Consider the following 144,179-nt stretch of genomic DNA (forward strand, 5'->3'; position numbering starts at 1 on the left):
CTCACAGCGCACAGCCCAACCCCCACCTTTTTTTCTAACCTAGAAACGGGGGAAGGGGGGGGGGGGGATCTTAACATTATAAATCGCAAAACCTATTTTATCATATTCCCATTAATAAAACAAACGCCACTATCACAACAGTATCATCTCACACAAAACAACACCAAACTTAGTTAAAATATTAAAGAAAAACAAACAAAATCCCCATATGCACATTTCTCACATACAAACCCCCACCTTTTTTAGAAGCTAGGTCACACACTCAAATGCATACGCACACTCTTCAGTCATTATAATAAAAAAAAAAAAACGTTGTTATTCCTTCAATTCGTTGTCTACAAATCTTATAGCATTTAAACCGCAGCTTCGTACGGTAATTTCAGTAAACGGGTAACTTTAAACAACCCATCCGTAAACTGCTCCACAAATGCTGGAGTCATTTTAGCATCAAATTCAGCCTTTTTCCATTACCAACAAAGAAAATACAAAAGTCTGACATACCATTTTGTCCAGCGAAAGCTTTGTATACAATCGATCCATAGTTCGTTTTTTCATTGTTCATCGACGCTTTTATTTTTCGCTGAACCGGAAGCGCATTCAGGACAAACCATTCTGTATCCGGGTCGAAATCGCCTCCATTTTGTTTATAGTTTTTGATGTATACATTCGGTTTTAATACAGTGACGTCTCACTTTTAGTATTAATAGTTCAATATGTTAACACATATGGCCACACACAGACAGACATAAGAATTACGTGACCTCTCGTTTATACACAGCGGTTACCCAATCCCGCTGAGCTAAACTGTTCTCCATACATTGCAAAATTTCTGCAAGGCGCTCATTTTCAAAATAAAATGTCACGTACCATCGAATTTAACCGTAGAACAAAAGGTATTCATACGGAAATCCTGACCCCAAAACTACAAAAGTAGGAACGCCAAAACTGAAATAAAATCTTTCACGTAATCTCTCGATTGCAAATACAGTGATACAAAAATCCAATCATCGCTGTAATCAACCTGGACCCCTTTCTGTTCAATTTCAAACAGGCGCTTTTTCAAATAAAAGACATATTACGTGTAGAGAACTTTCACACCAAGAGCCATGAACAATTATGTTACTTGTCCTCAAATCCGGCCAAAACTGCTTAAAAAACAGAAGCGCGTACCATAATCTTCGCGATCCTTAGTAACAAGAAGGACTTGGTACGTCATCCGGCAAACCCTTTTATTCAATATATATTATGGTCTAAGGATTCTTCATAGCGTTGACGAAAAACAAAACAAATCAAAAAATTAACCGCTATTTCTTCCTGTACAAAAAAAGCTTCATCACTTCGAGTCTGCATTACGTCACCTTCAAATGCACCACTCCACGACGTGTTTAGTTCAATATCGTCGGAATTATCACAACTCACAATAGAACGACATCAAACTACACTCGTTCACACAGATCTCTTTTAAAATTTAGACAATTTTGGAAGACGAAAAAACCAGCTGCAGCGGACCAGACAGACAAAACTTCTTCTACGTGGATAAAGATCTCCACTTACCGTACTTTATTTATTTAGGCCTAGAAGTTCCGCCCGTCCTTGAACGCCGCAGCTTGTTCCACGTCAGAATAACACCTTCCGTTTGGTTCAACGGAGGAGACCATTCGTTATAATTCAGCGTCGGCGGTCACCATTTATTAGAGTAGACAATATTAAGTATTGTACTCTTTGCGTGTTCAATTAACTGAATGGTGAGATTCTGTTGAAGAAGTTCCTTTGCAAAGGTTTTAATTACCAGAAGCTTCTGGTCCACATAAGACAAACCATCCAAGCGATGTCTCTGTTCAAATGTGGCGCTCTCTCTCCAGCTCACATCGTTATTTATTCACAAAAAGGGTTCATAAAAAGGTCAGCCCACAACACACCTGGTTACAACTGAATACAAGAGAATCCGTTCCCATGGGTATAAATCAGATTAAAAGAATACAATAATAATAAGCCTGACTCCCTTGGTGACACAGCAAAATCCCCGGAACCCTCCCTTTAGATTACGAATGAATAGACAGACCCGTTGCTCTTTCTCATGAAAGTAACACAGATAAGAATATAGGTCTATTCATACAGCCATACTGAGTTAACATAATTATAAACGGCTAAAATATAATTTAAAACTAAAAAACAATGTTAATAACTTAACAACAGATAGCTAACAGTTTCTCCAATAAAGACCAGGAAGCCTCTTGCTGTTTTGGCAATTTAATGGGTGAAACTGTAAAACAGTAACACACAAAACATAACAAGACATTCCAATCATGTTATTTAAAGTTTGGAACAAAATAGATTTTCATCATTTTACCAAAAATTAGCTGCAAACGCTACTAAATCGGGATTGTCTTTAGTCGTTAGCATGATGCTAGTTTACATGGGCGCTACCATCGAAATGCTATGCTAACTAGCGCCTAGTAACTTATGTCAAATTGGAATTTAAAACACAATTTAAACATCCGATTCAATAACCTAGTGCAAGCTTGTAGTACAATGCGCTACGGTAGCACTCGAGGGTAAAAAAAAAACATACAAAGGTGCAAACACCACTTTTTCCACCAGAGGGAAGTACAACAACATTCTTCATAATTACTGTAATTTGAGGTATAAAAAGAAAGTTCACAAATTATACAAATTTACCAAGCACTGCACAATAGTTTGAAACTGCAAATTGAAAATATTTCTTTCCATAATCTGCTACAGTAACCCACTGAGCCATAGACGTCTATTAGACGTCTCGTCTAAGTTTAGACCGAAATTAGCCCGTCTATAATTGGTCTATATTTTACAATTAATCAAGTAAATATTAACTATCAAATAAAAAAAAAAAACTGGAGGTTGTATAAATGATGGCAAAATGTTGGATTACTATGTTTTAAAGAGTAATTGATCAATGTACAGTGTAGTTCATATTTAGACTTGATTTAGACGTCTAAAACAAGCTCTTATTTCAACTCTCTTTAGACCAAATCCAGACAATTGAATTAAATACACTGAATAATGTGTATTGACACAATAAGTGAATAAATAACTGCACAACTGGATCATCAGTGTGAAACATAACGCCAGAACCCACGATTCACGAATAAAGCAGCCAAATACTATACGCATATGTGCGTACGAGATGGTAATGTACGGGTCTTTATAACTGTATGATACCTCCCCACCACTAGGAGGCAGCAACGTGTTTACTGTTTAAGCGTCTGAAGGAAGAAAAAGAAGAAGTGAAGTTCCAACAGTCATCAGGGGCAAACTTATGATTTGTATTCCTCTTGGACGACTATTGCTTGGAAAACAAAATAAAATTTCTCAAAGACAAAGAAGGGCTGCCTATAGGTGAGTGCTCAAAGCCACGTTATTGAAATGTTTAGTCCTACAATGTTTGTTCATTTAATTGTTCATCCGTTTGCAAGATACCCGCTAGCTTAGCTTGCGGTTAAGTTTCCATCAATCATGGTGTTTGTTTTTTTTTAATAAAAAATAAATAAAATTAAGATAAGTGCTTCTGACACACAAACGTTAAGGTTAAAGGAGGGAGGAGGTTAGGGAGTTAGTTAGCTTTTTATTTCTTGCTTGCTCCAATTTTTTTTTTTATGTATGTAATGTATGTAATGTTATGGCTTGTACATCAGCTGTTTAACTCTTTGACCGCTAAAACCGTTTAATAATGTTTAGTAAAATCCAAATGAGTGCCGCCAAAGACGTTAACTCTTTGACTGCCAGACGTTTTCAGAAAAGGGATGCCGCCAGTGCCAGCCGATTTAAGCATTTTGACTGATTTTCAAGGTCCACAGAAAATGTTCTGTTTGGACTATGGAAACACACGTACTACCAAATGAAAGATTGGACTTTCATCTTTCATCAGAAAAAAAGAGTTTGTTTCTACCTTATTCCGTTCTTTAGTAATCAACAATAGAAAATGGTTAGTTTCATCCGATTTCGCTTGTTTTGAACTCAAATACGGAGAAATCAAGCTTTTAGTGAAACGATATTATTTCATGCATTCTAGTGAATTTGACACTTCTTTTTGTCCATGAATGATGCCACAAACACCTAAATAGTGCTTTACTTCTATAAAACACTACCACCAAGAATGAAAAAGTGTTTTTTGATAGCAAAATACGTTTATTTACATTCAACAGTGTAACAATTTGACAACAATTTGGCAAACTATTTACAAATGTGTGCAACTGTGGTGCTATTTACAAATATGTGGATGTTTCAACGACAGTTTTTCTTTGTGTAACACTCTCCTGCGTGCAAGAAGACGCAACAGCATTTGCTTGATCCATTTTATCCACTCCATTCATGGTGGCATCGTAGTCCAGAAACAGTGTCTTCTCCGTGATCAGACTGTACCCGCTCCTCCGATGAATATGCATTGGACTCGGGGTACTCTTCATTGTCCGATCGAATGTCCGCTTGTGCAGCTCCGCGTTTTCCGGCCTTAGCAGCGCTAGCCGCGCTAGCCGCGCTAGCCGCGCTTTGCCGATGAGGCTTACTACTTGTTCATAACAGTCACGCCAAAGCTTCCAACTTTGGCGTAGAGCTCGTTGTCATCTTCATCATCATTATCAATCTGCATTGGTCGATGCCAACTCTCCATCGCCCGATCGAATGTCCGATTGTGTAGAAGTACCCGGCCGGCTATTGTGCGCGTTTTCCGGCCTTAGCAGCGCTAGCCGCGCTAGCCGCGCTTTGCCGATGAGGCTTACTACTTGTTCATAACAGTCACGCCAAAGCTTCCAACTTTGGCGTAGAGCTCGTTGTCATCTTCATCATCATTATCAATCTGCATTGGTCGATGCCAACTCTCCATCGCCCGATCGAATGTCCGATTGTGTAGAAGTACCCGGCCGGCTATTGTGCGCGTTTTCCGGCCTTAGCAGCGCTAGCCGCGCTAGCCGCGCGTAGCCGGTGAGGCTTACTACGTGATAGTAACAGGCCAAAGCTTCCAACTTTGGCGTAGAGCTCGTTGTCATCATCATCGTTGACATCAATGCGCTTTTTAGTATTGATTGATGCTTTCCGTCTTTGAAAAAAATGCTCAAGCTGAGCTGCTTGTAACCGGTTGCTTGGTCAAGCCATTGTGGCTTGGATCAGCCATTGTCTCCTCAACACTCTAGCTCCGCCTCACGTCTTCTACTGACGCCCACGGTGGGCGGCCCATCCAACCTTGTGCAAAGAGAGTCATCGCTGCCCTCTAGGGGCCAAAACGAGTCTTTGACTAATCAGATCAGCCTGATTCTTTCAGCACAGCTGCCCAAGGCTTTCCTGCACCCGTTTTTGAAAAAAAAAAAAAAAAACATAGGGGACGTCTTTTAACGTCCTCGGCGCCCTTCCCTAGGTTTATGCTAAACGTTTTATAACGTTTATGGCAGTCAAAGAGTTAAAAGACGTTCACTATGTTGTTGGTTTTTTTTGGAAACGGGTGGAGGAAAGCCTTGGCAAGCTGTGCTGAAAGTATCATGCAGGTCGAGTTAGTATAATGACTATTTTTGGGCACGAGATGGCAGCGATGACTCTCTTTGGATAAGATCGGGTAGGAGTCAGTAGAAGACGTGAGGCGGAGTTAGAGTGTTGAGGGGAGAATGGCTGAGGAAGCTAAAATGGCGACCGGTTGCAAGCAGCTCATGCTTGAGCATTTTTTTCAAAGACGAAAAGCATCGACCAATGCCAAAGAGCACATTGATGATGATGATGGTGACTCCAAGGTTGACGCCGAAGTTGGAAGCGTTGACGCGGCGGCTTCGATCACGTCGTAAAACCTCACCGGCTAGCGATGCTAACGGCGGACAACGAGCACTTCTGCACAGGCGGACGTTCAATCGGACGATGAAGAGTACCCCGAGTCCAATGCATATTCATCGGAGGAGTGGGTACAGTCTGATCACGGAGAAAACACTGGTTCTGGACTATGATGCCACCATGAATGGAGTGGATAAGATGGATCAGAACATCTCTTACCACCCGGTATAGGAACTGAAGGACATGAGGAAGCCAGACGTAACACCAGGTTACCGTATCATGATCCTGAGAGTAGACTTGATGACAACATGGCCAAACACACATTGCAGTATATACCTGCTACTCACCGGAAAAAAAGGCCGGCAAGAAAGTGCACGTGAAGGGGCAATCGCAGTGAAACTAATCTGTGGTGCAAATCCTGTATTTGTAAATAGTTTGCCAAATTGTTTTGTCAAATTGTTACACTGTTGAATGTAAATAAACGTATTTTGCTATCAAAAAACACTTTTTCAATGTTGGTGGTAGTGTTTTACAGAAGTAAAGCACTGTTTAGGTGTGGCATCATTCATGGAAAAGAAAAGGTGTCAAATTCACTAGAGTGCATGAAATAATATCATTTCACAAAAAGCTTGATTTCTCCGTATTTTGGTCCAAAACAGAGCATTTGGACGAAACTAACCTATTTTCTATTGTTGATTACTGAAAAACGGAATAAGGTAGTGAAGGGAAAAAAAACATGGTTTGATATGTCCTCATGTAACCTCTTATATAAGGATATGTTGTTGTCCTGAACTGTTGTACGAATCCAGGTGCCCAACAATTTGTAAATAAAGGGCGGGATCAGCCTGGGAACTCTTCCTTGTTTTTACTACAGTTTTCCCTGCTTTGCAAAACATGTTTTCGAAAGTGTCTGAGAAAGGGCTTGGCTAGCCCGGTTTCCCACGCTAACGAATAAAAGACGGAGCGGCACACGGTCCGGACGGATTCAGCTGTGGAACACGTACGATTGCCCAGCAGTTGTTGCAGCTCGCTTACCCCCGGACCGTAGGCTCTCCGGTCTAGTGTCAAGGTAAGCACTGATGATGATCATATTATGCTGCTTAACGTTGTAGTGTATTGATTGCTGTTTGCGGGGAATAAAAGGTACAATAATTCTAGCAAAGCAAGTTGTGATTATTGCTGTTTGCGGGGAATAAAAGGTACAATAATTCTAGCAAATCGAGTCGTGATTGTTGCTGTTTGCAGGGAATGAAAGGTATAATCATTCTAGCACAGCGCAGGTGTTGATTACGGTTTGCGGGGGATAAAACGTACGATTATCCTAGCACAGTATAAATGTTGATTGCTATATGCGGGGAATAAAAGACAGTTATTCTAGCAAAAGTATATCAAGTCTCTGTGTATTCATTGTTGCCGCCGACCACTCACAATCCTGCATAAAAATATAAAGGTGAAGTTGTGTTTTCCACAAAACAGGTAGAAACAAACTTTTTTTTGTGATGAAAGATGAGAGTTCAATCTTTCATTTGGTAGTATCTGTATTTCCATAGTCCAAACACAACATTTTCTGTGGACCTTGAAAGATTAGTCAAAATGCTTAAATCAGCTGGCACCCACATATCCTCTTTTCTGAAAATGCTTGGCAGTCAAAGAGTTAAGATGCTACTTTTATTTTTTATTTTTTTATTGTACATAATGAATTGATATACTATCTTCTCTTATTTCAAACCATTCCCCTTTATCTAAATTGGTGATTAGTTAATGCACATGTAAATCTCAGCCATTCTCAATATTGATGTTTACAAAGTTATTATTGATCATCATTTCTACCTTAGGTCATTCACAACACACTGATGTGCAGCAGGAGGACACAGTACACAAGTTATTAGCTAAACCGCCTATACAGCATACTGTATATTAAACGTGATTAATGTTGCAAGTATGATTTCCATTTTGTCTTCCAGCAGGTAATCAATGGGGCACACACATCAGCACCTGGCAACGTGACAGGCAAGACACAAGTACCGTATTTGTTAAGTATCACAATGTTCACAATGGTAACACTGTGAGTAAATATATTAATTTCAATATCCCCTGACAGTTAATATTGCCGGCAAGACGCACCTCGTGTCCGCAACACAGCCAGGAGTCCTGAAGTGTAATGTTGGTCTGTTGTGGTATGAGTTGTAAGTTAGATATGTAATTCATGCAATTTATTTATCTCCCATAGGCGATAGACGCAGTCTCATTCATACTACTGTCGGGACCCAACAGGGTAACAATTGGATTATATGATGACAATGGTGAGAGTGTTTAACAAAAAAAAGGGGGAAAAAAGAAAAAGGTCATTTAATTGCCTTTTCTACTCCACACTGTCCGCAGCCAGTACCCCCGAAGGTAATATTTGTGCAGCGGTGATCGCAAGAGTGTGTAATTTTTCATCAGCAAATATATGCACTCCAGTGCAGAGAATTTTTTTTTGTACAATGTATCTTGGAGATCTCAAACCAAAAGCTGTGATATAAATAATGGCAGTATTTTTGCAGATAACAGTAAATGTAGATGACAAAGTTGAGAATTTCTGATGGTGTGGAAAAGATGGAATTTAGATGTTTCACTGTTTTTGTTTTGTTTATTTGACCCAATAGTGAACCCTGGCGTCAGTGTGATCTCAAGGAGTGGGACGCCTAGTGGTACAGAAAGCAGTGGTGAAGCAGTGTCGTGACTCACCACAATGATTCATGGAAAATGCTTCATAACACTGAACCATTTCAACAAAGTTGCTTCATATTGATTCACTGCTTCAGAAAGCTTCAGTTTATCCGTCTCTAGTTAATATTACTTGGACAATTGCAGCATTTCTATTGCCACTAGAGGCCCACCAAGAGCAATGTATGAATTGAATCAGGTTTGCAGTTTGCAAATTCTTCTTCTTTTCTTCTTCTTCTTCTTATTAAAAACATACATGTTTGTGAATAGTATTTCATGGTTGTTTGGCAACCAGTCTATGGTGTACCCCGCCTCTCACAAAGTCTGCTAGGACAGGCTGCAGTTGACCTGTGACCCTAAAGAGGACAGGCGGTATGGAAAATGCTTTCATTGCTACTCCTAACTTGCCGTTAAAATACTTCAGTCCCACAGACAGGCAGCTAGCTCTGCTGGTGAAGTGACTGTCACTGGTGCCCGTACAATGTTTGGGATTAAAGGGATCTGACATAATAATCCAAAATTAAGGGTTAATCTCTGACTGCTGGTTTTAGAATAGATCTCTTGCAAGACCTGACTCAACTACTCTACCTGTTTGGCATGTATTGTTTCCATATGAAGTAGGTGGTGTTTCCAAATATGAAGAAAGGCTTTTCAAGCCTTTGTCTCCATGTTGACTTAATTAATCTCCCATTAATCTCACCCTGGCCTCCACTGCATTTCTGCTTGGCGAATTCCAGGCAGCACTGACATTTTTATCTAAGGGCCCACACTTCTTGGGAACAGCCACTGTGAAGTTTAATGAAATTATTTCATTGTTATTCCCCTTTAAACATCCCATTCTCCACACTTAACCTGGGCCATTGTCAAAACATTATTCAATTTGAAAGAAATCTCTTAACATCCTCAAACCTACCTCATACTCGAATTAAGAATGACCAACATTAAACTACAGTAGTTTCATAGGTAGTATGTCATGGTTTGTGATCAGTTGGACCCCAAAGCAGCCCCAATACGTCGGAAAACTCAAATAGTCTTTATTACAAAAACAACTAAAAGGGCAAACAAAACTGCAAAGTACAAAAGAAGAAAACCGTGGAACAAAAGGTGCTACCAATTGGGTAGGAGCATAAATTACAAAGTACAAACAAATCATGGATAATGCTAGACAAAACAAACTCACTGCCACAAACTAGTAATGGCAAAATCAAAAGTGTGTTTTGGTATGTACCAGAACACAGGCCGAATTTGTGATTCGAATCGCATTCCGAAATCTGTCTCAGAATCAGGATGTCACATAATAGTTGCCTTTTGCGTTCTATTACGCCTCCAAACGTCACATTGTTTCAGCAAGTGAACGTGATCCCTTCTCTGAAATTATATAAAATTTGACCATTTCACTATATTAAAATGTCTTGAATCTGAAATTAATCCAACCTAAGTATACTTCGTATGTAAAATTGCCCTGGATGCTGATTTATCGCCCTACATAATAAAATGTCAATAGGTGGTAGGTTCAGTGGTAGTGCACCCACACAATGTGCTGAAAATAGTCCGATATGCTGGTAACCCCAGTTCAAATCCTGCTCCGGGGAGCTTGTTTTTGCAGGTCATTCATTAATTTTTCCTCTCTAATACTTTCGGTCAAAACTTAAGATGCCCTGTCACAAAAAACAAAAACAAATGTAGCCTACAGGTTTTTAATTAAATGTGATAGTACTGGGGGTTTCATCAGAGCATTTAAGTCATGTTGAGAGGCAAAATTAAAAACAAACCAAACAAAGTATCAGCAACAAAAAGCTAATTTGTACTTCTATACTTATTTTGACGGGGTGGGGGTTATTCAGTTTTTGTTTCCCATGATATTATTTCTCTCTCTTATGGCGTCCATTACAATTACAGTATAGGCCGATTGTCAGTTGTGTAAATTAGGTGATGACAGAGAGCTAACAGTTAGTAATAGTTTCCATACTGGGGAGCTGGCAACGCTGCTCTACTGTTTGATTGTAATATTTTATAAATGACCACCAGATGTCGCTGTGGGGAGATGTTTCGAACATTCCAAAAGATCGATTCATTTTGTGAATCAATTGTTTCAAATTATTTGATCGTTTCAATGTTCTATTTCTGCCATCCCTACCACAAACAGGAGGACCGGACTGCAACCCAAGAAGACAAAAACCAGAATGCTCACTGCAAACAGACCTAGCAACCAGCTGGTATGCTGGGGGAGCCTTAACTTAAAACAAGGAACTGATTACCAATTGCCCACAGGTGTGTAGCTCAGCGCTCAGCTGCCCCACCTATGGGCCACTAACAAATCATATGGAAAGCTTGTAGGGAGAAAAAAAAACATACACAACTAAGACAGAACATAACATAGTGATGATCAAAAATCATGCAAAGGTTTACTTTTATTTTTATTTTTAAGTGTGTTTATTATTATAGTAAGCCACTGTAACATTATGCACAAATTGAACATTAACATTCAATAAAAATTGCACATAAATACACATTTGAAAGAATTCTAAAATATGAAATGCAAATGTATATCATAATGGATAAAAAAAAAAAAAAAGCTACTGTATCATTATCCACCGTGGGACATGCCCAGAACACCTCTACAGCGAGGTGTCCAGGAGGCATCTGAACCAGATGCCCAAGCCACCTCAACTGGCTTCTCTCAATGAGGAAGAGTAGCGGCTTGACCCTGAGTCCCTGACGAGCATCTCACACTATCTCCAAGAGAGAGAGAGAGCCCGGACACCCTGCGGAGGAAACGCATTTCAGCCGCTTGTATCCGAGATCTTGTTCTTTTGGTCACGACTCACAGCTCGTGACCATAAGTGAGGGTAGGAACATAGATCGACCGGTAAATAGAAAGCTTCTCCTTTTGGCTCAGCTCCTTCTTCACCACAATGTACTGATACAGAGTCCCCATCACTGCAGACGTGGCACCAATCTGCCTGTCTATCTCCCGCTCCATCCTGCCCTCACTTGTGAACAAAACCCCAAGATTCTTCACTTCCGCTTCACACTCGGCTGCGAACCGCTCTAGTGAGAGTTGGAGGTCGCGGACCTATAAAATAGTCAGTCAAAATGTCAGTCACTGATGTTGATGATTTTATCTTACTCATGACAGTAAGAGGGCAACACCAGTGATTCCCAACCACTATAACATAGTATGCTTTTCAGTGATGTATAGTGACAGGAAGAACATTTAGGGCTACGTTCACACTGCAGATCTTAATGCTCAATTCCGATTTTTTGGGTGAAATCTGATTTTTTTTGAGTAAGCGTTCACATTACCTATCAATTGTGACCTTAGTCTGTCTGCTGTGTGGACGTAATGTGTCCCCAAAGTGACCCGCATGCACAGAAAAAGATCCAACGTCACTAACAACGATGTGTTTGCGGAAGTAAATACGTATGGTCCAACGTGTCAGGGCCACGGACTTTTATAATGCCCAATTCACACTGTCTGCGGAACGGACGCGGTGCGTTTTCCATACGGCCGCCGCAAGGAATAGAAAGCATTTGAGTCTGCGTGTGAATTCACACCAGCTGCAGTGCGTTGCATATTGCATATGCGGTTCGGAAGGGATGCGGCGCTGCGAAAGGTTTCCGCAAGCGTTCTACTTTTTCCGGATGCCACATGCGAAACGCTTGCAGATTTTCATGAAGCTGAAAAAATTACATGAGCCGGACAGGAAGTTGAGCGTCGGCATCAAGGTATATTTAAAAATAAAACCGTTTGCGAACTATTATTGGGGGGCTAGCTAACTACATAGAAGTGGGATTAAATTAAAGTCAAGTATAAAGTCACAACTGTTACTCGAAACAAATTTGCCGATTCACGTACATCTCCTGAGCCGTGCGGACCTCGCGAAAGCGTCAAGCATAAACCAAACTTAATGCACCACTAACCCAGCACCCCACCCACCAATAAATCACCAATATTTTTGAAAAACAGACTTTAACTTTTTTTAAAGACAAAAAAAAAACATCATAAAATTTGATTTGTCCAGTTCAACCATGATAAAAAAAGAAATGCTTCAACAAGTATAAAGAGGACACCAAGAAAAACACAACAAAAAAGCTGATTTAAGTGCGTGTGTACTTTCTGTCACTGTTAATACATTTTATTTGTATAGGGCGTTTCAAAAGTCTCGAAGACACTTTACAAAAATAAAACTGATAAAAACGAGTCAACAGAAAACTATAAGCAAGACTTCTAAATATTTACAACTAAAAGAAACATCTCAACAATACATTATGTGGAATAAACTCAGTCAGAAGAAACAAGACAAAGGACAATAATCCGAGATTAAAAGACTCCTATCTAAACACACCTTTTTAGAACTGCTTTTAATCTCTGACTATTATCCTTTGTCTTGTTTCTTCTTAATTCAAGCCATTTTGTATTAGTTTTGTCTCGGGACAATTTGGCTCCATAAAAGATGGAAAACAAGCATGCCGCCCCATCCCCCCCCCCCTCCTTCACAATGTGAACCATATAGCTCCTCCCATTCACGGAGGAGCGGATTACACGCGAATGAGAGGTACAGTTGCGTCTGTCTCCAGAGCAACAGCTATTTAACAAAAGATTATAACACTTAATGCTGCCTTTTCTTTTGCCGGGTCTCACCTCTTTTGTGTTTTGGGTAAACCTTAGACTGATGTGTGACAGTTGTTAGCTGGCTGCGTCTGAAGAGAGCAACTTCAAATGTACTTTGAATGAACGACGTCATGTCAACACCTGAGGGGGAAAACGGTTTAATCAAGACATTTTGACGTTTTCAAGTCGTCCTGTGTTGAGGTAAGGAAACTGTAGTCTCCCTTTGGGTTATCTTCTATATATCAATGACAGCCACTTTTCAATTGTTTTGCATGTCATTATTTAAGTAGCATTAATTTCCTTAGGCTCTGTATTTTCTATGAGGTTTTACTGCATCAGACCACAACATTGACAGTATTACACAAACATAAACTACAGTGAGGTGTTTAATGAACAACTGAATTTGTCAGTGAGTTAAACAGAGCTTTAGATAAGAGGTTAAATCCATGCTGGCATAAAGCTCTAAATTGTCCAGTGGTGTGAATGTGAGTGTGAATGCTTGTTTGTAATATGTATAGAATTTTCATAGAGTTAATGATGAAACTGAAAAGAAGAAACAATGACAGAGATACGACCAGACAGAGTAGAGTCTTATTAATTTTCTCAAGCATTAGTTGATTCAACCAATCGATCAATCAATCAATCAATCAATCAATCAATCAATCAATCAAACTTGATTTCATACTTAAATAAGGTCCATAAAATAACATAAAAGAGACAAACAGAGAATAGATAATACAATTACAATCTAAACAAGCACTCTCTCCATCGCCTCCAGAGAGGTGTACCTTACTCTATAGTAAGGATATGTACAAATTTGGGTTGCATTGCCACATAGCAATTCAACTCTCTGCCATAAATCATTCGGACCCCCTGCATTGTATTGAATAAATATAATTCACCTTAAAACAAGTTTGAAGTTTGTGGGACTTAATCCAGCAATTTCAACATGGACAAATCAAGGCAAATATGGGCTTTATGCACAAAATGGTGTGACGTATTTCCAGGAAAATCTCATAAGGCACCACCTTTTCCTGTAATGGCAGTTGCCGTTGTTTTGAAGCAGTTTTTATTCAGAGAACCTTTTATCAATTGTGAACTTTTTGGGGTATTTTTTCGTCATTGTGTGTGTGTGTGTGTGTGCGTGCGTGCATGTATTTGTCATGTCGTCGAAGAAGAGGAGATATCTGTACATCAAGGTATCACTGCTGTGTGCCCACATAGACCGGTTCTAACTCTGCTTTGTTTTCTCTCTCTCATGCTGAGCAGTAGAGACGGTGGGTTGTTAACATTCGCAGTAGGGCTGGGTATGGATTCAAATGTCCTCAATTGATTCAATTTCGATTCACAAGAGTTTCATTCGATTCGATTTAGATTTTTCCCGATTCGATTTGATTTGCTTCAATTCAATCGCTACTGATTAATAATGGAACATCAATTCTTAATTATCAAGGACATGATAAAAACTCCACAAACATTAAATTGTAAATACAACTTTGCGGAGGCAGTAACTGGTTAAATGGTTTAGTTTATTAATGAAAGTAACGCGTGTTATAATCACTTAAGTGTTACACAAACATTGACATCAGCAAGTATTAGATGAAAATATTTTCATAATTCCAATTTAATTATTGTAAATAAACTATGAATTAAAATTATTCTGAATTGTCTTAAAGGATCATTGTGAGGTTTGTCACTTTTTTTTACTCGCGACTGCCACCTCTGGCCCAAAGCCTAACTGCAGCATCTGTGTCAGGCTCGTTCATGGTGCGCGTGTGAGTACGTGCACAAGATTAAAGCGACAGCCACAGTTGACAAACGAAGAAATGACTTCAAATGAGGTAAGAAAAACTTCGCCCCTTCCCTCCACCAGGAAACTGTGGAGCGTGAGGGTCCGCACACTCTACTATAAAGGGAAGATAATAGCTGATAGGTGCAGTCAGAGTAAAACAGTCAGGGCTCTTCGTAGTCATCTGGGCATTGGTGGAGCATGCATGATGTAGAAAAAGCTTTAATATTACCTTTTTAAACTGCACAGTGCAACTTTAAAGTGCAATAAGTCAGGTATTTCATAAATCTAAAAAAATACTTTTAAATTCACGTGATCAGTAAATAAAAAAAATTAAAAACTAATATACAAAAAAATTGGCCCTTAAAATTCTTAATTTTCTTCGATATCAGGCTCGAAGATTAAAATCAATGCGATATTAATTATTCGATTTTTTTAAAACACAGCCCTAATTTGCAGGGATCCATTTTTAGTTAGAGAAAGCATCAAGTGTGTTCTCTGCATTTTCTTACTGCTGATTAATTTATCCAGCTGTCGACAATTCTGTTGCATTCTTGGGGTACCGTTAAATAAGGGATCCCAAAACGTAGACCAAATAAGGAAAATACAGTTTGGTTTATTTAAAAAAAAGTATTATACTTACAGGAATAACAAAAAACACTGGCAACAAAGAGCCAGAAAGAGTATTAACGAAAATGTTGCAAAAGGCAAGGAGCACAAGAAATAACGAAAAACGCTTGCTAGAAAATTATAAGCAAGCTAGCACAAAAACAAACCAATGATTAGAACATAAAGCAACATGGCAAATACTTAACACGCGGGTGCGGACACGAGACAAGGCTAGGTAGACTATGAGATTGTAACAAGGAGAACAGAGCACACTTGACACACAAGCAGTGGGCAAGGAATAATCCCAACCACCGGGCCGCAGACCAGTCCCAGGCCGTGGGCCACTTTGGACCGGGCTCCGGTGGGCCGCACATTTAAAAGAATTAAAAAAATGTACTGTACTTCCGGTTAATTGATTAACCGAGGCTTAAAAATATATTATTTTGAAAAGACCAGATTCTCTCTGTTTATGACAGACTCTTTTTTTTTTTCTTCTTTTTTTTCAAAAAGAGCTCAGTATTGTTCATTCGGTAATGTCATCATCATTGCTCTTTTTTTTTTTTTTGTATGTGGGTGAGCATGTGTATGTGCGTGCGTGCGTGCGAGTGTGTGTGTGTGTGTGTATTCGTTAGCTCACCAAAAACCTATTAGAAAAAATCCCATACCGTTCACCTAAACCGAACACCGCCGTCAGGAGACCCGAGGGGACCAAAGAAAACAAAGGAAAGTGAAATCCAGCACCGGCCAGACACCACCCACCGGGCCACCAACCAGAATTCCTCACCTCCTCAGGTTCATACTAGTCCACAACTTTCGCGGACCGGCAACCCAGTGGGTTGGGGTTGGGGATACTTGGCTGTTCGCCGGCTGAACAGCAGGCGACAACAACGCAAATCCACTATGTATTTTTATGTACCTGTACTAGCAGCACAAACACCATAACAAGGGTAACAACAACGCTTTAATATGGTGAGGTCACTATGGTAATGCTTATGAATGATATGAGCAACACAAAAACTGGGGTATTTTGTAAAAATAACAATAAATGTGAAGCCACATTTTTATGTAACTATATTAGCTGCGCCCTCCTTAAAGGAAAGGAGCGGCTCCTGTTCTGAGTGGGTTAAGGATTTAGGCTTAGAGTTTTACATCACATCAACAGTCTGCTCCGCTAAAGCCTCCCCGCACCCTAAGTTTCGGTGCCTTATGACAGTGGTTCTCAACCTCGGTTCTCGAGTACTCCTATTCGGCCTGTTTTCCATATCTACTTCAGCCAACACAGCAGAGGATCGTTATCAGGCTTCATGCAGAGCTGGCTGATTAGCTGATCGTTTATAACACCTGTGTTGGCTGTTAGAGACATGGACTACGTTTACATGCATGCAATAACAATTTAAAAACCAGAATATAGGCAATATTCGGGTTTTGTAAGGACATGTAAACACGCGCAATAATCCGAATATGCTCTTATACAGGTTTTTAAAAATCCTAATAAGACCCCTGGGTTACTCCTTTCATATCCGGAATTCTTGCTCATATAAACACATTCAAAATACCTCAATCATTTTTCGCTGTGCGCATCCTCGCTATTTTTTTCTTTGACCTCTTTTCTTCTTTTTGCTTGTTTGATTCTCAAGAAATCTTGCTCTAGTTAGTCAAGACTTGTATGCGCATCTCCGTCCTACTTGCTAAAGGAGCCTCCCTTGAATACATAGATTTCTCTGCTGCGTTTTCACGTTATTTTGTGTCTCTACGGAAAAAATGCCACAGTTTATGCCTATATACACATACAGTAAATACAAGTCCATGCTTCTGGCATGTAACCCACCGGAAATACTCAAGCCGTTGTCAACAAACATGTCACAGCAAAGAACCACACTTCTGGAGGAAGGAGGAGACCGACTACTTTATTTAGCGTGGTGAGTGACATAAATATAATGTCTTTTATTGAACGTATAGTAAGTTAAAAGTGGAAATGACGTTGCTTACGTAATTACGTTGTCGGCGCGTTGTGGTCTGAACGGGTTATTCCAATCAAGCACAAATGAGCATGTAAACGGGAGTAACTCTTTCCGCTACGCAAGCAAACGAGTTACCTCGATTGTTTCAGAAACCAGAATTCTGACCTTAACCCGAATATTGACTGCATGTAAACACTAGTCATGGAAAACAGGCTGGATAGGGGTATTTGAGGACAGGGGTTGAGAACCACTGCCTTATGACATCAAAAGCGGAAGTGTTGCATGCATACAGTCCATTGTGGCTTGATTAAAGCCTTTTTGCAATATTGATCTCAACAGTAAAAGTAATGTTGCCTTATTTTCTTTTGTCTAAAATAATTATACAAGAAAAAAAAGAAGATATGTGAAGCGATATGATATCCAGAAAGCCATGATATACTGGTAGTCGAATAGTCGATCTTCTGTGCTACGCCATTCCTACCTGCTACTAAGGCAATTAACTTTTCTCTGTGGCAGAATGAATTTGGGAGAGAGGGATGCGTGTCACATGATGTTTTAAGATTCTACTTGTTTTTATTGATGGCTAAAAATTAGCTAATCACACAAAGCTCAGTAGTTATTGTTTTAAATTTCAAATAAAATTTCATACCATACCCCATTTTTATGGCCTTATTTTTTTTCTCTCCATATATTGCATTGTATATGTTGACTTTCCCAACACAGACGGTTTTTACCCCCAACAAAGTCTGGTGTAGTCATCATAATCACCATGTTTTGTGTAAACAAACCTCTCTTAACATGTGTTACAAGGTCATTGCCCCGCTCCCGCAAACATTTGTTTAGATTAGAGGGGCATAACCTGTAGACCACAGTTGTCAAACTCAAGGCCCATATTGTCAAGAGGTGAAGTTTGGTGGAGGACCCAAATGCAGGGAAGCAGGGCAAGGAGGCAGAGGTGATGGACAAAAAAGGAATTTAATCATTCAAAACAAAAGCGAACTCCAAATGGCAGTAAAACAAAACGTGGGGAGGACAACAAGGCAAAAAACTGGCAGCATGACAGGAGGAAAATGACAATGAACCGACACAGACAGAGGGGAGACAGGAGACTAAATACACACACGCTAATGACACAACAAGACACACCTGTTAAGAGTATGAGGAACGATCATATGACCCAGTTAGCAGTGATCGCTATTGAAAACAGGTACTTTATGTATCATTGGCTTCACCGTATGTACAGACAGGAATACATCATAACATGCAATGCATCTCTGCCCTTAATTTGTTCCCTCCCTCATGAACGCTCTCTGCTGTCCGGAGGTTGCAGTATTCCACCAACCAATGATGTTAGGCAAATACATATTTGCTGCTATTATGACAATGCCATTACAGTGCAAATCATGGTTATTATATAGCTTTGGAATTTTCATTATTGTTAGTTTTTATTTAGTTTTGAGCTTTGTTTTTTTTTTTTTTTTATGTTATTAGTTTAATTGCTTTCCAGCAATTGCTTTCTCTGTTTTTAGTGTTAGTGTTCTGAGTTTTCGTTAATTCGAAAATGCTTCGTTTTTGTTAGTTTTACTAGATTTAATTTAATAAAAAATGTTGTGTATTACTTGTGCGCAAGATTTCATAAACATGAAAAACAATGAAAAAAGTAGCACACTTCCTACCTAGCGTTGTGTTTCAGCTGAGTTAAAAAAAAAAATAGGCGAGGGGAGCCATCGGAGCAAAAAGTCAAACATGCAAAATTGTCTCCAAGGAGTGATGTCATCTGAAGGCGCTACCTATTGGCTGCTGCTAGATGACGTCACTTCTATATGTAGCTCATTTTCCATGTCTCCCTCAGCCAACACAGGTGATTCAAATGATCAGCTAACCAGTAAGCCTTAAGTAGCTTCTAAGGAGTGTCTCTTTCACATGTAAATGTATATTTAGATTGTCTTTATTACAAATGTCAGCTGTGGTATTTCAACATGTGAATAAATTGAATTCAATTGAATTGAAGCTCTGGAGAAGCCTGATAACATTCCTCACCAGTGTTGGCTGAGGTAAACATGGAAAACAGGCTGGATAGGGGTCCCCAAGGACCAGGGTTGAGTACAAATCTCATAATTTCATATTTCCATCACAGAGAATGTGTAGAGCACTGGTTGCTTCTGCTGTTACATGTTATTATTACTGTATATATCTTATTTTGTTTTTGATTCAAGTGACAGTGTGTAGAATTGAGTGCCATTTAGTGGTGAACCATTAGAATGCAACAACCGAAATTGGAAGGGTGTGCATTTTGAAGCACACACACTATGGTGCCTCAGAGAACCACACTACGAGTATCCGTAGGCAAAAAGATTGCCGTGAAACATGTTGGCCTTCTGTAAGATTAAGTGCCACTTATGTAATATAATTAGCGACTACATGAAAAAAATGTATGTTCATTGATGCGATAGGACAGTGAATGAACATTGGAAAATATTGGAAAATTGGGGGGGTCTCTCATGTGTCTGCATACCCCACAGAAAGTAGGTAGTTGCACCCCTGACTACCGAAATACTGTTTAATTTACATTAAATTTTAAGAAAAACTTTTATTCAGGTAGAATTTTTAGCTTAGTTTGTCCAATACACTTTAATTAAATCATTAGTAGTAGGCCACCCCAACAACCTTCTTTTTTTTATATACTTAAGCGCAGTTTTAATGTTCATTATGTGCCTAATATCACAATGGCATAGAATAACATTAAATGCACTTCTTGGGAATTAAACCTATGTCTCGTTTTTGATTAACACTACAATATTGTATTTTGCTGCTGGAGAGCTAAGTATTTTATTAGGTAGTACTTTGGGTAAAACCACTGACCTTGACTACTAGTCAGTGACGTGCAGTGAGCTCTAGGTTTGGGTAGGCAGGCAGTTGCAATTTGAGACGCACACACTAATTACAAATTTGTGTGTTGGCAGGCAATTGTACAACGTATCCTAGGATGACCATATTTTCATTTCCAAAAAAAGAGGACACTCAGCCTGACCTCAAGAGACTTGATACTCAGATGCAAGGTGCCATACATTCAAACTATTTTAACATATGTCTCCTCTGTATGGGTAAAAACAAAACAAAACAAAACATTACTCTCTTTTGAAGTCTTAAATTTTTTGCTCCACAATCTTTTTTAAAAAAAATTTTTACGCTTTGTACCCATCGCCTCCAGTGCGGCAGCTCAACACTTGCCAATCAGCAAAAGTTCTGGGCCACCGTCAGCCAGTGCGCAGTCTGCCAGCCACAGTAAACGTTGCAGCGCACTCTGCCTCCTATTTGCCGCACGACAAAAAAATGACAATTTCAAACCCGCCCGGAAAGAATGTAATAAAGTGAATATCTCCCTGTAAAACAGCCTAATTCCTCACAAAATCAAGCTAGCAATAGCAATAGCAATGCCAAACACCATGTAAAGTGAAACAGCCAGTTAATCGAAGCACATCCACAAAGCCAATCTTTCTTTTTGCACCATTATTTGTGAAAAGTACAAATAATTGTTTGTCCCTTACTTTGCTGAAGATCCAGTAGCTAAGGCGTTCGTCTCCCATCCTTCAAAAGATGGCGTTTTTCCTCAAAAGAAAGGTGTGAAAATAGTTTTCTATTCTCCAGAGTGGCGTCATCTTACCGCTTTGCTGTGCACTAAGTGTGTTTTGAATTCACGAATGCACTGTGCAAACGTATGTTCGCATAGGAATAATACAGCGACATAAAAAGGCTGCGTAGCGATCTGCCTATTTGCGTAAAGGACTTTTCTACTGGGAAACTGACTACGCATGCGCGAACACACATCGCTACGCTCACAGGGCTGGGAAAAGCACAGTAGCGGTCTGCCTTCAGGAGGACAATTTTTGCAGCATTTTGGCCTGCAGGCCAGACGAACTAATGAGTCATTTTTAATTGAGGTATGAAAATTACCAAATGTGGTCACTTTTAAACCTATAGGTAGTGTAGGCTTTCTGAAATTAAAGAAATAATTAAAATAAATTAAAAAAGCCAAGCGGTTTCAACTTTCATTTTTAGCCTGGGGTAGGCAGTGCCTACATTGAATATCCTGACCGCACGTCACTGCTACTAGACATAGTAACAAGACTTGAAGTACACTTCAAGGACATTTTCACCAAGCTGTACAACACAGTTCAGTTCACCAGAGTGGTCTTTCAAACCTTAAAACCACCTTATAGTTTTTAAAGCAGAGTGCATAGGTAGGTAGCCTAAATAGTGTGGTATTGTCTTACCATAGCGATAGAGAGTAAGCTACCAAGATGAATGTGATCAAGAACAAGAAACACAAACTGCTTTAAATCTTATTTTTGCCAGCTCTTAAGTTTAAAGATGCATTTTGTTGTCTTTTCACTAATTTACCCAGTTTCTATTGTTATTATAAGTGCCCAGAAATATTCAAAGATGAATATTGAAAATGGAGATATTGTAATAGACAACAATTCACATGAACATCATGTAACATGTACAGTATTATATCCAGGCAAATTTGAGTTTTCAAATTGTTACTGAGTGCTATGGAGTAATGGGAAAATGAAACTTCATGAACCACTTCCAATATATTTTTACTCCAACAGACGATGCCCTTGGTTGAAAAATAAAGGCTAGTGCAATGGGAATTGATTACATTTCTACTTCATCTTTAAACCAAGAGCTCCATCTAGTGGAGTAAAAAACAAAAACAACAACATGTGGTTCATGAAGCTTTATTTTCCCGTCACTGCTATAATGCTAGAAGTTTAACTGAATAGATGAAGAGTTTGGTAACATCTTGGTCTTCTTCAGGTTTCCCAGGTCAGTGTGGGATGCTAAGAAACTGGTGGTGCGTTGGGGCTAAAGGAGCATGGTGAAACACCAACCCTTACAGGTCTATGAAAAGCAAGTTCTTGTGTCCTTTGTTACTGGCATCTATGGTTGCCGTTGGAAACGTTACCAGCGCTCCCAAGACGACAGCTCTAGGGTAAGACAATACTTTTTGTTAATTTGTGTTGCGTCATCATTGCGTCATGCTACAGCCACCAAGTGGTACAATTTGCTTTGCCATGGAACAGTTCGGTACAGTAACCATGGATCAAGCTTGTATTTCTATTGCAGGGAATGCATGTGTGATAGTTATAGATGCATCAATTATTTACGTGTGATATCATACCAGCATGGCAGTTTAATTCAGTCATGAATTTAAAAAAAAACTACTGATGTGCCAACCACTGGGAAGTCAATATCCATCCATTTCCCAAAAAAATTGGAAGCCCATTGTTCCTTTTCCTGTCACCTTGTTATTTATTGTCTTTAATTTTTCTTTTATACCAGTAAATTAGTGTGCTCCACTTCCTGGCAACCTTATCAGTGTGAAAGGACTCAGAGAATTGCCTGCAGTTTCTTTCCACAGGTTCTTCGTATTTGGCCGCACAGATTTAAGATGAGAGTTAAGTTCTTTTAATGTCTTTGGGAGACCATCTGCTTCAATTTCCATGTGTTGGCGCATCAGGTCGATTAGGAACAGTGTCTGTGCAATGGTTACTCCGTGATCTGTTTCTTCTTCGGTACAATAAAGAAAAGAAAAAAAAAGAAAAAAAGAAGCAGTTTCTTCTTCGGTTGTTGCTTCAAGTCTTTGCGGTGCACTTCTATTGATATAGCGCCTCCATAATGGCGCAACGCTGCAACTGCAGGTAAAATACGTTGCTGCCAAGCTGAAGCGCTGAGGCTGTGTTGAGCGATATCAGTTGCTCAGGCTGGAGGCGAAATTAGGTGGTGGCGCCCGCGAGCAAATTAGGTGGTGGTGGCCGCCTCCAAATGTTCTACATAGGAAAAGCCCTGGCTATTCTGACAAATTTTCAACTGGATCCCTTTAACAGGCTTGACGCAGTAGATAAATAAGACTGTAATGAATGACATTTCTTGTCATTACTAGGTGGCACTATATGTATAACCGCATTTTAGTAGATGTCTTTGTGTGGCTGTGAAGTTTGTGATTTTTTTAGCTTGGGGAGTTATTAAGCATTATTTCCTCTTACGTGATAAAATAAATATTAAAGGAAAAATGTGATGCCCCGCCCTCGTCATATAGTATTTTGAAAACCCAAGAATGTTTCCTCAGTTGTTGTCCCAGGTCTTAAGATGATACAGGCCAAGTCTGAAGTCAATCAGATGAAAACTATTATTGGCAAAGGGGGCAAAAGTATGATCCCACTGAATGTGCAAAAATGGGCCAAAATTGGATATTCAAAAATGCATTTTAGGATATGGCTTCCACTGACTTTTTTATGCGTCTCAGGGTGCGACACGTGCCTGCCAATATTCGTAGCCCTAGGCCAATCGTGCCGGGATAGGTCTCCATTAGGGGGTGTTTTAGAACCATTGAACATTAAAAAGTGTTTCTCACCAGGCCTAACGAGTGTGCAAAGATGGTGACTTTTCGTGCATTTTTAAGTCCTCAAAAATGTGATATTTTTCGGAGAAAAAAAAGTAAAAACATTTTTATACAGATATAATAGGGACCTCGCAGCGGTCACTGCTCGGGCCCTAATAATGGCTGTTCCTGCTGTCCGTGCCTTGGTCTCTTGGGTTAGTGTGGTGCCACACATGCATGGAGTACACACATTAGAGAGGAAGAGTAGAAGAAGAAAGTGGTGAATGAGCTCTATTGAAGGACACTCATTGAGCCATGTGTAGCAGTAAAAAGTTAATATTTTGTCCAGAATTTGATAACTTAATTATTTTTCATGAAAACTTAATAACTTTAAAAACTATTTTTTCCACTTGCTCTCAACTGAAGATGACATCACCTGTGCTGAGGAAGTAGGTAACGACCATTCATGGCTCACCTGTTTTCTGGGTTTGGTCAACAAGGTGAACCATGATTGGTCGTCACCTACATCCTCAGCACAGGTGGCGTCATCTACAGTGGACACCAAGTGGAAATAAATGTTTTTAAAGGTATTAATTGTTCATGGAAAATAATGAAGTTATCAAAAATTATGGACAAAATATAAACTTTTCACTGCTAAAAATGGCTCAGTGAGTCAAGTATCCCTTTAATCTAACACGTTTTTCACAGATTGGGGAGAATATATTAACTTTGCTCTGCAAGATGAATTCTTGCTGTATTTAGAGAATACATCTACCGAGCCCGTTGATTTCCACCAATCAGTGGTTCGGACCAAACACAGAGCGATACTGTGTTTGGGGCGTGACATGCAGCTGTGACTAAACCAGGAAGCACGGACACCAGGGGAAACAATCAAATCTAACATGGAGGAACGGACGCTGCAATTAATTCTGCTCTTGCAGAATTACTCACCGTTTTTTGTTGAATGTTGAACAGCGAGAGGCGCTTCGTGCATTTTTAGCTGGTAAAGATGTTCGTGCCACAATCCCCCCGCCAACCCACCCTCTCCGAGAACGAAGACGACATTTTCATCCGTGGCCGTGATTGGTCAAAACAGACGTGTACAAGATCGCATCGTCCAATCAGCTCAAAGTATAGTACAGAATGTCCCGCCTTTCCCGAGGAAATCACCGTGGAGAAGTCCCAGATTGAGATTGTGGGGAACTCCCTTGAATGAATCACAATATAAACTCTATCTATGCGTTACTACAGCATTTGTGTGTAATTATTTGAAGGACTGTCACTCCCGGAAGTCTGTACTAATTTTCTGTTAGAATGTAAAGGAGATTTTACATTTACTTTAGCATTAGCACTAGCAATGTTTTTAAAACAAAGAACAGTTAAAATCACATTCAGGGAGGGTAGAATCACATAATGTCTCACATTTGCTGCGCAAGTTACAAGGTGCAAGGGCACTTCCGTTATGTTGTCCCGTAATTGATGGATGTCCACCTTTCGGTGAGTGCTTCTGCATTTTTAGTGAGTGTTTTATGATGTGAATCCTCGAAAAAATACACAGGCTGAAAGGACCATCTGTACTGACCGGATCGACGGACATAAACCTGCTTCTGTTGTTGCTCAGTCGATGTAATTATTCGAGGCTTTGCATCACAAAGGACTCACAAATGCGGAAGCACTTGCCGAAAGGTGGGTAATCGTCAATAACGGGCCGCTGTAATGATGGAAGTGCACATGTCTGACAAGTTGTATACTTTCACAACATTGTGAACTTACAAATACACCACACAGTTCAGCACGTTAATTGTTTTTCTTAAATATAATGTTTTTAAAGTGAGAGAAGTCAAAATCAGAATCACATTGACATTTTGAGTAATTGCCCAACCTAATATGCACCAAATACACTCTGGGCTTTGTAGTTTTCTTTTGTAGACTAAGGAGCTCAACAATTAGCCACCCGCTGGCTTGGCCATACACTCACCATGGTAAAGAAAAACGCTCATAGAACACAACTCACAGTTGAGTGATCGGGCCGAAACCTTGTACCGCCGAAATAGTGACTTTTCAGGAGACCCCAAAAATTACACATTTGTTTAACCATTAACACTGCATCACCAAAGAGAACAAGCCATTTTCAATCATTTAGATTGGTCAATAATTCGTAAAATAACCCCCACACCTTTGGACTGACCAATAAAGAGTTGTTTTTTCCCCAAATATGAAGTATACCCAATTGTGACTTACGAGGTTTCAGCCGACGCCAGCGATATGCATTTGGCTGGCAACCAGTTCAGGTGTACCCGTCTCTCAACCAAAAACAACTGAGATCGGCTCCAGCTCACTTGCGACCCTAATAAGCATAGGAGATATAGAACATTTGTGGATGGATGTGAGCCTTTCTCCTCTTGCCACTTTTGGAAGGTGGCATTTCATCTCAGAGTAAAGTTTACAGTATTTTATTCATCACACAGAATGAGAGTGTGCATGAATATCAAATTTTACCTTCACTGATACCTGAGATATTTTCATATTAGTTTACCAAGGGACTGTTTAATGTGATTTAAAAAGCCAGCCGAGGATTACACCACCAGTGACCACACCACACCCCTGGTGCAGTCTCTTTTCAGCTGACAAATGCATCAATTAAGTTATTCTGATCAGTTTATTTGTTATAGATTTATTTACTTAAATGAAATGAAAAATCCATTATCAGCACACAGATGTTGTAATTGACAAGCATGTGTATGTTTCCGAGGCAAGAACCCTACCCCCACCCCCAAGCTAACATATAAGCCACAATAGAATGTGAGTTTCTCAGAAATTAAAATAATTAAACTGTGGAGTTTTTGTTTGTTTTGTATGACGGCGTATTAGGACCACGTATATATTTTTTTCAGAGGCGGGGTTAATATTCCCAGAAAACCCGCGCAAATTTGCCACTTTATAAATTTGCGGGGAAAAAACTAATAAACTTATGAGAAATAGCGTAGCCTTAGTCTAAAGTGAGGATTCGTTGGTGGTTAATGGGACACTGTTTATAAAATGAAAAGACAGGATGGAGACGGATTCATTCTTAATTTAAACTTTACTCGTCATACACGGCAGCTAGAACGACAACACTTCCTCATCCCCTATCAGCTGATAAACACTAACCAATTAGAAGCTAGCATACTTTAGGTAAATGCAAGTGAATGACAGAGAACAGCAGATTCGACACATCAACTTAGCTACTTGTACAGAAATATACCAAAATGTATGAATGTGGAAATAATAATTCTGGAAACATAAATGTACAAGTAAATATACATTTAACAAATTAGCTTGATCTTCAGGGTGTGGACCTTCGCTAAGAGAGGCATCTTTTTCGCTGGCTGTACCCAACGCTTCAAAGAGCGAATGCTTAACATCATATAGTTAATCTCTGCTAAAGCAATCTCCTTATTTGAAAACCCGACCGAAAAGTATTGGCACAAACATCCGAGTAGTACACTACGTGTATTTCTTGTAAATTCGTTTTTTCTCGCAAATTTGCCACTTTATAAAGTCGCATATTTGCAAGTTTTTTTCTTGGAATTTTGCCCCCACCCTAAAAAAAAAGGATTTATAGGTGTCCCTAATATGCCATCATATATGTGGTGTCGTGAGTAAAATAGTATTCCAGTCAAGGTGACTCCACCACTGTTGCCTGACCTGTGAGTAGCTGTTTTTCTATAAACGTCTGTCTTAGGTTTTCCTGTTTGTAAGGCCAGATCCGAGCACCACAAACACACAAAAGGTTTACCTTACGTTTGTCATTTATTCTAGTCTCTTATGTAAGCTGCTGGAAACGGTTAGCCGAGGCATGGTGAGGTGCCAAAGCTGATCAGTGGTAACAGGATGTGTTGAGGAGCCTATCATTGGCCTTGGTCTCCTCACACATGGAATCACCGCCTAATCCTGTTTAACTACTGAGGGACTGAGTCCTTGAGTGTTGCACAAGCTCTCCTTCATACCCTTTCCCACCATGTCAATTTAGAAGACATGCTGTAACAATGTGTTTAAAAACAAACATGATAAACCAAATTATAAGAAGCCACATGCATGATAGGAATTGAAATTGTCAGATTTATTCATCAGTGATCTGAATAAATGGGGCTGGAGGCAAATCCGTTCATGTCTGTAGTAAGGTCGGTTTTTGTTGCAGCATTTCAAAGATAATTATGAGAAGAGATTATATAAAATATAAAAGAAAAGTGACAAAATATACTTAATCTTAAAGTCTTAAGAAGTTGGCGCTAGTATGGCATTTGTTAAATATTTCAATTGTTCTTCTTTGTTTTTACAGTGGGAGTGTTTGTGGTTTATCATCTTGTGTAGCACCTTTCTCCTACTACTTGTTTGGGCCTACTTCTGGTTGGTGGCTCAAAATGATTTTGACGACTTCAATTGGTGAGTCAGCTTTTTTTTATTTTATACATCTGTAGTAGGATGTACATCAGTAGTAGACTAAGCTATTTTAACTCATTCACTCCCAGCCATTTTCACTGAAGCAACCCCCTTCTATTTGACTGGATTTTGACTGATTTTACAAGGCCCACATAATATTGTGTTCTATTGCTATAAAAATATGGAACCTAACAAAAGAAAGATTAGAGTATCTTCTTTCATTGGGAAAAATAAGTATATTTGTATCTGTTTCCGTTTGCAGCAATTAGCATTACAATATAGCTAAGTTTCATCATTATTCACAAACCACTGGCAAAAAGAGCTTGTTGTAACATGGCCCTGGCTAATCCCTTATACTCTGTTGCCACCTGCTGGCCGTTTTTTGTAATAACTACCATTGCTTTAAGCGAACTCTTCAGGTCAGAAGCTGCATCAAATCCTTCTGTATGCTCTAGCATAAAAAAACATATAAATACATTTTTGGGACCATGGCAATATTTAAAATAGAACGTTTTGATACGTTTTAGGGAAGAAACGAGTTAAGAGGTGGGCGCGTCAGTAAATTTTGCCAGTCCGTCATTTACCAGAGGCCAGACCATCTGTCCGTTATCAATTGCATCTCAACTGCTATTGTTTTATAGCTGTAGCCTTAGCCCTGCACTTCACCTCGGCACTGTTTCCCCGGTACCTCCACCTAATCTCTCGAGATATAACATGGCGAAAGTCCGTTTTGATCTTCCTCAGACCCGAAAGACTACTACTAGAGAAGACCGTTACCTTCTTAGCAGAACATACTGTACATTCACATTCATGTTCGTAGCAGCGGACCGGCAGTCGGCTTGCAGCGCCATCTTTATTTTAACCGGCTTCCGTCATTGCAAAATTAGAGTTTGTCACCACTATTTAAAGGAATGTCAGATCATCTTCTTTTTCGGCGGCCTCCCGTCTGCTGTCTGAGTATGTACTACGTATTACATTACATCCATCCATCTTCTTAACCGCTTGTCCTCACAAGGGAGCCTATCCCAGCTGGCTTCAGGCAGTAGGCAGGGTACACCCTGAACTGGTTGCCAGCCAATCGCAGGGCACACAGAGACAAACAACCACCCACACTTACAATCACACCTATGGACAATTTGGAGTGTTCAATTAACCTGCCATGCATGTCTTTGGAATGTGGGAGGAAACCGGAGTACCCGGAGAAAACCCACGCAAGCACGGGGAGAACATGCAAACTCCACCCAGGAAAGCAGAAGCCCGGACTCGATCACACGTCCTCTGCACTGGGAGGCGGACGTGCTAACCAGTCAGCCACCGTGCTGCCTAATACATTACATTACATGTACATTACATTACATGCATTCGCAGCACAAGCAGTGTATCTACTCCGGTAACGGACCACGGTGTCCACAATCGTTTTATTGATCTTCAATTATGGAACAGCGTGAAAACTAAAGCAAAGATATACCATATTATTTACAATCAACATTTACAACCATTTATTTGATTAAAAAATTCCTCAAATAAAACAAAATATAACATGTCGTGCGCGCCCTACAAACCAGTAGTAGATAAATGAAAGATATCAATCACACGATATTACGCTCTCTTCTCTCTCACCAGCGAGCTCTCTCTGTCTGACTTCCGTTTAGCATACAAGCCAGAAGTAATTGAAGAAGTAATTGTTCACGAACTATTGTCAAACATAAACCATTTCACCAAGATTTAACAGAAAACCATAACCATCAAACAAAGATTGTAGACTTCTATTGTCATGGCAACCAATCAAGGGTAATACTAGAAGCAACCCCGATGTATTTAGCACTGCGAACAAACACAAACCTTCAATCAATCAATCTTTATTTATATAGCACTTTTCATACAAAAAAAACAACTCAAAGTGCTTTACAAATCTCAGGCCACCACCCCCCATAAAAACGGCCGCAAAAAATAAGAAAAAAAAAGTGTGCTTAAGCAAACGTTCAAAATGATAACAGCTGATCTAAGGCACCTTCCCTTCCGTCAGTACTGACGCAATGCCCACCTTTGGCTATTTTCATCTAAGGTCGAAAACTATGTTGTTGAGACTTGAAACGCATTAGTATGTACACAGTAGCATTTTTAGTTTCACTTAAACAGGAGAAACCACTTACAAAGAGAACCTGCAAACATAAGTCCTATCACTGAAAAGTCAAATCATGGACACGTTAAGTTTTAGACTCGAACAGAAAGGCAAAGTAAAATAAATAGATCATAGACTGAGTCAACAACTCAAGACAACTCATAATAAGGCTCAGTTGTGTGCATTGCCTCCACATACTGTACCTGTCTGCACATCCCCAAAAAAATGTCCTCGAGCAGAACTATTTCTGGATAGGTTCTGTGTTGCCTTTCCACCTGTAGTCCGTTATATTTGAACAGCAGCATGGGAAACAGATTTACAATTGTTTTGCTATTCTGTTTGCAATCAATTTGAGTTACACTGTAATGATTGTTATTTATATGCTATTGAGCAGCATCTAGATACATCATACTTAAACCTGTTTAAATTCCAGGTCAGTGTATAACCGTTCTGGTGAATGGAGGGATGAGACCATCCCCATCCTTGCAAGCACCACCATGGGATTTAGCTACATTGCAGTCTTGATGGTAAGAGTGTCTTTTACGACAGTCGGGGTTTGGGGGGCTGGCGGGGGGGGGGGGGGGGTGTTACAGGTGGCTGGGGGGTGGGGGGTTTGGTTGGGTGTCTGGGGTTTGGGGGCCTGCGCACACACACACCCGCACATACTCACGCACATATAAAAAAGAAAAAGAGAGCGCAACCTTTAACATTTATTCCCACTTTTATATTAACAAGAGTATGAACAATTTGAAAAAAATATTGTACATAATATGAATTGAGACGTAAAATGTGCGATTAATTTGCAATTTAATCATAAGTTAAAGTCATGCGATTAATTATGATTTAAAAAAAATAATCGACCTCTCTCTCTCTCTCTCTCTCTATATATATATATATATATGTATATATATATATATATATATATATATATGTATATATATATATATATATATATATGTATATATATATATATATATATATATAGCTAGCCGGGTAAACACCACTCGTTGTGACTCTGCAATGAACTGAACCACTGACTGTTTACCGCAGAACAAGCAAGTAACCCAATTATGCGCATGCGCGTTGTCAATGCTGCTTTACTGCCATTCAAAAGGCGCACGTACAGAAACAACCTCTCGGAATTAACAAACCTTGATTTCTCATTGCGCATGCGCAAAACAAGCTGTCGGCTTTTGACCTCTCTACGAGGAAAACAGGACAAATTACACACAAATTTAAGACCAAAACAGTGGAACTAAGGTATTGTATAATAGAGGACACTGACAGATAAATATTTTCAATGATTTTATTGAAGGGCTTGGGCATGCATTGCATTAATAGCTTATTATGACCGCTCAACAGTATATATATATATATATATATATATATATCTTGGTCTTTTTCTTCATCAGATCTTGGCATTTTTCCACATATCCTTGGGACAACAGCTTAATCTCTACTGGCTCCACAAGGTGCAGTGAATTACAGCTTTGTTTGAGTTTTGCTTCTTGCAACTTTTTCTAGTGACCTCATCATTGTGTGTTTCATTTTCACAGATTGGAGTGCTGGCTACGCTCCTTACTACTATCGCTGGTATTATATCTGTTGATGACATATGGGCAGACGAGTGGGACATCCTGCTCGTGTCTCTGCAGGTTTGTTTATAGTCTAAACGACATTGTTAGTCTGTACACAGTAAAACCTTTGAACTCAAATAGCATATTTTTAACAATACATTGTTGGATGGGGGGGCTTATCAGTACATCACTATTCTCAAACTTTTCCTTTATTAAAACTTTAAAATTAAAGAGAGGTCTAGGAGACTAATAATGATGAGCAAAAATATTTTTGTTACCTTTAAACTTTTTTAAAGTTCTATATTTTTTTTAAAGGCTCCTTTATCATACTCATAACCAAGGGGGCACATAAATATTTTGGGGTTCTCAAATGAGCACCAAAGAGCAGTGCCAGCCTTAAACTGGTGTGCAATATTCAATTTCCAGATCCCATGCGAATCAGCGCACCCCTTAGGTGCACCCCTGCTCATACTGTTAATTATTTCGACACTAATTATCACCAATATTATTTATTATGGCCACAGAAGGATGGACTGTCTCTCATGATATAATTGTGTTCTAATGTTAGTCCACAGCACCATTCTTGCATATCGGCGCTCTGACAACAGTCACAGCTCTTAGCTGGCTGGTCGCTGGTTATGTGGTCCGCAGAGAAAGATCCAGTAAGTGTTCTCTACAATTTCACCCACCATTGCTCTGCTGTCAATTTCTCAATCATTGTTGGACTTTATATCTTCTTAATGAATGGTCAGTTACTGTCATGTTAACAGCCTACTTGCAGAGGTGACAAATCCAGGTCCAGAAAGTAAAAACCATGCCAGAGTTTGGCTTAAGCCCCTTGTGCTAGCTGGCTAGCTCCCTCGCAAGTAACCGAGCACCCGGGGAGCTAGCTAGGAAGCTAGTTAGCTAGCTAGCTAGCACCTGGGGCTAAAGCCAAACTGTGGCAGGGGTTTTACTTTCTGGACCTGGATTTTTCACCTCTGCTACTGGGAAAATAGTTGTCAAACTGCATACTTGTGTAACACACACCTAAACAAAATATTTGTTATGCAAATTATCTTGCTGTAATATCAAACTGGAATAACCCTAGTGTGCACAGTGAGTGGCAACTGCCATACACAGTGAACTTTTTTAATGCAGTGCTATCTGTGTGGTGGGCCACTTTCTTTTTTAAACCCAATGCAAGTGGACTGGAAATAAATCCCTGTCTTAGCCAAATCAGCATGAAAATTGGATGGGTCTTTCCTTGGCCCATGTACCACTCCTCTACAATATTGTGGAGTCAGAAATTATCTACTACTGTACATTATCTGGAAACCAGCCTAGGGGGTGCTGAAAGTCAGACCTCGGCAAGCAGTATTAAAAAAATCAATAGGTGCAAATAACCCAACTAAATTAACAAATTCTGCACAATTCACATTTTTGGAGGTCAAAATATAAACATAGAATACCCATTCTTTATGCTGCATGTGACCCATAGGATACATCGGAAACACAAAGTAGTTGCTTCGTCTGATGAAAACTTTCTCTATGTAGTGAGGCTAGCACTAGGAAGATATGGTCGCATCATATCATTCGAATCAGTACTTGCTGGAGCAGCCTGCTATGAGAATATTCCAGTAATGAGCATAAATGTCACAAGCGTGTGTCGTCACCCTCTAAAAATAATTGCCCGTCATTTTTTTTGGGGCAAAAATATTTTTGGCCTCAAACATCTCCTCATGATGCAAATGGTTAATTTTTTTGTGTTTCCTGAAAAATCTGAAAAAATTACTTTAAATTATGTAAAAAAAAATATATTGCATCAGCTAACTGCAAAAGAGAGACCTTTTTTTAAGTGAGGTAAGTGAAAGAATGCAGTCCTTACAACTTTTTGTATGTGAGTGTTGAATGATAAATCTTGGTCAGAAGTGATACCGCAGTTCCTCACTGTGCTGCCTAGAGTGAATGCGACAGAATCTAAAGCAACCATATCACTAGAAACTCTGTCTCTGAAGTCATGGAAGCCAAGGACAATTACTTTGGTTTACCTCGGTTCAATAGTAGGAAATTATCAATCAATCTTGATTTATTTTAATGCATTCCTAAAGATTGGTTTAGGGGTGTAGTATGAAGGTAAATATGGTGCAAAAGTAACTTCTACCTGTAAAAAAATGTTTTTAGTTGTAGTAAAAAAATAATTTTACCTGTAGAAAAAAGTATAGATTTGTATCTGTAGAAGTCGTGACTTGTACCTGTAAAAAAGAAAATTGTGCCTGTAAATTTGTTTTTGTACCTGTACAAAAAACAAATACCTGTAGAAAAAAAGTGTAAATTTGTATCTGTAAAAGTCGTGATTTGTACCTGTAGAAATGACAACTTATAGTCAAAGAAGTTGCCACTAGGAGTCACAAGTGTTTTTTCTCCTGCTCTCCAGTCATGTGACTTTTGCACCAAATTTTTCGCTACAGATGGTGCAAAACTGATTTGTACTTGTAGAGCTCCGTGATTTTTACTCGTAGATAAGAGGGCGGGCTCTGGAGGATTTGGCAGCTAAAGCTCAACCTCATTGGTTCAGCGAACGAGCCACACCAGATAATGCGTCATTTTGGAAGAAGAGGACGTCCCAGGCATGAACATTTCAACATGGTTCAATATACAAACACCGTGTGGAACAGCTTAAATGTTGGTTGACATGCAGAGCACTCAAAGTGGGCAGAAAGAAATAAGCTTTAGTATGAAGGTAAGATTTATTGTGCGATTATAGCTCGTAATCCGGTGCTAGCTAGCTCATCTCATGTCGTTAATTGTCACGAAAACTTAACATATTTAAGTCACGATTTTCATTTAAAGATTTGTAGCCTACCTTTGGACTGTGACTTTCTGTCCTGAATGTATTTCCTTTTACCTGGGCCATTGCATTGTCATAGCTGGGACAGTGTAAACATACGGCCAATAGCTTGTCCCTGTACTTCTTTAATGTCTTCAAAAACTACCTGTATATTTGAACTGAGATATATTAAACCCAACACCCTTTCATATGATGTGAGTTCATGATGACATATTTGCCGTTTTTATTTCAAAATCCTATACTGTACATACAGTATCCCATGTGTTGTTAAAACAGTATCCCATGTGTTGTTAAAACAAGTTTTGCAGTGAAATTCAAATGATCATTCTTAACACTTGTAAACATACACATTTGCCTTCAATACTGAAGTCAAATAAAAATAATACTAAATAATAATAAATAGAAACGTTTGTGAACAATGTCTGTGTCTATCAGTATTACCACTATTTCTGATATTAAGATGTGACAAATCTTCGTTTTTTTCTGCCTAACAAGATAAAGCTTAACGTTTTACCGATTACGTATAATGTCAGTGGCTGTGTTTCGATAATGACCCAGCTAGGAAGTTATAATTATTTTTTATTGTATGAAAATGCTGACCCAACCATACCATTCTGTTTGCACAGATGCCAGCATGCAGTCAATCAAAGCTACTTCTTGATCCATCTCAACACGGTGGCACATGGTGTGACATCAAACCTGCTTTAAAGCGGCTGTGAAGTCAAACAAATGAGAATCCTTGATACACTTCTTCTTCTTCTTCGTAAATGATCGCATTTTTTGGGACCTAAACATTTACGAAAACTCACCAAACTTTACACACTCCTTGGGCTGTATAAAAATGTTATATTATGAAGTTGTCATAACAACTTAACAACATATAGGGGCCCCCTAGGAAAAATATGCACCAATCCCGGCACGTTTGACCGAGGGCTACGGAAATTGGTAGGAACATGAAGCGCCCCAAGACACACCAAAAAAATCAGTGGAAGCCATATTCTAAAATGTACAGGAAGTGAGCTATGAAATTTTGAATGTCCAATTTTGGAAAATTTTTGCACATTCACTGTGGTCATACTTTTTCCCTCTTTGCAAACAGTTTTCATCCGATTTACTTCTAACTTGGCATGTATCGTCTCAAGACCAGGGACAACAACTGGGGTAAAAAATCTTGACTTTTTGAAATACTATATGACTGGGGCGAAAGCCTCAAATTTTGCCTTTTAATATTTCCTTTGTCACGAAAGAGGAAATGCTTAATAACTCAGTTGTAAAAGCGCCAAAAAATCCCAAACTTCTCATTCATCTTAATAGCCACGGCCTGAAAACATCTATATGATATTTGGTTATACATGTAGCGCCACCTAGTGGTGACAAGAAATGTCATACTTTACATTTTTATCTACTGTGCCGAGCCCATTTGAGGGATCCATTTGAAAATTTGACAGAAAAGCCTTAAGATGTTGATAATGTCCCACACTGAATATTGTAACTTTTCGCGAAAGGGTATGGCCGTTACGGTGCCGCACAGTCTGATGATTCACCGTGACAATAAAAGCTGCGTTAACTTGACCCAGATGATCCTATCTTCTCAAAAGAGTTCAGGCCTGAAGACATCTATAAACTTATATTTAATTATACTGATAGCGCCACCTATTGGCATTTATTTATTCTTTTAACATTTTTTCTTTGACTTTTGACTCCAACCACATTAACTGGATCTACCTCATATTTGCTCAGAAGACTGTTTAGGCCTTCATGATGTAATAATACGAAGTTTGTGAGTTTTCGCTAATCGCTGACGATTGCCAAGAAAACAACGCCGATTTTGAAGGCCTTAACTCTTTGACTGCCAGACGTTTTCAGAAAAGGGATGCTGTCAGTGCCAGCCGATTTAAGCATTTTGACTGATCTTTCAAGGTCCACAGAAAATGTTCTGTTTGGACTATGGAAACACACATACTACCAAATGAAAGATTGAACTTTCATCTTTCATTAGAAAAAGAAAGTTTGTTTCTACCTTATTCCGTTCTTTAGTAATCAACAATAGAAAATGGTTAGTTTCATCCGATTGCGCTTGTTTTGGACCAAAATACGGAGAAATCAAGCTTTTAGTGAAACGATATTATTTCATGCACTCTAGTGAATTTTACACTTCTTTTTGTCCATGAATGATGCCACAAACACCTAAATAGTGATTTACTTCTATAAAACACTACCACCAAGGATGAAAAAGTGTTTTTTAATAGCAAAATATGTTTATTTACATTCAACAGTGTAACAATTTGACAACAATTTGGCAAACTATTTACAAATGTGTGCAACTGTGGTACTATTTACAATTATGTGGATGTTTCAACGACAGTTTTTCTTTTTGTGTAACACTCCCCTGCGTGCAAGGAGACGCAACAGGATTTGCACAACAGATTAGTTTCACTGCGATTGCTTCTTCGCGTGCAGAAGCTACACTTTCTTGCCGGCCGTTTTTTCCGGGGAATAGCAAGTATATACTGCAGTGTGTGTTGCCATCAAGTCTACTATCAGGATCATGCTACGGTTACGTTACGGTGATGTTACGTCTGGCTTCCTCATGTCCTTCGGTTCCTATACCGGGTGGTAAGAGATGTTCTGATCCATCTTATCCACTCCATTCATGGTGGCATCGTAGTCCAGAACCAGTGTCTTCTTCGTGATCAGACTGTACCCGCTTCTCCGATGAATATGCATTGGACTCGGGGTACTCTTCATTGTCCGACCGAATGTCCGCTTGTGCAGCTCCGGCGTTAGCAGCGCTAGCCGGTGAGGCTTTATGACGTGAGAATAAAGGCCGCGTCCAACTGTGGCGTCAACCTCGGGATTCACCATCATCATCATCATCAATGTGCATTGGTCGATGCTTTTCGACAACTCTCCATCGCCCGATCGAATCTCCGCTTGTGTAGAAGTACCCGGTCGGTTGTGCTGCGCGTTTTCCGGCGTTAGCAGCGCTAGCCGGTGAGGCTTACTACGTGATCATAACGGTCGCGTCAAGGCTTCCAACTTTGGCGTCAACCTCGGGATTCATCATCATCATCATCATCAATGTGCATTGGTCGATGCTTTTCGACAACTCTCCATCGCCCGATCGAATCTCCGCTTGTGTAGAAGTACCCGGTCGGTTGTGCTGCGCGTTTTCCGGCGTTAGCAGCGCTAGCCGGTGAGGCTTACTACGTGATCATAACGGTCGCGTCAAGGCTTCCAACTTTGGCGTCAAGCTCGGAGTCATCATCATCGTCGACATCAATGCGCTTTTTAGTATTGATCGATGCTTTCCGTCTTTGAAAAAAATGCTCAAGCGTGAGCTGCTTGCAACCGGTTGCATCATCAGCCATTGTTTCCTCAACACTCTAGCTCCGCCTCACGTCTTCTACTGACGCCCACGGTGGGCGGCCCACCCAACCTTGTGCAAAGAGAGTCATCGCTGCCATCTCGGGGCCAAAACGAGTCATTATACTAACTAGATCTGCTTGATACTTTCAGCACAGCTGCCCAAGGCTTTCCTCCACCCGTTTCCCCAAAAAAACAAAAAAAACATAGTGAACGTCTTTTAACGTCCTCGGCGCCCCTCCGTAGGTTTTTACTAAACGTTTTATAACGTTTATGGCGGTCAAAGAGTTAACATGCACAGAAACTCATGAAACTTGGCAAACACATCGGGCCTGGCAAAAAGAGCAATATTTTATCATGTATTGTGTGATTTTTTTTAAAATGACTCACTAGCACCCCCTTGAAATTTTTGACAAAGCAGCCCCGGTTGTACGTTTAAGCATGATGTAAACATTTTTATATATATGAGGGAGCCCAAGACCTACAAAAAAGTATCCTGGGCCCATATGCTAAAATGAACAGGAAGTGAGCTACAAATTTGTTTATGTCCCATTTTTGCAGATTTTTGCACATTTACAGGGGGCATTCTTTTACCCATTTCTCTTACACGTTTGATCCGATTGACTTCACACTTGGCCTGGACCATGTCAAGACCCGGGCCAACAAAAGGGGAAAAAAGCTTGACTTTTCGAAATACTATATGAGGGGGCCGTGGCATCATATTTTGTGTTTCATATTTCCTTTTCCACGAAATAACTCCCCGGTACATGCTCCAAAAATTACCAAACTTCACATGTATGTTTATCGTCACGATCTTAAGGTATCACTATGACAATATTCAGTTATAAATACAGCTCCACCAAGCCATTGGGGCGAAAAATAAATACAAATAATGTACAAAATTTGGATACTCTTTGTGATAACTAAATCATTTATGAATATTTTTTTCACTTTCGAGCACTCAAAATGTTTAGTGGCATCAGACCTATCCATACATATGTAATTTTAATTAATTTATTCATTTTTGCTGCCCTCTGTGGACAATAAAAGTAATATTGTGCTATGAGTAATAGCAACGATAATGTGTATATTTTCAAAAGTATATATATATATATATATATATATACACTTTTAAAAATGCCAACCGGGGAAATTCATTGCCAAAAAATAAAAAAGTACACTGATTTGTGAGGGTCTTACCATTGACCAAAACTCATTGAGCTTCACGCGCATCACACCTGGCAAAAAAAATAAATCATATGTAAAGGTTTATTATGCCGTCGGAAGATGTCCAGAGCAACAACTCTCACTTCCAGTCTTGATGGATGGTCAAGAGTATCACAGCAGTCTTGAGAAAGGAAGACAAGAGGGTGGATGGTTGAGCGGTGTCTTCTGAAGCCATTCTGAGAATTAGACAGGAGGGAATGCTCTTCAAAGTGTGAAATCATGGAGTCATTTATAATGGACTCTATGACTTTACTGGCTATGGAAAGCAGGCTAACCGGTCTATAGTTTGAAGGATCAGACTTGTCGCCTTTCTTGTGGACTGGTGTGATGCGGGACGTTTTCCATTGGGATGGTAAGGTGCCCCTGCTAAAACAACGCTGGAATAAGCGGGATAGATACATTTTTATATATGAGCACAGAATAGTAAGCAGATTAGAAAGGCTCCCTGCATATACACCAGGTTTGTGTTCCATTAAATAAGCTCAGATTTCACACTAAGTACATGTTGGGACTCCATTGGACTAGATACTTGTTTTAGTATTCGTACTTTTATATTTGTTCATATTTTTATTTTTTTGTTTGTGGTTTTCTAATGTAAAATAGGTACCTGTGCTCAACAAAGATTGTTTTCCAAGTGATCTAATCAATCCTCTCCTCTAATCAATCCACGAAAGCCGCAGCTGTCAGATTGGCCGATAAAGTGTCGTGGACCGGACGTCTACCCACACTACACGTCTGAAACCGACAAGACACCACCCAATCATCACGTGTTGTTTTGTCAAGAGCACCACGTCGGCACTGGTTGTCTGGGAGTTGGGACAAAAGAAAAGAGGAACAGCAGTGTTTGTTTGAATGGAGCATGCGAGTCAAGTGCAGCCATGCCACTCTGCATAAACATGAGCGAGCGCGCATGGCTCGTGCTCCTGGCTCGGTAGTGTTAAAATATGATTTTGTACAATTAGTACTGTATTTTAATTTAGTTACATGCGTCGGGGTAATATATCCTATTTTGTGAATTAATTTGGAGATGACATAGGCAATTGTTTTATTAGTTTATAAATATATTAGCCCTATATTGTGTTTGAGTACATCATTTTCTACACTGCTTAAGTATTCATCCGGATTTGTTTTAGTACGATTTATTTGATACACGTGTTCACTGTGAACCGTCAGGTTTGGTTCCGCCTTCGAGGGGGGCAAAAAAAAGAAAGAAAGAAAAAAGACACATAGCGGTCACGACTATCAAGGAGGCAGCCTGACTTCTATAAAAAAAAAAAGATATAGGATATGTCTGTCACAAAGACGTGATCGATCCTAACAAAGCGTGGGCACATCTCTTCTTGTACCCAAATCATACTCTGAAAATATTAGAACGACAGTGACAATACCAATCACAACACCGATTTAGGGCAGTTACTTTACGTAATACCAATGGCATGCTCCAACCTCTGTAAAAGGATTTGGTGGGCAAGTTTGTCAAAGCCTGCACTGAACTATAAAAGGACAAGTAAGGCAGAAAGGTGGTCGTTAGTGACTTTCTCTAGGGCCCTCTCTGTACTATTGTTTATTTTAAATCCAGGTGTATTCTCCCCAAATTAATTGTTATTTTGTAGAAAGTCAAAACAGATGGGGGCTTGATGGAAATGTGGTATTTCAACAACTGTGGGTTCAGCCCCCCAATCGATTTATTGTTTTTTTTTAGTTTTATAATGAAGAACACAAACCCAAGTAGAACAGAACATCATAACACTTCACACATGCATTACCAACCTGCAGATCTGCACCCACATGCCTGCACATATGCGTAATGTGTATGCATATATACAAGCATAAGGTTAAGGTTAAAGATTGTCAAGTCCATCTAAGTGGGGGAAAATTCGTTCTCTGCATTTGACCCATCATTGAGGGAGCGGTGAGCAGCAGCAGGGTCTTGCGCTGAGGGATCATTTTGCAGCATTGGTTATGCAAGAATAGGCTGCCATCAGTCAGGGTGTGGCACAGAAGTTAATTGACAGCATGCCAGGGCGAACTGCACAGGTATTGAGAAAAAGGGTCGACACTGTATTAACAATTTACATACATTTTATTTAATTGTCAATAAACGCCTTTGACACTTGTAAAATTATTGTAATTATATTTCAGTATATCATAGTAACATCTAACAAAAATATCTAAGAATACTGAAGCAGCAAACTTTGTGAAAACCAATACTTTGTGTCATTTTCAAAACTTTTGGCCACGACTGTATGCGCATATCTACATCTCCACATACACATTAAAAATGTACCATAAAACAAAAGTGATTTAGGTGTCTTGTCTCTATTTTTCAGATGAAATGATGGTAATATATGGTTCCCAAAATTGTTCTCTCAGTTTACCGTTGGCAATATACGTCAGTCTTTTCAATCCAATACACTCTGACAGTTCCTTTCTCCATTGTTTCAAAGAACGAGATATTTATATTTTTAAAAAAATTGAGGAATTTGATTTTTTTTTTGATAAATCATTGAGCGAGAGCAATTCTTCATTATTGTACAGATCTTTGATTGCATGGATACCTTGGGTTTTCCATCATTTAAATCCTCCATCTTCTATGCCAGGTATAAACCAATCATTATGCCCAACTGTGGGTTCACTTTTCATAACCATTGTTAAATCCTCAAATGTACTAGGATTTAAACGGCTTAACAATTCCTCCAGCCAACACATGCTAAGCCTCTTCAGTGAATCCATTTGTTTTGTTGATGAAGCGTAATATAAAACTTGTGCCTCTGTCATAGATTTCCAGATGATGGTGTTAATTACCTACATAATCATCCTCTTGGCCCTTTATTTGACACCGCTCACATTCTCCTGCCCTTGCGTAATGGACAGTCTCAGCCTCAAGCCTCGCCCAGACGTAATTGGCCGACGAGGAGCTCCAATGGTGAGTTGGTCTATGGCCAGCCCTCACTGTCTAATCCAGTTAACTGTCCAGGTGACTCAATGAGTCCTGCACATTTGTGAGCAAAAGAGTCTACTCTGCACTGTCATCTCAGAGCCGAGTAAATGTTCCTCCAAATACACATCAAGCGGGGGAGATAGCTAACTACCGTAAACCTTTGCTCAGATTTACAACTTGCTATTGTATTGCATTGTGATTGGTTAGGCCACATGCCGGAAGATCCAAACATTAAAGGTGTATTCAAGGATCTTCACGAAAAGTAGAAGTCAAGCGTTCCATTTGTCTCTTTTAAAAAAATGTGCATGCAAAAGACCATCCTACCTCCTCTTGCGGCTCACAGCAATTTTCAAAGTATGCTGTGAGATCAGTGGAGCTAGAACGATGAATGGCTGAATGCAAAGCTCAGCGGCTACATGCTACAAATACTCGAAGTGCGCATACGCAGCTAGGAACTAACACACACCACGTCGTTAAGGCAGATTGATTGATTGGATGGAGAACCAATTGTTAAGTTGATCCACTCGGAAGACGCAGCAACAAAAGATCCTTGAATACACCTTTAAGTGCAACCCTTTGAATCACTGGCCACTTGTCTAAACTAGTAGAATAAAATCATTATCTTTCTAAAAGTGTAATAAAATAAAATAAAATCATGATGTCAGATTTATTCAAATGCTTCAAGTGTATGACACAAGTCTCACTATGTTTTCCAGCTGGCCCCAGAAAACACCATGGTATCCTTCAACAGAGCCCTACAGCATGGAGCCAGCTCCCTGGAAGCTGACGTCACTCTAAGGTTACTTTAGTCTAGGTTTAAGTCTTAGGTTATTTTAGTTCGAATCATTTCTGACATTTTCATCTAGGCATGTTCATAATGAACTCAGGGCACTTCAGTTCTATATGAGTAGTAGATCAGATTTGGTAGATAATCTATGCTTTAGTTTAAGTACGTAGCCTTAATATCAAGTCTTCTCTGTCTGAATTTTTTTTATTTCTCAGTGTAATCAATACTAAAAAAGTAGCAGTAACAAGATTTTTTGTAACTGGTGTGGCTAGAACAGGGATGGGCAAATTCGGTCCTCAAGGGCCGGAGTGCTGCAGGTTTTGGATCGAGCAAGTATGTCCACCCCTGGGCTAGAACCATCATAATTTATTTTGGAGATGAACAATGAAGAACACACTGCAAAGATTTTTGCTGCAATTTCACAATAAATAATTGGATAATGTGACGGAGCGGCTCCGTCCAGACACTTGACCAAAGAGACGCTAGCACGCATCACGCACACAAATTCATAGTTCATCACTCATTCCACCGCCACCCCCGCCTCGTTATTAAATCAACAAATAGGACACAACACTATTCTTACTATCACCTCTTTGCCAGTACCAGTAGAGCCACTGACTGGCTGTGGGCCGGTGGGGGTGCCTGGCGGGCCTGCAGTGCGGGGCTCGGGGGTTGTCCCTTGGCGCTGCCGTGGCCTGGGGGGCCCTGAGGTGTTGTGCTTGCTCTGTCCTGGCGGGGGTCGACGGCTCCCCTCTTTGGTGGAGATTGTCATGCATGCCAGATCCACCACACCAGCATCTATCGCAACTCAGACACAATCTGATTCTTCCTCTGGTCGTTGAATCGGTGGAGGCTGGTGTGGATCTCACTCTGCTTCGACTGTCCTTACTTCCTTTCCTCAGTCTCACCTTTGGTCTCTTGAGGTCTCCCTGATTTGTTGGAATTGAGATGTTTCTGGGGTTGGTGAAGGACTCTGGTTGGTGGCCCGGTGGGTGGTGGGTGGTGTCTGGTTGGTGCTGGATTTCACTTTCCTTTCTTTTCTTTGGTCCTTCCTCGGGTCTCCTGACTGCCTCACGACTCTGGCTGGATTCTGAAGTGCTCGGTTTAGGTGAACGGTATGGGATTTTAATCACATACAAAATAAAAAATCAAAAAAAAAGAGAGCAATGATGATGGACATGTCAAATCTGTAAAATTACCGAATGAGCTCTCCAGGAAAAAAAGAAAAAAAGAAAACATTTGTACATTAGACCCAACTGAACTAGTGGATGTTACTGACGAACTCCATTCAGTGTTTTTGTGCATAGATTTTTTTTGTAAATAGTATTTTTGAACTTTTTGGCTGTTTTGAAAGTTTTTTGTAAATATTGGGCGCCAGGTCTCCGTTCAAAGGGTTAAAGCCCCCCTCTATCTGCACCCGCAGTAACACGGTCGAAACCAAGGAGTTGACGGGGGCTCTCCGAGCCAGCTTCGAGAATGATTCGTTTCGGTTCTTACCGCCCCAGATTTGGAGCGTCAGCCCGGTCTCGCTTCAAATAAACCCTTAATGAGTAACCTTTTCGAAATAAGGATATAATCTGAACACTCTCTTTTTTACAGTGGCTCCTTCTCTAAATGATCGGTTGCACTTGTTAAGATCTAAATAAATTAAGGTGGTTTTGTGAAACCCCTTCGGGCTTGTTTTTTAATCTAAATTAAGGCGAGGTAACTTTAAAGGTTCAGGGAAAAGCAGTTACTGATGTTAAGATATAGTTGATCATTCGCTGATAAGATCTAAGTGGTTGTCAAGAGTATGGCTATGATAGATATAGGGGTGAAAAAGGGATGAATAATAAAAGGGGTGTTAAAAAAATCGATTCACCAATATATCGCGATATTAAAGCACACAATTCTCATATCGCTTCAACATGCAGCCAAATAGATTTTTAAACATCAATTTTTGATGGAAATATTCAACAAAATGTCTTACTTGGGTTAGGGTTCACACACAGAAGCATGGAATGTTATATTGAACATTAAGCCTTAAAATTTTATTTCAATGCTGTTCAAACATGAAACAGATTGGTTAGAACATATCTTAAATCAAAAGAAAATCCTATCGGTGAAAGTTTACAAATATCGAGTTAACTTCATCAAAAATAAATAAACTTTAAGTAACTATCTCACTTCCTCAAAGGCTATGTTCCTTTTTCAAATAAGTCAAAATACTTTAAGCTAGTTAATCTCAATTCCAGATAAAGTTGCTTATTAATACTTTGTATAGTTATCTCAATAACTAACCAACAGTACATTTTGTATAAAATCTATACCTTTGGTAGTAGAAAATCTGAAAAGTAATCAACATTTTCTTAGTTTTATTACAATTCAAAAGTGGTTAACAAATAAGTAAAATGGATACAAATGAAAAAAGGATAGAATGATTCTTAAATCAAAAACAATTTCCAAAATTGGATAATGAATGAAATGGATAAAAAATAAATAAATGAACAAATGATTCTTAAATCAGAAAAAAAATAAAATAAAATGGTATTACCTTCTTTAAAGGTTGCTCCTTTCATGGGAGTATGTAAGTGCAACGTCACTTGTCGTCATCCATGCAGCTGTCAACATAACATATTGTACTGTGTGTGATGTTCTTGTTCAAGTACAAAATGCTAACCCAGTGGATCACATCTCCTCAACATTTCACAATATTGCCCATCATCAACACATACTCAGTCATTTAAACAAAGTAATAAAATATATGGAACCCATGCATTATAGTGCTTACATGTCATAACATCTGGCTTGCATGTAAAAAGACAGGTCCTAATTCATGTCAAACTAACATTTAAGTACAATCATGCTTCAATCCTCCTAGCCTCTAGATTCATCGCAAATAAGTACTAGATAGGCATGACTACCATTATTTATTATTATTATCATCATCATCATCATTATTATTATTATTATTTACTCATTAAAAATCAAGCTACTCCATTATGTACCCTTTGCCTTTCTCTCTGTTTACTGCGCGCTTGCACAATGAACGTGTGTTGTATTCTGCTTGCACATACAAATACATCGGGATCAGCCAAAAAGCAATCACTCATTTCAAGAGGCCAGGCGCGAATTCCAAAACCAAATAGCACATTTTGTACTAGCACTGAGAAGTTTCCCAATGCAAAAGTTGCTGTTTTATGAACCAAGTAAGCACTCAATAATTGCTGACTAATGAATAGAGCTATAAGGCTATGTCAGGAGTGGAGAAATATTGCAAAATATGGCCAAATATGGCCATTGGTCTTGAGGCCTCAAACTACAGGTGTTAACCATAAACTGAGCTTCAACCCACATTCAACATTCCATCCTTTCCCATGACATGATGTTGGCACACCCTTAATCATCACAACATTGTTACATAAATTTTTGCGACACATTTCTGACACCCTCGAACGTGATGATACTTGGTTCCTTCAGTCCAAACGACCCGTTCATGTCATATCATACATGTTACACGACACCACTTTGCTGCACTGTGTGAGGTTTTGCACAATAAATTACATTGGTGCATATTTTTGACTACGCCATTTATTCCGAGGAGGTTTAAAAGAACCCTGCAACATATGGTGGCAGTGGTGGGATAATGGCTAGTTGAAGAATGCCAACTCGCCTTCCAAGGCAGCACACAGGAAGGCATCCTCAGCAATCCCAATCGCCAGCGCCGTCATTGTCGGTAGAGGATGAAGGGGCGCAGCAACCTGCAGCTGCCCCGGTTGCCCCAGCTGCTCCGGTTCCGGCACCAGCAGAAGAAATGTTGACAATGATGAGAGTTTTTTTGGAAGGACAAAATAGGAGAGAGGAGCACCTGTTGGTAGAAATGCGTGGCCTGAGAGCTTCTCTTTTCCGTGAGAACCAGAACATTCAACAGGTATACACTCCACCACGCCGGTTGCTTGATGCACCCACATCAAGCACTGCAACTGCCAGCAGTCCCAGGCTAACTCTGCTAACCCCAGTGCCTCAGCATCCTCAACATCATGCATCACAAGATGTATCCTCGTTTCAGCAGCAAGGCGCTAGCAGCCAGTCAGAGCAGTCAAGGCCAGACTTTAGGTTTTTCTCAGAGCCCAAAATACTCCAATATCAAATGGGGATGAAATTGAAAACTATTTACTGTGTTTTGAGTGCATGGCCAGGACATGGAAGTGGCCTGAGAGTGAGTGGGCGTGCCGACTCGTGCCACTGTTGTCTAAAAAGGCACTGGAGGCCTACACCGCAATGGATGAAGAGAGGGCCCACTGCTACAACACCCTAAAAGCGGCGCTGCTGACTAAGTTTGACATATCTCCAGAGACTAACCGGCAACAGTTCAGAGCCATCACAGTCCCCCTGGTGAGAACCCTACGGTTACCTACCACCGCCTGAAGGGCCGCTACCGACGCTGGATTTGACCAGAACAGTGCACCAAGGAGGAAGTCGGAGAAGTGATCATCTTAGAGCAGCTACTTCGGGTTCTTCCAGCAGAGGTGAGGACCTGAAGGAGCACAAGCCAACAGAGGGCATAGCCGCTGCCAAGCTGGCTATGCAGTACCTCAATGCTCCTAGGACTACCATCCCGACCTGCCAGCACACACCGACCAGCGAATCCACCAACTCAACATAGATTAGCATGGAGAGAGACGAGCCAGAAGTTACCAGGTAGCGCTAACTCTGCCCCAAACCAATATGGACCTGGTAAGGACTTTGTTTTTACTGTCAGCAACTAGGCCACGAGGCTTCAGTATGCCCTGTGCGAAAATCAAAATTTGCTGGTGCCTGTTATGTTCCCTGTCCAGAGGGTGGAACTGGGCAAAAAAGACTTCAGCGTGTTAAGACTATGACTATTATGGACCAGCAAGTGAATGCACTATTAGACAGTGGCAGCTTCATGTCATCAATTAGACAGGATCGTGTGCCTGCAACTTGCGTGAACTATGGGAAACAGGAAGACATCATATGTATACACGGGGATAAAAGCACCCTTATCCCACAGCTTAGCTCAGTGTAACCATTCATGAGCAACCATACTTGTTGACTGTAGGGGTGGTTGAAAGACTGCCAGTAGTAGCCATCTTAGGTTTGGACCAATTCTTCTTGACTTGCTGCTAGAAAATCATCCACTGAATACTGACTGTGGGCAAAAAGGCCCTGTAATAAACTTATCATATCCAATAATTACTAGAGCTCAATCTAGAGCTGATATCCAATCGAGCCAAGACCTTAGTGGTGGTCTGTGTTCAACCGCTACCAGATATTGACAACAGTCTGTTCGAAGGTGGCACAAAGGGACCTAGGAAATTTCGGCGCCAACGCCGCTTTGAAAAACAGCCAAGGTTAGCAGAGCCTCCACCAAAGGGATCTTTAGAAAATGGAACGTGGTCAAGACCAAACATGTCCGTACTTCAGAGGGAGGATGTGTCATTGAAGCATTTGTTTGTTAAGGTGAATGATAAAACAAAGGGACATTGTGTGGGGAAGGAACAATTTGTGATAGAAGATGGGGTCTTGTATGCTACTGATAAAGATCAAAAACGTCTCGTGGTCCATGCTTGCTGTAGGTCGCTTATCATGCACATAGCACACACACTTCTATGGGCAGGACACCTCGTCGCCACAAAACATACTTGCGTGTCAGTTCCCGTTTTTTCTGGCTTTCTATGTACACAGACATCCAACATTATTATGCCACATGCCCAACATGCCAAAAAACCGTCTTTACCCGAAAGTGTGATCGAGCATTTTTGCAGCCGCTCACGATCATCTCCACTCCGCAAGATTGCCATGGACATTGTTGGACCCTTGACAAAAAGCAGCAGTGGACATAAGTACATTCTTGGTGGTATGTGACTACCTCACATGGTTCCTGGAGGCTTTTTCACTGCGCACATTCACTGCTCCTGCATATATATATATGAACCATTATAGAAATATAAAGTCAAGAGAGCTAAAGAAATTGATTTGACCACCATATTCTCTGAAAAGTCACAAACTAAACAAGCATGACATTCAACCACCAAACTCTCGTATCCCCAAGATATAAAACCTAAACGTAAGCAGATAATAAGGCAAAGTACAAGACACATTTTCTTTTCTTTTTTAGCTCATAATAATGAACTGCAATCACACTTCAACTTGTGTTTTTAGTACGAGCTAATATGCGTTTGAATTACTTCATTATCAAGGGCAGGGTTTACAAAATTGAATAGCCTATGTTCGTTTCAAATGTTAGTTTCAGTCACATTTAAAAACTAATCATTTCTATATTTGGTTTCAATGTATTCTTCTTTTTTTTTTAAAGAGCTCAGTGTTGTTCATTTGGTAATGTCATCATCATTGCTCTTTTTTTTTTTTGTATGTGGGTGAGTATGTGTGTGTGTGCGTGCGTGTGTGCGTGCGTGCGTGCGAGTGTGTGTGTATTCGTTAGTTCACCAAAAACCTATTAAAAAAATCCCATACCGTTCACCTTAACCGAACACCGCCGTTAGGAGACCCGGGGAAGGACCAAAGAAAACAAAGGAAAGTGAAATCCAGCACCGACCAGACACCACCCACCGGGCCACCAACCAGAGTTCTTCACCAACCCCAGAAACATCTAAATTCCAACAAATCAGGGAGACCTCAAGAGACCAAAGGAAAGACTGAGGAAAGGAAGGAAGGACAAACAAAGCAGAGGGAGATCCACAGACACCAGCCTCCACCGATTCAATGACCTGAGGAAGAAGCAGATTGTGTCTGAGTTTCGATAGATGCTGGTGTGGTGGATCTGGCATGCATGAAAATCTCCACCAAAGAGGGGAGCCCTCGACCTTTGCCAGGACAGAGCAAGCGCAACACCTCAGGGCCCCGCAGGCCGCGGCAGCGCCAAAGGACGACCCCCGGGCGCCGCCAGGGCCACCGGCCGGAGAGCAAACCCAGGAGCAGGAGCGCCCCCCACCCCAACACGGCCCGCGCCCCCAACCCAACGCAGCAGGACGGGGCACTGCAGGCCCGCCAGGCACCCCACCAGTCCACAGCCCCCGCTCCCCCCACGAAAACAGGCGGTTGGAGCGTACCCTGAAGTGTTGGAATTTGTTTCTTTATCATACTTTTAACTTGCAGATAATGTAAAAAATGTACGTTTTTTATTTTGTATTTTTGGAGCAAGGATGAATATGATATAAACATATTATCTGAGAAGAGATGGTGGAGATGTGTAATTCCTTTCTGCTCCCACACACCTAAATAAAACGATTGGTTGTTAAGTTTAAAGTCGGGGTTATGCCATAGGGGAGAAAGCCCACAGGGCTCCACTTGGGCTTTTGTAATTTCTAGTGCCTTCCACCAGGCAGTCAGGGTGGCGGAAATCATTGGGTTTTTAAAACAATTATGTCGCTTAATCGATGTTGTAATAAAGAGTAAATCTAGAAGTCTGAGGTTATTACAATCCTTCTGTTCTAGTTCCAGCCAACAGTTCGTATCTCTGTTGGGTTGTGCCCATAAAATTATATATTGTAGCTTGTTAGCTATATAGTAGGGCATACAATTTGGTGCCTGGAGACCTCCTTTGGATTTATTTTTCTGAAGAGTAGATAGACTAATCTTTGCTTTTTTTTAATTCCAGTAAAATTTTGTAACGGCTGAGTCCAACAACTGGAACCAGTAAGCCGTAGGTTTAAATGGAATCATTGAGAAAAAATTGTTTATTTTGGGTAAAATTTTTATTTAATAGTGGCTATTCGTCCTATTAGAGAAATAGGAAGATTATTCCAGCGCTCCAAGTCACTATAAATGCTATCCAGAAGTGGAGTAAAGTTTAAATGAATTAAATCAGTTAATTTAGGTGAGATTTTTATGCCTAAGTATTTTAAATTACCTATAGGAAATGAGTAGTGTGGGTCCTGGCTTGCAGGGTTCCATGAATTTTCTGTAATAGGTAGAAGTGTTGATTTTGTCCAGTTAATAGAATAATCTGATAACTGTGAGAATTTAGTTATTAAGTTAAATACTTCCCCTAACGAAATAGCAGGCTTTTCTAAATAAAGTAAAATATCATCGGCATATAGATTAATTTTATGTTCTGTTACCCCAGAGTGAATTCCTTGAATCCTTCTTTCCTGGCGTATGGCTAATGCAAGCGGTTCAATAAATATTGCAAATAATAAAGGGGACAGTGGGCATCCCTGTCTTGTGCCTCTCTGTAGAGTAAAATTCTGAGATATAATCCCATTAGTAGTAACTGTAGCTTTAGGAGAATCATATAATACTGACACCCAGTGAATAAATGACTTCCCAAAGCCAAATTAATTTAAAACAGCAAAGAGGAAGGACCAGTTAACTTTGTCGAAAGCTTTTTCTGCATCCAATGATATAATAACTGCCTTTTTATCATGCCGCTGTGACATGCTAATAAGGTTAAAGAGCCTCCTAATATTATTAGTAGAGTGACGATCTTTAATAAAGCCTGTTTGGTCGCTATGAATGATTGTCGGGATTACTGTTTCTAGTCTAGATGTGAAAGCCTTAGTGATAATTTTAATATCAGTGTTAATTTGTGAAATCGGACGGTAACTTGATGGAAGGGTGGGGTCTTTTTCTGGCTTTAATAAAAGTTTAATTGCTGCTGTATTCATGTGTGGGCGTGTGTGACCATTAGTTTTAATTTCTGTTACTACTCTTAAGAATAGTGGAGCAAGCATTAACCAGAAGTGCTTAAAAAATATAGCCGGATAATCATCCGGGCCAGGTGCTTTGCCATTTGGCATACTATCTAGAGCACTGTACAACTCGTTTATAGTAAGTGGCGCATCTAACATACCTTTATATCCAGTAGTTAATTGAGGTATATTTAAGCTACTGAGGAATGCCTCAATATGCTCTGGGTTAGGCTGATTAGTTTCTGAGTATAGGTTGTGATAATAGTTATAAAAAATTTGATTAATTTCTTCTGGTGATTGTGTACATTCACCAGTTGTCCCTTTAATAGCCGTTATAAGCGATTTTTCCAGATTGCGTTGAAGTTGGTTTGCAAGAAATTTACCTGATTTGTTATTATATTCAAAGTTGTTGTATCTCAATTGTTGTATTATAAACTCTGTCTTTTTAGTTAGCATATCGTCTAACTGTATTTTTGTATTTTGTAAGTCAGTCCATATTTGGTTATTTGGGTTTATTGCGTATTCATCCGTCAGTTGTTTAACTTTATCTTCCAAGTCTTTTTCTAATTTTTGATCCTGTTTCTTTTTATAAGATGAATATGATATAATTTTACCTCTAATTACTGCTTTCCCAGCTTCCCAGAGAAGAGATGGAGATAGGTCTGGAGAGTCATTTATTTCCAAAAAGTCTGCCCACTCTTTTCTTATAATTTTGTCAAATTCTGCGTCGTTTAGCAGTGAGAGAGTGGTTTAAAGGTATAATCAACTTGTAGGGAAAGGGAGACTGGTGCATGGTCGCTAATAATAATAGGATGTCTTTTTGTAACAGTTTTATCAGCAATAGAGTTATTTGTAAGAAAAAAATCTATTCTTGAAAATTCCTTCTTATTTGGGTTTTTAAGTCTCCAGCTGTCGACGAGGCCAAAGTCATCCATATATTCCCCTATTACTTTAGTAGATTGCAATCGCTTTATACATGTTGTAATATTAGAATGATCTATTAATGGATTTAAGACTGTGTTAAAATCTCCTCCAATAATAATAGTAGAGTTCGCTGCTAATTCAAACAGCTTAGAGAAAAAATCATGGAAAAAGGCCGGATCATCATTATTAGGGGCATATAAATTACCAAATGTATATATTTTATTAAATATAGTCACCTGAATAATAAGGTTTCAATGTATTCCTTAATTACTATACTTTTTTTTTTACCCAAAAAGCAGGTCAAGACCTGCTATTTATTATTGCTTTTTTTTTTTGTCTCAATGTAACTATTCCCACAAATACAAATACCACAACATTAAATAACTAGTAGAAAAATGATCAGCCAAACATGCTCTTGGACCATTATTTTACTTTATATATTGCGTGTTTTATGTTACACTTTGTTGCTTACTTGTCGTCTCAATCAGACACAGGCGTTTCAAGGCAATTTGGGCGTATTTGGTGAATCATCTTATTTTCCTTTAATCTTGCCTTTTCTGTGCCAGTCTTTCTTTCTATCTGATTTAATTTTGACTGCCCAAGTGCACTGTGTTGATTCCGGTCACTCGGACAGAGCGTATTGTTCGGTTGTCGTGTCGGCCAGCAAGGCCAGCCAGCGCTGGAAAGAGTGGGGGAGGGGAAAAAGAGTGAGGAGAAAGCGCACGCAATCAGAGTGACGCTTGCTTCGTCAATGTGTGTATGATCCATTCTGCACAAAGTAGCGGCCAAATACGTCCATAATTCAGGCCGACCAAGAGGGAAAATTCAGGCCGCTCTAGGTTAGTCACTCTGGGCCTGCCTAGGTCTACCCAAAGCACTTTATTTGCTGATTTCGAAACAAACCTGCTACCTGAAATAAACAGCGCCCCCTGGCAGCCAACTGGGAAATGATCCGGTCCTCCTGCCGAGCCAGACCGGGCCTGATTACTAGGGAATTACAACCTTTTGCTGTGCACTGCAAGATTGCTTTACAAAGCCTCACATTCACCCATTCATACAGACACATTAATACACCAATGGTCTGCTACTGCCACGCAGGGTGCTGCCAGGTCCACTGGGAGCAAATTAGGGTTCACTGTCTTGCTCAAGGACACAAAATCGAAACCACAACCTCCCGGCTGGGAGACGACCACCCTACCACTGAGCCATGCCAGCCTTTATGCCAGATTGCAGTCACTCCAAGCTGCAGGAAGGGAGCAAAAGAGGATATGTGGGTGCCAGCTGATTTAAGCATTTTGACTGATCTTTCAAGGTCCACAGAAAATTGTGTGTTTGGACTATGGAAACACAGATACTACCAAATGAAAGATTGAACTCTCATCTTTCATCAGAAAAAAAAGTTAGTTTCTACCTTATTCTGTTTTTCAGTAATCAACAATAGAAAATAGGTTAGTTTCACACAAATGCTCTGTTTTGGACCAAAATACGGAGAAATCAAGCTTTTTGTGAAACGATATTATTTCATGCACTCTAGTGAATTTGACACCTTTTTTTTCCCATGAATGAAGCCACAAACACCTAAACAGTGCTTTTCTTCTGTAAAACACTACCACCAACAATGAAAAAGTGTTTTTTGATAGCAAAATACATTTATTTACATTCAACAGTGTAACAATTTGACAAAACAATTTGGCAAACTATTTACAAATGTGTGCAACTGTGGTACTATTTACAATTGTGTGGATGTTTCAACTACACCGTTTTTCTTTTTGTGAGGTATATTGTGTAAAACTCCCCTGCGTGCAAGGGGACGCAGCAGGATTTGCACCACAAATTAATTTCACTGCGATTGCCCCTTCGCGTGCACTTTCTTGCCGGCCTTTTTTTCTGGGGAGTAGCAGGTATATACTGCAGTGTGTGTTTGGCCATGTTGTCATCAAGTCTACTCTCAGGATCATGATACGGTGACCTGGTGTTACGTCTGGCTTCCTCATGTCCTTCAGTTCCTATACCGGGTGGTAAGAGATGTTCTGATCCATCTTATCCACTCCATTCATGGTGGCATCGTAGTCCAGAACTAGTGTCTTCTCCATGATCAGACTGTGCCCACTCCTCAGATGAATATGCATCGGACTCGGGGTACTCTTCATCGTCCGATTGAACGTCCGCCTGTACAGAAGTGCTCGGTTGTGCTCCACGTTTTCCGCCGTTAGCATCGCTAGCCGGTGAGGCTTTACGACGTGATCGAAGCCGCCGCGTCAACGCTTCCAACTTCGGCGTCAACGCTTCCAACTTCGGCGTCAACCTCGGAGTCACCATCATCAATGTGCTCTTTAGCATTGGTCGATGCTTTTCGTCTTTGAAAAAAATGCTCAAGCGTGAGCAGCTTGCAACCGGTCTCCATTTTCGCTTCCTCAGCCATTCTCCCCTTAACACTCTAGCTCCGCCTCACGTCTTCTACTGACTCCTACCCGATCTTGTCCAAAGAGAGTCATCGCTGCCATCTAGTGCCCAAAAATAGTCATTATACTAACTCGACCTGCTTGATACTTTCAGCACAGCTTTCCTCTACCCATTTCACCCCAAAAAAACATAGTGAACGTCTTTTAACGTCTTTGGCGGCACTCATTTGGATTTTACTGAACGTTATTAAACGTTTTTGGCGGTCAAAGAGTTAAATTCCTTTTTTTCTTTTTTTTCAAAAGCTTTGATCTCAACAGTTTTACCACAAAGTATGACTTTCTTTACCTTAAAATGTATGCTTTAAAATCATTAACGACATATTTGGATTTCATGTCACAACTCAAACGGGCCCACAAATAATATTTCTTCCCTCATTCACTAATCATTAATTTTTTCTGATCTAAGGTCTAATGAGCTCTACCGGAAGGGGTGGGAAGCGGATTTTACATTCATTTATATTTTATTAATCATGCAAGAAAAAGAAAAATATGATCGTGTTGGCACTTTTGGAGAAAGTGCCTTTTTCGTCCTCTTAGAGAAAAGGGACATTTCGTCTTCAGGTTCAGTGCCAAGTTCGATTACGTCAGGTAACAGGGACTATTTGGCTAAAAATCTTACACTGTAATAATACTGTGAAATCCTTGCTTTTTTTAGTTTTAGTTTTTTGTTGCTGTGATAGTATAGGCCTTGTTGCGATATAACAAGGTTTTTGGATTGCATGATTTTACTCTAAAATAACAGTTAAATGCTGTAAAATCCAACGATGCTGTAGTATACAGGTATACAGGTATTCATTGGGATATTACAGGGGGACTTAATTACAACAAATTACTGTAAAATAATAACTGTTAATTATTGTGAAATACTAGTAATTTTTTACAGTGCACATTCCAAATTCCAAGATCCATCTTGGATCAATCTGTATGTACTTTTTTCAAGCCATTTGTCTAGTAAACAGACTTCAAACTATCTTGAAAACATTACAGTACTTACTTGAATAACACTTGTATTCTGTCAATTTTCTATCTCCAGTGTGGACGGGGTTCCATTCCTCATGCGAGATCGCACCTTGAGACGAACCACAGATGCGAGCACAGTCTTCCCTGACAGACAGCATGACGATGCTGCTTTCTTCAACTGGACAGAGCTACGTTCACTCAACGCAGGTCGCTGGTTTCTGGAGGTAAAGCAACTCAGATCACAATAATACATCATAATAATAACTATTTTGTATCTATTCTGTAACGTCTTTTAGCTGAATTGCAAAATGCTAGTCAAGTAGTGCAGTAAAAAAGTTTGCTTGAAAAATAATGATTTCCAATCTAAAGAAGATCATTGTAATATTATTATTAGAGATTATAATATTACTAGTATACAATGGACCTCCACTATTGGTGGGAGATAGTGACTGGGCCAACCTGGGACTAGCGAAACCGTGAATAATTGATGTCCATAATAATTGCATACTTTTTTTTTTTTTTAAATAATGTTAAAAAATTTAATAACCAATCTCATTATTTTTATTTTAAAGCATATATATATATATATATATATATATATATATATATATATATATATATATATATAAGAAAATTTGAATAGGTGATTCCACATTTACGGTACTGCAAGTTGTGTATATTGACAAAAAGAAACTACCTTCTCGAACTGAGCCATACCATATTAAATTAAATCAAATCGTAATCGCACTAAATCAAACCAGATCAAATCTTTCACTTGAAAATTTAACCATCCTTGTGTGAACTCAACCAGTCATTTAAAACCAATTGGGAATGGGACAAAGTACAATCTTTAATGCCAGGTACAATACACTTGGATATAATTTTCTATACCTTTTGTACATGTCTTTTAACATTAAGTTATGGATCGATGCACAGGCTGAGTCATGTTGCAAGAACCTGAAATAATGGCACACTCAGACTCGGTCATGTGCTACGTGTTTCGGTACGTTTCTCACTACAGGACAGTTTGTCTGACTGTAGTGTGAGCCCAAGCAGGGTATATTTAGCTGGAAGTGGTAGGAATGAGCATTACTCAAACTCATGCATGAGCAGCACCCCCCACGACTCTTGCGAGGAATAAGCGGTTCAGGAAATGGATTGATAGATGGAATGGCTGGATATAGCTTTACTGTGTAGAAGAGATGGTGGACTTGAGTCATATGGCTCTACTCGAGTCAGACACAAGTTGCTATTTTTCGGACTTCTGACTTGCATGTCAAAAACATGGGAAAGACTTGACTTTGGTTTAGTATCCAAGACTTGGACTACATGACTTGACAAGTCATCTTGTATGTAGTTAAAAATTTGCATTTTAGCCAGTGGCGTCTCTGGCATGAAAAGTTGAGTGGGGCACTATAGTGGGCACTTAACACCCACAAGCAGCAAAGTCTACACAATAAATTCAAATTCAATTCAACATCACAATCCGGTGGAAAAGCGTTATATAAATGAAGTAGCCACCATTTATTCATAGCCTTATATATTAAAGCTAAGAATAAAACCTTCGAATGTTTCAAAATAGGGCTGTGCAATTAATCGAAATCCAATTACAATTTAAATTATTACACTCCACAATTACAAAATTGGCATAATCATAAACAAAAATAAAACATTATTAATACTCATTTTGAGTTGTTTACATTCATATTTGCACCTCATTTTTTATTTTAAAATGACTAATTTAATCAATCTTGTTTGCTCCAAAAGGAACTTACATAATCATAGTGTTTCAAATAATTGTATTTGTCTTAATATTTTTAAATGTTTAAAGTTTTTCTTGTTTTGTATAAAAAAAGAATTGTTTGAATATTCGTGATTTTGATTATTACCAAAGTAATCTGGATTATTATTTTTTCCATAATTGAGCAGCCCTCGTTCAAAATAAATATGATACACAGCAGTGCTGTCCATTCAGCTCAGTTTCTATTTTAACTTTATTTCTAATTGGCCAGATTTTATTTGCTGCTTTAAATTCAGCGCATGGAAATGTTTTGCTGAAAAGTGTGCTGTCCACAAGCTGTGCTGCTATAAGGTGGTCACTCTTGCAAATTCTCACCTCCACTTTGTTTATAACCTTATTAATGTAATTGGTATTTATTTGAATATTATTATTCTTAATAAAATAAAATGTTCTAAATTATTAGCTATAAAGAAGACCAATTATGAGCCTGCATAGTGCTCAACAGCGCAATATAGTGTGGCCCCACTGGCCCCAAATGCAGAGACGTCACTGATTTTAGAGCAGCTTGCCTTAATCTTGCTTACTGTAATATATGGCAATGAGAGGCTCAAGTATCTCCCTATATGTTGCTTTCTTTTGTTCCCAGAGGGATCCCTATTGGACAGTAGACACATTGAGCGGGAGGGATCGGAGCAGGATAGGCAACCAGACAGTTTGCAGTCTGTTGGAAATGCTTCGTCTTGCAGTCAGAGCAAACATCTCAGCACTGCTCAACGTCCGAAGGCCTCCTGTAGGCCACCCTCGCTACCGGAGTTGGTTCATGAACACGATGTGGACCGTGCAGAAAGCAGGGATTTCCCAGAAGCGGGTGACGATGGTAAGTCCCTTTTCTATTAACCTATCATACTTATACAGTATATTAGATCGCTGGTGTCTGACCAAAACTTTTGTAAATTTGGTCAATTTAATATATTTTTTTTTACAAATCAATAACTATTGGTCTGTGGGTACTAGGCTATGTTATTTTTTTCAAAAAAACTGACTAATATCAAGAGTTGAAAATGGCTTGCTGTCTTTGATAATGGAATGTTAACGACTCAAAAAGCCCAGTTATGGAGATTTACATATTACGTCCGACCCCGGCGATGATTGCTCCTTGTTTTGAAATCACACCATACCACACTGAACGTTGAGTTGTACTATATCTTTGTCTTATATTTTTTTATGTGATTAGCATAACATTTTTATAAGAAATCATTTAATAATAAAATATGAGCTCAATGAAACCTCAATACTGTACTTCATTTCACATTTCCTTCTGTGCAAGTAATACATTTTTATTTTTATTTTGATCATGTAAATTGAAAAAAAAACAGAATAGAAAAACAGACTAGTAATAAAAGTACACCTGTGAAGACAATATATACAAAACAACATACACAATAGCAAAGCAACAAAAGCAACATAAAATAACATTTTGCAGTAGTCACACTGTAGAAAAAAAATAGAATTTCGATGTTTATTTTATTTTACAGATTTTTCCTATATTTTTAAAATATCATTTAGTTTTCAAAAACACACTGTGATCTTATATACAGAATGTAAAATAACATAAAATCACTGTAACTGTGAAAACACACAATATTTCTGTTCGCAAATGAATCTTAATTTCACAAATATTTGTCTTTTATTTAAGGGAATAAACTGTAAATTTTTACTTTAAAACTCTAGGGGGGGGGGTAAAAAGCATTTAAAATGACTGAGAAATTAAATAGTAAACATTTGTAATTTTACAATAAATTCTTTGTTAATTGACTAATGTTTTTGTTATTGAAACTACAATTACTGTAATGTCCTAGATGGTAACATTCATTGACATTGTTTTAACATGTATTTTAAAAGGACATCTAATGAGATGTAGGGAAAGGGGAACGCTTGAGAGGGTGAATAATATGCAAAGCAAAGAATTGGACTTGGGATGCTGCCGCTTCATGTGATCTAAAATTAGAAAACACAGTGGTCGTTTAGTATCCCTGAGGTTGTGGGTTCAATCCCTTTGTGAACATGTCGAAGTATCCGTGAGCAAGATATTGAACTCCTAATGCTGCACTATCAGAAGGTGAATGAGTAGTCAAAATGTAAAGCGGTTTGAGAGCCTTGTAAGGTAGAAAAATGCTATCTAAATGAACTACCATAACAGTAAACTGTTTTAAAGTTAAACCCGATATCTAGTTTTTCAAGTTTTGTTCAACATGTTTTGAACGATGAATCACATTACATCAAACACAAATTATTATGAAACCTCTTTTCATAAAATCTTGTCATTAAAGGTAGGGTCTTGAGTTTTCACTCAGAAATAAACACTGGATGTATACACATGAAATCCTTCTAAATCAACACCTCTGAGCTTCTGTTAATGTGTGGTGGTGATTTTGTCATCAACCACCACCACCCAGCCTGTGTTTTGCCATAAGAGGGACGTTTCTGGACGGAAAGTTAATGTTTGCCCCTCTAGCCAGTCACAGAGCGGGGGGCGTGTCGCTGAAGGCAGGCGCAAAATTGACGAGAAGAATGGGGGTTGAGCCATGGGTTGAGTCATTGGAGGAATCGGTTTTGAATTGTTTGTTTACAAACATAAACGGTCAAAACTTAAAAGTGTAACTCAACACTAAATCAACTCTTTTTTCTTTTTTTTGCTGATAAACTGTATAAAAAGAGTATGCCCCCTGTAAATGTTCCAAAATTGGCAAAAAATCTGATATTAAAAAATGTGTAACTCACTTCCTGTTCATTTAAGCATATGGGTCCAAGAGACTTTTTTGTAGGTCATGGGCTCCCTCAAATACCCCCCGAAAAATTTCGTAGACCTTGCTTAAACGTACAACTGGGGCTGATTCGTAAAAAAAAATCTAGGGGGCGCTCATGAGTAATTAAAAAAAAACAACGCACAATACATAATAAAATATTGCTTATTTTGCCAAGCCAGATGTATGTGCCAAGTTTCTGTGCATGTTTAGGCCCTCAAAATTGACGTTTTCTTGGGAAACAGTACCTTGCCACGCCCAAAGCGATTTGCGTAAACTCACAAACTTCGTGTTATGACATCATGAAGGCCTAAACACTCTTCTGAGCAAATATGAGGTTGATCCAGTGGTTGGAGAAAAAAAAATACAATAAATGCCAGTAGGTGGCGCTATCAGTACGAATAAATATAAGTTTGTATATGTAATCAGACCTGGACTCTAATCAAATGTGTGAAGTTTTGAGAAGATATGATCATCTGGGTCAAGTTAATGCAGCTTTTATTGTCACAGTGAATCATTAGATTTTGCGGCACCGTAGTTGCAAGTTACAATATTCAGCGTTGGGCATGATCAACATCTTAAGGCTTTTCTGACAAAATTTCAACTGGATCGCCTCAGCTTGGCATAATAGATAAAAATGTAAAGTATGACATTTCTTGTCACCACTAGGTGGCGCTACATGTATAACCACGTTTTCAGGCCGTGGCTATAAAGATGCATGAGAAGTTTGGTATTTTTTGGTTTTGTTATTAAGCATTTCCTCTTTTTTGATGAAGGAATATTAAAGGCAAAATTTGAGGCACCACCCCCATCATATAGTATTTCAAAAAGTCAAGATTTTCCACCCAGTTGTTGTCCCAGGTCTTGAGATAATACATGCCAGGTTAGAATTATATCGGATGAAAACTGTTGGCAAATGGATAAAAAGAATGACCACAGTGAATGTGCAAAAATGGGCCAAAATTGGACATTCAAAAATTCATAACTCACTTACTGTATATTTTAGGATATGGCTTCCACTGACTTTTTTGTGTGTCTCGGGGCGCTTCACGTGCCTGCCAATTTTTGTAGCTCTCGGTCAAATGTGCCGGGATTGGTGCATATTTTTCCACGCTAGGGGGCATTATGTTGTTATGGCAAATTCATAATATCAAATTTTTGGCCGAGCCCGAGGAGTGTGCAAAGTTTGGTGAGTTTTCGTAAATGTTCAGGTCCCCAAAAATGAGATTGTTTACAAAGAAGAATTAGAAGAAGAAGAATACAAACGAAAAACAATAGGAAGAAAAAAAAAAGAGAATAAATAATGTAAAATTCCTCATAAGAGATAAAGTAACTCACAATTAGTAAAACATAACTCAAAAACATTGTATATTATACATTAAAGTGTTTATTTCATCACATTTATTGATCACATTTCTAGGGCAATTTGTATTGTTGTTAGTGTTGTCAAAGTTAAAGCATTAATTGATTAATTAATCACAAAAAAAGATCGCGTTAATCATGAATTAACGCAGATTAATTGCACTATTAATTTTGACCATAGATTATCCTTTAGCGTGACAGCGGATGGCTACGTTTAAGGTAGCACAGGTTGTTTGAGCAATAACCATAATTACATGCATTAAAGTAAAGCATTTAATAAATGTTTGCGTATGACATTTAGAATTTTTGGATGTCATTTTTTCGAATTTATAATTATGCAAGTAATTCATTGATTAGAAAAAGAGGAGGCCAACCGGGAAAATTCCCGGTTTATCCCGCCGGGCCACACTGGGCCTGCACATTCATGTTCGAAAAGGAGTAGGAAGAAGTATAAACTTATCAGGTCCTACCCCTTTAATCTCCGTTACACAGTAAATATATCAATATTTGCTGTCAATTTCATATTCATATTTCTACACTGTAAAAATATGTTTTGTTTTGTTTTTTTAAACACGGTAATTTTCCAGCTGCTGGGGCGCCAAAAATATGGCTTTCTAGCCTTTAATTGACAGGACAGCTGAAGAGTTGATAGGAAACAGGAGCAAGAGGGAACGACCTGCAGGAAAGGACCACACAGTCCAGGAATCGAACTGGGGTCGCCTGCTCCGAGGACGAACCTCTACATATAGTGCGGGTGCAGTGAGCTAACCATGACCCACCAAACTTATTCTTACTTACCTCTCATGAAAATACACTTTTTTCCCCCCATAATTACAGTTTGTAGTAGATTTTGCCTTATTTTCAGGTTGTTTTAGATGTTTAATTAGAAATTATAGAAATACCAATTTATCACATTTGAAAACAATTAAATTACCTAGAAATATACTAAGTAAACATTGTATTACAAATAGTAATGCTTAAAATTACAGAAATGTGCTGTTATTAGTTGTTTTTAACTCTTTGACTGCCATAAACGTTATAAAACGTTTAGTAAAAACCTACGGAGGGGCGCCGAGGACGTTAAAAGACGTTCACTATGTTTTTTTTGTTTTTTTTGGGGGAAACGGGTGGAGGAAAGCCTTGGGCAGCTGCGCTGAAAGTATCAAGCAGATCTAGTTAGTAAAATGACTCGTTTTGGCCCCTAGATGGCAGCGATGACTCTCTTTGGACAAGATTGGGTGGGCCGCCCACCGTGGGCGTCAGTAGAAGACGTGAGGCGGAGTGTTGAGGGGACAATGGCTGATGATGCAACAATGGCTGATGAAGCAACAATGGCGACCGGTTGCAAGCAGCTCACGCTTGAGCATTTTTTTCAAAGACGGAAAGCATCGATCAATACTAAAAAGCGCATTGATGTCGACGATGATGATGACTCCGAGCTTGACGCCAAAGTTGGAAGCCTTGACGCGACCGTTATGATCACGTAGTAAGCCTCACCGGCTAGCGCTGCTAACGCCGGAAAACACGCAGCACAACCGACCGGGTACTTCTGCACAAGCGGACATTCGATCGGGCGATGGAGAGTAGTCGAAAAGCATCGACCAATGCACATTGATGATGATGATGATGATGATGATGGTATGTCCCGAGGTTGACGCCACAGTTGGAAGCATTCTTCTCTCGTCATAAAGCCTCACCGGCTAGCGCTGCTAACGCCGGAAAACGCGCAGCACAACCGACCGGGTACTTCTGCACAAGCGGACATTCGATCGGGCGATGGAGAGTAGTCGAAAAGCATCGACCAATGCACATTGATGATGATGATGATGGTATGTCCCGACGTTGACGCCACAGTTGGAAGCATTCTTCTCTCGTCATAAAGCCTCACCGGCTAGCGCTGCTAACGCCGGAAAACGCGGAGCTGCACAAGCGGACATTCGATCGGACAATGAAGAGTACCCCGAGTCCAATGCATATTCATCGGAGGAGCGGGTAGTCTTTTTTTTTTTCTTTTCTTTTTTTTTCCTTTTTTTTTCTTTTTTCTATAAAGAGCTCAGTATTGTTCATTCGGAAATGTCATCATCATTGCTCTTTATTTTTTTTTATATATATATATATATATATATTAATTTATTATTATTATTTTTTTGTGTGTGTGGGTGAGTATGTGTATGTGCGTGCGTGCGTGTGTGCGTGCGTGCGTGCGTGCGTGCGTGTATTTGTTAGCTCACCAAAAACCTATTAGAAAAAATCCCATACCGTTCACCTAAACCAAACACCGCCGTCAGGAGACCCGAGGGGACCAAAGAAAACCAAGGAAGGTGAAATCCAGCACCGACCAGACACCACCCACCGGGCCACCCACCAGAATTCTTCCCCAACCCAAGAAACATCTAGATTCCAACAAATCCCCAAAAAAATAAAAATAATAATAAAATAAAATCAGGGAGGAGCGGATACAGTCTGATCACGGAGAAGACACTGGTTCTGGACTACGATGCCACCATGAATGGAGTGGATAAGATGGATCAGAACATCTCTTACCACCCGGTATAGCAACTGAAGGACATGAGGAAGCCAGACATAACACCACTGTAACATAACCGTAGCATGATCCTGATATTAGACTTGATGGCAACACACACTGCAGTATATACTTGCTATTCCCCGGAAAAAACGGCCTGCAAGAAAGTGTAGCTTCTGCACGCGAAGAGGCAATCGCAGTGAAACTAATCTGTTGTGCAAATCCTGTTGCGTCTCCTTGCACGCAGGGGAGTGTTTCACATAAAGAAAAACTGTCGTTGAAACATCCACATAATTGTAAATAGTACCACAGTTGCACACATTTGTAAATAGTTTGCCAAATTGTTGTCAAATTGTTACACTGTTGAATGTAAATAAACGTATTTTGCTATCAAAAAACACTTTTTCATTCTTGGTGGTAGTGTTTTATAGAAGTAAAGCACTATTTAGGTGTTTGTGGCATCATTCATGGACACATTCACTAAAAGCTTGATTTCTCCGTATTTTGGTCCAAAACAAGCGCATTTGGGTGAAACTAACCATTTTCTATTGTTGATTACTAAAGAACGGAATAAGGTAGAAACAAACTTTTTTTTCTGATGAAAGATGAAAGTTCAATCTTTCATTTGGTAGTATGTGTGTTTCCATAGTCCAAACAGAACATTTTCTGTGGACCTTGAAAGATCAGTCAAAATGCTTAAATCGGCTGGCACTGACAGTATCCCTTTTCTGAAAACGTCTGGCAGTCAAAGAGTTAATGACATCATTTTAGGAAAGAGGTTGTATAATAATTTGTGTTTGATGTTGTATAACAGTATATGACGCCAAAAAATAATGTGATTAATCTATCAAAACGTCAAAAAACTGTTGAAAAACTAGATATTGGGTTTAAAATTGCGACAATTTACTGTTATGGTCATTAATTTATATAGCGCTTTTTCACCTCATGAGGCCCTAGACCCACTTTACATTTTGACTTCTCATTCAGCTTCTGATGACACAGCAGTATCTTGCTGAAGATCAAGGATACTTTGACATAGTCACAAAGGAGATCAAACCCACAACCTCAGCGATACTAGATGACCACTCTACTACTGATACACGCCACCGCTGTATTATTGTTTTTAAAGCAATTTTGGATCACATGGAATGTATGCTTAGTTCTGATGCCCCATTGCATTTGATAAAAAAAACTAATTTACAATTGAATACTCTTACAACAGTACGATCAGTGTTTCACTGAACAAGTATGTGAACATAAAATGGGCAAAAAGACAAAAAGGGAACGACACTCAACGGTATGTTGTGCGTGCCGACGTATTTATGTCATTGGTGACGTTGATGTTGATTATGCCGACTAATCGGGACAGCCCTACTTAGTTGGTAGTGCTAATGCCCCATTGCATTTGATACAAAAAAAAACGTATTTACAATTGAATGCTCTTACAAAAGCATGATCAGTGTTTATTTGAACAAGTATATGAACATAAAATGGGCAAAAGGACAAAAAGGGACCAATAAGCAAATGTATATTAAATGCAATAAGACTTAACAAGGCGCACTTAGCAAATGCAGCAAAACTAGCAAGATTAAGGCAGCTAACTCTGTACTTGCTGTTAGTACTCTTATTTTGAAACCTATTCTCACCACTTTTGGTGCACTACTGAGCTCACTGATGCCAATGGTAGGAGGCTTTCCCATCATGCTTTGTTACTTGTGTAACTAGTAACACTTGTGACTGTGTTAATGCCATGCCACATTGTGTTAATGTGTTTTTTGTACAGATAATATATATAGTTACAACAGTGTTATTGTTTCTATTCGTGGATTAAAGTTTTACGCTTAGTATTAAAGGCGTCCTAACATGAGCTTTGCAGCGACATCATCATCCATCCTCTGGATGCCCTAATACTGTATCAAAATATTTTTGGGTGAAATTCTGCCTTTTTGTACAAATACAAGCTCCACAAGATAGTCTACTGTGAGCCCAGTTTCAAACGGACAGATTTTGGTAGGCGTGACCAAGGCTCGCCTGATTCCAAGCGCTTCTGTTTACAAAATGAGTTGGGCGTGGCCAAGGCTCTCCTGCTCCACCTGCTTCGGTCTAGTACACACTGTCTTAGGCTACATGTATTTTTGCTCTTCAGTTTCAATAGATGATCACTAAATGCAACCTTTATGTACAAAATGCTATTACAACATTATTCTCTGTCTCGCCCGCCTCAGATAACTCGGTTGCCGCTTCCCATACTACGGTCCTTTCACGGAGCTGGCCGGCTCGCAGAAACTGCTCGGCAGCAAGGCAGGCTCCGGTCGGGCAGTGGTGAACCTTTGTGAGAGAATGAACGGAGGTCCCCGCTTGGCAGGCAGTGAGACCACCCAGTCCCCGCTATCTCTCACGTGTTTCCACAGCCGGCGGCTTACGCGAGCCGGCGCCGAAAGGCTCGCTTTGCTGCAGAGCGGCTTCCATGAGCCAGCGAGCAGAAACCAGCCATTCCCTGCTCTCTCTTGTGAAAGGTCCACTGCCGCCCGTAGTGCTGACCAGCTTTGGCGAGTATTATAATGAAAGTGGGGGGAGGGGTTCAAAATTGTGAGGGTGGAGTTTGCGCTGAGCTAGTGACATAAAAAAACGAAAAAGGCGGGGTTAGTGACGTATAAAACCGATCTGCTGAGAGTGCTGTTTGAGCTGTGCTGACACACACTGCCAAAGACAAGGGAAATATGGGTTGTAGTCAGGATAGGGGAATGCATATTATGACAAAAACCTAAAAAAATTAGAATTTTCATTTCAGGTCTCCTTTAAATTATTGTAAGTTGGTGGTACCCTTAATAAAAAAAAAAGACAGGCAGTCAGTGCTATATATAATGTAATGGCCTATGCAAAAAACATTGAAATCACAGTTAATTGAGAATGTGACAGTTATATTAAGATGCTATGTATTGTTTTTTATTTACCGATTTCAAAACGTATGTGGAGGCTGCTGCCTGCGTGATTTTGAGCCTGTTTGTGAACATATTTTAAACATATGTATTTTTTAAGCCTTATTGTGTGTTTTCACAGTTACAGTGATTTCATGTTATTTTACATTCAGCATCACAGATAAGTCTATTTTTGAAAATTAAATTACATTTAAAAATATCGGAAAAATCTGTAAAATCGAATAGAATAAACATCAAAATTCTGTTATTTTACTTTTTTTTTTTTACAGTTATATAGTGTACAATATTTTTTTTCAGTGAATAATATATCAAATGCTGTAAACTTTCCACTACACTACCACTAACATACCTATAAATAGTAGTTATGTATAGTTTGGTATCCAAGAGAATTGGCCTGACTTTGACTTGAACAACATGAGATTGACTCTAAATAATGTATTCATTCTAATTAGGCTCTTTGTGTCTCACGTGTTTGTGCCAGGTGACATGGACCTACGGCACTGACAGGGAGAAGGTTCGAGGGTTTCAGGAGACCACAAATGAGAAGCTGTCAGTGGCAGAGATAAGGCAGAGGGGCATTACAAGCCTGACCCTTCATTACAGCAAAGCCAGCCACAAAGATATACAGTAAGAGCCATTTCTACAGTAAAGCCGGAAGGAAAAGCTAATTTAAGCAAAAAAGAGGTCAAAAGTAGGATGATAAAACAAATGTAGGCATTCCTAGTAAAAGCAATCCTCAATGACTGAGCAAATGTTGGTTGCTCATTGAAATGCACGCTAAAGACATACATTCATAAAAAAGTTAAATACAAAGTAGCACACAATCTGTCATGTTTGGGTTATGTGTCTCACTTGGTCTTGTTGAGTGTAATCCTGCCCTTCCTCGTGTCAACCAATCAGTGCCCTCAGCCACTTGTCTTGCCCCAGGTGTGTCTTGTTGTGTCGTCGAGTGTGTGTGCCAGCTCGCCAGTGAGTGTATGTGGTGCATTAAAAAAATAAATAGGGGGGGGGCGGCGCGGCGGGTACACAGATAGGGGACCGCAGCACTGCTCTATACTGCGGTCTGCCCCAACCGATGGCACCCCCCCCCCCCCACACACACACACACACAGTTGTGTGGTGCATTAAAATTGGAGGGGAGTTGTAGGGCGAAGACGGTGTTTCCACCCCCCCCAAAGTGTGTTATGTGCCCTATATGTCTATAAAAGTGTATTGTGCAAACCTAGTGCAGTGAGTTAAGAGGAGCGACCAGCGGGGCCCCCCCCCCCACCCCACCGGGACCCCGGCGGGCATATGGGACCAGCCCGGCGGGGCGATAGGGCTCGCCCCCCGGATACTGGGGCCTGCCCGAGGTGCCAGGAGGTCCACCGGAGCGCACACCAAACCCACCCATCCCCCCATCCCCCGGAACGCCGAGACCCGGGCCACGGATGGAGCCCCCGGCCCAGGGGAGGGGAAGGAAGGCCTACAGGGGAGGGGGAAGGGAGGGGGGAAGGAGACGACAAGAAGGGCAAGGGGCAGCGGCAGGGCCGCAGAGAGAGGGGGAGAGAAGGAGGAAGGGTGACGAGGGAGAAGGGACAGGGAGGCGGAGGACGGGCGGGGAGAGGCGAGGAGGGAGAGGCAGCAAGGGGGAGGGGAGGGGAGAGGGAACCACGGGGCACCCCGGCGGCCCACAGGCCCCGAACCGCGTTGCCGGGCCCAGAGCGATGGACCGCGCCGGAGCGGCGCCGCCCCGGACACCAGGGAGAGCCCCGCAAGAAGAAGGGAAGATTAATGGTGCAGAATACAGGGCAATCTTCCATCCATCTAACCTAGTTGAGATGGAGCTGTTTTGCAAGAGAAATGGGTACAAAATTCAGTCCCTAGAAGTGACATACCGCAAAAGACTTGAAGCTGTAATTGCAGCAAAAGGGGGTTTGACAAAGTTTTAATTCAGGGGGGCTGAATACTTCAGTTTTTTTGTTGTAAAAAAAAGTTAGAAATAAGATATACACTTTGTTTCACTTTACGATTGTGTGCTACTTTGTGTTTAACTTTCACATAAAATTTCAATTAAATATATTTATGTTTGTGGTTGTACCGTGCCAAAATGTTGAAAAACTCAAGGGGTAGGAATACTTTTGCAAGGCGCTGTACATGTGTTTGTTGCATTTAAACTCTACGGATTCAAGTGCACAAGTTTCCAATAACTATTCAGTGTTTCCGCTAAAAAATTTGTCTGGAGCCTATACATAAAGCGCACTGCATCAATGGCGCATGCTCGCTAAAACAAACGGTAGCATGAATGCAGGAGCAGCACAAGAGGAGCAAAACAGTGAGTTCAGTTGTACTTTATTCAACAATGAACTGACATTATTTTTATCAGTCTTCATCTACAAATCCGTTAAAGTCTTCATCTTCTGTATCCAAATTAAACAGCTGAGCAATTTCTTTATCAAACATGCCAGGTCCCCACTCATTATCGGAGTCAGTCTTGTTGCCGTGAGGCTGTTTAGCAATGATGCCAGCTTTCACGAAAGCTCGAACAACAGTGCCAGCAGACACGTTCGCCCTGGCGTCCAAAAATCATTCACCTGCTAGCCCTTTTTTGCACTTCAGGGCCACCGTACCAACCAGGCACAAATGCTAACGTTAGTTGCTAGCCACTAACTAACCACTTGCGGGGTATCATACAATGACGACGTAATTAACTAGCGGTTCCTTAGCATCATAAATTAGCGATTAAATATAGTTTCGGGTTGGCATTGTGATACCAACAATAATGTTGGTATAAAATATGTAATTTAAATTTCGATATGCAAGCCAACACATTGAAAAAGGAAGTCAAGGTGGGGGTCACAACGCCGCGCAGGCCGACTTCGAAGTAAAAGCCCACCAAGGTAATTGCATTGGCATAAATGTATTGTTTGGTAAAGCTTTATTTTTTTAAGTTAGCTTTGGTGTAAGCGGCGTGTTACGTTGAGTATGTTTCCAGCTCTATTGACATGTCTGAATGACAGAATAAATCCATTATGTGCTTTGCGCTGGTGTGTCGTCATAAAATATCGATACTGCCATTAGTGTATTGATATATTTTTTGCAACAAAGAGCACACCAAAATATTGCAATATTGATCCAACCCCCACCCCTAGTAAAAATGAACTGCAGAATAATAGGAGGCCACACTGCAGTCTGGTGTTTTATTTTATCTCTCTTTTTATTCACTTTCTCATTTCAACTCCACATTTGAGTACATGCAGCCTCAACTCTCTTCCGCCATCTTTCTCCCTGCATGCACACGTCATACACAGCCATTTACAGTGGCTCGAGGAAGCAGACAACCAGGAGCGCCCCGTTGCTGTTAACCGTGCGCAAAAGCGCAGGTGAAAGATTCAAATGCTGGGCAAGGTTTAACAAGCTCCTGTTGGCTTGACAAAACCTGTAACACTTGCTCTGAGTTTGCTAAATCCATGTTATGGCCAAGTTATTCTGTTAAGCGTGCGCAAAAGATTCAAATGCAGGGCAAGGTTTACAGTTTTTATTGAACAAAAGCATAACTAAACACTGACAAAAAGCAACATGACAAAAGGTCAACGTGTACCTACAGAAAAACTAAATAACTAACTAAGGAAAGTAGGCGGAGTACCACGGGAGGAAGTAAGGCTACTAACTAAGATTAAGAATGAAAACAAAAAGACCCACACAAGGTACATACAAATCAACAACCAGAACAATCAAAGCAGTACTTACAAGAAACAACAGAAGACAAAAAGCACTGCTGGCAGCAACTAGGAGATAACCAGTAAAAGCACAAGAGTAACAAAATGCTGAAGCAATGGCAAGCAGCAAGAACAATAACTTGAAAACAATCTTTCTCTCGTGAGTCCTGTGTCTTAATAGCCTGCTGATAAGGATTGCCTGCAGCTGAGACACAGGAACTCTGCCCACCAACACTCCAGGAAAAAGAAAAAAGAAGAAAAAAAAAGACAGGAAACAAATGACCAGCAGAGGGCAGAACGAAACAAGACAGTGCAACATTTGACCATGGGCGGGACGGGACGGGCAATGGGTGTAGCAGACCAGCTGGGGAACGGTGAGAGCGCAAACAGAAAATGCTGTGACATATTCCTGAATGTCCTTATTAACCCCAGGCCACCAGAACTTCTGGGAAACAAGGAAACATGTGCGGTTTATGCTAGGATGGCAAGTGACTTTAGACTCATGTCCCCATTGCAAAACTTCTCTCCTTAGCTCCTGTGGCACAAACAGCTTGCCAGTTGGAAATCCCTCAGGCACACAAATGTATTTCAAGGCGTTGGTCACCCTTTTCTCCACCTCCCACTGGAGCGCTCTGACCACTCGAGCCACAGGTACAATCGTCTCATGGGTGGTGTCCACCTCATCCAAACTGAAATTTCTTGACAGTGCATCAGGTTTGATGTTGCAGGAACCCGGGTGGTAGGTAATTGAGAAGTTGAAGCGGGTCAGGAACTGGACCCAACGTCCTTGACGAGGATTCAGTCTTCGGGCTGCTCGGATATAGGCCAGGTTCTTGTGGTCAGTAAACACCACGAAAGGCTCAGCTGCACCCTCCAGCCAGTGACTCCACTCCTGAGTTGCCAGAACAATGGCAACAGCTCCGTATTACCAACATCATAGTTACGTTCCGCAGGACTGAGGCGGCGCGAGAAGAAAGCGCAGGGATGAACCTTCTGGTCGACTGGGGTCCTCTGTGACAGAACTGCCCCCGCTCCTGAATCCGAGGCATCCACTTCTACAATAAAAGGTAGAGTTGGATCAGGGTGAGAAAGAACGGGTGCGTTGGTAAACAGACATTTTAACTCAACAAACGCAGACTCAGCTTCTGGGGTAAAACTGAAAGGTCTCTTTACTTATGTGAGCCTTGTCAAAAGGTTCTGCCTTACAACTATAATTGCGTATGAATCGCCTATAGAAAATTGGTGAACCCTAGGAACCTTTGCAAGTGCTTCATTGATGTAGGGGACGGCCATTCAACCACAGCCTGGATTTTGGCTCGATCAGCTCTCAACTGGCCCTTCTCTACAATGAACCCCAGAAACCGAACAGAAGGCGAGTGGAAATCACATTTTTCAGCCTTTACGTACAACCGGTTCTCAAGTAGCCGTTGCAACACCAGCCGAACATGCTGCTGATGTTCCTCGAGGGATCTGGAAAATAAAAGAATATCATCCAAATAGACGAAGCAGAACTGGACAATCATGTCATAGAGAACATAGTTGATCAAATTCTGAAAAACCGTAGGTGCATTAGTAAGTCCGAAGGGCATTACCAGATATTCAAAATGCCCCATGGGAGTGTTGAATGCCGTCTTCCACTCATCTCCTTCTCTAATCCTTACCAAATGATAAGCACTGCGCAGGTCTAGTTTGGTAAAAATGGAGGCAGAATGTAGGAGTAAATGCAGAGTCCATAAGTGGCAAAGGATACTTATTCTTTACAGTTATGTCGTTAAGCCTTCTGTAGTCTATGCACGGACGGAGCGTTTTTCTTTCTTGTCTATAAAAATAAAAAGAAAAAGGAAAAAGAAAAAGGAAAAAGAAGCCGGCTCCCACTGGAGAGGTTGATGGCCGAATAAGTCCAGATGTCAGTGACGACGAAACATATTCTTTTAGGGCCTCTTCTTCAGGTTTTGACACCTGATAAAGTCTAGCGGTAGGCAATGGTGCATTGGTTACCAGCTCAATCGCACAATCATATGGGCGATGTGGTGGAAGAGATTGGGCCTGGTCCTTACTAAACACTCATTTAAGGTCATGATATTCAGTGGGCACAGAAGACAAATATATTGGAGCCAATTCTTTCTTTTGTGAAATAGAACCAGTTGCATGCAAACAGTTACAATGACATAACAAGCTCCAACTGACTATTTTAGGTATCTGCCAATTTATGTTTGGATTGTGAATCTTAAGCCAGGTTAGCCCCAGTACTACATGCGCGAATTGCAGAGGCATAACAAAAAAATGTCTAGACTCATGATGGATACCGGACAAAACGAACCCCAACAATTCGGTCTCGTGTGTAACCACAAAAAGCCCATTCCCGTTGACATCGTGCACCTCCTTGGCCTGGTCTAATTTGATGAGACTGCCCCCCCCGAGTCTCTTAATAACCGAGAAGTCCACAAAACAGTCATCTGCACCAGAGTCAACCAATGCTGTAACCTCCATGCTGTTGCTGTTACTGGAAATAATTCCCGGGAGTTGAAGTCTTTTACTAGAAGTATCACCCTTCGTTCCTGTAGGAGCAGCATCTGCCTCAAAATTACTCAGTCTGTAGACAGACGTTGGGAGGTAGATGGGTGTAGAAGATGGGCCTTCAAACCACTTTGATGAATGGAAACCAAATCCTGATTATCGTTCCTGAGGCCCTGGAATGGTCTTGCAGAACAGGTGGAGACCCGATGACCAGGTTGCCCGCAGTACAGGCAGAGATGAGCCCTCATGCGCCGGATGCGTTCTCTTGAGCTCAGCCGTCCTCCCCCGAGTAACATGGTATCCCCAGCAGGTGGCACTGCCATCGCTCCCGCTGGCTGGTTTTAGAACTCCAAGTCACGTTCACGTCTCCTTTCACGAAGTCAATTATCAAGTCTAATAGCCAAGCTAATTATGTCTTCCAAATTAGTAGTCTCGTCTCATACAGCCAGTTCGTCTTTAATCACGGGGCTTAACCCCCTGCAAAATATACCGCGGAGGGCTGTGTCGTCAAAACCACTCTGCTGCAAAAATGCGAAAAGTAATTGAGTACTCAGCAACTGAAAGTGTGTCTTGTGAAAAATCCAACACACGATTGCCTGCCTCTCTGCCTTTAACAGGGTGGTCGAACACTCTTAAATTCTTCGACAAAGGTAGAAAAGGCAGAACGAACCTCAGGACGCCGATTGCAGATTGCCATGGCCCATGCAGCTGACTTGTCAGTAAGCAAACTCATCATAAATGCAACTCGCGAGCGATCAGTTGCATAAATCCGTGGCTGTTGGTCAAAAACTAATGAACATTGATGGAGGAATTGACCACATGAACCAAGTTCCCCTGTATATCGTGATGGATGAGGAATGGATGGTTTGCCTGGAAAAGCTACCGGCTTTCAAGCAGAAAGGCGAGCGCAAACCTGATCTAAGCGCAAGCAAGAGGTTATTAGTCAACACGTCAATGGCTGACATGATCTGCCGGAGGGAGCGATCATGTAGATTAACAAACTCCTGTTGGCTTGACAAAACCTGGAACACTTACTGAGTTTGCTAAATTCATGTTATGGCCAAGTTATTCTGTTAAGCGTCCGCAAAAGCGCAGGTGAAAGATTCAAATGAAACTCAAATGGTGGGCAAGGTTTACAGTTTTTATTGAACAAGAGCATAACTAAACACTAACAAAAAGTGACGTGACAAAAGGTCAACGTGTACCTACAGAAAAACAAAATAACTAACTAAGGAAGGTAGGAAGATAGGCTACTAACTAAGATTAAGAATGAAAACAAAAAGACCCACACAAGGTACACACAAATCAACAACCAGAACAATCACAGCAGTACTTACAAGAAATAACAGAAGACAAAAAGTACTGCTGGCAGGAACTAGGAGATAACTGGTAAAAGCACGAGAGTAACAAAATGCTGAGGCAATGGCAAGCAGCAAGAACAATAACTTAGCAATTTTCCTCTTGTGAGTCCTTTGTCAAAATAGCCTGCTGATTAGGATTGCCTGCAGCTGAGACACAGGAACTCCGCCCACCGACACTCAAGGACAACAACAAAAGAAGACAGAAAACAAATGACCAGCAGAGGGCAAAACGAAACAAGACATGACAGTTGCTTGGATGGAAGGATAATGTCTCCGGAACTTAATTTCTTTGCTGGCTCGAAGGAGCGGCGGGTCGAATTTAGGAGCGGTGGAACTTCGCTGCTGAATGAATATAACATTCATTAAACACATTATACTTTTGTCTTACAATACAATTGTAATAAGGGTAAAGACGTTCAATAGTAACAACACTTTCACAAATTCAAACATATCTCAGAAATAAGCACCATTTATTTTGCTCCCTGCTATTGTGCAAAATTACAGATCTCTCTGGTGTATTGCAACAACATAATGAGGCTCTCTCCAGTGCCATTAATGGTAAAAACAGCTTGAGTGACAAAGAAGGATCATTTGTAAAATAACCCAAAAAAGCAACTCTGAAGACACTAATGTGCATTTGTGTTGGTTTTCAAGTAAAAGGCTTATTAAGCAATAGGAGAGAAAAAACATTTATCCAAAAATGTAATTAGCATCTTCATGAAAACATCCTGAAACACCACCATTTGGGACATATGACAGTAAAGACGGTAAAGGCATAAAAAGCTTGAAAAATATTACTTAACTCATTTGCTCCCCAAAACATACAAATACATTCTATTTTAAATGTTTAAGTGTCCCAAAGACGTATTTATACGTTTTTTTTTGTTTTTTTGTTTTTTATTGTTTTTTTTTTTTTATGCTTGAGCATACAGAAGGCTTTGATGCAGCCTCTCAACTGCAGATAACAGGTGAAGCAATGGTAGTAATTACAAAAACGCTCAGAATGTGGCAGCAGAGTATAAAAGATCCACCAGTGCCATGTTGTAAACAAGCTCATTTACCCACAGTTCTGAACAGATTTGATGAAAGAAGAGACTCTAATCTTTCTTTTGGTAGGTTCCATGTTTTTATAGCAATAGAACACAATATTCTGTGGGCCTTGCAAAATCTGTCAAAATCCAGTAAAACAGCCGGGAGCGAAGGGAGTTGCTTCAGTGACAAAATGACAAAATATTTTTTGCCATGTTTGCAGATATGTACTTTCCTTCCCCCAGGGAGTATCTGGCCAACAATGTGAGTGTGACAATCTACCCAGTGAATGAGCCGTGGCTGTACTCAGTTCTGTGGTGTAGCGGGGTGCCTTCCGTGTCCTCCGATGCCCCCCAAGTCCTCCGAAAGGTGCCTTACCCCATCTGGCTTATGGTAAACAACTCTCATCTCAACCTTTCTCTCATCTGACACCACATGCAACAACAAACTCACCCGAAAGCAAGGTCACACACAGAGATGAGAAGACAGCAAGAGAGGACAGAGACTTGTGAGTGCACTGCCACATGTCAGGGCAAGGACATAGAGAAAATATGCTATAGCGCAGCAGCAGACTTGAGCTCAGCATGGTGTTGAGGAACAACAGAGATCTGAGAAGGAGTGTGGCAGTTTGACACAAGGGTAATAATTGCCAGAGGTGGGTATTTTACAAAATGTTGCTGATCTTTCAGCCCCCTGGGAACCCCTCGGTCTGTCATTTTTTTTAAACGAACCTAAATGTGACCGTCGGTCCTTCATTTTATATCATCACTTTCCCTCTATTAATATTAATATTTTTTTCAGCCAAGTATAGGAAAATAATCTGCTGATTTCCATTTTTTAAGTATGAGCATAGGTTGTGTACATAATAAAATCATGTTTTGCCAAAAATAAATATTGCACAAAAAAATCATGTTATACCTTCATGAATATTTCCTTTTCATTACACCATTAGACAATGATTTTATCGTGCATTTTTACACAATTAACAATAAAATCATGCTATAGCAGAACAATTATTTCATTGAAATATAATATTATGAAATTGCATAACAAGACAAAACAAATGAGAGCCTTGCTATTTGGGGGGGAAACAGAGCGACGCAATATTCACGTGTAGTCACGTGATGTCAGAGATGGGGAAAACGTCTTCCTGCTCATGGCCTCATTCATTTAAAATGGCGGCAGGCTCTCTGTCGAGCAATGTGAAACGCCTATCAAGAAAGCAAGTTAAGCCTCGTAATGTTCCTAAAGAAACAACATGCAATGAGGAGAGCAACACTCCCTCACGCTGTGCTCTCGTCATTCACCAGATGCATTCAAGAGTTTTGATCGTCCCTTTAGGAACGCTACGGAGACGACAAAATTTCCTGCAGCTCAACCAGGAAAAAACAGAGATTTTAGTCATCGGTCCTGAAGGTCAGAGAGAGAAACTTTTACCGAAACTACAAGATTTTAAACCCTCAAAATGTGTGAAGAACTTGAACTTAATTGTTCCTAGGGTGAGGACCATAAACACACGGCGAGGCTGCATCCAGCTACTATGGTCCTCACCTATTGAATAGCCTGCCGGAGGGGCATCAGGTCCGCAGAAACTATTGATGTTTTTAAGAGGAGGCTCAAGACACACCTTTTTAGTTTGGCATTGAAATGTTTTTTGTTGTTGTTTTTTTACCCCAATTTTTAATTATATTGTCTTTAGCTTGGTTTTTGCCTTTTATTCTGTTTTCTTCGAGTGTTTAACAGTTTTCTTTTAGCGTTTAATTGTTTTTATTTGGTTGTTACTAAGTTTTTAGCTCCAGTGTTTCCTCATGGGGGAGCCTCGGCACTGGCTGGTCTTCTCCTGCGGGTGGGCGGTCGAGCCACGGTCAATCTGGGTCGGGGATCTCTGGGATGACATTGCTCTTTGTGGTGGTTGGTAGTCATCCCTCTCAGTGTGGATCTCAGTGTGGATGAGCTCCTCCTGGATGTCTTTCCTCACAGGGTTTTTCTGTGCCCCGCCATGTTGTGGATTGTGTGTGTGTGTGTGTGTATGATCATGGGGATGTTGGGGGGGGGGGGTATGTTTTTATTGCCCTATGCATGTTTTAATTGTTCAGCACCTTGAGTTGCATTTTAATGTATGAAAGGTGCTACATAAATAAAAGTTTTGATTTGACTAAGACTTCCGAGTTTCACACATCAGCGTCGTTTCCGGCGACTGATGGCCCGTTCCAACACTCGCACCCCCACCCCTGCGCCCCCCCCAACCGGGGCGTCTCAACTCTCTTAAATGCTTCGGACACCTGAGACGACGGACACACTACACACTCGCACCCGCTGACAGGAGCGCGCAACAGAGGGGCACAAAGGCAGAAGCGCAAAAACTGGGACATGGCCCACACGTCCCAAACAGGAAATGGAAACAAAGCTGATGTGGGAAAACCAGGAAGTCGGAAGTCCCTTCTCCTCCAGTTTCACATCCAATTCAAAATCCTTCTGTTAGCATTCAAGGCCATCCATAACCTCATCCCCCGTAACTATCCAATCTTCTGTGCCCCGGCTGTGCTCCCCGACTTTGGAACTCACTACCGCCACAACACAGAAACGTTCACACAATTTAAAATCACAACTCAAAACACACTTTTTTTTAAATGTATTTCTATTATCATTATTATTATTATTATTTATTAGACACAGATATTGGACGCACATATTTTTTTAAAGGACTCAAGACTTATAGTTTAGCTTTTAACTGTGTTAGGGTTCGAAGGCGTGGCATGAAAACCCGAGTGCGGACACGGGAGGCAAACAGAGTCACTTGCGAGTCTTTTAATTAGTGGACTGATGTGAGCGGGAGAACAATTCTCTCACGCATACATACACACAAAAAGGGAACAAATGGGCAGGGCTCATGGGGAGGAAGCGGGGGCCCTGGCAAACTGATCAATTAATTATTTATTTTCATGTGTAGCGATTATTTGGGTTGCCGTAATGGTGAACGAGAAATTTAGACGGTACTAAGGGGAGTTGTAATTTCCTTAGCAACCTTTGGGGGCACCACGTTGACTTTGCTTGTTTGTAGGAGCAAAATAAACGTTAAAAATCCTATTATCAAGTATTCATAATCTAAAGTTGCTACTTTAGTTAATCATGGAGTTCTTTGCTTTAATAAGATAATTACTAATCCACTCAGAAAACACAAATTGATTCGGCAGAAATTGAATTAGACAGCAAATGTATTTAGTAAACACACACATATATCAGTCACAGCCTAACCTATTAATGAAACGGAATAAAAATGCAAATCAAAGATGAATAGAAAACATGCAACCTAACTAACTAAGATAAAAAAAGGTAATGAAAAAGGTAGATGGGGAATAGAGATGGAAGCGTTTTGACCTGTAAATCCTTTTATATTTGAATCAAGCGTTGCGCCAGTGATATATGGTCAGATTGCAATGAAGGCGCACTTACGGTCTGGTTCAGGTGCACGGGAGAGAAAGGGACTCGGCGAGCGTCAATCTTCAGTTGAAAAAAACTGCGTTGTAGGCGATCTAGGCGGTCGGCGCACGCGCAGCTGGAATGCTGCACTGAAGTCTCTGGCTGATGGTGATGGGCGCACAACTGAGAGGCCGCTGCAGGTCTCCGGTTGGTGGCGAGGTGTGCGCGTGGCATGGAGGCCGCGGCAGTTCCTTGGCTGGCTTAAGTCCCGGTTGGTGGTAATGTGCTTACGCGGTTGAGAAGCCGCAGTTAGTTGGTTTGGGTGCTGCGGGTCGTCTCGGGCGCACGGCTGAAGCAGAAATGGGTAGCTGGCGCGCAGCGGCTCGGTGCTTAACAGCCGTCGTAGAACCGGGTCGGCGGGGCGCTGCGTGATTCAGAGAGCGGAAGGTAGGTGGGTTGGCTCTCAGCAGGAACAGACATGCGCGTTTTGGGACGCGCAGTGTGGTTAAGAGTCTTTACGTGATGCGTGCTCTAAGGCGCGCGCCGTGGCTCAAGTCTGGGGAAGGAGGAAGCCACGTGGTTGCTCTCAGCGTGTTCGGCGACCACGTCTCTCATGATGGTCAGGAGAAGTTCATGGAACAAGAGGAGAAGAGGCGAAGAGGGAGAAGAGCGAAGAAGAGAGGAAGTTCCTTTGCGCGCTGGCTTTTAAACAAGAGGTCATTCATTTATCATTCTGAACACATTTTAAACATTACCGCGATCATAAAGTTATTGAATCCGCTAAGCTTACTAATTAGCCAAACTTAAATGGCTGCAGAAGTTACACACATCATTCATTTGAGATAGACAAACAGGTTGTGTACAAAGATAAACAACAGAAGTCACTTGATGTCAGTCAAGTACACAGAGTCCGTTTATGTCCTGAATTATGTAGACTTCAGATTAATTACGAGCGGCAGGATTCTTGAGGATAATACCGATAGTGGCCGCTGGAGGGCACTGTTGTACCGTATAACTTTCAAGGGGCATTGTTTCCAAAAACATATGGCTGATACCTGTAGATAGACCAGACCATAAAAGTGGTCTGGGGACTGATAAGCAGTTTCATTGCTAAACAGGCTTTTAGGTCTCGGTAGGCGCTGAGGTGGGTGTTTCCTGCGGGTTGTAAAAACGAAATCCAGTCCCTCCTGGAGGGAAATTCAGAGTTTTTCCTTTTTGAACTGTCTCTGGTTAGTTTGAGAAAACACAGGGTTAAGGACACACATTCCCCAGGGGGAAATGTTTAAAAAGGCAACAAACAAAAAAATTTAAGGGCTACGGGCAATATTCGTGACAGACCCCCCTTCGTCAAGAGGGATGAATCTTCAGGATGTCCAGGTTGACGGGTCCAGATGATCCGTGGCAAGGGTCCATGCCACGCTCAGACGGCAGTAGTCCCAGTCACACTCCACTGCAACAAGAAACACATACCACTGGTGCAACTTTACCCTACCATCTGCAGGGCTAGGTGTATGCAGTGTATGTCTGTGTGTTGTCAGTGTACGTCTATGTGTATTCAGTTAACTCGGTGTGTCTCACAAGGTACTGTATTAGCTACTGAGGAACTCGGGTCCTAGAAACAGGCACGGGCCTGAGACAGACGTAAACGAGACGCGAAACTACCAAACAAGAAGCAAAACGTATCCTAAGGCTATAAGGCTAGTATCAAATCATGCGTAACTAGGGAAACGAAAACCCAAAAAGAGTAATTGAAGAAAAAGTGAGAAAACAGGGAAAAGGCTTTTCGCCTTCTTAAACCCCCAAAACCCGGCACTGTACTACGGGCCATAATTGTCTTAGAAAGACAAAGAGGTTGTCTTAGGCACGTGGAGGTCGAGGAGAATCTCCTCGCCTGGGGGGTGCTCTATTACGGGAAAAGGAAAAACAAATATCTTAGGTTAGTTAGCGCAACACGGTAGTTGCTAGATGCTAAGCTAATGCAGCTCCCTATAGAGTAACGAGCTTATCCCAAAAGTCATGCACTACCGAGAATACCCCAGAAAAGAGGAAAAGGGAAGAAGAGAAAAAATTCAGAGCATTATCGGCGGTACATCGAGGCTAGTGAAAGGCAGGCGTGGGCTTAGATTGGGCTAGCCAGACTAAATAAAGTTTTGGAAAGAGTATTCCAACCGACTTTTAAAAGGCACTAATTACGGGGGAGCTTTTCAGCTAGCTAGCTCAGACACTAAAGAACTGATTTCACGCAGCATGTCATTCAGAAGTGTCATAACACTTTAAGTGTACATAATCCTTGAATTACAGTTGCCAATCATTTATCTAGCCTAATTCCACAGACAAGATTGTGTGGGCGTCAGTAGAAGACGTGAGGCGGAGCTAGAGTGTTGAGGGGACAATGGCTGATGAAGCAACAATGGCGACCGGTTGCAAGCAGCTCATGCTTGAGCATTTTTTTCAAACACGAAAAGCATCGATCAATACTAAAAAGCACATTGATGTCGACGATGATGATGATGGTGACTCCCGAGGTTGACGCCGAAGTTGGAAGCGTTGACGCGCGGCTATGATCACGTCATAAAGCCTCACCGGCTAGCGATGCTAACGCCGGAAAACGTGGAGTACAACGGAGCACAGGCGGACGTTCAATCGGACGATGAAGAGTAGTCGAAAAGCATCGACCAATGCACATTGATGATGACGATGATGACTCCCGAGGTTGACGCCGAAGTTGGAAGCGTTGACGCGCGGCTATGATCACGTCATAAAGCGTCACCGGCTAGCAATGCTAACGGCGGAAAACGCGGAACACAACCGAGCACAGGCGGACGTTCAATCGGACGATGAAGAGTACCCCGAGTCCAATGCATATTCATCGGAGGAGTGGGTACAGTCTGATCACGGAGAAGACACTGGTTCTGGACTACGATGCCACCATGAATGGAGTGGATAAGATGGATAAGAACATCTACCACCCGGTATAGGAACTGAAGGACATGAGGAAGCCAGATGTAACACCACCGTAACGTAACCGTATCATGATCCTGATAGTAGACTTGATGGCAACACACACTGCAGTATATACTTGTTATTCCCCGGAAAAAACGGCAAGAAAGTGCACGCGAAGGGGCAATCGCAATGAAACTAATCTGTTGTGCAAATCCTGTTGCGTCTCCTTGCACGCAGGGGACTGTTACACAAAAAGAAAAACTGTAGTTGAAACATCCACATAATTGTAAATAGTACCACAGTTGCACACATTTGTTTGCCAAATTGTTGTGTCAAATTGTTACACTGTTGAATGTAAATAAACTTATTTTGCTATCAAAAAAACACTTTTTCATTGTTGGTGGTAGTGTTTTACATAAGTAAAGCACTGTTTAGATGTTTGTGGCACCATTCATGGAAAAAAAAAGGTGTCAAATTCACTAGAGTGCATGAAATAATATCGTTTCATTAAAAGCTTGATTTCTCCGTATTTTGGTCCAAAACAAGAGCATTTGGGTGAAACTAACCATTTTCTATTGTTGATTACTGAAGAACGGAATAAGGTAGAAACTAACTTTTTTTTTCGGATAAAAGATGAGAGTTCAATCTTTCATTTGGTAGTATGTGTGTTTCCATAGTCCAAACACAAAATTTTCTGTGGACCTTGAAAGATCAGTCAAAATGCTTAAATCGGCTGGCACCCACAGTATCCCTTTTCTGAAAACGTCTGGCAGTCAAAGAGTTAAGTGTTCCACCAAGCATCGGTAGCCAAATAGACTGTAAACCAGGCGGTTCGGCAGTTCCGGGTTCAACCACTCCTTGTTGATTCACTGTCGTGGTCATACCAAACATCAGGATTGTCATCAGCATCATTTCCTTGTAGCCAACAAAGCATGCGAATTAACTTCGCTTGTTGTGGTGTTAACTAGGGGTACATCAAGTTCATCTTTTGTCCAATGGGTGCAGCGGGGATCGCCCTTACACACACCTGGTGCTTTTACTCATCACAGTCAGTTGGGTCCGTTGACGATGTCGAGGGGGCAGTCGAGGGTCTCGCTTAGGCCGCTGGATCCTGTCCGCCTGTGACCCCCCTTTGTCAGTTTTGCGTGCGCGCCGGTCTTGAGCGTCGTTTGGTTGCGAGTCTGGGCGTTCAAAACCGCAGTGACTTTTGATTTGTTTTCGGTGGACCCACCTCAGCTGATTCCCCTAATGTCCTTTGTTCATCCTAATGTGGTTTTCGTAGGGTCTGGCCCATCGGGGAAGACATTTTCAGGTGGCGCCCCTCTGGGCTCGCGTTGTACTAGCATTTGGTTGCACGAACAAATAGTACCAACAACTCGATCACCGATTTGAGACTCCGTTTGCGATGCTTTTCTGTCGTAGTAGGTTTTGTGACCTTCTATGCTTTCTTTAAGTCGTCGTTGGACAAACGCGAACGTGGCCCGCAGGTGGGTTTGCAGGTCCTCCACGTACTGGGAGGCTGTATACGCCTAGCTAGGTTTGTTTCTCCCAGCTGGTACAGGGGAAGCGTCATTCGCCGTCCGGTCATCATTTCAAAGGGGGACACCCCAGTGGGTTTGTGCGGCGTGGCTCGAATCGTCATGAGTATCAGCGGGAGTCGGATGTCCCAGTCCTGATGGTTGGAAGTCACAAAGTTTATCAGCAAATTCACCACGGTGCAATTAGTCCACTCTACCTGTCCTGAGGACTGCGGGTGATGGCTAATGTGCAACCGGGCCTTGATTCCAAGCCTTTGCCAAAGTTGTTGCATTATCTCAGCTGTGAAGTGGGTTCCCCTGTCTGAGTTAACCCGTGAGGGCAACCTCAAACGGGAGAACACGTGATTCATCAGCAGGCATGCGGTGGTGTGCGCGGTGTTGTTTGGAGCAGGCGCAAACTACTGTAACAAAGCATTTATTCCCTCTCAGTGATCTGACCAGGAGTCTCACCCAATCAATTTGGAGATCAGACCATGGTAAGGTGACTCCTTCATGTTGGAGTAGTGCTCGGTGACTCAGGTTTGCTGGACGAAACTGGCATCAAACCAGGCATCCTTTAATGTAGTGCCACGTCATTATGCATGAGGGGCCAGTACGCCATTTGTTGTAGCGCGGTGACGGTGGCTTTGAATCCGCAGTGGCCTGCATAATGCGCGTCGTAGGCATATGTTAGCAAGACCCCCCTTTGGCTCCGTGGAACCACCACCCACAGTCACAAAACAGAAAGCCTTTAACCAGACACAGCCATTGCAACACGGAGAGCAAGTCTTTCAAGTCGCTGTCATCACATAACGCGTCAGGTGAGACGGGGTTGGCGACGGGTTCAGGAAGGTGTCGACTGATTTTAAACAGCGTGGGGTCGCCGGCTTGCTGGGCGGACAAGTCGGAGGTCCGAACGGGCGGTATGCACGCTACGGGTCCCGAAGTGGTCCGTGCGGGAGTGTCGCAAGAAACTGCGGCGGACGCAGCGTGGCGACGCGTGAGACTCTGGAACTCCAGGGTCGGTTGGGAGGAAGAGTTATTGAATGTCCAAGGAGTCCCGTTCAGGGCCCCTTGCTTGGCAAACGTGTCCGTCAGGTTGTTTAAGTGTTTATAAGGTCCTGGAACTTTTGAGTGTACCCTGACTTTTTTCCAGCTGACGTGTATATCATTGGAGGAAACCACGTGGTCACACGTCTCAACGAGGTCATGGTGTTTAACGGGTTTCTTCACTCACGTAAGGAAACCATTTCGACGCCATGCCGGTAGATGACAGGTGAAGGCGAGGCGGTCATAGTTTGAGTTGGTGCAAATATCCAGCACCGTGACACCATGTTCAATTGCCAATTTGAGTGTAATCAGGATGCCAGCGATTGTCGCATATTGAGAAAAGTGGGGGCCCAATTGGAATTGCTGTGGTTTGCACGGTGTGTCGCTGACCCAAGTGATGCCCACCCCAGCCTGCAGCTGGGTTTGGTGGTGGTAAGAGCAGCCATCCACACAAGCTGTAGGCATGTCCTTGCAGACATGTTCCTCAAAATAGCGGTGACGCGTGAATTCCGGCATTGGTGTAACGGCGACGTCTATCGGCAGAGTCGAGGAGGTTGACACACAGTTTTGGCAAATCACTAGATCGGTACCCAGCGGTAACGTTTTTCGCGTACTGGACCCGAACGTCGTAACTTTGTAACGCCATAAGCCAGCCGGCAATGCGCGCATTTGTCACAACGCTGTCTCAAATACATGGGTGGTTGAAAAAGGTAACCGGATGATAGTTTGTATCAATAGTTACTGTTTGGCATCCAATGTAGTTCGAGAAATGTTTGATTGCCCATACTGTGGAAAGCAGGGCTTTTTCTCAGTCGGAGTATTTCAAGTCGGGGCCCTTCAGCGTTTTACTGGCATACGCCACGACACGTTTGTCCAGGTTGTACATTTGGTCTCGACCCGAGCTCACACAATAGTGGGAGAATCCTGCTTCCAAGAAAAATCCCTGTTGCTATCGGGGTACGCGAGACAGTTGTTTTGTTCGACACCCCAACAGAAGGGTGTGTCTTTCTTCAGCAGGTTAGTAAGAGGGCGTGTCAGCAAAGTGTTCGATGAACTGGCGCAGAAAGTTGCACACGCCCAGGAAGCTGCGAAGTTTCGAAACATCGGTGGGGGTTTTGATGTCAAGAAGGCCTTGAATATGGCTGGATTGTGGCTCAATCCCGTTCGGCCCAACCAAGATCCCCACATAGTTGACCTTTGTGCGGCACCACTGACCTTTCAGGAGGGACAGTTGGGCGCCTGCGGAAGACAGCTGTCCAAGAACGTGGTTAACTTCCACCAAGTGATTATCCAAAGCGAGCTCCACATCATTATGTCGTCTACATAACTGAGGTTACACCTGGCGGCGGCGGCGGGGCACGCCTTGTTGAGGAAGATGTTGAAGAAGATGTTGAATTAGGCCGACAGGTTAGCATAGCCGAACAGACAACCGGTAAAGGTGTATTGTTGGTTACGTAAGGTGAGTGCCAACTTGTATTGATCCTTGGGGTCCACTTGAGCGATGTGGGACGGACAGGGTTAACTGTGACAATTTGAGATGGCCTAGTGAGTCTTCGGCCGTCGGCGTCTTCGGTCAAGAACAAGTCAGGTGGAATGTGTCCAACCACTTAGAGTAACGTTGTGGAAGTCGGAATGGATGGTTTGTCCAGACTTCCTGTTTGGACGACTGGGGACACACGCAAGAGGTTCCTAGTTGGTGAGGGACCACAGTACATTGTTGATGGTGTCTACCTGGATGGCAAGGCGGACAAGCAAGTCTGCACCCACCAAAAGGGTGTGGGGCGCATCTGGGACACCCAGGAAGTAGTGGGTCAGTAAGCGCTGAGTCCACTGAAGGTTTAAGGCACACGCGCCCACTGCAGAAATGGAGAAAGTGGTTCCATGTTCAACGGAAACCGGCAAGACTTGGAGATGAAAGATGTGTTTGGGTCATGATCCCGTAAGTCGTCAGCAAAAGCTGTAGAGATGGCTGATTTGTCAGCCCACAAGGCGAGAACAGCGTCAAAGACGGGTGTACCTTGCACCTGGACACCTCCGATGATGCGAGGGGCGTACCCAGCGTCGGCCGGAGGCGGATCAAGGTCACACAGGAAGATTTTGCAGCTTCGCAGCTGGTTCTTCGAAGGAGACGTGAGTGGTCCTGCCTTGGAAGGTGTCAGGTCCCAGTTCCCTGTCGGGGCGCCTGCTTCCATGTGTGGTGGCTGCGCCAGAGTCACAGTCATGGCCCGGGAGTGTTGTCGGCAGAGCCTGCCGCACCTGGGCCCAGATTTGGCGTTTCTGGTAGTCGATGATGGGTTGGAAGCGAACCAACAGGTCTTGACCCATAAGAAGGGGTACCGACTCAATGGGTCCGACATAGACTGGATGGATGAATTCCATCGGGCCAACGGACCAATGCACCATTGCAACAGTCTCCAGTTGTGTGTTAGTAGGGGAAAAGGCGCGAACGGTAAGTGGCCAACGCTGTAGGCGGAGCGGTCGGTTGTTAGCTAGCAACGCGGCACGGAGTTGCTCAAACAGCATGGTCGACATCACCGTGATGTCTGCTGCAGGATCTACGAGGGCTTTGTAGGTCAGAGCTCATTTCAGGGTGACGCTCAGATAGAATATACGAGCTATCCCCCTGGTGGTGAATTTGCCTAAAAGCTGTTCGAACGGTTGTACATAGTCAGTAGATCGGGATTTGCACACCTCGGTAGTCGTATTGGAGTCAACCCGAAGTACCAGTACCGTTGAATCAGAATGCGGCTTATGAGTTTCAGCTTCTGGCGGACCCGCTCGTGACCTCTGTTGGTGGGTGTATGTCAGTGGGTGTCCGGCCATCGGCTCGTCGCACAGACTGGTCTTTTGACATTTTCCGGAGTGCTTTGAGTATCCTGTCGGCAACTACGCTGTAGTCGGTCTCGGAGTCGTCTTGGCGGTTGCGGGACTCGCGGCGAGATTCGGTTGCCGTCGCGCATTCGGTTTCATCGTGTTTTGGATTGTAGCGCGAATTAGGCTTACCTTTAGTGGATCTGGAATGACGGCGGTAGTCAGTTTGCAATTCTCCATCCGGTCGCTCGTCACACGGGCTGTCAGTTTTGGAGTGCGGCCTCCGGTTACGCGGGCCGCGGGACTGGTTCGCCGTTCGGTTGCGACCGTTTTGGTTCGACCTTTTTAATCTGGATTGGGCTTCCTTTGGAGCATTGGAGAAGGCTCCCTTGAGCTCCGACGGGGGACCCGTGTCCAATTGATAGACGTTGGCGTCTGTTACCTTAGAGGTTGAAACTTTGAATTTTGCATAGCCCCTAGCGGCTAAGTCGCGCAGCTGCGAGCTATTCAGTGTCTGGGGACACAAAGCCAATCCTAGGTAGTGATTGAGGTTTGGTTGGAGGTTCCGGACAAACAATGTTTTAAAACTCAGGTCCTCCTCCATGTTGGGCTCATTACGAGTCCCAAAATAGGCATCGCAAAGATGACTATAGAAAGCCTGAGGGGGCTCCTTTTTTCTCTGTTTGATGAACATGCCCGTCAACTCAGGAGAGCCATCAAATTCACGTGCCATGACCTGATGCAGAGCCAAGGGATCAGACAACACATCAGCAGCCTGCCGTCCCAGCAGTCGGTTGACTGCGCGGCTGGAAGTAATTTTTATCAAGTACAACTTATCTTCCACGGTTGCCTTGGGCAACCTCTGGAGATAGGAGTCAATGTCTTTCAGGTACTCTGATGTGTTGTGGGACCCACCTGCTTTCGGTTCGGACTCAGGTTGCAGTTTCAGCTGTGGTGCTGTGGCTCTGGTATCAGGAGGTCTGCCTGCAGGTGGAGCTCCCAAAAGGGGTGCTCCTCTGGCAACATTATTTAACTGCTGCACGCACTGTAACGTATGTTTAATCTGAGCTAACGCTGCCTCATAGTCCTGCTGGCATTGTCAGAGGCAGGTAACCTCGGCTTCAGTAAATGCTAATTTTGTTCGCAGGTCGTACGAGCGGTCTACTTAAAAATTGTGTTCCTCTCTAAGGGTTTGTACCTGTACTTGGAGGCGCTTCACATCATTGGATGACCGAGCTTGGAGCGAACTAACCCGCAAGTAATTTGCTTCGCTCAACTTCAGCTGCGCCACAAGATTCACTGTTAGACATCCGAGCATTCGATGGAGTGAATTATCTCTTGGGGCTGTTGTTGCAGCTTCGCCCATGAGCTGCGCGAGGTTACTGTTAAGTGTATCAACATTTGCATTTTTAACAGACTCCGAGTATCCCGGTAAGATATCCTTGGTCAGCGTCTGAACGAGCAGTGCCAGGGAGTCAAGGCTCTCACATGGGCTGGGAGTTTCTCGTAATGCAGCCATGTTGTCAACAATTAACTTTTTTTTTTTTCTTAGACGATCAAACTTTTACTAGCGTTTAGTAGTTAATCAGCTAGGCGTACGCAGCTACCTAACTACCGCTATCAAGTATTATCGTCAACAATACACACTGGGTTCAAGCTGTCAGAAAGGAAACAGACAAACAAAAGAGAATATTTGCAGGAGGAGGGAACACGGAGCGAGGCTACGCAATCCCAAAACCTACACAAGTTGTGAGAAATCTATCCCAAGTTTATCTAAATTCAATTTGATTCACTCACTCACTTAAAAGCCAAGGTAAAAAGTTTGAATTAAAATTGAATTAAATAAACAAAAACAGGAAGGGTAAATTTTTTTTAAATGGATCAATAGTCTTTGTCAAATTAACTAGCTGGAGTGTCAGGCTGCACATTATGCGAATGTCTCTTATGGACTAAAACTGTAAAACTGTACAAAAATTTTAGGGCTAAATCCCTAATATATCACTTGGAACTCACAACCTTCTTAATTAACTATAAAACAAAAGTAAACAAAAGGGGAAACATTAAAATAATGAAAACAATAGAATGGCAGAAAGCCAGACAAAATAAACAAAACAGAAAGCAACAAAATATTACAAGGAGGGTAGACTAGAGCTAGACAAGCAGTAGTAAGAGAAAGCTAGAGGAAAGTAACTCACAACAGTGCAAATAATTATTTTAATATGCTTAACCAAAAGTGTATATTGTTTATGCAAGCAAGCTAATGCTCCTTATAAATGAGCTAACACAGGTGTAAACCTTGCGTTGCTTTTCCTAAACCGCGGGCCTATTAATGTTAATAGCTAGCGCATAGCTACGCTATACATCATAGGAGGCTAGAACGCGATTGGTTATTATTATAGTAATTAAACACAAGCAGTCAATAAGCCCGCGAATGTGTTTAATCGGCGTAGATAATTATTATCTAGCGAGTCCCACGGTAGCTAAAAGCCACTCGGGGGAGAGGGAGGCTCGACACAGGATTAAAATCAAAGTCGGTGTATGCTTAGCATATGGTTCGTCACGTAAGCTGACGCTTGCAACAGCGGTCATCTTAGCAAGCTAACGGCGGCTTCGACGACTAGCTTCGGCAGCTAGGGGTGACGGCCGGTTAGCTCTTCGGCTAACGAGCGGAGCACAACTCTGTTGCAGCCAGTGGGCCACGATACACTTGTCTAATGGCCTTTGGGCCTACAAGAGGCGGTCAGCCTCGAGGCAGGTTCAATAACTGGGCAGCTAACGGGCAGGCTTTGCGGCTTGGCGGCTAGGCCTCTCCTGAACCACAGACAGCTCAAATTCACAAGGACAATGGCGCCACCTTGTGAGCGAGCGGGCGCGGTACACGTCTGGCGTCCCAGCTGTTACTGGGCTCGCGATATAAACAATCACACCCAATACGTCTCCCACGATCGGGAGGAAAAACGGGGACAATACTCTAAAGCCGTTATGTTAGCCTCAGGTAGCTACTCCGAGGTACATAAGACAGAGCGTCTTCAAATTCTGCCAGCTAAAATTTACAAGTTGCAAATCTCGAGTTCTATTATGTACGTCTTGAAAATATAAGTCACTATTCTCACAAACATTTTCTTTCTTACTCAATTCCCACTTCTCATTCACAATAGCAATTCACTATGTTCTTCACCTGTGCAAGATGGCGGCCCAGCCTCACACTTTTACCCCTGCTAGCCATGCCCTTACGACACATACAAGATGTCGGCTCGGCCGACGCTTGGGAACACTAAAGAGGTGAATCTACTAATTCAAAATGGTGTCTACACGCACTTCTCTCAGCGGCAGTACTGTACAAGTGACTCTACATGCTGCGTGAAGTCGTTCAACCTGAATCAAAGCGTTTCTCTGAGTGGACACTCCTCTTCTTAATAAAAGCGTCACACTGGCCGCACCAATATGTAGCGATTTTTTGGGTTGCCGTAATGGCGAACGAGAAATTTAGACGGTACTGAGGGGAGTTGTAATTTCCTCAGCAACCTCTGAGGGCACCATGTTGACTTTGCTTGTTTGTAGGAGCAAAATAAACGTTAAAAATCCTATTATCAAGTATTCATAATCTGAAGTTGCTATCATGGAGTTATTTGCTTTAATAAAAGAATTACTAATCCACTCAGAAAACACAATTTGATTCGGCAGAAATAGAATTTCTAGACAACAAATGTATTTAGTAAACACACACATGTATCAGTCACAGCCTAACCTTTTAATGAAACTGAATAAAAATGCGAATCAAAGATAAAAAGAAAACAAGCAGTAGTCCCGCCTCTTCCGTGCCCTTGAAGCAGACTTGGTCGACTTAGACCAAGCTTTTGGGATAGCATTTGATAATTTTTTATCAGAATTGACAAGCCAGATGCTTCATTTATCATTCTGAACACATTTCAAACATCACCGCAATCATAAAGTTATTGAATCCGCTAAGCTTGCTAATTAGCTAAACCTAGATGGCTGCAGAAGTTACACACATCATTCATTTATTTGAGATAGACATACAGGTTGTGTACAAAGATAAACAGAAGTCACTTGATGTCAGTCAAGTACATAGGTCTTTAGTTTAGTTAGTTTGCTTGCTAATCAGGCTTTTAGGTCTGGGTAGGCGCTGAGGTATGTGTTTCCTGTGGGTTGTAAAAACGAAATCCAGTCCTTGCTGGAGGGAAATTCAAAGTGTTTTTCCTTTTTGAACTGTCTCTGGTTGGTTTGAGAAAACACAAGGTTAAGCACACACGTTTCCCAGGGGGAAATGTTTAAAAAGGCAAATACAAAAAAATTGAGGGTTACAGGCAATATTCGTTACACGTGTTTTATCAGTTCACTTGTTTATTCATTTAACAATTTTTTACTTGTTTTATATAGGCCTTTGTGGGCCTGCTTTGATAAGTCCTGAGATAAGGCTACCATACATAAAGTATTTTTTCTGTTAACACTTACATAATACTTATATTTAAATATTATATATATTTACTAAATATAGACTTACTTATTCACCCTTTTTGCGATAATTTTTATTAGTAGTTTTTTAATCATATTTGATTTGATTTTCTCCCATTTTATTGTTCTATAATTTGTTTTCCTAGCTTTTAGTCTGAGTTTAAACAATTATTGTTCTTTTTTGAAAGCTTGTTGACAGCTCCCCGTGGTGGTATATTCTGTTAACCATGACATTTTTGGTTCTCTTTCAGAGTCAGAATGCTTATAGCTTCATCTGGATCACCTCAGATCTCGTCTCACTCGCTGTAGTCATAGGAATCTTCAGTTTTCAGAAGTAAGTATAAATGTAACTAATACAGTGACCTCGATATTATCACCATTACTACTGTTTTAGCAATACTACATGAGATACTTCATTGTAAAGAACTTTGGTTTTCACTTTGTAATTTGTAATAATTTATTTTTGGAATTATTTATACTTTATTAATGTTATGCCTTGATTATTATTATTTTTAGTCCATCCTCTCTGGCTAATGTGTTTTAAATTTATTATGTTTTATTATTTGTCAGATTTTATTTAATAAAAAATAACTGTTAAAGTAAATGTTATTTTATAAAATTATTATTTTATTGTTAAATAAATTAACATTTATTACCACAAACAACAGAACAAAATAACTGAAAATTGGTACTGTTCAGTACCGGTGTCCATACCCCTATACTGACAATTGTGTGCGACAGTACTCAAATGCGAAAGGTACCCATTCCTACTTGAACGCAGTGCATGGTGGTTTGTCAACATCCATCCATGGTCCAATAAATGTAGCAAAGATGTTCGCATTTTCGCAAACAGTTTTTCTTGCTGCCATAAAATTTTGAATATTTAAATTCACCCTTCGTCCACCGCATGCTCCCAACCCGTTTGACGAGTGCCCGACGAATATTAACGGGGAAAATTTTGGTTCATGTGCTTCTCAACTTTTTCACCCCTGACCTGTTTTTATGCCTGCTCTGGGGACTCCCTCGTTCTGCTGGGGGACTTCAACGCACAACGACCTGAAGGGGTGTGATTGGGAGGAACGGCCCCCCCGATCAGAACCCGAGTGGTGTTCTGTTATTGAACTTCTGTGCTCGTCACGGATTTTTCATAACGAACACCATGTTCAAACATAAGGGTGTGTATATGGCACCAGGACACCCTAGGCCGCAGTTCGATGATCGACTTTGTAGTCGTGTCATCGGATTTGCGGCCGCATGTTTTGGACACTCGGGTGAAGAGAGGGGCTGTCAACTGATCACAACCTGGTGGTGTGTGTGCTCCGATTGTGGGGGAAGATATCGTATTATACATATTGTGAGGGTTTGCTGGGAACGTCTGGTGGAATCCCCTGTCAGAAGGAGTTTCAATGCCCACCTCCGGTAGAACTTCTTTCTTGTCCCGGGGGAGGCGGGGGACATTGTGGCCATGTTCCGTGCCTCCATTATTTAGTCGGCCGATCGGAGCTGCGGCCGTAAATTGGTCGGTGCATGTCGTGGCGGCAATCCTCGAACCCGCTGGTGGACTCCAGCGGTAAGGGATGCCTCAAGATGAAGAAGGAGTCCTATTAGGCCTGTGGGACTCCGGAGGCAGCTGACAGGTACCGGCTGGCCAAGCGGAAAGCAGCTTTGGTGGTCGCTAAGGCAAAAACTCGGACATGGGAGGAATTCAGTGAGGCCATGGAAAACGACTTCCGGACGTCTCAGGAGAAGAAAGCAGTGCACCATTTACAATGTGTATGGGGTGCTGCTGACCTCGACTCGGGACGTCGTGAGTCGGTGGGGAGAATACTTTGAAGTCCTCAATTCCACCGACACGTCTTCCTTTGAGGAAGCAGTCTGGGGACTCTGAGGTGGGCTCTCCTATCTCTGGGGTCGAAGGTGGGTAGGGTCAGGGGTGGGGGTTCCAGCTTGGTGGGGGGGTGTGGTGGTACGGGTGGCTGGTTGGGGGGGTTCTGGCGGTGGCTGGGGGTTTGAGGGCCTGGGGGAGGTGGGGGCTGGGTTTTGGTGGGGGGCCTCCCGTGCCCCGTTCTGCTGCATTGGGCTTGGGGTGCGAGCCGTGTTGGGGTGGGGGGCGCTCCTGGCTCCTGCTCTCCGGCAAGTGGCACGGGTTGTGCCTTGGTGCTGCTGCGGCCTGTGGGGCCCTGGGGGGTTGTGCTTGCTCTGTCCTGGCCGGGGTCGACGGCTCCCCTCTTTGGTGGACGTTTTCATGCATGCCAGATCCACCACACCAACATCTACCGAAATTCAAACACAATCTGCTCCTTCATCTGGTCGTTGAATCGGTGGAGGCTGATGTCTGTAGATCTCACTCTGCTTCATCTATCCATCCTTCCTTTCCTTAGTCTTTCCTTTGGTCTCTTGAGGTCTCCTTAATTTGTTGGAATTTAGATGTTTCTGGGGTTGGTGAAATATTCTGGTTGGTAACCCGGTCCGGTGGGTAGTAGGTGATGTCTGGTCGGTGCTGGATTTCACTTTTCTTTTTTCTCTTTGAGCCTTCCTCGGGTCTCCTGACAATTTCACGACTCTAGCTGGATTCTGAAGTATTCGGTTTAGGTGAAGGGTATGGGATTTTTAATAGGTTTTAGGTGAATTAATGAGCACACACTCACACGCATGTACATATGCACACACACATACTCACGCACATACAAAAAAAAGAAAAAGAAAAAAAAAGAGAGAGAAATGAGGAGCAGTGTGGTTTTCGTCCCGGCCGTGGAACAATGGACCAGCTCTACACCCTCAACAGGGTCCTCGAGGGTGCATGGGAATTTGCCCAACCAGTCTACATGTGTTTTGTGGATTTGGAGAAGGCGTTCGACCATGTCCCTTGGGGAGCCCTGTGGGGGGTGCTTCGGGAGTACGGAGTACCGAGCCCCTTGATACGGGCTGTTCGGTCCCTGTATGACCGGTGCCAGGGTTTGGTCCGCATTGCCGGCAGCAAGTCGGATTTGTTTCCAGTGAGGGTTGGACTCCGCCAGGACTGCCCTTTATCACCGATTCTGTTCATAGCTTTTATAGACAGAATTTTTAGGCACAGCAAAGAAGTTGAGGGGGTCCAGTTTGGTGGCCTCAGCATTGCATCTCTGCTTTTTGCAGAGAATGTGGTGCTTCATCAAGCTGTGATCTCCAACTCTCACTGGAGTGGTTTGCAGTCGAGTGTGAAGCGGATGGGGATGAGGATCAGCACCTCCAAATCCGAGACCATGGTCCTCAGTCGGAAAAGAGTGGCGTGCCCTCTCTGGGTCAGGGATGAGATCCTGCCCCAAATGGAGGAGTTCAAGTATCTTGGGGTCTTGTTCACGAGTGAGGGCAGGATGGAGCGGGAGATCGACAGGCAGATCGGTGCATTACCGATCTATCTACGTTCCTCCCCTCACCTATGGTCGTGACCGAAAGAACAAGATCTTTGATACAAGTGGCCAAAATGAGTTTCCTCCGCAGGGTGTCCGAGCTCTCCCTTAGAGATAGGGTGAGAAGCTTGGTCATCCAGGAGGGACTCGGAGTAGAGCTGCTGCTCCTCCACGTTGAGAGAAGCCAGTTGAGGTGGCTCGGGCATCTGGTTCGGATGCCTCCTGGCCGCTTCCCTGGAGACGTGTTCCGGGCATGTCCCACTGGCTGGAGGCCCCGGGAACGACCCTGGATGCGCTGGAGAGACTATGTCTTTCGGCTGGCCTGGGAACGCCTTGCGATCCCGCTGGAGGAGCTGGTTGAAGTGGCTGGGGAGAGGGAAGTCTGGGCTTCTCTGCTAAAACTTGTGCCCCTGCGACCCGACCTCGGATAAGCAGTAGAGGATGGATAAATGGATGGACGGTGTCATTGCTTTTACAAAAATATATCGATTTTAAAATTTGAAATTAAACCTATAGGATTTATTTATGTCCTTTGATTAGTCCACAAAACAAGACAAGAACATTATTTAGCATTCATTTATGAAGCATTTCACTGTTTGCCCAAATTTTTTTTAAGATGACCCTGTGATGGGGTAGTAACTAGGGATGAGCGAGTGACTCAAATGGCACTCGTCTGGTAGAATGACTGAAAATTACAGCACAGTTGCTCAGATCCAAGTAACGACCAATCACGACTCATCTGTTTTCTGAGTTTGGTCATGTGACATTCGCAAGCTGAGCAGTGATTGGTCATTACCTGAGCCCTGATCAACTTATGTCATTTTCCATTGATGGCATGTGGCCGCTCCCTTGATAAAAAACGGTGGAATTTGCTGCTTTATTCATATTCCACAAACTAAATATTAATTAGAATGCCATGTTTAGATTGGTGGGGCAACATAGAACATATTATTGTAAAGACATTGGGGGGTTGACTTCCCCTTTAAATGAAGTGGAATGAATAATGTTTGAATACAATTTACTGCTTTAGTGCTTTAGTTAAAGTGAAATGTGAATGAATGAGTGCATCCCCCCCTCAAAACTGAATATAAACACAAATCAATATTAATTTAAGAAACAAAAAAACAAAGACATTATGATAACGTAATATTTTATTCTGGAAAGATAATAAAACTTTTGGGGAAATGCATTATTAATACAAATAAGCGTCACTTTGAAAAAAATACTTTACTTCACCTTCATTTTTCATCCTATATTGTTTCTGACTAAACTGACCTTATTTCGCTAACAGATAAGAAGTGGAGAAGGCTTTACTGCTTCAAAACTGTTTGCTTACACTGCTGTTATTCTGTCTTCACTTCCCCCATTATATCCATCCATTTCTCACTGTTTTTTTTTGTTTCACCTCTACGCTCTAACCTCTTTTCCCGCCTGTCCTTCTTCTGTCTGTCTTTCTCCTCTAATGTCCTTATTTTGTCTGGTACGCTGTCTGATCTACATGCAACCTTCCTCCGCTGCCCCCGGTATCTCAGCTATCATATGATCAGGTAACCGCCGCAGCTGCCTTGGCCTTTGTTTCTTTCTCTTGTTTCTCCTCCTCGATCTTTTTCTGCCGCACACCCTGATGCTCATTCCTTTCTGTCTTTTGCTAAACAGTTTTACCTTGTGGGTTATGCATGTACTGTACCTTCCTTTACTTTTGTGTGCGTCAGCATGTTTAAAGGAAGCTTTACACTACGTCATGTGACTTGGTTGAATGTCACACCAAGGTTAACGGCCGCTACATGCTTGTAATATGTTTTATTTAAACATGGAACAGGTGGAGGATGAGTGGGACGCACAACTGTAACCCTGAACAGATAATGCTGAGTGCCATGTCGCATCGATCAAATCGGGATGTCAACATCATGAAGGAGAGGCTCATTGTTTCAGGTGCAACTTTTGCCACATTCACACTTGATCAGTACAGCTATCAACTTATTATTTTTTTGTCTATGTAATGGTTTATTCCATAGTAGGGTCATAAAGTGAGGTTCTGTGACCATCCTCTGGCAACAATGTTTTGATGATTTATTTGAGCTCTATGGAACCTTTAGAAAAGATTTAGCCCCCATGTCCCTCCCAAAAATCCCGTCATTTTTTGCTAGAGGGCCAAATTCAAAATGGCATCCGGCATCATCTAAAAAAAGTACTTTTGATCTGGATGACCTAGAATCATGTATGAAGCCACGAGGATTCTAAATCTGACGCCATTTTAATCATACAACTTTTTTGACCGCGATAGTTAAGATAGATGCCATCTGATGCAGTGTTTCTTAACCTTTTCAGGCTGTGACCCCCCTAAAAAACAAAACAAAAAAACAATCATATTTGGAATGGGGGGTGGGGGTGTGACCCCCCAATTTGTTACAGTCCATTCCACATGCATATATACAGTATACATTGAGAAAATAGTAGTTCTACAAGCCCACAATGCATCACATTTGTGAGCTTGTAGATCAGCTATTTTAATTTTTTTTGCATTTTTGTTATATGATTTGACAATTTGGCCAATGTTACAGCATTGTTGGATGATTATGTTGGATGCAGTGATGGTCTTTATCTTTGAGGGTCTGACAAGTCCTTAAATTATATATATTATAATCACTTCAATGTGATCTGGGGAACTGTTGGGTTCATTCAACCTAGAACATTTAATAAAAAGATACGGAAGGAAGACAAGAGATATAGACTCGCGAGGAGAAACACGCAGAGTTGTGAACAGATCACAAACTCCTGCCTTTTCCGACACACTCTGTTGTTTCTCCTCCTTTTATTGGGTTGAGCTAACATATTGACATTACTGCTCTGAGGGATTTGGGGGGAATGTGACAATTGTTTACACAGGCAACATTGCAGACATTCTTTAACACTAAAAGCTTTTCAACTATAAAAATGTTCCTGCCATTTGTCTTGTGATGAGGGCACATTTCCTGTCTTGTGACTGAAGTCAACTCCAACTCACACAGTTCAAACAAGGTTGAATAAATGCTTTACAATAAATAAAATACTAAATATGGGATAATTAAGATACATTAATCTAACAGGAACCACTGATCGAGTACAGAGAAAACCAAATTTTTGTCAGTCAACCCTGAGATGGAAAATTATAAAACAAAAGGCGCTGTTATGGAGTTTAATCCGGCCTCACCCACACTTCGCACTCTACAATCAGCCATGCCAGCCTCTGATGAGCTCATTGCGGATTTAAAATCAGCCCTTTCTGCAGCAGAGGATAAATTGACCATCTTCTTGCGGGACCAGGTGTTCAGTAAGAATAATCCATGCATGCAATAATCCGCATGCATAGAGAAGCCCGGAGAGGAACACAAAGCAAGAGCTGGTGAAATGGAAAGAAGCACTCTCAAAGCTGTGATCAACCTGGTTGAAGACAGTCAACTTGTCAAGCTCCCTGAGCTTCTGGAACATTGTGTGGTTGAGGAATGTGTGGCCTTATTCAACCCCAATGGCAATATGGCACATAAAGGATGACACAGAAGAGCAAGCTCATCCAGAAGCTCTCCCTCTAAACAATTGCTATTAAAGAACCTTATGTTGCTTTCATTGACATGGGCATGATCTGGAGGATGGCAACTCTACCAGCGGAAGATCGGCAGACACAGGATGGCACCCCATACAAGTGGTTGGACTATGTCTAAAACGTCATCATCATCCTTGCCCGACACCGTGATGCTCATCGTATCATCTGTGTGAATGATCCATACGATGCAGCATTCTCAACTAAATATGATGAACATCTTTACCTACCTGTACCAAACACGTACATGAAATTGGATGACCCCTTCCTATCTGCCAAGTAGGGCTGGACAATATGGCCCAAAAATCATATCACGATATAAACTGCATCCCTTCACGGTAACGGTATATGTCACGGTAAAGAAGTGTTTTGTTTTTTAAGTAAATGATTTACTTACTGGCTTACATAATTCTTTAGAGAAGCTAAATGGATTAAAAATACAATGAAAGAATAAATTTACTTTGGATAACATTTATTGTGCAAATCTCAAATCAAAATTATGCAAATGCAGTATGGCTTGCGGCAGGTGTGCAGGCTAGCTGGTAGGGGGTGTGGTGGAGGAACTCGTGTGCATGCCACAAAACTAACTAAAAACTAATATTATTAGGGCTGCAGCTATCAAATATTTTGGTATTCAGATATCCTACTGAAAATTCTAGCGAATAATCGGGTAATTGGATAGAAATATATATTCTTGATTGGTTAAAGAACAATTATAAATACAGAAGACAAAAAACACATTTGCACACAATAATGAACAACCAACTGGTTTAAATTTTTTTAGATATTAAACAAAAAAAATAAAAAATTAACTACTTACTGCGCTAACTGGAGCTTGAAAATGATTTCAGTACAAAGTTGTTTTTAATGACGAGTAAAAGCGCGACAATGCATTTATCTCATACTACTTGTTAATGTAAGGTTTATTTAGAAATTAAGTCATGCATACTGCCGTTCGCTTGACTACGACTTCCTCAGTAAACAGATGTCACGCCCAATTTCTGCTGTTTTCTGCTATGCCCACTTGTGTACAACTGACAGTATGCACGTGTCGACAATCAACGTGAACATGTGCCTGGGGGGTGGGGGGCACTCGACGTCAACTGTATGTTGTGCGCGCCGATGTATTTACGTCATCGGCTGGTCGGGACAGCCCTAATGCGATGACGTCACCGACATGCGCTACCGCATGTTGTAGAGTCAAAATCTCTACCTTCGGCAAAATGTATACCTTATATTGAATATACCGTTTATATCGCCCAGTCCTACTGCCAAGGTATTCAAAACGCTACTGTGTAGTCAGCAACAAGGGACGGTTGCAAAAATTAATATGCAGCCATCTGACTTACCTGAATACAATGATTAAGAAAGCAGTGACACAAAATGTTGCTACATGTTTTGTGTGGTTTCAGATGTTGTAATTCTTAGTGATGATATACACAAGGTATTATAAAAAAAGTTACAAACTAAACTACCTCTCCACATATGCAGCAGGTGGCACTTTCGACGTGCATTTTGCATGAAAAAATAAATAACATATTAAAAACTCTCTGGGAACCATCACCTTACCGTAGTGGAAGGGTTTGTGCAATCCTATGACCCTGAGAGCTATGTTGTCTGCAGCCTTGTGCTCTTGGTAGGTCCTCCCATGATAAACTGGTCACTGGCAAGGCGCCCAACAAAGAATGGTTCAGGGCAGGCTAGCAGGCCCTAAGGGGGCACCCCACACCCCCAAGCTTGCAATCTGGCTGTGGGCTAAAACCTACTGAAGAGAACCTCTCCTTGTTAGAAACCCACTAAGAAATAGCGGGACTGACTGAAGAATTACAAACCTGAAATACATTAACTTTTCACTCGACTGGATTCCAACCATCTTGAATTTCAAAGTCAAAACGAGGTTTCATGATTAAAATGGCTTCAGATTTGGAATCCCCATGGTTGACTTGTATGGAAAAGTGCCTTCATACATTATTCTAGGTCATCAGGATCAAAATAATTTTTTTATGGATGATGCCAGACGCCATTTTGAATTGGCGCTCGACCAAAAACATGTCAGGATTTTTGGGAGGGACATGGGGGCAAAATCTTTTCTAAAGGGTCCATAGAGCTCAAAACAATCACCAAAACATTGTTGCCAGAGTATGGTCACAGAACCTCACCCTCCTACCAGCAGACGCTCTTTAATGAAAATTATAGTTTAAAATTTTTTTTTTGAGATCCTTAAAGTTTCGCCTGTAAAATGTGGCGAAAAATCAAAAAAGCAGTGTTTCTTAATTAACTCATTCAAACCCCAAAACGTCTAAATACGTTCTTTAATACTTTGTCTTTCACTCCCAAAACCGTATCGTATTTATATGTTTTTTGTGGTGGTGGTGGGGGGGGGGGGTATGCAAGCGCATACAGAAGTCTTTGATACAGCTTTTGACATGGAGAACTGGCTTAAAGCATTGGTGGTTATTACCAAAAAAAAAAGGCCAGCGGGTGGCAGCAGAGTATAAGAGATCAGTCAGGGCCATGTTGCAACAAGCTCTTTTTGACAGTGTTTTCACCAGGAATGTGAATATTGATAAAACTTAGCTATATTCTAATGCTGATTGTGGAAACAGTTAGAAATATACTTTTTTTTCCTGATAAAAGAAGAGACTCTAATCTTTCTTTTGGTAAGTTCCATGTTTTTTAGCAATGTTTTTTATGTTGCGTCGGTGAAAATGGCTGGGAGTGAATGAGTTAATATGTGAAATTATAGTGCTATATATTTGCATTATGGAATATAAAAATGCCAATGTAGTGTGCTGGCTTATATAAAATTGACATTTCTGTTCAAAATGGAAAATTACTGAAAAATCTGCACTCAAGAAAAGCATGGTGTTGATCTTTTCTCATTTTTATGACAGGTGGTCTCATGAATTTGTCTAGCACTGTGTACATAAAGTATATGCAAACATCTCTTTGAGAGGGAAACACATTTAAGAATGAGCCTAGTTGACAACAGCCATGATTTTAAGCATCATCAACAATAACGTTTATCTGTGTCTTGCAGAACTTAACAATAGGCTAAGAAGTGCAGAGGAGCTGTCGTATGAGAATGGCAATGCAAGATACTCTCATGGAGACCTGAGCTCAGCATTTCACAGGGAACAAAAAATGGGATGTTAGATGACTATTGTAGACCTTTTTGTGTTTTCCATTATGGTACATACCACACATACAGTATATTGCGTGCAAACCCCTTGGAATAATTTTTCCAAATTGACAGTATGTATACATGCAAGCAAAACTATGTACTAATACCGGTAGGTTAAAATATATTGTCTTTTTCATAATCTTTTGTGTTTTATGAAGTGGACTATGTATTGATATATATGATACATTGATGTAAATAGGACTTATTTTCAATATTTTGCCATCATAAATTGCTTTTTAGTCTGTGAATTTCATTTTCATTCATTGCTACAGAAGAGGATTATGGCCAGTGAAGAGGGAAAAAAAGTGTTGGTAGGATTCTGACTTTAAATCTAAATTCTGACCTTATTAGTGCTACTATTTTTCTCACTTTAAAGTGAGAATTCTGACTTTATTCTCAGAATTCTCACTTTAAAGTCAGCATTCTCACTTTAAAATCTGAATTCTGAGATTAAAGTCAGAATCCTCACTTTTAAAGTAAGAATACTGAGAATAAAGTGAGAATCCTGCAAAACGTTTTCTCTCTCTCAGCTGGCCCTAACCCTGTTCCATATATTGCAGTTATGATAGATCTCTTTGGAAATATCCAAAACTATTGAAGATAAGCATTGCAGGGCTTTGAGGGTTTCTAAACTGTCAGTAACAGTTGATATTACTGCCTCTTTTCTGCCATACCAGGATGTTTTGAAAACATTTAGTGACATCTATCACGTGGATGCCTTGAAACTGATAAATGAGTCAAATATTAGGGAGGATTTTTATTTTCATTATTATAATAATTAAGGTCTGCATTTTCATCCATTATGCCACTTTTAAGCTACAGAATCATTAATAAAAAATAAATACAAATGATTACATGGAAGTTGTTCAGGCTGTCTTTTAGTGAAAAATGTGAGCTAATTGTCGTAAAACAAAACACACAGTACACTTATTTAAATGTTACTACCTGAATGACTGCTTTTAGCTGAAAGTCTTCCAATACATAACAGACCCGAACAGAAAATATATTAGTTATCGCTTTAATATATAAAACTGCACTTTTCCTAAACAATCACTCCCCCACCACCACCACCACCAAAAACACTTAATCAATTAAAAATAAAGTTGATTCATTATTTTGTGTATTTTTATTTAATGTTAGTCTTTTCTTGCATTTCTCACAAAATACTAAATAACCATTTCCACATACAGTACATAAAATATTTTAATTCTGCATAAGTAAATCTTACATTTGCTAAATTGTTGTGGTTGAGAGTCAACGCTCAACATGAGTCATACCAGCTCAGTGTTCGCTCTGAGATTGGGAGGTTGTGGGTTCAATCCCCGGATGGGTCATACCAAAGACTGTAAAAACCCTCAGGGGATGGGTCAAATGCGGGGAAAGAATTTCGCCCCACATAGGTGGGTGTGACAATCAGTGGTACTTTAACTTTAGCCGTCATCTGAGCAGGTTTAGGGGTTTCGCAAGGAAAACGAAGGTCTGTGTCCTCACCACTATTGTCAGTGCTGTCAGATGGCATGTGGCAGCCAGTCTCTCAGGCAATTATTCATGTCTCCTTTCATGTTCTCGCTAGGGGTCTCGGCCTCTTGATTGGGCTCCTTCTCCAAGTGACAATTAGCTGTGGAGAAGAGAATGACACGTGTCATATAATGTCACAGTGTTGCATTGATGAGTAAGTCTTTTTTTCTCCTCGACCCACATATTGTACCTCATTAATAGGGATGGGTGAATATGCGAGATTTACTGGGTGCAGCCGTGTGACGCGCGCGTTTGCACTTTTCTTTTTCATTGGTCTCATCAAGTGGTTCTTCCGGTCGGCGGACGAGGCTCTCATGCGCCATAAAAAAATTAACAAAAATGCGAACGATTCTAGGATAACAACACCACCAACAAGATAGATATATTAAATGTGGTTGCCAGATTGGGAGCCCCCAGGCGGCCAGGGCCCTAAGATGCTGCTTAGTCTGTTTATAGGCTTATTGTAAATTTAAGGCAGGTGTGACGCTTACTTTTTTTGCATACTCATGCATGTTTCAGTTTGCATTTCGTTCAACATTAATCTGTTGATTATGTAGAAATAGGTCTTCCACTGACTATTTTTACACAATAATCACAACACTTTATACTCAGACTTGATGTCTGCTTGGTGATGTGTTGCAAACAAATGTGTTAGCAGTTAGCAAGCTAAAATATCTTGATGACAGGCTTCAACGTACAGCAATACATGATTATTCCACAGACTTGTATATGTGTGGACTGCCAATAGGAACCTTGCGGCAAAAGCCAAGAGGGCAGCCATTTTACATTGCCACTTTTATAGACAACTTCAGTTATTTTATCGCTGAAAACACTCATCAGTGCATGTTTTACGCTAGGATCCCCTATATGGTGTCATGATAGCCTTGCAAAGAGCGAACCTCACTGTTTGCATCGACCATGCATTTATTTTTTCCTGATGGCTTTACGTTCACTTGATTGTTGCAAGACTCTGACAACATGATGCAGACAAATTTTGAGCAGCACCCGGAGATATACCTTATAAGAGAAAATCAAGTCTTTCTCAGCACTGGAACGTATATTTACTGCTTCTCCCAGACTTATTGGTATAACAACTATATGTCATACACGGTGGAATTTTCGCCGTAGATTCAGAAAATAATTTGCAAACACCACAGATAAATCAATGTATTCAAATTAGGCAGCCTGGGTGAATGGCAACGCAAGATGGCCGCCAGTGGCGCCACTTCTCCCAATAGCAATTAAGCAGCATTGACAGCATTAAAAGTCTGTGGTTTATCCGGACACAAACCATTTAATGAACGACGTTTTATACAATATACAATAGTGATTGACCTACTGTGTCCACCAAAAGCAATACACTATATTCCTGTCAACAGACAAAGATCGTTGTGTTTAATGCAGCCAAAATCCTTCACTCATCCACACATGAAGTTATTGTAAGACCCTTGACAGCATCAGTTAAGTCATCCAACTTCAGTTTTTCTACATAACATATTTGAGATGGAAACAGCAAAGAAACGCTACGGTTTATCAAGAATTACAAAAGCAAACTCATACAATGTCATCGCACGGCGCAGTCGCTTCCTGGTCTTTTTCTTTTAAATTACTGGTGGATCACATTTCTATGGTGTATACGGCGGAGTCCCCTCTCAATATTCGCAAAAGAAGAACAGATTGAAAAGGGCATAAATCGCATGTCCGTTTTGCGCATTTTGAGTAAATTTGCTTTAAAAATTCGAAACAATTGTATGGAAACCTGACTTTTGATTCAAATGCTGAACCTGTATCCACGCATAATCATATTCCTCTTGTTCTCTAGTTTTGAATCATCTTTCTATTTCTAAGAAGTCACGAAATGTATGAAACTCCTGGCCTGACTATATCACAGTGTTTATCATTTTGCTACTAATTTGTCATAAAACACTATAACATAGTAAATAGTTACGTTGTATATTTCCTTATATTGTCTGCTGTCTATTTATACTTCTTCTCTTGTTTATGTATAGCGCTTTCCCGAATTGAATACCTTGAGTTTGAGGGATTCTGTGTCATATGGACTTGGCATAAACTCTGTAAGGACTCTCGCTCGACCACAGAACTGTCTTGTGCACAAGAGCTCATCCTCCAGCCTCTGACTGCATCTATATTACTGGAACAATCACTGGTGACTACACCTGGCAAACAAAAGACAAATCAGTAAATTAATAATTCATTCAAACCCAAACAAATATTAATACGTTTCTTAATACTTTCTCCTGCATGCCCAAAAACGTATTTTTATGGGCTTTTTTTATTAAAAAATTTTATGCTCGAGCATGCAGAAGGCTTTGATACAGCTTCTGACATGAAGAGGTGGCTTAAAACAACGGTAGTTAGTACAAAAAATGGCAAGCAGGTGGCAGCAGAGTATAAAAGATCAGCCAGGGCCATGTTGCAACAAGCTCTTTTTGCCTATGTTTTCAACAGGAATGTGAATGATGATGAAACTTAGCTATATTGTAATGGTAATTGCTGCAAAATGGAAACAGATATAGGAAGTCCTCGAGTTACGTCCGAGTTACGTTCCTACGCTGTCGATGTAACCCAAATTTCGAATTAAGTCTGATTTCACCGTTAAAGTAGATATTTACATCAAAATACTTTGTACAGTAATTTTAAAAGACATATTTGTGCAACCCAGAAGAGCCGGAACCAATATTTTGTTTCCGCACGGACATTCATTGCAAACGGACGGCACAGCGGAGCTAATTCAAACTTAAACATGGAAATATGACACGCCTGATGACGAGCCGACCTGTTCGTTGGACGTCCGTTGCTGGAGGTAAGAACGACACAACTTTAAATAACTTTAAAATGGCATGATTACTGTGGGAAATTAATGAAAAAGAAGGTGCTACGGACGACTACTTATCTTGAGGACTCACTGTACAAATATACTTTATTTTCCTGATGAAAGAAGAGACTCTAATCTTTCTTTTGGTAGGTTCCATGTTTTTATAGCAATATAACTGAATATTCTGTGGACTTTGCAAAATCAGTCAAAATCCAGTAAAACAGCCAGGAGCCAAGGAGGTTGCTTCAGTCAAAATGACTGGGAGTGAATGAGGTAAAGTGTTTTCTATTTGATTCCACTCTTATTTCCCCAAATTGGTTAGATCTGCAACAGATTATTAGAGCTGTGTGAGATCCCACCCTGCTTCTAACAGTCCATCATTATCGCAGTCCCCAAGAAAATTGCAATACAGTATCTGGACTGAATGACTACAGGCCTGTTGCTCTGACATCTGTGGTCATGAAGTCCTTCGAACACCTCACGCTAGGCCACTTAAAGAGCACCAAAATGAGGTTGAATTTCATCCCGGAACTCCTCATCTGTACATTGACCAATGCAAGGATCTTGTTTGTGGACTTCAGCACAGCTTTTGGCACTATCAACTCTGAACTCCTCTCCTCTAAGTTTTTCCAGCTTTCTGACAAGCAGGACACAGCTGGTGAGGCTGGGGTGGGGGTGGGGGGACATCACCAACAGCACCAGGGCCCTCCAAGATGAATCCTCTCTCTTTCTCTTTTCTCTCTACACAAATGACTGACCTCAACACACCCAGCTGTCAAACTTCTGAAGTTTGCAGATGTCACCACAATTGGCCTTATCAATGACTGTGGCAAGACTGCATATCGACAGGAAGTGGAGCAGCTGGCGTTGGTTTGAACTGTGTTCCTCCATCATAGCCAGACTACATGTGCTCATCAAAAATTGTGAATATCCTCAAAAAGTTGAATAATTTCTGTAATCCCATTAAAAAAGTCAAACTTTCATAGATGATAGATTCAGGGCCCGCAATTTAAGTGATTTCAAGTATTTATTTGTTTATTTAACAGGATGTCAGAAAATAAGAATAATGTGAAGAAATCACCATGCATACTTCCCAGTCTCAGGCATGAAAAAAAAGATGTATGGTTATGGTGACTATTGAAGATTGACATATCGTTTTGAAAATACCATCCATCCATGCATCTTTTTTGTCCCATGCAAAAGACTGGGAAGTATGCATGGTGAGTTCTTAACAATATTCACATTTTTTGACATCCTGTTTTCATGGGTGTTATGAGTTGGAAGCCCATATAATGTAAAAATTAACAAATAAATACTTTAAATTACTTAAATTGTGGGCCCTGAATCTATAATCTATGAAATTTTGACTTTTTGAATGGAATTACAGAAATTATTAAACTTTTTGAGGATAATGTAGCCGCGAAGTGGCACAAGCCAGTGTCTTCTTGTGCCGGCAAGCCCAGATAAATACAAAGGGTTGTGTCAGTAAGGGCATCCGTTAAACTTTGGTCAAATCAAACATGCTAATCAAATATATGACTTCCATACCGGATCGGTCGAGGCCCGGGTTAACAACAACCGCCATTGGTGCTGTTGACCTACAGGGTCCCGGTGGAAACTGGACTACCATTGGTCCAAAAAGGAGAGGAACACCAAGAGTCTGGGACTGAGAGTAGGGACTTTGAATGTTGGAACTATGACAGGAAAAGGTACAGAGCTGGTTGGCATGATGCAGAGGATGAAGGCGGACATACTATGTGTTCAGGAGACCAGGTGGAAAGGGAGCAAAGCTAGAAGTTTAGGAGCATGATTCAAGTTGTTCTATCATGGTGTAGATAGAAAGAGAAATGGAGTAGGAGTTATCGTGAAGGAGGAGTTTGTTTGTTGTTTGGTAAAAAGAATGTCAGATGAGCCTGAAGCTAGGAATAGAAGGTGTGATGATCAATGTTGTTAGTGGGTATGCGGCCACAGGTAGGATGTGAGTTGGAGGAGAAGGAGAACTTTTGGTCAGACCTTGATGAAATGATGCAGAGCATCCCTAGAAGTGAGAGAGTTGTCATTGGTGTAAACTTCAATGGACATGTTGGGGCAGGAAACAGATGTGATGAGGAGGTGATGGGCAAGTTTGGTATCCAGGAGAGGAATGCAGAAGGACAGATGGGGGTTGAAAAAAGAATGGAAATGGATGTCGTGAATACTTTCTTCCAGAAGAGGCAGGAACATAGGGTGACCCTACAAGAGTGGAGGTAGGAATACACAGGTAAACTACATTTTGTGTAGACGGCCTCATCTGAAGGAGATCAGCGACTGCAAAGTAGTGGTAGGTGAGAGTGTAGCCAGACAGCATAGGATGGTAGTGTGTAGGATGACTCTGGCGGTGAGGAAGACAAAGACGACAAAGGCAGAGGACGAAATGGTGGAAGGACGAAATGGTAGAAGCTCAAAAAGGAAAAGTGTTGTATGACTTTCAGGAAGGAGTTGAGACAGGCTATGGATGGTCAGGAGGTGCTTCCAGATGACTGGACAACTACAGCAAATGTGATCAGGGAGACAGTCCTTGGTGTGTCATCTGGAAGGAAAGGAGATAAGGAGACTTGGTGGTGGAATGAGGAGGTGCAGAAGTGGATACAGAGAAAGAGGTTAGCTAAGAAGAAGTGGGACACAGAGGACTGAAGAAAGTAGACAGGACTAGAGGGAAATGCAACCTAAGGTGAAAGTAGAAGTGGCAAAGGCCAAACAAGGGGCTTACGATGACTTGTATGCTAGCTTGGACAGTAAGGAGGGAGGGACTGATCTATGCAGGTTAGCAAGGCAAAGAGACAGAGATGGGAAGGACGAGCAGCAGGTTAGGGTAATAAAGGATAGGGATGGTAGTGTGTTAACAGATGCCAGTAGTGTTATGGGAAGATGGAAAGAGTACTTTGAAGAGTTGATGAATAAGGAAAATGAGAGAGAACGAAGAGTAGAAGAGGTGAATGTTGTGGACCAGGAAGTAGCAAAGATTAGTAAGGATGAAGTGAGAAGTGCATTGAAGAGGATGAAGAGTGGAAAGGCACTTGGTTCTGATGATATACCTGTGGAGGTATGGAAGTGTCTAGGAGAGGTAGCAGTAAAATTTCTGACTGGGTTGTTCAACAGGATCTTAGATAGTGAGAAGATGCCTTAGGAATGGAGGAGAAGTGTGCTGGTGCCCATTTTTAAGAAAAAGGGAGACATGCAGAGTTGTGGCAACTACAGAGGAATAAAGCTGATGAGCCACACAATGAAGCAATGGGAAAGAGTAGTTGAAGCTCGACTGAGGGCAGAGGTGAACATTTGTGAGCAGCAGTATGGTTTCATGCCCAAAAAAAAAAAGAGTATCACAGATGCAGTATTTGCTTTGAGGATGTTGATAGAGAAGTACAGAGAAAGTCAGAAGGATCTGCATTGTGTAGAGAGCTTATGACAGTGTGCCCAGAGAGGAACTGTGGTTTTGTATGAGGAAGTCTGGAGTGGCAGAGAAGTATGTGCAAGTGGTGCAGGACATGTATTAGGACTGTAACAGTGGTGAGGTGTGCTGTAGGTGTGATGGAGGAGTTCAAAGTGGAAGTGGGACTACATCAGGGATCAGCTCTGAGACCCTTTTTGTTCGCTATGGTAATGGGCATCGACAGACGAGGTTAGACAGAAATCTTCATGGACTATTATAGTTGCAGATGACATTGCGATCTGTATTGAGAGCAGGGAACAGGTGAAGGAGAAGCTAGAGGCGTGGAGGTTTGCCCTGGAAAGGAGGGGAATGAAGGTTAGCCATAGTAAGACGGAGTATCTGTGTGCGAAAGGGAGGGACCAAAGTGGAAGAGTGAGATTACAGGGAAAAAAGACCAATAAGGTAAATGAGTTTAAGTATTTAGGATCAACAGTCCAGAGCAATGGAGAGTGTGGAAAATAAGTGAAGAAGTGTGTGCAGGCAGGCTGGAACGGATGGAGAAAAGTGTCAGGTGTGATGTGTGATAGAAGAGTTTCAGCTGATGAATGGAAAGGTTTATAAAACTGTGATGAAACCAGCGATGTTGTTTGGTCTGGAGACAGTGCCACTGAGGAAAAGAAAGGAGGCAGAGCTGGAGGTGGCAAAGATGAAGATGCTAAGGTTCTCTTTGGGAGTGACCAGGATGGATAGAATCAGGAATGAGTACATCAGAGGGACAGCACATGTTAAAGGCTTTGGAGATAAAGTCAGAAAGGCCAGACTTAGATGGTTTGGAGATAGTCAGTATATTGGCAGAAGGATACTGAGTTTCCAAATGCCAGGCAGGAGGTCTAGAGGAAGACCAAAGAGGAGGTTTAAGGATTTAGTTAAAGAGGACATGAAGGTAGTTGGTGTGAGAGCAGAGGATGCAGAGGACAGGATTAGATTAGGCAACTGATTTGCTGTGGCGACCACTGAAGGAAAAAGCCGAAAGGAAAATAAGAAGATTATTTTTGAGGATATTATAAAAAAAAATTACGAGCAGCTGTATTTGGTTCCACCACTGGTGACTGCTGAAAAAAAAATCAGAATTTTGATTTCGGTTCTTACTTGAGGAGCTTTGTCTACTGTTGAGGCTATAGAGGCTTGCCATTGAAGTACCAGAGAACTTTTGTCCTTCAGTGAGTACCTTCATGACACCAGACTCCCTCTTCTTAGCTTTTTGCCTGTCGACACACTGCAATTAAAGGAAACACAATTTGTATTATATCCTCAAGTATTTGTTTTCCTTTTCCTTTTTCACTAATGGCATCAAGATAAAATGAGCCTGTCACAAAGCTGAGTCGTGACAAAAGTTACTGTATATAGCTTCTCATGTGATAAACATCTCAGATTTATGTGGGGTCGTTCATGACAATTATTTGATAGTGAAAGAGTTTATTTGCTTCATATAGCTGAGACTTCTTCTATCACAGCAAGATTTGTGGACTGACAGCTGTAACTTTTTCCTCTGCTGTGGTTTCAATGGAACCCGTGTCAGCCCGTGGTGAGTCCTCCATCTCCCTGTGGCATATTTTGGATCCGCTCTCTTTCAGCTTTAAACACAAACACACTGTAAAGGAGAGCTCATTGTCACAATGCACAGTGTCAAGATGGTAAATCCTCACCAAAGCGTTTGTATCATGTTGTGCTTTCATAAATGGTGACAGCTCCACGGGGGTGTCCAAATGTCCAAATTTGGTCACCTGTAGGTTAAATGGAGATGAAATGGTATGTATTAATGTTACTGTAATGTGTTTCTCTTTTCCCAAATCTCACTGCATTTGTAACACAAAGCCATCAAGTACCGTTCATACACAAGTTATTAATGCTGTGGCCTCTCCCTTCTGGCAAACCGTTCAACCGTACACCATGACGCGACTGGCCATGGATGGAGTGGACCTTTTCATTGTTGAACACGGCTGTGCTGCTAATATCAAAGTATTTAGACCCTAATTTATTTGATTACATTTGAAATATACCACAAAGTGTTCGCCAATGTCACCAATGTTTTTTCAAACATTATTGTCATCAATCATCAGTTTAGCCCCAGTTGTGTTCAAACATCACGAGATTAAATATCTCAAATTGAAATTTGGGGGTGGTTCTTCCCAATTCTTTGATGTGCAGAAGATAGGCAAAAATAAACAACCTGTGTCATCATGGCCCCTCACGTGCACTGACATCCACATACGTGTGCTACCTGCATGCCTGGCGCACAATGTCATGTGGGCACAGGATTACACATGGCTAAACTCTGCTCAGAAAGGCAAATTTGTAATGTGTTGTCTTCAAGCACTTACAGTGGCTTGAAATAGTATTCATACCCCTAGAAATTTTCAACATTTTGGCACAATATGACCACTATATTTTATTTCAAACTCGTTTTACAACAAAAAAACTAAAAAGTTAAGATGTGCAACAGTACTCAACCCTCCCTGAATCCTTTTGTTGCAATTACAGCTTCAAGTCTTTTGAGGTATGTCTATCAGTTTTGAACATTGGAAGGTTGAAATATATCCCCATTCATCCTTGCAAAACAGCTCCAGCTCAGCTAGGTTAGATGGAGTGTTTGTGAACTGCAATCTTAAGATTTCTCCACAAAATTTCTATTGGTTTAGATCAAGACTTTGACTGGGGCCACTCTAACACATTGATGCATTTAAAAAAATATATATTCCATTGTTGCCTTAGCTATATGTTTTGGGTCATTGTCTTGCTAAAAGGTCCCAGTCTCAGGTCTATTGCAGACTCCAACAGGTTCTCTTCCAATATTGCCCTGTATTTGATGCCATCCATCTTCCCTTCTACTCCCTTCCATGTCCGTGTTGAAGAAAAACACCACCAGAATATGATGCTCCCACCACCATGTTTGACAGTGCCAGTGGGAATGGTGTGTTGGGACTAATGAGCTGTGTTGTTCTTACGCCAAACACAGTGTTTGTCATGTAGGCCAAAAAGTTCCATTTTGGTTTCATTTGACACAATTTCTAGGCGCAGCCGAAGCGTCGAGTGGGTCCGGTTTGGTGGCCTCAGTATTGCATCTCTGCTTTTTGCAGATGATGTGGTGCTGTTGGCTTCATCAGGCTGTGATCTCCAACTCTCATTTGTGCTCATGAGTTTATATCGGTTATAGGTTATATTAACTATATATATCACCGTTCACCACTAGTTAGCAGACATTCAGTGGTGCTCATAAGTTTACATACACCTAGGGCAGTGTTCACCAATTCCAATCCTCGAGGTCCAGATTCCTGCAGGTTTTAGATGTTTCTGCCCACTAGCAAACCTGATTCATATAATCAGCTGAGAAGCATGCCTGATAACGACCCTTATATTTAGTATCAGGTGTGTTGGTAGGCGGAAACATCTCAAATCTGCAGGAATCCGGACCTCGAGGACCGGAATTGTTGAACCCTGACCTAGGGTATGTAAATTTATGAGCACAATAGTGTATTTAATACTTTAAAAATAAGTTTTAATTATTGTTAACACCTTTCTATGTTGATTGGTTTATAGAAATCATACAGTTGTCCTGTAAAATTATTGCCATATATTTATGTCGCATGATCCATTTTATTTCATAGATATTCACAAATGTATGTAGTCATAAAGCATTAAACTACAGGAATGGAAATGTGAATCTACCTGAACTAGAAGAATATTTTTCATCTTTCCAGAGTTCAACTCCTTCGTTCGGTCTTCAATGTTGCTTTGACAGGCTGCGTTAGATAAGATAAGATAAGGTAAAATGTTAGCGATTTATAGAGTCAACGCTTGCTACAGTGTTATGTGTGTTATTTTATCTCTATATGCTGTAATCAAGGATTGGCGTAATCTCAATAAATGTATTGCAAAATTTTGCTTACCTATCTTCAGTTCTGTCTCTTGATGATGCACATCATTATTGAGACCTGTTGCTGTCCAACATGTAAAATCTATTTCTGTAAGAGAAGCCAATGCCATAATAACACAGTTTACCCAAAGCATCTCAGTGCAACAAGTGATGGCAATGATAATAATTATGAAATACAGTAGAATAATATAATTTTTTTACATTTAAATCAGGATCCTTTTACACTAACCTGGTGTTTCATTTTCTATCGCCGAAGTTGGGATACAAGACCTACAACAACAACAAAGAAGAACAGTGAAACAGTGCTGCACATCTTGGGCTGCATTTTTGTGCAGTATAACTGCACACGGGTGGGGTTTTCCCGTCTTCCGTCTGCAAATTCAAGCATTGGATCATTAACTCTTCATAAATATCCACTTAGTAGTAGTAGTAGTAGACATATTAAAGTGATAGTTTGGGGTTTTTGTATGGCATTGTTGGAAAACTGTTCTTTGTTTTCCCGTGTTCATAATGTTGATTATCAAAATCAGACAATGAGATTGGTGAAATCAGGATTTATTTTCATAAGCTTATGGACAGACAAGGGAGCAGCCAAACGCCGTCATGTTCTCCCCCATCTGTCACGCCCCTCCCACGAGCAAGTCACTAATATCCTTCCGTGATCCTACAAACCCCTCCCCGTCTTCTTCCACCAATCCTCAGCCGTTCCTCCCCTCCCCTCAGCCATCCCTCTCCGTCTCAGACAGTCACATGATACATCAATACACAGCGCCAAATGCTCCCCCTTCTTCTTCTTCTGCTGTCCCAAACCTCCCCCGCAGTCACAAGATAAAGATTAACGTTTTCAGAGCCAGACGGGATGGCACCAAAACCCCCCCTCCCCTGCTCAACCGGTTGTAAAATACAAAGGAATCTAATGAACACATTCGCTTCACCCCCTCACATCAACTTAAATTCTCAAACAGAGCCATACTGAGTAAATTAAAGCAGTTATGTCCAATTCTAAATAGTAATAAAATAAATCAAATAGTTAGAATTAAATTGATTCACTTCAGCATCCTCACCTACAGTGGTGTGCAATCAGCACTGATTTACACAGTGTCCTGCGACCCAAGATCTGGTCCGGTTTTGGTCCAGACAAAAGTAGTCCGGCTAGTTGGCTGGGGTCACGGGAATGAATCGTTTTTCTTGTAAAAACAATTTATGTTCAAAAAAGTGATACATTTGCATCACAAACCGTAAACTAGAAAAAAGCCAGACTCCATTACTGCTGGGCTCTATTTTTCTGTTCGTATCACTGCGCGGCGCGCTACATCCAGCTGACAGACACGAACAAATCAAGTTGTTTGGAAGTGTTTACCTGAGAGCTAGCGAGAGAGCGAATAGTATATAACGTTACGATTGCTACGATTGAACTTTTTAGCTAGTGTAACTAAAGTGTGTTGTGTGTTCCTGTCTTGCACATTCTGTTTTGTATTCTTGTGTTCGAGTGTTAGTGAGCGCATCGCATGTCTCATGGTGGAAAGGGACTCATCCATACATTGTTGGTAACGTGTGCTAATCCGGTTTGCGAGTTAAAGTTTCTTGTGTTCGGTGTTGGCTGCGGCCAACAGTAGCCGGTTGTGTGAAGACAAATAAAAAGGTGAGATTACCAAACACGTCTGCTGGCAGCATTCTTGTGAGACGTCACACTATATTAGATTATCCTACCTGTAAAAATGGTGCGGACGCGTGATTTCCCGGGCTGTACCAATAAAAATGTCCCTGAATCTCCGCACACTTTTTACCGCTTTCCGAACACTTCAAACAAGTGTACCCCATTTGTCACCCACTCTCTCAGGGCACCAGTTGAGGGTTCATAAAGACACCCCCTTGGCTCAGTGCTAAAGACATTGTCTTCGTCGTCAGTGTCGTAGTCAGACATGTTATCGTGAGTTTTCAAAGTTATAATTGCAGTGGAACACGCGCGTCTTGTCAGCTGCATGCAGCGCGCCACACAGTGATACAACCCAAAAAATAGTGCCAGGCGGTGATGTATGGAGGTAAATATGGTGCAAAACTAACTTGTAAAAAAAAAAAAATTGTACCGGTAGAAAAAAGTCGTGATTTGTATCTGTAAAAGTCGTGATTTGTACCTGTAAAAAAAAATGTGTGCCTGTAAAAAAAATATATATATCTGTAAAAAAAATGTGTGCAAAATTGTACCTGTAAAAACAAATTTGTACCTGTAAAAGTCACGATTTGTACCTGTACAAAAAGTGTAAATTTGTATCTGTAAAAGTTGTGATTTGTACCTGTAGAAATGACAACTTGGAGTCAAAGAAGTCGCCACTAGGAATCACAAGTGGTTTTTCTGCTGCTGTCCAGTCACGTGAGTTTTGCACCATATATCTCGCTACAAAAAGGTGCAAAACTGATTCGTAATTGTAGAGCGCCGTGATTTGTACTCATAGAAGAAGAGGGCGGGCTCTGGAGGATTTGGGCGGGCTAAAGCTCAACCTCATTAGTTGAGCGAACGACAGTGGGTTGAACTCAAATGATGCCACGTTTTTATCATTAATATGCACAAATCCGTAATTCCAAACAAACAGAGTAGCCGCCCACACCAGTTTACATGTCATTTTGGAAGAAGACGTCCCAGGCGTGAAAATTTCAACATAGTTCAATATACAAACACCGTGTCAGGATGGGGGAGCTTGAGGACCCAAATGCGGGAAGACAGGGCGAGGAGGCAGAGGTTCAATCAAAAAAAAGGGATTTTAATTTCTATCAAACAAAAGCGAGCTTCCAAATTACCAGGTAAACCAAAACTAGAACCAAAACATGAACCACAACATGGGGGAACAACAATGCAAAAACGAGCAGCATGACATGGTGCAAAGACAAGGCAAAAACGGGCAGTATGACATAGGGAAAAACAATGAACCGACACAGACAGAGGGGAGACAGCAGACTAAATACCCAGACACTAACGACACAACAAGACACACCTGGGGCAAGACACAAGTGAATGAGGGCACTGATTGGATCACACGAGGAAGGGCAGGATCACACTTAAACAAGACCAAGGGAGACACACAAGGAAAACAGAACCCAAAACATGACACACCGTGTGGAACAGCTTAAACGTTGGTCGACATGCAGAGCACTCCAATTGGGCAGAAAGAAAGAAGTTTTAGTATGAAGGTAAGATTTATTGTACGAACATAGCTCGTAATCCGATGCTAGCTAGCTAGCTCATCTCATGTTGTTGTCACGAAATATGAACACATTGAAGTCACGATTTTTATTTCAAGATTTGAAGCCTACCAGTGTAAACATACGATCAATAGCTTGTACCTCTAAAAAAAAGTACCTCATAAACTGCTGCTTCGTGCTTAGATGTGAAAATTACTATAGAGCGACAGTAGAGCTAATGTTTTACAGGATAACCTATAACCAAAAGTGGACAGTACTCAGCTACTTGTATTTGATGAACATTATATTTAAGCATCTGTACTCTTACCATCATAATAAAATGAAAACAAAACGTTTTTACTGCGAGTGGATCTTTAAGACGCTACAGGTATTTTAACCTCAAATCTTTATCCTCTGTATTTAATCATTTGATTTTAAATATTACAATTTATTGATAAATGTCAGTATTTTGCAATGTATGCTTTGCAAACAGTTAAAATAAAAGGCTCTTACACGCTTAGTTTGCTCATCACTCACAGTACTCAAATATTTGTGCAAGTATTTTTTCTGCGCTTTTAATTTCTACTTGAGTTAAATTTTCCAATGTAACATTACTCTTATTTAAATATTGGCTATTCTGCTTTTGAAATGCTAGTCTATCTGTATCACTAAGATGTGAGCAGTGTCACTGTCACCTAGCTACTTTAACAAAAGTAACTAAGTCAAATGTTAGTTTATTTATTTTTAATTAAATGAGAATCTCATAAGTTTCAAAATCTTGCTCAAAAGGTGGAGACAACTGCTGGAGACACTGCTGAAGCATCAGTGAAAAGGATGACCCACTCCATCAGCAAGCAGCCAAGAGACAGGAGATGACACCTGGGTGTATTCCATCAAGCCGGATTATGGAAAATTATTTTGTAGATCTTCTGTTGATGTGAATGTAGCAAGCGGTGGTCCCCTCCCCCACCTGTGGCAGTGGTCTTAGTCTTTTTTTCTGGTGGCTACAATAATGGGCAACATATATTTACAGCTCAACACCTATTTAGTCTTATTTTTTGTTATAGGCTACTTGCCGACTTGTTGCCATGATCGCTTTTGGCTACTGTTGAGACGTAACAGTGAAGAATGAATATGTAGGTCAATTCAAAGTGCTTTACATTAAATTAATAACACGATTAATGTGAAATACACATCTAACATGAAACAATTATAACTTATATATTTAGTCGGTCGGGTTTTTTTTTTGTTTGTTTTTTTGCCAATGATATTTCCCTCGTCATATTGATAGAGCAGTATTGCCTTTTTTTGGTGAGTCTTGAATTCCTCATACAACTCCATCAATAACTTTTGTTCTGTTTGTGAGAAAAATACTGTTCTCGTCTTGGATGGATGCAGAAACGGCTCGTCTGGACGATTCTTTTTTCTGGTTTTCTATTTATTTATTTATTTTGGAAAATTATTGACAAAACAGACTAATGAAGATTAAAATCAACGCTTTTGATCACCAAAGAATAATTTTTCCATTTTTTTTTATAAACGTTTGTGTATGAATAATTATTTACAGAACAGTCTGAGAATTAAGATTTACTTATTCTTCTTTTTAAATCACAAATAGTAAGGGAACTATTTAGAACATTTTAGAACTTTTTTTTAATGAATAAATATTTACAGAACAGTCTGAAAAATAATATTCACTGTTTTTGATCACAATAGTAAAGAAACTATTTACAGCACGTTTTTTATAAACTTGGGAAAATACTGCTGAATACAGAAAATAATGAAGTATTATGTGAATGAGCAAGAGTTGTCATGGCAACACAGATTTCGATATTTTGTTTTCAATGTTTTAATTTTTACTACCTCACTTTATTAAAGAGTTGTTAAGCTGTGTGTGTAAAGCTTAATTTGCAATATTTATATTTTTATGGACTGCAGTTGTGGGGGGGGGGGGGTCTAATATATATTGATTTGTAGTGTGTTCAGCTCTGCATGTGTAGTGCTTTTAGCAGCTAAATAAACATGAACTTAGGCCCCGTCCAGACGGAAGCAAAGCCGGCTTCGTTCCATTGGCTCCCATCATGTAAATGACATCACAGTTGCTCAGATTCAAAGTTGGCAAATCCAGGTCCAGACAGTAAAAACCATGCCACAGTTTGGTTTTAGCCCCAGGTGCTAGCTAGCTAGCTCCCATGGTGCTCGTTTACCTGCTAGGGAGCTGAGCTAGCTAGCTAGCATCAATGGCTAAAGCCAAACTGTGGCAGGGTTTTTTCTTTCTAGACCTGGATTTGCCACCTCTGCTCAAATAACAACCAATCATGGCTCAGATTCAGCATCAACTAATGACCAAACAGGTGAGCTGTGATTGGACATTATCTGAGCCCACTCAGCTTGTGAACGTCGCCCATTAACCAAACTCAGAAAACAGGTGAGTCGTGATTGGTTGTTTCCTGAGCCCTGAGCAACTGTGATGTCATTTTCAGTCAAAAGTAAAATGGCCGCCCCCTGAGATGGGTGCATTTCTAACAAATCTCGTACACACAGGAGCATTTCAAAACTTGCGTGTGTCCAAAAGAAGACGCTGAGGACGTTTATTGGCTGTAATGTATATGACAAATCTGGAGTGGCGCTGTAGCGCAGCCACAGGGAGTTAACGGAAAGCATAGAAGAAGAATCAGCGAAGAAGACGAACACTTTATTGCAATCTACAGAACAAACATGTCTACAGGTACAAATCATGACTTTCACAGATACAAATTTACACTTTTTTCTACAGGTACAATCTTTTTTTTTTTTACAGATACAAATTTATACTTTTTTCTACAGGACAAATTTGTTTTTTTAACTCTTTTACTGCCAAAAACGTTAAATAACGTTTAGTAAAAGACGTTCACTATGTTTTTTTTTGGGTTTTTTTTGGAAACGGGTGGAGGAAAGCCTTGGGCAGCTGTGCTGAAAGTATCAGATGTCGACGATGATGATGATGGTGACTCCGAGCTTGACGCCGAAGTTGGAAGCGTTGACGCGGCCGTTATGATCACATAGTAAAGCCTCACTGGCTAGCGATGCTAACGCCAGAAAACGCGCAGCACAACCGACCGAGCACTTCTGCACAAGCGGACATTCAATCGGACCAATGCACATTGATGATGATGATGGTGACTCCCGAGGTTGACGGCGAAGTTGGAAGCGTTGACGCGCGACGATGATCACGTCATAAAGCCTCACTGGCTAGCGATGCTAACGCCGGAAAACGCGGAGCACAACCGAGCACTTCTGCACAATCAGACGATGGAGAGTACCCCGAGTCCAATGCATATTCATCGGAGGAGCGGGTACAGTCTGATCACGGAGAAGACACTGGTTCTGGACTACGATGCCACCATGAATGGAGTGGATAAGATGGATCAGAACATCTACCACCCGGTATAGGAACTGAAGGACATGAGGAAGCCAGACGTAACACCACCGTAACGTAACCGTAGCATGACCCTGATAGTAGACTTGATGGCAACACACACTGCAGTGTATACTTGCTATTCCCCGGAAAAAACGGCCGGCAAGAAAGTGTAGCGTCTGCACGCGAAGAGGCAATCGCAGTGAAACTAATCTGTTGTGCAAATCCTGTTGCGTCTCCTTGCACGCAGGGGAGTGTTTCACAAAAAGAAAAACTGTCGTTGAAACATCCACATAATTGTAAATAGTACCACAGTTGCACACATTTGTAAATAGTTTGCCAAATTGTTGTGTCAAATTGTTACACTGTTGAATGTAAATAAACGTATTTTGCTATCAAAAAACACTTTTTCATTCTTGGTGGTAGTGTTTTATAGAAGTAAAGCACTATTTAGGTGTTTGTGGCATCATTCATGGACAAAAAGAAGTGTAAAATTCACTAGAGTGCATGAAATAATATCGTTTCACTAAAAGCTTGACTGATGAGCGCATTTGGGTGAAACTAACCATTTTCTATTGTTGATTACTGAAGAACGGAATAAGGTAGAAACAAACTTTTTTTTCGGATGAAAGATGAGAGTTCCGTTAGTAACTGCTGATGTTAAAGCCCGTATCTCACTAAACAGCGCCGGTTTGCAAGGTAAACGCCGCGGCCCGCGAGTTATGTTTTTTTTTCCATCAGGGTTCATTCAAGGTTGCAAAATGTGCAAAGATGTACAGAACGAACCATGACTTAAAAGCAACACTCGCTACTTTCACACGACCACACTGACTCTGCTCACGGGAGTCACACACCAGTCTACTGGCTGCGTCTGTTTTGATTAGGACAGGGAGGAGGAGTTTTTGAGTGCTCAGAATTCATCTTAGTGTTGAAATGTTACTGGAGTTTGACATTATTTTCAAAAAATAATCTAGGTTTTAGGTGTGGCCAATCACCAACAAATCATGTTCACATGTTTTGGGCTTGCCCCAAACTAAGTGTATTTTGGAGATACGGTTTTAAAACACTTAGCCAAGCATATGGCCAAACCGTTCCTCCAAACTCGCTTTCGGCTATCTTCAGTGCTCCTCCTGATACAACTGTATCTGGTCCCCTTAAGCAGGCCCTGGCCTTTACGACTTTACAAGCTCGTAGGCTCATTTTATTGAGGTGGAAACTTTCTAGCCCCCCATCCTAAGATTTGTCGATGAAGGAAATACTTTTTAATATAAAGTTGGAAAAACTTTTTCACAGATTTTCACTGAATAGCTGTATTAACAAATTTAAGGAGAACTGGCAAAGTTTTCTGCTATTGGCTGATACTGTCATTCTGCTTCCTCAGGCAGGGGTGGATTAGGCTGTACCTAGTGTTTTATTTTTATTTTATTTTATTATTTTTTTCTTTTTTTTCTCCCCCCTCTTTCCCTTTTTGTGTGTGAGTGGTGTGTTGTCTCCGTGTGCAGCTACTGGTTCACTGCACTGTCTGATGTCTAGACCTGGGGTGGGTGAGTTTAAGAGTTGGGGTATATTGGGTTAATAGACATAAAATTGTAATGAAACCAAGCTGTTGATGATGTCTACCTTCTTATGTCTTTGAGTGAAAATTAATAAAGAAAGTTGGATTAAGAAGCAAAACACAGCAAAACAAGTCACTCATGAGAGCAAACACCTCATCAGCGATGGCCGAACAAAAAGGAAAAATAATATTTGCATATTGTAATGCGCAATGGCTGATTGGCCCTGGAAACAAAAAAAAACCAGTGGGCTAGGCGCACGTTACAATAATCGTGCCTCTCTGGCGTCAAAAACATTTACAGCAAAAAACGAAAAAGAACATGCCCACGAAAACAAAGAGCCCCCACCCGTGGCGCGGTACCACACTGCGGATTGTTACAATATGTTCAGTGTTACGGTTTACGTGGGGTTGAGAACCCAAATGCAGAAAATCAGGAGGAACACAAAAACAAAGCGCAGTGGTTATTTCCTAATCTTTTGCCGTGAATCGCACAAGAACTAGAAGTACAGATTCTGCGTCGGTGAATGTATACATCACCAGCTCATGGCATAGTGGGTATAGTGCTCGCCTCAAAAGGGCTGCGTCACTGGTTTGAATAGCATTTTGTACCTTTTTATTTATTTTTTCACTATGTTTACAATTTATTGCATCAATCGGGAGTAGTAAACAAGTTGTTTTGTTCCATGTGTTTGAGGAATTGAACAGTTCTTTTTCCGTGAATCGAGCGAGAAGTTCGAGAATTATGCCATATTCGCCACATTTGACTCAATGCTGCTGTGAACATTTAAAAGAAATACATGTGATATCTGAATTTGAAAAGATGCAAAGCATGTCCTACTTGTCAGGAACAAGCTGTGTGGATTCAAATGCACGACAAAAGGTGACTAAGGAGTTTGAACAATTTTTATTGTGCAAAAATGGTTGAGTATTCTTGGCAGGCAGAAGGAATCAAGTGGAGGCTGGCTCTTCTAAGAGGACAGTACATGTCAGCTTGAGACAGGATCGGATCATATGACCAGGCTTGCCGCAACACAGACAGGGGTTGTTATGAAAACGTCGCTGCCGCTCCTCTGCCAACTTGCATGGGTTGGTATTGCTCTCCAACAGTAATAGTAATACCAATAACAGCCTATTTTTGCTGGCAAAACCAAATGAAAACACAGTGCATGTCTCACAGCAAAATAACTGATTCCCAGCAGCTTAAACATTGCGCAAAAATCACCTTTCAACCTACTGTAATCACGTTAAAATAGCCGTTCACACCCGACCAAGAATATCTCGTTCCGGCAAATGGCCAATCAGAGCCGTTGACGGCAAAATAACGCTAGCAGGATAGTTGACGGTCACAACAAAATAACCACTGCTAAAGCAAAATGCATTTGCGGTTGTGTAAAACAGCAATGTGTTCTACTGAGAAGTGTTTCTATTACATTAGCTCAGTCATGCATCCAAATAAGTTAATAAGGCAACCAAAACCATTATTACAGTATTACTATAGTTTTTTATTGCTATGGAATTATGATATAACCAACCTGTAAGTACTATTGTACATAATATGTGACACGCTGTCTTCTATTGGGTCTCGTTAAGAGTTTGCAAGTAGTCATAATGTTGTGGTTAGTCATTGCATTTGGATTAATCCACATACAACAATAATATTGGAAGCAATGAGAGATCCGCCAACAACAATGTTGCTGCTCCTCTATATCGCTGCAAGGGTTATCATTACACCAGTATTACTATACATGCACCACAAAGTACAAAAAATGATTCTTACCAGAGTGAAGCAAAACAGGTTCATGTTTTAAGTGCTGTGACAAAGACAGTCAAGCCAAATGGACAAAACAAAAAAACACTCTGGTGTCTGAGTACTTTCACACACAGACACACGGCCTCACACACCCCAGTGATGAAAAGGCTCACACATGCCCCATGCTGCCTGCAGACCAATAGCCTAATACTAGTTTAAAATCCTTCCCTAATCCAATAGATGCAGTGAGCCGTCACTGTCCAACACAGACCAGGCCACCCGTTGCAACAAGACAATAAAGAACCGTACAGACTTGCTTTTGTTTGCTGTGTGTCTGAAATGATTACAATGATGTGATGGCCTTGTAGCCGTCAGGCAATCTCAGAGTGAGGTTAAAGTTTGGGTGATGTTTACTGGGAGAATGACCCATTTAAGAATGAGTTTTCCACTGTAATTTTGTAGCTACCCGATAAGATTAAATCAAATCAATTTTGCTTTCTGTGAGTTTTTTTCAGAGCAGTATTAGCGAACTAAACACAACAGGTCTACAAAATATGCCATTTTTTATTCAGCAAATTTAGAAATTTGATTTCAAATGAATAAACTTTCAGCGTCTCTGATTTTGGACATTTGCAAATAAGTTGAATTCGTATTACTTGATTTTTTTTTTTCACTGCCTTAAGTCTTGAGCTCATGAAGATCACCAAATGGAGATGCTCTGCCAGGTCTTGCTTTTGGGTCTTGCTACTTACACTTTTCCAAATCAACTTGTTTGAGAACGTAGAGAAAGAACGGTCCATAATCCACAGCACACTACTTTGTATATCAGGTGTCAAAAATCATTGCAGTTCACAGGCCACACATGGCCTAATGTTATCTCAAGTGAAAATTATTACAGCGAAATAAATAGCATAGTGAAAATAAATAACAATAAGGTTGTATCATACTTTTGTATTTAAAAAAAATATCCTCGAAAAAGGAAGCAAATATTTCTGTGTGGAATATATATATATATATATATATATATATATATATATATATATATATATATATATATATATATATATATATATATATATATATACAGTTCTCAGCATAAATTAGTACACCCCCTTTGAAAAGTAACATTTTAAACAATATCTCAATGAACACAAAAACAATTTCCAAAATGTCGGCAAGACCAGGTTTAATATACATCTGGTTAACTTATAACAACATTTTTCTTTTGAATGATGATGGATGAAGCTTTGTATGTGTTTTGTGGAAAACACTACTTCACCTTTATATTTTTATGCAGGATCGTGAGTGGTCGGCGGCAACAATGAATACACAGAGACTTGATATACTTTTGCTAGAATAACTGTGTCTTTTATTCCCCGCATATAGCAATCAACATTTATACTGTGCTAGGATAATCGTACGTTTTATCCCCCGCAAACAGTAATCAACACCTGCGCTGTGCTAGAATGATTATACCTTTCATTCCCCGCAAACAGCAACAATCACGACTCGATTTGCTAGAATGGTTATACCTTTCATTCCCCGCAAACAGTCGATTTGCTAGAATGATTATACCTTTCATTCCCCGCAAACAGCAACAATCACGACTCGATTTGCTAGAATAATTGTACATTTTATTCCCCGCAAACAGCAATCAATACACTACAACGTTAAGCAGCATAATATGATGATCATCAGCGCTTACCTTGACACGAGACCGGGGAGCCCACGGTCCGGGTGAAGCGAGCTGCAACAACGGCTGGGCAATCGTACGTGTTCCACAGCTGACTCCGTCCGGACCGTGTGCCGCTCCGTTTTTTTTTCGTTAGCAAAAAGTTGTGAGCGTGAGAAACCGGGCTGTCCAAGCCCTCTCCCAGTCACTCTCGAAAACATGTTTGCAAAGCAGGGAAGGCTTTAGTATAAACAAGGAAGAGTTCCCAGGCTGATGCCGCCCTTTATTTACAAATTGTTGGGCACCTGGATTCGTACAACAGTTCAGGACAACAACATATCCTTATATAAGAGGTTTCATGAGGACATATCAAACCATGGTTATTTTTCCCTTCATTCCACCCCCTGGACTCATGAAACCTCAAAATATTTACAGAAAACGCATTGGACCTGGCACATTTGTCCAAATCAATAATGGGTTCATTATAGACCCATACCCCTGTTATAGTTTTGTCGTTTGATGACCCTCCCACAATTGACCAGTATGGAAAGTGTTATTATCCATACATGTTATTACAAAATATCGTCCCCTTATTCCAAAAGTGTTCTAGTTAATTTGTCATCCATGGCGCGTTTTACCTGTTTTACATAGAAGCAAGTATATACATTGAGTAAAGATATCGCACATAATACCACAATAAGTACAATCAATGGAGGAGTTGTTACTTTCTGTGCAAAGGGTGATAATCCTGTGAATATATCATACCAGTGCAACGCTGATGATTGTTCCACCGTCTTTGCCACTGCAAGTACCTGTTCCCTGGCTACCACTGTCATTATCTGCAATTTAGTAATGTTATAACGGTCGTCTTTCACCATCTGTTTTAGCACCTTAGAGTCGCTCAGTGCGCAACTGTACTTCTCCAAGGAGATACCAAACGGTTGTCATGCAACACCTCCCACTGGATCAAGGTGAGAGCTGTGGCATCAGTGAAATTGGTTAACCGATAAGTATGATTGTTCCATGTCCACAGGTAGACATCCTAGAGGCAGCCAGAGAACGGTACTTTCGGAATTATTTGTCATTACAATTGCTTTAAATCGATTTATTTGTACTTTGGCATGTATGTATTGCAATGAACACGCATTCCAATTCATCCAATCAGTCATATTTTGCAATACCTCATCAGTGGAGTTGTTTACTCTATCTCGAAACTGCACTTGTTTTTCCCAAATTAATACATTCTGTGCTTGACCTTGCACCGCAGTTGGCATCCACGTGCCACTTTTACTAATGCATCATGTGTGTATTGTCCAGTGTAGTGCAGCTTGCTTGTAGTAATCTGGTTGTCAATCAGGTTGGCGAATCCCAGCAACGTTCCCGTCCCCCCCCAGAAGAGTGTCATACCACGCCCGTCGAGCACGATGACACTCTGGTTAAATAGGGAACTTGATTGTCCAACGTACCTCAGTTCGAATCAGTCCATGTGCCATCTTCATACAGGTTGGCACAATAGGAACGACGTGGGTTGTGACATAGGTGATTGTCCAGTCAGTGCCATTGCTCTTCCCGGTGCAATTCCTTTTTTCTGTATCATACTCACATAAATAACACGTGGCATCCACCGTCACTTGGCACCCTCTGGCAATCACAGGAATGTCCTGGCCACGGAAGCACCTCCGACACACCTGGAGCGGACAATCACTGCTTACGTTGGCAATCAGGCAGGCTTGCCCGCCTGGACAAGTAAAGTCGTCCTGGGTGCGGTTGTCAGCAGCGTTTCTCCACCGCAACCGAAACCACCACACGTGCTCCAGCGTTCGACCAATGCTGGCCGTCTGAATCGGCCCCCAGCAAAGGACGATCATCCACATCAGGAGCACACCACCTGCAAGGCCTCCGATGCCCCATTGTCCGGCACCATGTCTTCGGCCAGCATACATCATCTCGTTGTACTTGGATCCCCAATCGAGGAGAATTCATACTTGGACACATACACATAGACAACTACACGCTTGGATTAGTTTTCTCGTAAATAACATTTGTTAACGGGAACATACACCCACTTTTCGTCTCCAGGATACATTACGGCCACAGAGCTATCTTTTCCCTGCGTTATAATTGCTCCAGCTTTGTCAGTCAAATTTTCCCCTTTTGTTATCACCCGTTTTGGCATTTCTCACAATGTTCGACCGCTGTTTTTACATCATCTATTTTTAGATCAATGCCTCGATCCAGGGCCCACTGTCGGGTCCCTTGGATACCCCAACGTCCGCTTTTCCGATGTACCCATCTTGCTAGGCCCACCGTGGATTCCCACTGCACTATTATCGCTTTTACTAACTGGTCTATCACTTGATTGTGTAGTGCTTCAGAATCTGTATATTTAGTGTGTGCATCTACATGTGACACCGTAATTTTCACACCCTATACTTTGTCCCAAATGTCTTTCCCTAGCTCTGCACCCCATACCTCATTCCCGTATATCTTGCACCCATGTGCATGCCATGGGCCGCCCAAAAATGGAAGAGAGAAAAAAAATAAAAATAAATAAGAGAGAAGAAAATAAATAAATAATAATAATAAGGAAAAAAATAATAAATGGATGATGGGTGGCAAATGGCCCCCGGGCCATAGTTTGGACACTTTTGTCTTATGTTTTGACTTCTGGGAAATTAAAAAGATAACATCAGACAATTTTGTCTAACCATCAAATTTACACAGAGCTAGTTATAAATCGTGTTACATAATATGCATTTTATCACACATTGGTTTATTTCCCCTTTAAATCCACAAGATCACATCATAATTTTTCTTAAATTACATTACAATCGTAAGAATGCTGAACACAAGGAACTGTCAGGTTCCTGAAGCTCATGAACAGCGTGTGACATTGTTTTGTTTTAGCCGGCCAGTTACTCACGTAAGGCCGCTGTTCCAACATAGCCATAACATACGCTTCAAATAAATCACTTTCTCCTCCCTCAGTAACACCAACGCGTATCACAGCATTAATTCCTGATTCAACCGTGCACAGTGTGTGACATTGTTTTGTTTTAGCCGGCCAGTCACTCACGTAAGGCCGCTGTTACAACATAGCCAAATCATACGCTTCCAATAAATCACTTACTCCTCATAATTCCAGATATAATCACGCCAGTCGTCTTCCTCATCACTATTCCAAATGTCACCCTCCCACGAGGGATCATACCTCCCATCCTGTAGTGCAGCTTTGGTTGCAAAGGCGCGCACAATCTTCATAGACGGTTGCTGTTTCTTTTTCCTCGCCTTATTTATTTTGGCCACATGTTGAACAGATTGCTCAGCCATGTCCCGGTATTTCCCCAGCTGCACTTATATTACTTGCACTTATGCTTGGGCTACCGCTTTATCACCTTTTTCCTTAATCACCTCATCCTCCTTCTCATGTAACTGTTTTTCCAATTGTTTAATTTGTTCCGTTTGTTTTTGCCATGCAGAAGCCGTTAGTCACAACCGTCCGTCTCTGCAGAGCGTCTATCGGCTTTTTGCCAGTTACAGAAATTTGCTGTAGAGCCGCAGTTAGCGCTGTAGGACCACCTCCGTCTTTCAGCACTTCAGCCCATGGCTCCATTCACCCGCCCCCCTTACGCAGCTCCTGAGCTACTGTATACGTGGGCGAACATTCATCCCAACCGAGTATACTTTCACTTTCGTTTGTCTTCCGACTTTTTCTCTTTTCTCCGAAACATTGTACCGTAGCCACTCACTTACTTCTCTTTACCGAGAAGTTAGTAATCCTGCCGACAACGCCAAAATGTTATGTGGAAAACACTACTTCACCTTTATATTTTTATGCAGGATCGTGAGTGGTCGGCGGCAACAATGAATACACAGAGACTTGATATACTTTTGCTAGAATAACTGTGTCTTTTATTCCCCGCATATAGCAATCAACATTTATACTGTGCTAGGATAATCGTACGTTTTATCCCCCGCAAACAGTAATCAACACCTGCGCTGTGCTAGAATGATTATACCTTTCATTCCCCGCAAACAGCAACAATCACGACTCGATTTGCTAGAATGGTTATACCTTTCATTCCCCGCAAACAGTCGATTTGCTAGAATGATTATACCTTTCATTCCCCGCAAACAGCAACAATCACGACTCGATTTGCTAGAATGGTTATACCTTTCATTCCCCGCAAACAGTCGATTTGCGAGAATGGTTATACCTTTCATTCCCCGCAAACAGCAACAATCACGACTCGATTTGCTAGAATAATTGTACATTTTATTCCCCGCAAACAGCAATCAATACACTACAACGTTAAGCAGCATAATATGATGATCATCAGCGCTTACTTTGACACTAGACCGGGGACCCCACGGTCCGGGTGAAGCGAGCTGCAACAACGGCTGGGCAATCGTACGTGTTCCACAGCTGACTCCGTCCGGACCGTGTGCCGCTCCGTTTTTTATTTGTTAGCAAAAAAGTTGTGAGCGTGAGAAACCGGGCTGTCCAAGCCCTCTCCCAGACACTCTCGAAAACATGTTTGCGAAGCAGGGAAGGCTGTAGTATAAACAAGGAAGAGTTCCCAGGCTGATCCCGCCCTTTATTTACAAATTGTTGGGCACCTGGATTCGTACAACAGTTCAGGACAACAACATATCCTTATATAAGAGGTTTCATGAGGACATATTATTTTTCCTTTCAGTATGGCACAATGAGCTTCCTTAGAGTGCTGCTTGGATAATTTAGGATGTGTTAAGCGCTGCACATAGGGCTCCCCCATTAGGCAATAGAGATGAATGCTAAGGGTGCAATGGTCAAAAGTATTTATTACTAGTTACTTTCATAATGGAAAATCTAACGCATATTCAGATGTAAAGCGATGTCCAAGTAGTAGTAATACAAAATGTAATATCAAATAAACAGTGGTGGAGGTCAGGACTCATTCAAATTGCTTATTCATGCTTGAGCACTTCCGGAAATTCATTATGGACATTTCCCCAACAGCCATGGATTTAACGGTAAATACATGGTTACATGCACTTTCCGACTATCCTCTTGGAAACTCCAAACCACTCAGTAATTTCACTCGCTGTCCCACAAGGGCTTCTAGAACAGATGTGGGTAATGTCAAAAGCCAGGCGCGATGGCTCGTGTGTGTTGGGTGCAGGAAAAGTGCCGGAGAACTTTAAAATAAAAAATTTGATTACACATTTTTCAGTTTTACTCAAATAGGGGTGATGCAAAAATGAGTACACACCACCAAAAAATGTAGTACTTTGTATGGCCTCCACGATCTTTAATCACAGCACCAAGTTTTCAAGGCATTGAATGAACAAGCTGGCTACATTTTGTTGCATCAATCTTTTTCCATTCTTTAAGAATGGCCTCTTTTAGAGACCGGATGCTGGATGGAGAGTGATGCTCAACTTTTTTCTATAGAATTCCCCATAGGTGTTCAATTGGGTTCAGATCAGGAGAAATACTTAGCCACTGAATCACTTTCACCTGGTTCTTCTTCAGAAATAGTGGCCTTTGATGTGTGCTTAGGATCATTGTCATGTTGGAAAAGTGCACGACGACCAAGGGAATGGAGTGATGGCAGCATCTTTTCTTTCAAAATTGAGCAATACAGCATTTAATTCATATTGCCATCAATGAAATGCAGCTCCCCGACACCAGCAGTACTCATGCAACATGAGGACACTACCACCACCATGTTTCACTGTAGGCACCATGCATTTTTCCTTGTATTCCTCATCTTTGTGACGCCATACAGTTTTGAAACCATCAGTTCAAAAAACTTTTATCTTGGTCTCATCACTCCAGAGTACAGAGTCCAGTAGTCTTCATCTTTGTCAACACGGGCCCTGGCAAACTCTAGGCGCACTTTTTTGTGCCTGGGTTTTAGGAGAGGTTTCCTCCGTGGACGGCACCCATGCATGCCATTCCTCTGCAGTGGACGCCTTAGATGTCGATTTTCTCATTAGAAGACGCTGCTGTTGAATTGTTAACATCCGTGGACAACCTTGACGTCTCGGTGAGATGGTTGCAGTTCCATCTTTTTTTTTTTTTTTACCACTTTTGCTATAGTATTCTGACTGATGAGTAAAGCTTTGCTGCTCTTCTTGTAGCCATCACCTTTGTTGTGCAAATAAATTATTTTCTTTCTCAGGTCCTGTGACATTTCTCTTCTGTGTGGTGCCATTGCTAACAGCATGAAATGGTTAAGTGTTTTCTTTAAGTACCACCCATTTATAGTCAACAGTCTGCTTGACACCTGTGTAATGAATAATTAGACTCAGCTGTAGACGTTTGTAGTCTAAAATTTGGGCTTTTTGTACTTGTACTTTGACTTTCAGTGGGGTGTACTCATTTTTGCATCACCCTAATTTGAATGAAACTGAAAATTCTGTTCTCTAATGTATATTATTAACCTTACTTTCATGTTATCTGTTAAACAGATGTTATACAAATTTAGTCTTGTCAATATTTTGAAAATTGTTTTTGATTTCATTGACATATTGTTTAAAGTGTTGTTTTTCGTAGGGGGTGTACTCATTTATGTTGAGCACTGTGTGTGAATATATATATATATATATTTTTTTAAATTATTATTTATATATATATATATTTATATATATATATATATATATATTAGTGTTGTTCCGATACCGTTTTTTGGCCCTCGATACCGTTTTTTGGCCCTCGATACCGATTCCGATACCCAGCTTTGCAATATCGGCTGATACCATACCGATACCTAAGTTGTTTTTTCTCAACATGAAAAAGCTGTCCTGCCATTGGTTCAGAGCAGGGCCAATAGGTTATTAGACCACAAACTGTACGTGAAGGCTGAGAAGAGTCTCTTCCACTTCTTGGGTTTTGTAGTATCACCAGGAAGGCTAGAGATGGAGCCTGGCAAGATCAGCGCTGTAAGGGACTGGCCCACGCCAGAATCACGGAAGAAACAGTGGACTAATCTCCCTCTCCGCCCTATCGCGTAATGCTGTGACTATCGCGAGACGTACAGCGAGACCGGGAATACCCAACATGGCGGCGCCCTGCTACTAAGATAGAACTAGCTCTATTTTGCTAAACCAAATCCGAATTTAACCACCATATAACTTGGCTTTTCTCTTCTCTCTTTCATACGGCCAATTTGGAATACCATCCAGCGCGGAGGACCTCGAACGTTTCATCGACGGATACTTTTACAGCTGTGCGATGGAGAATCCTTCCTACGAGAAACCTTCCAAAAAGAGAAAAAATGACTCAGCGACGGACATGGATGATCGAGCTACTGCGGTCAGTATGCTGGATTCCATAAACAAAAAACTAGATGTCCTCTGCCTCATCCGCGAGGACGTCAAGGAATTAAAGGTGAGTTTAGAATTCTTCGGCCAACAGGTAAGTGACCTCCAACGAGATAATGCCGAGTTACGCTCTTCACTCGCGGCTGTTTCAGCCGAGTTGGAGACGATTAAAAAGAAGAATAAAACGCTAAAAGAAACGGTTCTGGATGTTCAATCCCGTAGCATGCGGGAGAATTTAATATTCTCAGGTATATCCGAGAACACCTCTGACAATCCAGAGGCCGAGATAAAACAAAATTATGATGGCAATCGTTAAAAATTCCTCAGGAAACGGTAAATAATATCTCTTTTCACCGTGTACATCGGCTTGGAGCCTGTAGGGGCAACAAACCCCGTCCTATTATCGCTAAGTTTGAGCATTTTTAACAGAAATAATTTGTTAAAAGTAAAGGACGGGAGCTTAAAGGGACCTCTTTCGGGATGGATGAGCAATTCCCGAGAGAGATTAATGAGCGGCGAAAGATGAATGATGTTTCCCATAATGAGACAAAATAGGCAGGAGGGTAAACGGACTACGATGGTCGTTGATAAGCTATACATCGATGGCCAACTATTCCAGAACCCCCAACTCCACTCCCTGGCTGTTCTAATTGGTGGAACTGGACTTTGTTTGATTATTAGATGTATACATATATATGTGGTTATAAAACCTAAAATATGAATACTTAGTATGTATAGGCTATATTACAAATATAATATTAATACATAACTATATCTAAAATATATTTAAACAAAAAAATCTCGCTTAGGTTACCATTTACTGGTGTATTGTTACATGTTTAATCCCCTGCCAATTTCCTTCACGTCCAACTCTCTCCCCGTTTTTTCACTGTTATATTCACTTACACGTCTTATCTCATTTCACACAAATCACATAAACCACCTAACCACTTTGATTCCATCCTATAACATGCCAATATTAACAAGTAGCCTATATAGATATACACACAGGACTGAGTTTATATTGTTTGTATGCATAAATTAGTTCTGGTCTCCTGGATTGTGTGTGGCGCTCCCTCACAGAAAAAAAGAATAACATTTTTAGACCATCTCTTAAAATTAAAAGCAGATATTTTTCTCCTACAAGAAACCCACCTACAAAAATCTGAAGAAAAATTACTCATTGACAAGAATTTTTGTCAAGTGTACTCTGCCCCTTATAACAGTAGACAAAGAGGAGTCTTTATACTCATACAAAATAATTTATTCTTTACTCTAAATAATACAGTAACAGACCCAGAGGGCCGATACATTATTATTCAGGTGACTATATTTAATAAAATATATACATTTGATAATTTATATGCCCCTAATAATGATGATCCGGCCTTTTTCCATGAATTTTTCTCACAGCTGTTTGATTTAGTAGCGAACTCTTCTATTATTATTGGAGGAGACTTTAACACAGTCTTAAATCCATTAATAGATCATTCTAATAATACAAAATGTATAGGGCGATTACAATCTACTAAAGTAATATATGGATGAACCCAAATAAGAAGGAATTTACCTTCTTTTCCGCGGTGCACTGGTCATTTTCGATAATTGATTTTTTTTCTTACAAATAATTCTATTGCTGATAAAATTGGTACAAAAATACATCATCATTAGCGACCATGCACCAGTCTCCCTTACCCTACAAGTTGATTATACCTTTAAACCACCCCCGACATTGCGTTTTAACATCTCACTGATAAATGACGCAGAGTTTGACAAAATTATAAGAAGAGAGTGGGCAGACTTTTTGGAAATAAATGACTCTCCAGACCTATCTCCATTTCTTCTCTGGGAAGCTGGGAAAGCGGTAATTAGAGGTAAAATGATATCATATTCATCTTACAAAAAGAAAAATGATCAAAAATTTGAAAAAGACTTGAATAAACCCAAGTAACCAAATATGGACTGACTTACAAGATACAAAAATACAGTTAGACAATATGTTATCTAAAAAGACAGAGTTCATAATACAACAATTGAGATACAACAACTTTGAATATAATAACAAATCAGGTAAATTTCTTGCAAACCAACTTCAACGCAATTGGGAAAAATCTCTTATAACGGCTATGAAAGGGACAACTAGTGAATGCATACAATCACCAGAATGAATCACATTTTTTTATAATTATTATCGCAATCTATACTCAGAAACTAACAAACCTAACCCTGAGCATATTGAGGCCTTCCTCAGTAGCTTAAATATACCTCAGTTATCTACTGAATATAAAGATATGTTAGATGCGCCACTCACTATAAACGAGCTGTACAGTGCTCTAGATAGTATGCTTAATGGCAGAGCACCTGGCCCGGATGGTTATCCGGCTATATTTTTTAAGCACTTTTGGTTAATGCTTGCTCCATTATTCTTAAGAGTAGTAACATAAATTAAAACTAATGGTTAAATACGTCCACACATGAACACAGCAGCAATTAAACTTTTATTAAAGCCAGAAAAATACCCTTTGGGGAGAGGGGGCTGTGGGCCGGTGGGGTGCCTGGTGGGTTTGCCGTGCCCCTTTCTGCTGCGTTGGGCTTGGAGAACGGGCCTTGTTGGGGTGGGGGGTGCTCCTGGCTCCTGGGTTTGCTCTCCGGCCGATGGCCACTGCGGGGCTCGGGGGTTGTGCTTGCTCTGTCCTGGCTGGGGTCGACGGCTCCCCTCTTTGGTGGAGGGTTTTCATGCATGCCAGATCCACCACACTAGCATCTACCAAAATTCAAACACAATCTGCTTCGTCCTCTGGTCGTTATTTTAATGCAGTATCGGGGCCTCTGCCGATACCAGTATTGGTATCTGTACAACACTAATATATATATAATAATATATATACGGCCAACTCCCGACGGCCCAGGCAGGTCGGGACATTCTCGGTAAAAATCCTGGATGAGCGAGGGGTCCACTATGAATCGGAAGGGAACTCATTGCCGTTCTCCGGGGCCGTAACCCTCCTACTCCACCAAATATTGTTTTCCACGACCCCGGTTACGAACATCCAGCAGCTTCCTGACCTTGTAAATAGGGCCGCCTTCCACCATTTCCGGGGGAGGCGGTGCTGGTTCCGTTGGGACCATGGGGCTGTTCCGGACCGGCTTTACCTGACTGACGCGGAACGTGGGGTGGTCGCGGAGGGATCGAGGCAGACGAAGGAGTACGGCCGCAGGACCTATGGACTTGGAGATCGGGTAGAGCCTCATGAATCTTGGGGCCAGTTTCGGGCATGGTACCTTGAGATGTAGGTTTTTTTGCGGACAGCCTGTACTGGCTGCACTGTATTGACCTCCAAACAGAATCTTGCAGCTTTAGAAAAGAGGAATTGAATCATTCAAACATATTTGCATTGTTTTATATAACACTGCACTGCAAAAACTGAAATCTTATGTAAGATATAATTTCTTAAATGTAACCTAAATTTGCTTATTTTGCTTTGACAAGTTATTTTTACTTAAAATGAAATTGTCAGACAAGATCATTGTGCTTATTTTAAGATACTTATTACTAAATTATCTTAATTAATCAAGCAGTCTTGTCCTTGAGTGTTAACAGCCAGTTTTAAGTACCGTGGGCCTTAAAACAAGCATTTTCCACATTTTAAAGATGACAACTAACCAACATCAATGGCCCTAAACTGTGATTTTATGAATTGAATTTTCTTATTTTAAGATTTTGCATAATCTAGTAATAAGATAAATGGGATTTTTTTTTTACCAGTATGAATGCAATCAGACAAAAGTGCAATATAGCTTAACTGGGTAGTTTCGTTTGTATGTACTAAGCTAATTTTTCCTTGTTCTAGTACCAGCTTAGTGGTCTAGTGGTAAAGTGCCTACCCTCAGACTTGTAGGTTGTGAGTTCAATCTCTGGCTGGAGAAAAATGGGATGTGTTACCTCCATGCTTGAGTTATCCAAGTTATCCAAGCGTAAAAAAAATACTTATGTAATTTAAGAAAGAAGTTCTATTTATTACAGCTTGAAAAAGTTAACATTATTTGTTTTAGTCTAAAAAATACTATTTTAAAGACCACTGTGGTTGATATGGGCCTTGCATTATTTTCTTATTTTTCAAAATCTTACAGGTAAATTTAAGTAAAATGTTCTTAATTTTGCTTATTTTAAGTAATCATTTTCTCATTTTACGATAATTTTTTTCTTAAATTTTCTACTGTTGTTTTTTGCAGTGTGGTATCAATCTAATAGAATGTATGTTGCCGATATTATTATTATTATTTACTACTGCTCCATGGGGGTAGAAAAGTGGAAAACCTACACTTTGAAAGAAAGGGGCTTCTTTATATATACTGTATATAGACATATATATACTTTGAAAGAAAGGGGCTTCTTTATATATACTGTATATAGATATATATATATACTTTGAAAGAAAGGGGCTTCTTTATATATACTGTGTATAGATATATATATATAGAAGCCCCTTTCTTTCAGAGTGTAGGTTTTCCACTTTTCTACCCCCATGGAGCGGTAGTTGGAATAATATCGGCAATTGAGGCCTTGTATTTATTTACACTCTTAGATTGATACCACACTGCAAAAAACGACAAGAATGGACTTTCCTTTTGTGGTTCTACATAGCTCCTGTAGATGGCAGTGTCCCCACTTTTACTTTCTGCGTCCACTCCCCTCACTATTGACTGCCTCTGATTCAATTGCCATACATTTTAACTAACGCAGGTAACACAGTCTAATGGGTTAATCTCCTGAGGCTCCAAATGGGTTTATTTACATTACTGAAACATGTCCACTTGATTTTTTCTTTTATGACCAAAACTTTTTAAAGCACTATTCCTTGAATGTTGGTAAGAACGGCTGCCATGGGATCTTGCCATATATTACTAGCATAAATTTCATTCAGTACAGCAACAGTCGTTCTTGAGAAGCTTAATTAAACACAGTAATTAATTTTTTGACAGTCTGAATTAAATATGATCCATCATGTATTACGCCCTTCACAGTGTAAAAATATCATTTTAAACCTCAGTTACACCTTGGGGCCTATACCTGCTGTGGTTAGTTTGACCTCTATTTTGAGTCCAAATGCTGATATGTTCTTTCATAGATGAGATGGAGACAACACCTCTAGCAAAGGTGGCAAATCCAGGTCCAGAAAGTAAAAACCCTGCCACAGTTTGGCTTTAGCCCCTTGTGCTAGCTAGCTAGCTCCCTAGCAGGTAAACAAGCACCCGGGGAGCTAGCTAGGGAGCTAGCTAGCTAGCACCTGGGGCTAAAGCCAAACAGTTTGGCTTTAGCCCCTCGTGCTAGCAGGTAAACAAGCACCTGGGGCTAAAGCCAAACTGTGGCAGGGTTTTTACTTTCTGGATTTGCCACCTCTGACCGTTCGTATTCCTGTGTTCTCTGACTCCGGTGACTGACTTTCTTGCAACCTTTTGACAACCGCTGCCCCCACCATCCCCCAGTCAAAAAGTGAAACACTTGGAATACAGTAAATTACCTCACATCCACTTGTCCACCAAAGGTATGCGAGTGCACTGAACCTGCTAACCTTTCATTAGTGCTTCCTTTTATTACGCCGGTTCCTCTCTGCCTTGTCAGCACAACCCAGGGCGGGGGGATGGTGAACAGAGGGAGCGGGAAGGTTGGAGGGGAAGCGGAATCAGAAAGAGTAGGAAAGCAAAGGCACAAGAAAGAGCCGATGGGAAGGCAGAGAGAAAAAGTGATAGGAGTGCTGAAGAAAGACAGATTGGCAGCATCTGCTGTGTTGAGTAAAATGTCACCTTTAAATGGCTTCCCTCTCCTTGATGCTGGACCTCCCTATCTGATCTCCATTCTCCGTGGGAGTTGACGCTGTGATGTGATGGACACAACACAGAGCTTATATAAATAGAGCATCGGTTCAAGATAATGGCCGTCGATCAGGGGTAGAGACAGCCGTCCAGTAAACGGAATGTCGGCTGTTCGATTCCCGCTATCCCCAAGTCATGTGTCGGTGTGTCCTTGGGCGAGACAATTCACACACATTGCCTCCAGTGTCACTCACACTAGTATATGGATGGTGCAAATTTTTGGTGATGGTCGGAGGGGCCGTAGGCGCACACTGGCAGCCACACTTCTGTCAGTCTGCCCAAGGGCAGCTGTGGCCACATAACGTGGTTTAGAGGGCGAGGGCTGCTCGATTATGGAAAAAAATATAATCACTATTATTTGGGCAATAATTGAAATCACGATTATTCAAACAATTATTTATTTTTTGGTACAAAACAAGAAAATGTTTAAGCATTTAAAAATATTAAGACCAATTTAAAAAAAAAATAGAAACACGATGATTATGTAAGTTCCTTTTGGACCAAACAGAATTTATAATAATATATATTTATAATAATATATTTATTTATTTATCTATGTTGTCAAAAACTTGAAGTTGGAGTGTAGCTTGTGCACTGTGTAGTAGGAGTCAGACAATCATTTATCTATAATGTTTAAACGTAAAAAACAAATAAAAAATATTAAAACAAAATTATTTGAAACGCTATAATTGTGTAAGTTCCTTTTGGATAAAACAGCATTTATTAAATTAGTTATTTTAAAATTTAAAAAAGGTGCCAATGTATACACTTAAACAACTCAAGGAACTAGACATTAGAAGAATAAAAAATTGCCATTAATTTCTTGCAATTTTAAGGGAAAATGCTACATTGGAATATACAGGTCTTACTTTAAACATTATCTGTCATTGTTTTGGGGGGAAATTTACATATCAAATGTACTCATGGTATCAGCACTTGGTAACGGTACCGATGACTGCTCAAGAGTTGAGTACTTTTACTGATATCGGTCTGAAGAAAAGTGGTATAAAACATCCCTAGGAGCAGAGGGTGAGTAAACAGTGTGTTATGTGTCCATATGGTGCAGGGCTGGACTGTCACAAACAAATCAGCCCTGACATTTTGACTTAAGCCCATTGACCTGGCCCTGCCCGACTCCTCAAGTGGAGGAAAACAACAATGAAATAGTACCGCATCGGCCCCCAAAAGATGCTGGCCCACCAGGAATCTGCCATGTATGCCAGATGGTCAGTCCAGCCCTGATTTGCTTATTCATATATCATGAATGGATGTGCCTAATGACATTTAAACATGTGAATAAGCAGTTTACTAATCTTTGGGTCCTTTAGTTAGCAGTTTTAAATTATGTGACAACCCGAATGCGTCGCGTGACGTCATATAGGCGTAACCTTGCCAGCAAGCTGAATTCTCGTGGTATTTGTTCACAAATACTACGAGAATAAATCTTGTACTGCTCCCGCTGATACGTTCGCAATCAATCAGGCATTGTTTAGGGCGGGACATGCAACTGTGACGAAACCAGGAAGCGCTGACGCCAGGGGAAACAAACAAACCTAACAGATAAATGGACGCTGCAATTAATTCTGTTATTGCAAAATTACTCACCGTTTCCTTGTTGAATGTTGAACAGCAAGATGTGCTTCGTGCATTTCTATCTGGTAAGGATGTTAATGATTTTTAAGACGAGACCGAAGATGACATTTTCTTCCGTTGCCGTGATTGGTCAAAACAAACGTGCACAAGATGCCACATCGTCCAATCAGCTCGAAGTATTGTACAGCAAGTTCCTCCTTTCCCGAACAGATCTGCCGACTGAAGTTTTGAGCTGAAATTGATTCCATGATTATGAAGCATCAACGTATTGCTTGTACATTTCAATTTAAACGTCTTCTTGTTATTAATAGAAAACATCTATACAACATTATTAAACCATTCACCTTAGCACACAACGATATTAATTTTACTAACATTTAGGTATAGGCAGAAAAAGAAACTGTATATTAAACTTAATATTACTATAATATAACATCAAATGCAAGCTATTGCTATACAACTACAAAAACAGTGAACAAATGCAAAGTTTGTTTCTATAAACTTATAAAAACAGTGATATGCTTTTTTATAAATAAAGCCCTGGAACTTTACAAAACTGCATATTACTATGAATCATTAAACACAAGATATGATTGTGCCAATAGATGGTGGTCACATGAGGTACGCTTTGAAAGTATGGCAACTGCATTTTGACATTTGGGAGGACAGCAATACCACTCATTTGCCAAACCAGATCATAAGTAGTGTTCCTTTGAATCAGTGGGTGTTTCGGCCTTTCAATGCTAGACACTAGGGCTGGGCGATATGGGCCAAAATAAAATACCTCGATATTTTTTCGAAAAACTCGATAACGACAATATTCTACAGAAAGAAAGAAAAATCTTGTAAATCTGCACTTGCTTCACAGAATAATTAATGACAGCGTTTTTGAACAACCCTTGTTTATATTTTAATTTGATCAATTTATATATATGTTGATTTGATGGTGATGGAACGAATATATATAAAATATATATAATAGTAAGAAAGAGCCAGCATCCTGCATATATTATAATGCAACAAATGCAGCCGCGATCTTTTGACAGGCAATTTCTGAATTTGTCCTGTACATAATACACGTGATATAGTCGCAAATGTAGCTATGATGCGGAGTACAAGCGTGTAAAAACTGAATATTAAGCCAATATGGATTGGAACATCCGGTCAACTTTTACTCGCTTCCATAAGAGCGGCGTTTGTGAGGCCATGCCAATGTTTACTTGCTTTGTCAATTACAGTGTGTGTTAGCTCAATGCAGTGAGGCTTTTCTGATTGTGTTCGGCTGCTTTACTTATCTTATCTTTAGCTTTTGCTTTTCACGGCAAGCGTTTTTCGGCACACGTTACGATGTTATTTTGGTCTTGTCAACCCCAAATAATTTTCAGGCTAGGCACGTGGACTTAAGTCTTGCTAAGTTTATTAGTCATTAATACGATACTACGATTCCATGTTGTCACTTCTCCCGTCTTCCTCACGGCTGGCTCCACCGAGTCACGTGACTAAATCCTACCCGCTGATTTGCAGAATGAAGACGTATCACGTCCTCCTCTTCCATTTATCCACGCTCATTCGCCAAATGAGAACTTTCACCTCTTCCTCACACTTTTCAGCCACTCAATTGAGCCTTTTTTCCTCCCATTTAGAGATAGTATTAAAACTCAATAATGTCAAATTGGACATCATGAAAGCCAAGTTGACGATAATATCGATGACAATGATTATCGCCCACCCCTACTAGACACCCTCATCAAAAGTTGCCAGCTACAGGGTAATCACGCCTGATCTTGTGTCTTATACCCAATCATAAGAGTTACCTGGTTTTAAAAGGTGGGGGGGTTAGCGAGCGAAAAGTACCGCCACTCTTTCGGGCCCAGTCGGGATCCTTCCGCTTTGCCCATATCCACGTGCTGCTTATTTTGGCTGCTTCAGAGATTAATCTTATTGTCCGCCGCATCGCCTGTCCATGAATCCCAAGGAGCTTCAACAGGCTAATGGTGGAAGAAGCCACAAACCCTTTGCATCCCACTTTGACGGGTCGACTTTTGTATTCCATCCTTTCTGCTAAGCGTCTGTCTGTTGCCCGGTCTGTGTAGCACAGTTTATTGCGCTCATAGGCCCCTTGCGTTGCATTCTCCCATGGGACAGTGAGCTCTATGATGAGCAGTCTTCATTGAAGATGACCCGAGTACCATTTCTGGCCATAAGGTCGTAGCTACAATCTCGGGTGGGAAGATTAGCTGCCAATATCGAGTAGCTTCCAATCTCTGGCCATGGCTAGTTGTCCAGATTGTAGCTTGGCAGAGAGATTGTTGGGCTTTTTCTGTCCTTCTCAGATGAATGTTGGTGCTATGATGGAATTAGTCTTTCTCAGGGGCAGGGAGTTGATGGTATTTCTCTTGCATTCGATAGATGCTGCCAGACTCGTACCGGCCATGTGTGAGGCCGGTCAGGATGTATTGCAGAGTTGCTGGAGTTGAGCAGAGTGCACAGGTTGGGTCCTCTCCATACCACTGGTGGAGGTTTTTGGGAGATGGGAGCACATCATAAGTTGCTTTGATGATGAAGCTGATGTAGCTTGCTTCCATTTCCCAGAGCTCTCGCCAGCTGAGTTTTCTTCTTTCCAGGCAAGAGAGACAGCCATGGCGCTTCTTTCCACCTCCTCCTGACGGGGCACCTCTTCCACCAGGGAAGGCCAGAGGTGAGATTGTACAGCATGTCATAATGATGTTGTGAAGCACAATTGCAGGTCTTCAAAGTAGGATTTTATTAGTGTAGTGACAGATGATGGAACATGGAAGAAGTTGAAGGATTCCCAGAGGAGGTTATGGGGAACTGATCCAAAGCATTAGCCAAGTCAAGGAAAGTGACATGGAGGTCTCTTTTGTCCTTCTTTTCTGCTTGAATCTGATGCCAGATCATACTGGTATGCTCCAAGCAACCAGAAAACTCAGGAATGCCAGCCTTCTGTACAGATGTATCAATGTACTTATTCTTCTCCGGGTAGGTTGATAGCCTCTGTACTAACATGCTGAAAAAGATTTTGCTCTGGCCCCTCAACATTGAGAAGACGGATTGGCCGGAATTGACTGATGTCTGTTGCATCCTTTTCCTTAGGAATTATTACACCTCCAGCCCTTCGCCACACCTTATAATATAACATCAAATGCAAGCTACTTCTAAACAACTACAAAAACAGCTGAACGAATGCAGTTTGTTTAAACATTGAACAATGCATCCAAGCCACGGAGTGTTGATGCACCCTCCAATGAATCATTAACAGTTATGGGTATAAACAAATTAAACATGTCCATCACCCAGACATTGCTTTCAAGAACGGCATTGAATTCTGATCGTAAATCTGGGGAATTTTCATAGCTGTCAGCAATATGCAGAAACTTTCCTACACGTGTGCCCCAACGGTCTTCTACTAAACTCTGTAATTTCCTGGAACTCCACAAGAATGGTGTCAGTTACAACAAGATCAGATCCAGTGGTCCAATGGTAAATTCAATTAAAATAGAAAGAGTGTATGCAAATACATTTCTTTGTAGTTATTAAAGAAAAATTATGTTGGAAGTCACACATAGATAATGTCAAAAGGAAAATGTCAAAAATTATAAGGATACTCTCTAAAACAAAGGATGTCCTGAATACGAAAGTATTGTACACATTATATTAATA

General features: G+C 41.1%; 2 protein-coding genes across 6 annotated transcripts; one reads left to right on the forward strand and one right to left on the reverse strand.

Moving 5' to 3' along the window:
* The first annotated feature begins 13,027 nt into the window (after positions 1 to 13,027).
* On the forward strand, positions 13,028 to 103,328 carry gdpd5a (glycerophosphodiester phosphodiesterase domain containing 5a). Of its 5 annotated transcripts, XM_086099110.1 has the most exons (19): positions 13,062 to 13,312; positions 14,381 to 16,301; positions 20,434 to 20,529; positions 22,295 to 22,469; positions 28,180 to 28,283; positions 30,836 to 30,929; positions 31,815 to 31,874; positions 31,959 to 32,057; positions 32,548 to 32,641; positions 42,183 to 42,328; positions 43,060 to 43,142; positions 56,204 to 56,354; positions 58,518 to 58,748; positions 67,982 to 68,127; positions 76,351 to 76,498; positions 92,574 to 92,656; positions 97,244 to 97,258; positions 97,531 to 97,643; positions 102,329 to 103,328. In XM_086099110.1, the coding sequence occupies exons 4-19, from the start codon at positions 22,353 to 22,355 to the stop codon at positions 102,442 to 102,444; spliced, it is 1,800 nt and encodes a 599-aa protein (XP_085955236.1). In that variant the 5' UTR covers positions 13,062 to 13,312; positions 14,381 to 16,301; positions 20,434 to 20,529; positions 22,295 to 22,352; the 3' UTR covers positions 102,445 to 103,328. The 5 variants fall into 5 exon arrangements, with proteins under 5 accessions (XP_085955234.1, XP_085955236.1, XP_085955235.1 ...); XM_086099108.1 differs by lacking the exons at positions 14,381 to 16,301; positions 20,434 to 20,529 and adding an exon at positions 13,028 to 13,055 and having other exon boundaries at positions 13,169 to 13,312; XM_086099109.1 differs by lacking the exon at positions 20,434 to 20,529.
* A 529-nt stretch (positions 103,329 to 103,857) lies between these two features.
* Positions 103,858 to 117,876, reverse strand: samsn1b (SAM domain, SH3 domain and nuclear localisation signals 1b). The gene is given in 12 exon segments (XM_086057558.1): positions 103,858 to 104,090; positions 106,020 to 106,136; positions 106,139 to 106,167; positions 111,385 to 111,511; positions 111,768 to 111,869; positions 111,942 to 112,019; positions 113,962 to 114,035; positions 114,183 to 114,257; positions 114,399 to 114,439; positions 115,234 to 115,329; positions 117,279 to 117,317; positions 117,860 to 117,876. Coding segments are annotated over 12 exon segments (855 nt in total). The 3' UTR covers positions 103,858 to 104,030.
* Positions 117,877 to 144,179: the final 26,303 nt, after the last annotated feature.

The sequence above is a fragment of the Leptonotus elevatus genome, chromosome 16, assembly GCF_054856555.1.
Source record: "Leptonotus elevatus isolate MCC_2025b chromosome 16, RoL_Lele_1.0, whole genome shotgun sequence".
In the NCBI taxonomy this organism is placed as follows: domain Eukaryota; kingdom Metazoa; phylum Chordata; class Actinopteri; order Syngnathiformes; family Syngnathidae; genus Leptonotus; species Leptonotus elevatus.

Coding starts and splice junctions, on each gene's coding strand:
- gdpd5a (XM_086099108.1), top strand. CDS start 22,353: ATGGTGAAACACCAACCCTTACAGGTCTATGAAAAGCAAGTTCTTGTG. Junction 42,329..43,059: donor GCCGACGAGGAGCTCCAATG/GTGAGTTGGTCT, acceptor TATGTTTTCCAG/CTGGCCCCAGAAAACACCAT. Junction 43,143..56,203: donor GAAGCTGACGTCACTCTAAG/GTTACTTTAGTC, acceptor TTCTATCTCCAG/TGTGGACGGGGTTCCATTCC.